Source organism: Dryobates pubescens, chromosome Z (assembly GCF_014839835.1).
Source record: "Dryobates pubescens isolate bDryPub1 chromosome Z, bDryPub1.pri, whole genome shotgun sequence".
NCBI classification, from domain to species: Eukaryota; Metazoa; Chordata; class Aves; order Piciformes; family Picidae; genus Dryobates; species Dryobates pubescens.
In genome coordinates, this window is record NC_071657.1 from 38074451 (window position 1) to 38212902 (window position 138452).

At 43.4% G+C, this 138452-nt stretch overlaps 2 protein-coding genes across 2 annotated transcripts; one reads left to right on the plus strand and one right to left on the minus strand.

Annotated features, from left to right (window-relative positions):
• Window positions 1–10006: 10006 nt before the first annotated feature.
• ABCA1 (ATP binding cassette subfamily A member 1) lies at window positions 10007–107934 on the plus strand. Its single transcript, XM_054179013.1, has 50 exons — window positions 10007–10061; window positions 27889–28036; window positions 32941–33034; window positions 37371–37512; window positions 39121–39242; window positions 56761–56882; window positions 60933–61124; window positions 69863–69949; window positions 74363–74603; window positions 75122–75261; window positions 75942–76058; window positions 79179–79367; window positions 80243–80448; window positions 80540–80716; window positions 81293–81515; window positions 81854–82075; window positions 82672–82876; window positions 83433–83546; window positions 84245–84416; window positions 85005–85136; window positions 85639–85778; window positions 86696–86833; window positions 87330–87550; window positions 88013–88085; window positions 88584–88786; window positions 89789–89837; window positions 91670–91783; window positions 91960–92111; window positions 92555–92679; window positions 93158–93256; window positions 94422–94611; window positions 94772–94866; window positions 95250–95282; window positions 95795–95900; window positions 96585–96659; window positions 97227–97396; window positions 98370–98547; window positions 99081–99196; window positions 99286–99430; window positions 100408–100531; window positions 101129–101258; window positions 101394–101514; window positions 101689–101751; window positions 102428–102534; window positions 102913–103054; window positions 104265–104399; window positions 105397–105500; window positions 105628–105720; window positions 105907–106150; window positions 106358–107934. Exons 2-50 carry the CDS (start codon window positions 27971–27973, stop codon window positions 106496–106498), a joined length of 6789 nt encoding a protein of 2262 aa, XP_054034988.1. The 5' UTR covers window positions 10007–10061; window positions 27889–27970; the 3' UTR covers window positions 106499–107934.
• Window positions 107935–112580: 4646 nt separating this feature from the next.
• Window positions 112581–120189, minus strand: LOC104305769 (protein NipSnap homolog 3A). Its single transcript, XM_054178306.1, has 6 exons — window positions 120109–120189; window positions 118749–118956; window positions 116089–116250; window positions 113523–113672; window positions 113067–113153; window positions 112581–112966 (listed from the first exon to the last, which is right to left on the minus strand). Exons 1-6 carry the CDS (start codon window positions 120187–120189, stop codon window positions 112890–112892), a joined length of 765 nt encoding a protein of 254 aa, XP_054034281.1. The 3' UTR covers window positions 112581–112889.
• Between the last annotated feature and the right edge of the window lie 18263 nt (window positions 120190–138452).

Genomic DNA, 138452 nt, shown 5'->3' on the forward strand with positions numbered 1-138452 from the left:
AGATGAAACAATGTCATCAGAAAGAACTGATAAAACACATTGATCATTATTCTCTCAAAGCTCTGATTCGTGCTTGATACAGAACTGAAAAGTTTATTCTTCTCAAGGATATTTCCTGTTTGTTTGCTTACTCTTCTTTCCAGGTCTTCCAAACTCTGTGTTTTTGTTTGTTTTTTTTTTGCTTTGGTTGGGGGTTTTTTGCTTGCTTGTTTGTTGAATTTTTGTTTGTTTGTTGGTTGGGGTTTGGTTTGGGGGTTTTTTGGGGTGGTGGTGGTGTTTGTTTTTATTTCCACTGAAAGAGTGGCAGCAACGACAACAGAAAGAAAAGGAAGAAATTAAGGAAGAAAGACAGAACAAAGGAGGTGGAGTTCTTTTATACTTCCATTTAGGGTAAATGTTTAAAAATATTTTTTAGAAGTATTATATGTAGATCTTATTTTCATTTTTATTTTGCCAGCAAACCCATCTTGCATTTTGAAAGGCTATTTCTGGGGACAGAATAGCTACAGTGAATCTTCCAATTAGCTCCACAGCCTTGGTTCCATCCATGCAGCCTGAGATTTCCCAGCTGTAATACCCTACAGCTCACATTGCTACATGTGATCTTGTATGCAGGAATCTGTTCAGGGCACAATATTACTTTATTTACGCAATGTTACCTGCTAATGTGTCTAAGCTGTAATTGCACAGGGAGCAATTTTGCATAGACTTTCTGCCATCAGAGATTTATTTATCATAAATACTGGAGCATGTATAAACAGATCATTACTATTACATTTAAACAGCACCTAATCATTGTACACAGTGTGTAGAACCAGAAGAAGAAAACAGGTGAGAGACTGTTGTTTCAGATCTGTCACTCCAGAGTGCCCCAAAGAAATTCTAGCAACTGTTGGCAGCTTTGAAGGTACTCATCTGTGAGAGGCCGGCTTGATCGTTCATTGAAAATAAAAGCAACCTAGGAAAATTAAACCTGAATGCTCAAACTGAGGAATTTCCAAAGTAGTCTTGGAAAGCAAGAGTGAAATTTAGAACCTCTTGCTTTGTCTAGATTCTTTAAAGTGGCAGAAACTGGGACAAACCCTTCAAATTTAACTGAGGACACTAAAATTACCAAGCAGCTTTTAAAATGTAGCCTTAATTTACTTTTCAGAGTCTGGGAGCTGCTTTACCTTGAGGCACTAAAGGGACTGCAAATCATACAGATGGACTGCAGACAATCTTTCAGTCCCTGGGAGAAACACACTAAAATCAGTAGCAGGCTGAATCTGGAGAAGACTGAACTTCAAATTTCCAGAATAAATTTGTGGTTTATAAAACTATATTGTAAACAAGATCCCTTCTGCATGTTAATAGGCATTTATGTTGTTTCTTATATATTAAAGACCAAAAATTGGCAATGGAATGGGGAAAAGAAGAATTAATAATGGCCACATACCTCTGTTTCAACATGAAATATGCTCTGTGAAGAAGCTCTGAATCTGAAGTTCAGCTTCTGAAGTAACACTCACTCAACCAGCCTCGTGTGTGTTAGAGTGAACACAATCCTGCAGGAATGGGCAAGTCTCAAAGCCCATCTAATTCATCCCTAAAAGTGATCATAACCAGATGTGTTACAAAACGGCACGTGATCACTGAAGCAGCTCTGCAAAGCTATATTAACTCCTAACTCCCTGTGATTAGCACAACATGTGACATATGAACTGCTAAAAGCACTAATAACATATTGTGAGCTTTGGCATAGGAATTAAACTTGTCTTGCATCTGCCTGTATGGTGTACATCCCATTCACTTAGTGCTATATAGCCATCAGTGTTCTCATGTCTTCAGTTTCTTTAGATAGTGCTTTCAGAAACCAATAGGCTTGTGCTGATTGCTAGGAATCATTTTCACTGCAGATTTCTTTCTGGTCGGCTGCAATGATTCAGTAGCCTGCAATATCAACCAAAGAGGAGTCTTGGAAGTCTTGCTCAAAAAACTTGCCCATGATCATTTCCTTTAGGAGGATATGAAAGTCAACACTGGTGAGCAGCTTAGGGTGGAAGTCTGGACAGAGATCACAGGCTGCATCCATTTTAATAAAATTCTTTCCTGCATGCACAAGAAGAGAGTAGACGAGTTTGTACTGCTATCAACTCAACACAAACAGGTAAGTTCATTTTACAGCTGTCAAGAAAAATGACACAGGTACCTCATTTCAGTCTCTGAAATTGCTTTTCTCAAGGAAAAGGAAAAAAAAAAACCAAAACCAAAATCCAAACAAACACCAAAACGCTAGAGAGAAACAAAGAACAAACCTTTAAGCTGAAGATAAACAGAAAGAAGCTTGTCCAAAGGAGAGGAAGGATCCGAGTACTGAAGGCACTGAGTTTTGATGCTGGACAATAAAGAGACAGGATTTCACACTGAGGCATGCCATGTAGGGATAAAGAGGGAAAATAGCCAAGAATGATAAGAAAGAATGTAACTTGGATACCAGAGCCTCTGTGGGAATGTACAGTAGATAGAGTCCATTATATCCCCAGGAAGATTGTTGATATCCTGACCAACACTGAAGGCAAGTTAAAGAAAAGACAGCATTTGCAGCAACAGGATTATTTTCTCCAACTACTTGATGAGATCACACAGTAACGGATGGGAAGGATGGAGGGGCACTGGGTAAACTTAAGCTGGGCTATGTCATCTTGCTGCAAATGCTGGAGAGATAATAACAGGCACAGGATGATACCTGCTTTTCAGATTAAGAAAAAATGAGCAGAAGCAGGAACTGGCCTGTCTTGGAGCCAAGAAGGGGATTGTATATGCAGAGCAAGCTGGCAACACCCTAGATCCAGTCCCGGATGCCTGTGAGTAGCTAAAGAATGTAGAGGTCAAACTTGCTGCCTTTGATAAAAGGCTGGGAACTTTTAGAAAGTGAAGCCATTTCAACAAGGCAAAATGTAACAGCTATCAGTTCTCAAAGCTGCCTATTTGGTTGGGTTTTGTTGATGTTGGTTGGGGTTTTTGTTTTTTGTTTGGTTGGGGTTTTGTTTCATGTGTGTGTGTTTAATTTGTTGGTTTGGGGTTTTTTGTTTTTTATTTTGGTTGGTTGTTTGGATTTGGTGGTGGTTTGGTGAGGTTTTGTTGTTGGTGGTTGGTTGGTTTGGTTTTGTTTTTGTAAAGAAGGAAACTCCAAACTGAACAACATTGTGAGAGGAAAACAAATTGGGCCATACGGAGCAGACTGCAGTCTGTCAGTGTGCAAGTTGGCTGGCAATTCTGAGAAGCTTCGGAAATATTTGGGTTTGAAAAGCAATTCTTCACTCTGCAATATAAATTTGTCTTGATGCCTGGGGAAACTCAGAATTTTAAGAAAAACCTTTTAATCTCACCTGTCAGAAGGTGCTTCTCCAGGTGTATAAAGAGAACAAAAGTAAAACGCAGTCTCAGTCCACAGTCCAGTCATTCCTGGAAAAGTAAGTGTAAAAGAGTTGTTTCTTGCTGTCTGGAAAGCATGTCCTTGTAGAATAGCATGGACTTGCAAAACCTCAGTGATACAGGTAATCATGATCTCAGAAGAGGGCAGGGATGGGAAAAGAGGAAGATACAGTTCTGGCAACAAAAATGTGTGACTTGCTCTCTTTAAGGGCATTATAGCTCATGGCAGACAAGTCTGTATCCTCCCTTCTCATGTATGTGGAGATGTTGTCAGGAGAAGGACTGAGGCACACTTTCAGCTCCACGCTGGAGCTTTGATGCATACAGCTGGACAAAGCTGCTGGGAGACTGCAGAGCTTTTAAAGTACATCTTTGCTTAGTTGGAGGCTGCAGGGCTCACCTGTGTATTGCAGTGAGGCTAGGTAAGTAAAACCTTCCCGGATCTGAGGATAGCTTGCTCTGAGTGTGTAACTCATTCATTAAAATTAGAGGTGAGGGACAGGAAACTTTCATCTATGGCCTTTGTACTGATGCTGAAGCAGGCCATATAGTTGTGGAGTAGTCCCCACCTCTCATTCCTTCTGGTTCACAGGCTGCTTTTGAACACTTGATGGTGCATTTCCTTCCCTTCTTGAATGTCATTATCTAGTGAAGGAAAAACATCATTTCCTAAAATGGATCCCCTTGATAGTAAGATTTACACCGAGTGCTGTTTCTACAGCTCTAGAACTGTGGATGAAAGATTTGTTAATCAGAGACTGTCTTTATTTACAGTTAAAATTTAGAGGGGGCATTGCCAGTGTATGCAGCCAAATTCCCAATTGCACATCTCCACAGAATTAATGGACCGACTCAAATACAAGCTCTCAGTGCAAAAGGCTGAAGTTTTTGTAGTATTGAGCCCAAAGCAGGTGTTCTTATTCAGTCAAAAGTTACACTGAGTTTCATGAGGACTAAGGATCTTAAAGGGTTAAATTTTGATCGATCTTAAATAATTGTTTAAGAAGCTAGGCTTCCCTCCTGTGATGAATTCTTGCTCCCTCATTGCATGCACTGGGGGCTACTGGCATGAATTTTTGTCATGGGAGATGAGGTGCAGAGCATTTGAAACATGGGCTTTGTCCAATTCTGCATCATTATCCATCCAATCAATTGCTTATACAGAAACCCTGCTTCATGCAGTCCAGTCTAGCGCTATAGAACCTGCCTGGCAATGTATGTGTAATGTACACTGAAATATTTCTGCAAGGCTAATTTTTAAGAGATAGACCATTCCACAGAGGAAGGTTGAAATGTTAACAAAAGAATACATTTATGCTGCATGTCATTATAAAGTACACCAACACTTAATATGCAATTAAAATTGTTAACTTACATAAGCTTCCGGTATTTTTGCTGGCAACTCCACATATTTTCTTTGCTCTTCAAACTATAGGTTAGATCCATGGTAGGGAAAATAAGCTTATTTCTGGATAACCAAAAGAATTTTGACCACCTACATATTTGGCTGCATGGATGTTTTACATCCAAAATGTAGTCACGTTGTTAACGGTGGCATTCACAGTACTGTGTTGTTTGTAGATGTAGTTTTACTTGTACCTGATGGTTTGTGTTTGGGAGAAATTTCAAGGCTATGCTTGTGGCAATAGGCTCTCTTCTTAAAATAACAGCAGTTATTTGGCAACTGTCCCTCACAAGAAATGGCTTTTAAGTCACCCTTCCTAAACATGACATACGTTACATTAAGAAACATTACACATAACTGCTTAAATTACAGCTTGCTCATGCCTGAGCTTCAATGTATTTGTAGTTTATTTGAAGACTTAGAAGCATCTTATTAATGACTGCAGCCAGTTTGAGGCCTTTATTTATGTGGAGAGACTGAACATGACAGCAAGCACTTTTGCCCTCAACAGGCACTGGGACAGGCTTGCAATGTTCTTTGATCCCAGGACAGTAACTTCCCAGATTTCACTTCTTTGTGTGGCACAGATAAGCGCTTCAAAGCTTCCCCACTGCAGGTCACAATGGAGGATGTACAGATGTTTAAACCTTAGGCAGTGCTTCTGTTTCTCTCCAGGTGGAACAAGTAAGCATCAAGTCTGTTTTTGTGTAAATAGAAGAACGAGAAGAAAAGTGAGCATGGCAGGTTGCAGTAAACAGCATGATGCAGTTACTTGTATTCCCTGGGCTGTAAACCAGGCTAGAGTGACTAACTCCCAGGCTCAAAAATAGAAATGATAGGATGCTCATTGAGAGTTTCTGTTGCTGTAAGTCATAACAATGTGAATATTTCTTCATAGAAGTTAGAAAGCTCCTTCCAGGAGGACTTTATGCAAGCTGTCACTATCCTCTGACTCAAGATATTACAAGTCAAGGGAGAGTATGTCAAGACAGAGATTTAGGGTTGAAATGCAGATCAGCCTTCAGTGTATACCGCAAGATACAATAGTGAGGAATCATGAACCTATGTTTGTGCTACAAACCTGCCAAGTAATAAAAAGAGGTGCTCAAAGCTCTTTGAAAAGTAATTTTCTGATAAGAAATATTACTGAAGTGCTGTCTTTCCTGCTTCCTGAACTTAGTCCAAACTAGGTCATCTGGTGCTAAAAAGAGCTTGGATTTCCACATGAAATATCTCAGCAGCTGACTGCCAAAGGTGTATGAAACTTTGGCTTGCTTATTCTGTTGCTGAAATCTCTCTCAGACCTCTTCAGTTTACACCAAGGCTTGACGTGCTTGACTAAGACCCCCAGTTTTCTCTAGCATCCTGATGTTAGAAGCCATCAGTCTTGGCAGGCTCAACAGTGGTGTGTTTTGCCTTGTGGAAGTTACAAGTATGAAGACACAACTTCCTCCTCAGCAAGAACACAGCATGTTTTCCTATTTTCAGCTCCACCCCTTCATTCCACTATATAGTATCTTTTCCATGAACAGCAATTTACGTGTCCTCTGACCTCCCAGTAACTGGTGTAGCTAACAGTGCCTTTGCAGCTCTGTGATTCTTGCCTTGCTCCCTAGTGTGGGCTGCCAGTTCATACTAGTAAAAGGATATTGTAAGGAGATAATAGCTTGATGGAGAAGACTTTGGAAAAGAAGAAAGGATCAGATCTAATCTGAATGTGCATATCATGGGAACTGTGTAGTTGGCATAACTGGCAGGGCAAGCTTTTACTAGCAGGGAGCTGCAAGGGAGGAGAGCATGAACTGCTCTGTGCCAGTCACAACTGCTTTCAGCCAGCTTTAAAAGGGATGGAAACAACCCACTGTATGTCAAAACCTCAAGTAATGAGAGCAGCACATGGAACCTCTGCTGGAACAGATTTAAGAGCAAATCTCCACATTGCCCAGTGCCCCACAGAAAGACTTGGGAGGGACAGGGAATGACACCTTTTGAAAGCAAAGATGTTGAGTCTAGGAAGTGGGAAGGATAGGTACTTAAGTGGGGCTTATCTTGGGGAAGGAGCAGAAAAGCTCTTTCTTTGCATGTTTAATTATGTATCCTTCCCTCCTCCCCTTCCCACCCCCCCAATATCTGAATCAGTAGTTGAAATTGTGTTAATTTGAAATATATTAAGTGGAATTCTCTGAATGAGACTTCTTTGCATGCAAAGACCTATCATACCTTCCACAGGACACAAAAGTGAACATAATGTTTGGATTTAAGACTTGGGAGGTGCAAATTTCTCTAAAAAAAATCTATAGGAGTGGCTTGTGCTCATCCACTCAGAAAACTCAAACCACCCAAGTATAAGTATAGTATCATAGTATCAGTCAGGGTTGGAAGGGATGACAAGGATCATCTAGTTCCAACCCCCAGTGTTGTTCTTAGAAAGTAATCACAGCTTGGCTATTGACTTTGTGTTTGCACAGCCTAGCTATCGGACCTAGCTGTGCCCTCTTCCCTTGTGATGCTTCTTGTACCATTTATCAGCTCTTGTCTCTGCTGCCACTGTTGCACAAACAGGGGAATGCAAAAATGAAGAAATACTGTCCAGTGGTTCACAAAGATTTCCCACCCATCCTAGAGGTATTTTAACAGAGCAAACTAAACTAAGTGATCCACTTGCTTCTCATGAACAGCTTTGTATTAGCTGTTTTATTGGAAAATATCATCCAATTGCTTTAACAGTTGGCACAGATGCAAATTTCCAGAATAAAAAAAAAAAAAAAATCCAGCCTTCTGATGGTATCAAAAAAGCTTCACACTTCCCTTAGTGGAATGCAGTTTAAGGAGATACCAGTAGCAGGGCAATTTTCAGCTCTTTGATACTGATGTAGCACTGTTCCAAATGATGCTAGGGCAGTAATTCTTCTGAAAACCCTATCTAGTATATCTCACTCTCAGATGCTCTACTCTGTGGAATGAGACATTAACACTCTGCTGACAGTAGACTAAATGTACTTGTTCTCTCTGTGTTCGGAGTAACTATGTTGAAATTATTTGTTTTAGGATTGTAAGTTACAGTTCAGTAAATGTTTGTAACTGTGTGAAGATGGAAAGCTCTAATATATGCTAAAAAGTATGCACACAGGTATGCATTAAAGACACAATTTTTATTCCATTTTCACAACCAGATGAATGTATGAAGTGAAACCTTTTCAGTCAGTGAAGTTAATATAGGAACTACAGCAGGAAAACCAAGATCAGGGAGTGGAACATCTTCCTTACAAGGAGAGACTGAGGGAGCTGGGTCTCTTTAGTTTGGAGGAGACTAAGGTGTTATGTAAAGGGTGAGTGCCAAGAGGATGGAGTCAGGCTCTTCTCAGTGGTGCCCAATGACAGAACAAAGGGCAATGGGTGGAGGCATAGGAAGTTCCATGGAAATAGGAGGAAAAATTTCTTCACTGTGAGGGTGATGGAACACTGGAACAGGCTGCCTGGGGGTGATTGTGGAGTCTCCTTCTCTGGACATATTCAAGACCTGCCTGGATACATTCCTGTGTGATCCACTCTAGGTGATCCTGCTCTGACAGGGGGATGATCTTTTGAAGTTGCTTTCATCCCCTAACATTCTGTGATCAGAACCTGGAACTGTGAGCTGGTGACTGGGAAGGAGCGTGGGTCACTGCTGAAATGAACCTGTCAGCTGTTATTCAGTGTAGAAGGGTCTGCATGGTGAGTTTGAACATGGTGAGTTTGAACACAGTGTTATTTCAGAATACAGCGAGTCTGAGTGCTCTGGTGTTTGCTTTCAAGTGTTTGTATTTCTGTGCCACTCAGTGAAATAAATACAATAGTGGTAGGCTGAGCATCAAAATACATACCAGGCAACTCGAAGATACAGTTCCCTCAGTAACTGCATCATCCGGATTGCTTATAATAGGGCAAATCATTAGCAGCGTGAAGGCACTAGCAGTGTATTATGTCTGCAGAGGGAACCATAATGTAGAGTTGTCTGCCTTTCATGTATTACTTGTTTTCATTCACAGAGGATTTTATGCACTGAAAATGTACTGCTGTGCTTTCAGACTATACTGCAATGTTTTTAAAGTATTCCTTCCAAGCTAAAAACTTGGAAGATGTTGCATCATGGGTGGTGTTTCTAGGGGAGGAGCCCATTTGTGAGGACAAGGCACTGTGACACTCTAAGCTACCTGAGAATGTAGTAATTGCTAAGATCAATACTACAGGCTGTTTCTCAGGTAGCTAAAATATGCCATCATTTATGGATTTTGTGTTTGGGGCAAGCCAAATTTGAGCATTATGAATCGTTGTCCATGTCACCAAAGACTGACACCATCTTTATTTATGGGTAAGTATCAAGGTGTTAGCTTTCACAGTTCCTTCCCTTCTCCTTTCCATGAGGGACCGGAAGGACAAATTCTGGTCCTGATGAAGTTGGTTATTATGGATTGATTCCTGCCACGCATTCCAGCCAGCGCTGTTGGTATACTGTGTAGTCTAGACAGGTAAGGATGCATCTGTGCCCTACTTGTACCGGTTCAACTCTGAAGATGCTGGAGCGGAGCAGGCGTAGAGGTGAAGGTGATGGGAACGCAGTGAGCTCGCAAGTAACTCAGGGCCCGGGTTTCTGCTCCTTTTATCCGTAGGGAGGGGCTGCTGGCTGTCAGGAGCGGGGACAGACGCTGCCTGAAGAGGTGCTTCTCACGCACCTGGGAACTCGGAGTCCCGCAAAAACCGAAGCAGGGAGCTCCGAGAGGAAGGGGTCGGAGCTGACATACACAGCCTCACAGTTTGTTTTTGGCTGCAACGTGCACGCCCACATGCAAATTGCCGCGTCCTCACGTACCCGCCCTCCCCACGCCTCAACAGGAGCTGCGGACGGAAAAGGAGGGAAGGGGGAGGGGGAAGGGAGAAAAAAAAAGAGAGACAGAGATGATAGAATAAAAAGAGAGGAGAGAAGTGGGGAAAGGTAAAGAGGAAGAAGAAAAGGAGAGAGGACAGCAGAAGAAAGGCAAAGGGAGAAAGCAGGCTCCTGGGCGGCTCCGGCTGTGGAAGGGGCGGTCGCCCCGGCCGCAGGCAGCTCCACGCTCTCCTATAAGAGGCGCTGCGGGGCACGGGCCTCCGGCAGCGGAGCGGGGAGCGGAGAAGGGGACGCAGCAGGGAGCGCAGAGTAGGCGGAGGCGGTTGGGTTCGGCTCGGCTCCCCACGGGACCGACGGCGGCTGCCGGCCGGGGAGGTAGGCGGCAGCAGGGTGGACGCGCCGGGGGCAGCTGTCTGGAGAAGCTTCTCTGCGTGTTGCCGCTACGCTTGGAGCAGGCGGCATAAAGGGAAAGCACAAAACCAAGCAAATAAATAGGGGGGTTGTTTCTGGTTTTGTTTTCGGTGTGGTGCCGCTCGCAGTGCACGGTGTGTCAGGAGTGTGTCTCTAAGGACGGCTTAAAGACTAGCTGGGGATCGGGAAGGCACTAATAATGATTTGCGGTTTTGGTGGTGGATTTGGTTGGTTGGTTGGTGTGGTTTTTCTTTTGGTTGGTTGTTGCTTTTTGTATGTGTGCTTATTTCTTCAGTAATAATTTTATTTTATCTTCTCCCGAGCGAGGCGGCTTTGCCTTGGCAGCGCTCGCGTAGGGTGGCTCACCTCACCGCCGCCTCTTCCAGCCCTGGTGGGCGCTAGAAGACAACGGCAGGGGTCTCATCTCCGTCTCTTTTGGGCGAATCCTATAACGGCTATGAAGTCGTGTGGGGAAAGGGGAGCGCCTTGGGATCATTCAGGAGTGTAAAAATAAAAGATCGATTCGGCCACTTTTTGTGACGAGTAGAGGAGGTTCGGTTGCATGCAGGGAGCCCTGCTTCTGTATGCAGGCTGCTGTTAGGTCTGGGCTGTTCCGTTGCACCCTATCGCAAACCTGCTAAAAATTACCGCTTCTTAGTTCTTGCGGGTGCATGACTGCCCCGATGCTTAAAATGTATCAGGAATGATACCCCAGTTCTAAAGGAAAAGTTCATAGTAAACAGGTTTTTTTTTGCCTGTATTAAACCAGGAGTCCTCCCTTCCTCTTCCCACAGCTGTTATCCCTAGAGATTTTTAAGTTGCTGCAAAAAACTTAGATAAAAAATGATCTTTAGTGTGTTGGAATAGACCTTACTGAAGCCACAGGGGTGTTAACGTGTGCTTACATGCTTGTAAACGTGTGCTAAACTGAAGCCTAAAGATGAGTTGGACATTCTTGAAAGTTACTGATATGGATTAACACATTAAAACTCTTTTTGGCGGTGCCTTTGAAAATGAGTAGGTGCTTGCACTGCAGAGTACAGCCGTATCTTGGGGATGTTCCAGTAACAACAGATGGCCGAGCTTGCTGTTGAAAGGCTTTTGTAATGGAGCAGTCTCGCTCAGTTTTGAAAGAGGGTCATGGTAGTAAACATTCAGTGTAAATGCTTTTTGTGCTTGGACCTTGTGACACAGCTCGCCTCCCTACCAAGTGGGAACGGCGATGTGTGTTGAGACTTTCCCGTAACACAGATCAGTGGGTTACTCTATGATGCCTCTGCAGGCTGTCAACCCAAGTGGACACTACCTGGGGCTCTGCAGTGTGTTACTGACGCAACAGATACAAATGCCTCTTGGTGGGTCTTCACAGTGCATTGCGCGAATTTGAATCTTGATTTATGTAATAAATTTGTAAGGTAAAATAACACGTATATGGTATGGTCTTGAGAGGTAACACCAGGAGTTTGATGCCTTTACTCATGACATGGAGCACCTTGTTTTTCATGTTATTGTAATTTGGTAGGGCTGATTATAGTAAGAATTAGAAGTCAACTCTTAATTTGGTAGTGTGGAACACAAGAACTGTACGGTAGAATTGAAGCTAAATATGCTAAACTGAGAATGCCCGGTATTTTAAAATAATGCTTTTTTTTTTTATGCTCACTGTAGGTGTTCTGAGGAGATGACCTGCTGGCGTCTGTGTTGCAGGAGGTCACAGTTGTCGTCGTGTGAGATTAGACTAATAATCAAGCAGCTAGTCCTAACTGCTTGCAATAAATTGCTGTCGGAGTACAATTAGCCATATGATATTTTGGTGAAACAAACGCCTCAAAGTACAGCTTTATGTAAGGTTTTGGTGTTTGTAGGAGTTACAGCAGTCTTTTAGCTGTGAATTCCAAACTTCCTGTGAATACAGTTGCATAGCAGAGTAAGCAGGTACTTTGAAAAATGCTTGATTGTTTCTTCATCCAGTTAGATTGAGGCACATTTATAAATCGATTTGCCACAGGCAGCTGCTGAAAAACCTTTTTTGTAATGCTAAATTTGTCTTCAAACACAAGTTTAGCTCAATGCTATTGGTACAAGCAGAGACTTGATGTGGCACCGAATGCAACACCTATCATCATGGTATCCACAAGAGTGGAAGAATGGTGTGTGTTTAAAGGCTGACTGCAGAAGGTGAAATACCATGAGTATTTAAAATGAACTTCTCCCTGTGAGAGGGTAAAAAGTCTGCTATGATTCAGGAGTAAGTTTCAGAGACTTGAGGAAGGCAGCAGTGGACTGTGCAGATTCTGGGACTGGAGCGTTTTCATGAGCTCATCAGTGCAACATATGCAACTCTGAAAGCAGGTCTTTCCTTGCCTTCATTTCTGTCAGACTATTCTCATCAGTGAGTTTGCCTAGCAGAGTTAGACCCACAAAGAGCAGGAAGAGGATCAGTACTGAACTCAATCCATCTGTGGCCAGGGGTGATCAGCTCTAGTAGTGTTTATCACAGGGGTTGCACCATGCAGACACAGTGTTTCTTAGGGTGTGGTTTCTTCAGAACTTTAATCCAGAGTAATTGAAGGCTGCTAGTGAGCTGGTAATGGTCCTACTTCGTTCCCTTCCCTGACTGCCCACTTTTTTTTTCCTCCCTGTCCATTTTTATCCTCCCTGCTGGCACTGGACTTCACCAGTCCTGATCTTTTTCACCTCTCTTCTTTTATTCTGGTGACTTTTTTTGTTGTTTTCAGTGTTCTGTGTCCAGAGTCTCCTCATGGCTTTGTGAGCACTGGAGCCAGCACGACGATGATGAGCAGCGCAGAAAGGGAACCGGACGAAGGCTTTGTTTAAGTAACCTTGGAGCAAGCACCCTTGCTGTTTATATAGGGCTTCTAGGCTGAGCAGCACACTAAATACTGAGGTCTGGAGGCCATGGCTGACCAAACACCAGCATGATTCTATTAGGCTGGATATTCTTGATGACTCTTGCTGTGAGAGGGGCTGGAGTCAGAACGTAGTGTTTCAAAAACATATATATGGGACATATTTTCCTTGCTCATCTGAGGCAGGCAGGGACTCTACCCACTTTCTCCAGGTTTGATATGTTAGAAATTTGCTCTTTGTTAAGACTGTCATATGCCAGCTGAGGATTTGTGTTTTCTGTATAGATAATGAGCACACACATCTGCAGTTACTGAGTATAGGTTAAAAATACCATGGTAAGACTATACTTGTAACGTTCAAATGACAATCACCACAGAAAAGCTAAAATTTCGTATTCTGTAGCTGTAGGTCCCAAATTTCCATTCCCTGTACGAAAGTCATACAGCACAAATCAGAACTACCATGATTTGAATTTCCGATTAGAGTAGAATCATAGAACCACAGAATTGTCAAGGTTGGAAGGGACCTCAGGGATCATCGAGTTCCAACACCCCTGCCATGGGCAGGGACACCACAAGCTAGATAGGTTGCTCACAGCCACATCCAGCCTGACCTTAAAAACCTCCAGGGCTGAGGCTTCCACCACCTCCTTGGGCAACCTGTCCCAGTGTCTCACCACCCTCATGGGGAAGAACTTCTTCTTAACATCCAGTCTGAATCTACCCATTTCTACTTTTGTTCCATTCCCCCTAGTCCTATCATTACCTGACATCCTAAAAAGTCCCTCCCCAGCTTTCTTGTAGGCCCCCTTCAGATACTGGAAGGCCACAATAAGGTCTCCTCAGAGCCTTCTCTTCTCCAGACTGAATAGTCCCAACTCCTGCAGTCTGTCCTCACAGGAGAGGTGCTCCAGCCCTCTGATCATCCTCATGGCCCTTCTCTGGACACACTCCAGCACATCCAGATCCCTCCTGTAACAGGGGCTGCAGAACTGGATTCAGTGTGCTAGGTGGGGTCTCACCAGAGCAGAGTAGAGGGGGAGAATGACCCCCTCGACCTGCTGGCTATGCTTCTCTTGATGCAGCCCAGGATGTGATTGGCTTTCTGGGCTGCAAGTGCACCTTGCATTTAGTCTTCTTGTACCCCATGAGGCTGGCTTGTGCCCACCTCTCCAGCCTGTCTAGGTCCCTCTGGATGCCCTCCCTTCCCTCCAGCATGTCTGCTGCACCACACAGCTTGGTGTCATCAGCAAACCTGCTGAGGGTGCACTCAATGCCACTGTCCATGTCACCAACAAAGATGTTGAACACGACAGGTCCCAGGACTGATCCCCAAGGGACTCCACTTGTCACTGGCCTCCACTGGGACATGGACCCATTGACAGCCACTCTTTGAGTGCGGCCATCAAGCCAGTTCTTTATTCATCCAAACCCATACTGCACCAGCTTGGAGACCAGGATGTGGTATGGGACAGTGTCGAAGGCTTTGCTCAGGTCCAGGTAAATTGTATCAGTTGCTCATCCCTGGTCTATTAATATTTTGACCTTGTCATAAAAGGCTACCAGTTTTGTCAGGCAGGATTTGCCCTTGGTGAAACCATGCCAATCACCTCTTTGTTACTCTTCTGCCTCAGCTGTGCCTCCAGGGGATCTGCTCCATGATGTTACCAGGCACAGAGGTGAGACTGACTGGCCTATAGTTCCCTGGGTCATCCTTCTTTTCCTTTTTGAAAATGTGGATTATGTTTCCCCCTTTCCAGTCAGTGGGGACCTGGACAGCCATGATTGTACCCTATTCTGTATATTTTTGGGCCTGTTTCTTTAAAATAGGTGGCCACAAAGCTAGTCTTTTTTAGCATTTGTCACTCTGCGGGGGGAAAAAGCATGTGAGCTTGCCTTTAGGAGTGAGAGCAAGACAGAGTGGGATGTAAAACTGTTGATGCAGCTTTCCTGACACAACAGGCTAACATTGTAGGGAAAATGGGGAAAATTGAGATCATTATTCTTTGGATTCTTAGTGAAAAAGCTTGATCATGGATAATAAGAATGCATGTCAGTTTGAATAGCATAAATATCCACATACAAGCTGACCTTTTTCCTCTTCTGTTATTTTCTGGAGGAGTGTTGCTTAGCAGAGCTCTGTCTAATGCAATGAGATTGGTTTGTGTTGTCCTAACTTTGTTAGGAACAGTTGGTATTAGATGGAAAAAGGAGGGCAAAAAAGCATTTCCAAAACCATTCTGGTTTGGGCTCGATAACAAGGTCATTCTCTGGGAAAGAACAAACAAAGTCAGAGCCTCTGACCACAGTTCAGAGATCATTCTGGAGGTGTGGTTTCCTTTTTAGCAAATAGCATGCAGGATGACTGTGTGGAAGATAGAGGTGGCCAAAACCTGTTACCACCATACTTGCTTGGTTCCCTGAAATAATCTGCAGTTTTACTAGCCCATTTCCAAATGAACTGTTGCTACGAGGAGCAAGCAAGCAAATTAATACTAGTTCTCCTTAGGGTTCTTGGTTGATTCCTTAGTAATAGCCAAAATTAAGTGATGCGGAAGGTGTCAGAGCAGCAATGGTGGTGGTGGTGGTATAGGTGACAAGAGCAGGACTAGGGACTAGGAGAATCTGTTTCCCAGCACTTGAGCCCATCTTCTTGTGTTGGCTTGCCCATTTCTTCCTAGTTGCTCTCACCACTGTTATAAACTTTTGTCATGTCATAGTTGTATTCTTCATAGTAGAAGCGAAAGTGTGTTTCTTCTCACCTGCAGGAGGCAACATGTCTTTTTAAAGATTATAGTCTGTGTTGCTAGTGTCAGCAGCCTGGGTTTAATTTATAGGTTTTCTGATGAAACATCTGCTTTTCCAGCTGATTTGGTGGGGTGGGGTTTTTTTTTTGGTGTTTTTGTGTTTTGTTTTGTTTGTGTTTTTGGGGGTTGTGGTTTTTTTTTTGGGGGGGGGTGTTGGGTGCTTTTTATTATTCAGTTTGTGTGTGTGTGTGTGTCTGCAAAAAACAAGGAAATTGTGCATATTCTTTTGTTTGACAGCTATATTCATGGGAAATATATCAATATGGCTTTTTTCTTCTTCCCTGTATTGTAATTATACTCCCTTAACAGAAGTCTGGCTGTGACTGCAGATAAAAGCAGAGTTAGGACCAAAGTTGAATGGGTTGAAAATACCAAAACCTCTCCTCATCAAAAAAATAAAGCAGCCACCAGCCTTTTCAGAGTACAGACACATGGACATTTCATTCTGGTAGCAGTACAGGAGTCAAAGTTCAAATCTGCTTCTCTATTTGAAATATTCCTACTAAAAATCCTAAGCTGATAATGCATTTGTATGTTTGGTCCACCAATGGAGAAGGTGCCTCTAATCTAATTTCTTTGGTTTTAAAGTATTTCAGATGGCTTATTCTTTATTAAATCAGAGCAATATTTCCTACTGCTCTTCCCTCCCTGGCCCCCACCCACCTTCCCCCAGCACTCCCAGACTTCCATTTAAATGTTCAGCCTAAAGTAAGCAATAGATTTTTCTGCTGTGTTTGGGGAGATCTGGACTTGCTTCTTTCTTCTAGAAAATTGATACCATCACCTGTATACCATTTGTTTTCAGATTTCTTCAGGTCTTTATTTTTTTTCCCCCAGGTTGCTTTCTTGTGTTCTCCTGATTGCTGTGTTTTCCAGAGTTTCATTCCCAGTTCTTGTGACATGTTTTTAATGTTTCGTAACACTGCATCTATCTTCCCAATTGTGTTTATATATGAAACCAGACATAACTGCAGTCAGATGGATTGTCTTTGGGAGTATGCACTGACTCTGGGGAACTTTCTCAGCACCATTAAGGATATCCTAAGCTCAACAAAAAAATGCATGTTGTGGATCTTGTATCCATAAAAAACTTGCGAAAGTTTTGTTTTAATTTCTCTCTTGCAAGCCTATTGCTTTTCTTTCTGGCATTCCATGCCACTTTTGCACTTACCTAGAGTTTTCTGTTCCAGGTCATTTAACTGGAGTAGACCACAGCTCTTCACCTCTCTGCTTGAAACTGTTGCAGCAAATTAATGGAGCTCTGTCCCGAGTCTTGCATCACAAGATGTAGTTTAGGACATGAACAAATTCTGCCATCTCTCTCTCTTAGGTCTGTATGTGTGTGGTGGTAGAATAGGCATACATTAGCTCTGCACGTCTGTTGAATGTCATGCTGACCCTTCAGTATTAAAACTTCAGCAGTGGGGCGATGGATTGTGCAGTTGGAGCTGCAGAATACAAAGTATCTGGAACAACAGTTTCCACTGCGGATCAGGCAATACAGGGAAGATTGGCACATGGTTTCTGGCAGTGATCCCAGTTAGCTGCCCTGTGCCACACCTATCAGTGCAGGCACGCGAGCTTCCTTCTTATCATTTATTTTTATATTCTTCTGTGAATAACTTCAGAGATAATGTGGTTATTGAACTCTGTATCTGTTGCCAAGATTGATCAGAAATGCGTTCCTCTTGATGGCCAACACTCACTGCATGCAAAAGTACTTGGACATCTGTTTATCACTTTAGTGAATTACTAGCTTCGAAATCCATACGGTTTGATGGTAGCCCTGATCTTGCTGAGGGTCTGTTGTAGACATCAAAGCATCAAATTCTACTCAAGCTGACAATGGCTGCTAAATGCTACCTTTGTCAGTTTATTGCTTTTTTCCACGATGTAATTTCCTGTCATTGTACTAGGGGCTTTTTCTTGGCCTATGCTTTTCTGCATAGTTGAGGGATATTTTGTTTCTTCTGCTGTTATTTCTACCTGTATAGCATATGTTGCTGCAGTTGCACAGATACCAAGCTTAACAGTCAGCTTATTCTTTATGCAAGTGAATCTCAAAGGCACCACTGTGATATTTCCTACAGTATAAACCATGTTGTTTTCTTCTTTGTTACTGAACATATGCCCTGGTTTATGGCATTATGGTCCCAAACGGCAATGATAGAATAGAATAAACCAGGTTGGAAGAGACCTTCGAGATCATCATGTCCAACCTATCATCCAACACCACCCAATCAACTAAACCATGCAACCAAGCATCCTGTCAAGCCTCGCCCTGAACACCCCCAGCGACGGCGACCCCACCACCTCGGGAAGCCCATTTCAGTGGGCAATCACTCTCTCTGTGTAAAACTTCCTCCTAACCTCCAACCTAAACCTCCCCTGACGCAGCCTGAGACTGATGTTACATACACCTCAAACTGCAGATTGGCATGCTATGTCACAAGGGGACCTTATAAAACATCAGCCACCTCTGAAAATGTGTCTTTTCGTACATATGCAGTTTAGTTTTGCACTGGGCACAGTTTGAGTCCTTGTTTTCTCCCAAGATGAAGAGCAAGTTAAAAAACCCCAAACTAAGATGTAGGAGAAGACACTCCATTAAAAAGGAAAAAAAAATCCTTGTGAATGTGATGCCAAAGCTTGCAGGGCTTGGTAACTTCACTGAATAGAAGAAGTGTACCAGTGATGCTTTAGCCACTCTGCAGGAGGATTGTGCTACACCTCTCAGTATTAGACTTTGTTAAACCAGACATACAGCTATTTCATTGAAAGTAATTAAATGATAAACATTTGCTGTAGAAGGGGTGGTGGTAAAATATTTTGACCTAACACCCTCTGAGCTGTGGCTTTATTTTCCGAAAAAGCTGATGATGCTGATGGTTTTCTTGGGGTGACTTTATGTTCTTTGTTCCCCTTCAGGTTGCTCCCAAGCAGAAAAGTGTCTCTTGCAGTGTGAAGTGTTTGGCTTTTTTTTTTTCTTAGTTTGAAAGGTACTGTCCTTATACAGGATGCATCATCAGCTGGAAAAAGTGACTGAGGCTGTGTGATGTAGCTTTTTGTGGACTGTGTACTGTAGTCGCTCAGCGATCACAGCGTAGTGACACGAATTGAGCTTAAATTTTGAAATGTTATTTTGGCAGTATTTTCTATCATTTCTGAATTCTAGTAGGGAAGAGGCTCATTCTGTTAGAGCAAAAAAAAAAAAAAAAAAAAAAAAAGGAAAAAAAAAATCTGCTAATGTGGACTATGGATTCTTGGACATTGGCCGTGATAAAGCAGATCAGGTTTTCTGTTTGTTTTTGACAAAAGAATGGACTAGATTTTGGCTGCTCTGCTTTTTCTTTTTTTCTTTTTTTCTTTTTTTTTTTTTTTTTAATGGGTAAAGTAGAGGACATTCAGTGTCCTGTTGAAATGCTTTCTGCATTTCACAACCTTCCAGTGGAAGCTGGATTTTTGTACAATAGATTACTACATTTCATATTAAGTGTTACAGTTGACATTTAGGCAATTCCTCTTTCCTAAGCATATGCCACAGCCACTTGCATGTGATTTGGTTTTGGCTCAGTTCAGCAGTGGTGCATGCAAACTTGACATCTTCCACTGCGTTGGAGCTGTGCTGGTTTTCAGCTATGAGTTTTTTGAGTATGCTAGAAGTAAAGAGAGCCAGTTGTCATGGTCATTATCATAAGCAGATACTGTTCCCTTGTGACCTGGGAAAGGTTTTCAAAACAGATTGGCATGCTATGTCACAAGGGGAGCTTATAAAACATCAGCCACCTCTGAAAATGTGTCTTTTGGTGCATATGCAAAGAGCCACTGAGGACTTTGGGAAACCTAGTCAAATTTGTATTGTGGAGCACTTTGTAAGCTAGTGCTTGACTCTTTGGGAAAGTGTACCCTATGATTTGTTTCTGATTGGTGGGGATGGCCCAGAAATACCACTTCGGTGTTGACAGAAGACAGAGATGCATACTTTGAACAGTTTAGGGCCAGGGTATTTAATTGCTCATTATGTTAATTCTGGGCCAAGTCTTTCAAAATTATCATCTGCTCAGCTGTTTGTAGTGGAGCATTCAAAAATGTTCAACATGTAATACACTGACTTTTGAAAAATCCCATTTGCCCTATCCTAGTGCCAAGGTTAAATACCTTTAGGTACCCCTTGCCACTTTGACTAAATAGTTGGGAAGTAAGTTTTCTGCCCCTAGCATGTCATTATATTAGTTCAAACTCTTGCCAGAGCAGGATTTAGGCTCCATTCTCTGTGTAGTGTACCTAGCTCAACTTAGCATTGGGCTTGGGTTATGTCACTAGTTGTTTTAATAGCAGCAGTTAAGGCAGGTTGTGAATAGGTATTTTATTATAAGCCTGTGCTGACAGGAGAAGTCCTCCTTCACTGGTTGTCTGCAGTCCTCTGACAGGTTTTGCCCCCTTAGGTAACAACGGGAAGTAATTTATTCGGTGTTTTGTAGCTATATGCATACTGCCCAAACAATCCTGTGAATGAGTGAGATGTTGTGTCTTGTTTTTGTCTGGACCAGAGGTGGCAGTTTGCTGGAGGGAGTCCATGAGACTATTTCATCATCTTCCTGACGTTTGGCACTACCCTTTGGTATTACTTTTACAAAATTTGATCTACTCTTCAAGGAGGGAAAATGAATTAATCTGGTTGTGGATTATCATGAAGGTGCATCTTAAAGTGTGCCTTTCATGATGACTGTTGTTTAGAGGGCAGATGGATGGCCATGTTGAAAGCAGCATACTAGCTGCATTCAGTATTAGTAAGCACACTAGTAGAGGATCTCGCCAAGAATTGTCACCCAAATATTGTTTGTGGTCCTAATTAAATCCTTGCTAGCTGACCCAGAAGCTCTCCGATCACATTGTTAGCAATAAGGAGTTGATGTAAACCCTGTGACGTGACACGGGTGACTTTCAAGAGGAAAGCATTCTCACTGAGTGGTTTTTAATATGGAATTGGAAAATTGGTGTCTAAGACAAATTTGGCAAACGGGAAAGACATGTCCTCTGTGGGGAGGTTATGAAAGACCTGCTTTTAGTGTCTGTGTGGCTACACTGATAACGATCCAGCAGACCACGGGTTCAAAGCTCATACCTCCACTGCTGATCCTGCATTGCTTGTGATTGCTGCAGAGTCTAACAGTGCTTAAACCAGGAGACAAACGTGTGGGATCTGGTGGTCACATTCTCATCTTGGTCTTGGCTTTGTTTGTGGCATCAGGTGAGTTGTTTGAAGTCTTGTTGCTGCTCATATTTCTTGAAACACTTTTGTCTAGGTCATTTCAGGCTTTTTTTGGGTTAAAAAATTACTTTAGAAGAGCAATACTGTTATTCCTGTAAAATCCTGTAAAAATATTGTTGTTTTATGGTTAGTTTCTTCTCTTTCCTAGAGCTCCAGTAGATGATATAAGTTTTTTGACTACTTGAAAGCTTTAGAGAAGGGAATGTTGTGTTTGCTTCTATGGGTTCTGCAAAGGCTTTGTGTGAGTTGTTTTGATGATGGAATGGACATCAATTCAGATTCTTTAGGCACTGGCTCTTTCTGCTGTGGATGCTGTCTCCAACTGGGTCACTAGAGGCAGGATAGAAAAAAATCCTTGCATTTGTCCACAGCTGTTCTTTATCTAGCCCAGTCTCAAAACAGTTGAGACTAATGCTGGTTTTTCTCCTCCTTTAGTCTTATCTGAAGTTGCATAGTTGTAAAATGCTTTTTGCTTTATGGGAACTGTAGAAGTTACGGTGAAGGTGTCCTCCAAACACTTGTGCCTTGAGACCTTCTTATGGCCTTGCAAAGTAATAGGTTGTACAAAGTGGATGTACTTGTGTTAATCTTTTGATTGTAGCTTCTGTGCTGTAAGAATTGAAATCCTGGTGCTCTGCAGAGAAGTAGCCAAGATGCTAGACCTTGATTTGGGAGATGCAGATGTAATTTGCAACTCTTGGCTTAAGCTGCACTTCTGTTATCCAAATGTCCATCCAGGCCACTAGTTCTCTGATGAGTTGCCTTGTTTGAGACAAACCATGAGTTCATGAGGCAGACATTCCTGTCCTCCTTCAGCACTCATTGTGAGGACCTGCTCCCAGCTGATGGAGCACTAGGGGACTTTGACCTTGGATCTGGGCTTTGCAGAGTTGCCATGGCTCTTGATAATGCTTGCTCCACAAAATGCAGCCTGATGCTGCCTAAAGGAAATGAAATGTTAAGATATTTCTCACTGTTCCTGAAGAACAATTTCTGCTGGAATCTAGTGTTTGTGCTTTAGTTGCCTCTTCTCTTCCAAAGTGGGTATCCTCTGACTTGATACATACATAGGCAATAGCTGCTGCAATTAAACACAGCTTTCATCTGAGGCAGAAGGCATGCACTTTACTGTGCGCTATACTGTCTGCTCATAGGAAAGGGACTGAACTGACAAGAGTAGCTCAAAACTCTCTGCTGTCCACCAGACAATGCCTTTTTTCCCCTTCATAAATGCATCATCTCTAAATGTTAGATTGGTACTCTCCATGGCCACTTGATCTGTGGAGAGCTGCCAATGGTAGTAGCTTTTGTGATGTGAAAATTTGACCGAGAGAACAGGGCAGAGACTGCTAAGTGAAGGCCGCTGAACTGTCATCAACTAGTAAACACTTTTAGCTTTGCTGACCAGGACTGGATTTAAGTCATTGCTGGAGACATAAGAGATCTACAGGCTCTTGCCAGAATCCTAAAAGTGTTCCAGTCTCATAATGCTTGATAAGTTCACTTTGTTCCCTAAGTACTGATTTCTTCTTTCAGGGAAAGGTGTGGGTTGGTTTTTTTTTTCCTCCTTGCCCCCCCCCCCTTCTACACCCCCCCTTCTACACCCCCCCTTCTACACCCCCCCTTCTACACCCACCCCCCCCCAAGGAAAGCAAACAGCTGCATTGTTTGCAGAAAGCTGCTTTTGAAGGCTGTTTTATGTTTACTTAGTACAGACACCAGGCATGGGGGTGGGGAATTGTATCTGTGCCACTTGAGCTTTTTACCTTTTAAAATCTACAGCTGTAAAAATACACTGCTTTGTATTCAAGATGAATTTGATCTGGAAACTCCTGGCACACCACCCAATGGGCTTTTCAACAGCCAATCTACTTCCAAGTACTGGGTAGCACTGATCTAGAAAGAAGGGATTGGTCCAAGAATGTGATTCACTATCGGCATTTTCAGAGGTTACCCTGTAGCCTAAGTTTCTAAGTAATTTTCTGAGTTGCACACCAAGATGGAATTTCAGTCCTGTAGGTCTAGAGACTGCAGTGTTTCTGCAGCAGAGGGAAATGTCATGTGCAGGGAATATTATGAAAAGGCAGACTATTTGACAACCATGTGGACCCTGTGCTGTAATTAATTCTGCTGGTGGGTGTTGCTATGGCTGCTGGTCTTAGTGAACAGAAAAGGTACCTATCAGGTGTTAGAACTTTGCTAAGATCATAGCAAGAGCCCCAAGATGTATCAGAAGATACGTGCAGATTGCTCAGCCCCTTCTGTCCATCCTCTGATATCTACTGATTCTGCAAGCTTAAACAAGCTATTTTGTAATTGTAAAGGAAATCTTTTCCCTAGGAAGAGGCTGGGGGAATCTCTATGAGAAATCTGGGGAAGTATTCTCTATGAGGAATCTGTTTCTTTTAAGTGATCCCTCCTCTGCTTTATGTTAGGAACTGGGAAAACTTAAGACAACTTAAGCATGTTGAGTGTGCACAAGTGTGAGTGGCCCATTGGTAGAGTATGAAATGACCTCTGTATACTGGATTTCCACCACTTATTTGCTGTCTAAATACAAAATGGCTGCTTAATCCTTGCTTTTTCTTGGCTGGCCAGTTAACTGAATGCTTGTTGTCTTAGGTACATGTTGCATAGAGCTGGATTCAGGATGTTGTTCCAAGCATGCATTACTCATTCAAGTTATCAAGACAGCCTTTTCTGATGGTATCTGTTTGTTTGTGATGTCAATTTGAGTTTGCACCTGAGTTACTAGAGAGTTGCCTGGTGTACCCAGAATTTGTAGGCAGTTTGAGTCTCCCCTGGTGTGTTCCAAGTATAGTTGTCTTGAATACGTTGGTGGAGAAATGCTGAAACAGAGCTGGACAAAAATAGATCTGTGGATGATGAAGAGAAGTAAGACTGATGTCTCTAGGCTTAAAATTGCTGTATATTGATACCTACCTCTAGTGGAAAACTTGCAATATTCACATAATGGAAAGATTGGATATGAAAATTGTTTGCCATACACAAAGACCTCTCCACAACTAAGCTGCACTATTTCTTGCAGTTGAGAGAATTCTTCCTACTTTATAAAAGCCAGAGATTGCAATTGAAAAGGATGGGTCCAGTACTGGCATGTACAAATCCCGATTCTCTTCAGCAGAGCTATTATAGCTAACATCACAGAAGACTTTTGGTATGGTGATTAATTCACACAGTTTTCATGGTTTTAGTCAAAAACTGTTGCTGCTTTAGCTTTGGACAGTTCTGGGTAAATGTCAGAAATCATCACCTGATACCTGCTGTTGGTTCAACGCTTTATTGAAGTGAGATACAGAAGACTGCTGGTATTCGTGTCATAGCACTACAGTGCTAAATGGCAAAGTGGATTTCAGTTTCCCAGCTATGTTGAATTTACCAGACAAGTCTGAAGTGGAGTTAACAGATGGACTTCAGTTCCAGCTGAGCTGGGAGTGTTTGGGTTATCAGTTTTCTGCATCTCTGCCTTACAATTCTTGCCTATTGTCAGTTGGGAGAACATCTGAAAGGATGCTAACTGATTTTCCTCTGTCTTTCTCAGTTTGCAGAGCATTGTCAATGTGTTAGTAATGCGGGTGGATCTAGTTAACTTGTATCAGCAGTGAACCAAATATGTCAGTTTTCTGTGGATCAAAATCAAAGACAGCTCTAGGCATCAACAAGCCTGTATTACCTGGTCTGTACAGGTATGGGGCAGAGGATGTCTTTGAAGCTGTCACCCCAGTGTGGCTGGAAGAAGAACTAGGCTTGCTTCAGTTTCAGGCTTTGTGATCTTGGGGACTAGTCTGGTGTCCACTGGCCCCTAATTTAATGTAGGGGCTTAGCTAGTCATGTCTACACCTGGACCAGATTTTCAAATGTTCGGGTACAGTCCTTACAAATGAGTATTTTTTGCTTCAGTGGACACTTGTATCCAGGCAAAGTGGCCTTATTTAAAGGCCAGAACATTTGCTTTGTTCCAGTAGACTACAGCTGAACCCCAGAAAGCTAGAGTCCAAGCAGATGGCCATGGCTGAGTCTTCACATCAGCACAAGCTTCTGCTGATCACCTGAAATGCATTAAATGATCACATGTGCCCTTGTCTCGCTACAGTTTTCTAGTGCAATGTGGACCCTGCAACCTCTATCAAGCAATATTTCTGTCTTCTGGATCCTGCAGATTGACTGCAATTTTGAGGGACCAATGTCTGGGATTTCACTGACGTGCATTAAACCAGCTGCCCCTTGATAACCTCAAACATCCCACAGACTGCTTAATTTTCTTTTTGTGTTCTGAGCAGGATATTAAGGCACCAATTGTACCTCCATTGAAAATAATGCCAAGGGTCTCTGCGGCTTTCTGTGGAATCCTTCCTTCTCTCTTCCTGTGGCAGTTTACACCTGTGGATTTTTGTATTTATGTATAATTGCTGGAAAGCACTGGAAAGTAGTTTGTTACGGAGTTGACTGTTATAGAGGGGCTAATGTGGAGTGGGTACTGTGGACCTTCTGAAGAGAAGATTTGTTGCATAACTATGAGTGATTGTAAAAAGTTGTGCTGTCCCTTCCTGTCCTCTATTTCTGAATGCTGAACTTGTTCTAGTAGCTGCAGGATTGGACTCAGGCAGAAAGCATGCTGGAGAGCACAGCAAAGCAAATGGAGAGCTGTGACCCAGAGACCAAGTAGCCTTATGTAAAAATCCTTCAAAAAAACAGTTCTTGTAGGGTTCTGTGAAAGATTCTGCACCATGTTAGTGGTCATGAAGTGCCTGTGTACTGCATCAATAGCAATCTAGGTTGCTTAGCAGGGAAGGTAAGTGTGTTTTTGCCAGATCCCCTAAATCCTGAACAGAAATGCATCAGTGGACGGGGTTACAAAGGAAGGGTGGTAATATTCCCAGCTTAGTTTTTATCTCTGGATTACATTAATTACAGCTTTAAACATGTGATGTTGACAAGCACAGGAGGTGTTGCAAAGCAATCCATATCAAAGCCTGTAAGCAAAGGTATCTTTTTGGGTCCATGAGCATGTGTGCACAGTTCTCAGCAGACAGGGCTTGGTTCTCTGACATAGAGCAGGTTTTTACCCTGCTGTGGATATGCGGTTGGCCTGTGAAGTGCCTCACTCTGAATGTGCTGGGGAATTTGCTGTCTGCCAATCAGACGTGCGTGCAGCAGGAAGCACTGGGCAGGAGTGGGAAGGCTCTCTTGTCAGATCTGTTTGGTATCCATCTGTGAGGGAGCATCTCTAGTCACCGGGTCAGTGAATTATGGCAGTACCTAGCAGATATTAATGAACCCATGCAGACTGTACACTCAGCTGCCTGTGTGCTCACATGAGGTACAATTTGTAGGATTTTTGTGGGCATCTGTTATTGTTCTTTGCTTCTCTGTACTGGATTAACAAGCACTCTTGGCCTGTTTGTGGCACTGTATTGTAATTGTCTATAGAACTCAGTGTCATGGGGGTTTTTTTGTTAGTCATGTTTGGGAGGTGTGGGGGTTCTTTTGTTTTTATGGTGTTTGGTTTTGTTTTGGGTTTGTTGGTGTTTGTTTTGGGTTTTTTTTGTAACAGAGACCTATATTATTAAAGACAAGTTTTTAATCTGCAAGTCATTTTAATAATGGAGTTTACTTTTGGATGAGACTTAAAAGGCCACAAGTGTTCATTAACCTGAAGTTCACATCCAGAATTGCCCTTTATCATCTAGTCTTACTCCAGTATAGGACTGGTTAGAGCATTTCTTGAGGAAGTCTCATGTTCCTAGCACATTTATGGATTTTTGAGAACCTTTTCAATGCAGTTTGCAACTAAGCACGTAACTCTGACTCAGGCTAGGGTACTGGTATCTGGGACACTAGAATCAAAAGCATGTGCATCCCTACTTTAACAGATGTTGGAGTAATGGTTCTCTCATTGTTTGGATCAACTGTTAACACTGAGCCTGTCACCAGAGTGTATTCAAGGACAAAAATCAGAAGTAATTTGTGGTTGAACTAAATACCTGTGTGAATGTTTACTCAGAATGAAACTGTTTCTTAAACTGAAGTGGCCTTAAATTCACTTATGCCAGGTTAATTTTGGAAAAAAGGTTTAAGGAAGTTTAACTAATCTTCCTGGAACTCTGTGTACCCAAGCCCATTCCATGCGATTACTAAAAGCTACCAAAAGATGAATGTATTTTCTAACCTTCTATACTTTCTCATACTGAATGCACCCAATTCTCAACAGTAGTGTAGGCCAGGCGGTTGCAGGACTTGAACACTGACTCAGCAGCAATCTTCCATTTGCATTATACGAAGATCATTCTTAGTCACTCAATTCAAGGGCATTTCTTCTTTGCCTGCAAAGTGTGTAGCATTTTTTCCTACAAGTTGTGGTGTTGACTGGAGTTCAAAGAAAAGCATTTTCTAATTTGGCAGCAGGATTTTCACTGTTATAAAAGTAAACATGGAAAGAAGTTTTAAAAGAAAACAGGTTGAATTGTATGATTCAGTCCTGCTCAGAAGAGTCTCTAAATCAGCTTTCAGAGCCCATGGTTGTTCTTCTCCTTGTTCTATGCCATTCTTGATCTCGTAATTTTGGGCAGGAAGAAAACTGTTGTCCTCTGGGTATTACATTCTTTTGTGCCTCAAAGCTCTGAGGTAAGAGCCAGTTTTGCAGTAAGAGCCTAAATCTGAGTTTACTGACGTCCATGATACTTGGCAGCAGTGGTGGGGAGTGCCCTGACAGGCTACAGGGTTACATGAGGTTATAGAGTGTAACATCTGCCTTTCCCTGTCTTGTAACTTTTTCGGTTCTGACACAGATTTTCCCTTTCTTTTTTTCTCCCTGCCTCTAGTTAATGCCCAGCCACAACATCACTGCTTGTGTACTGCCACTCCTGCTGCACAAAGAGAGCTCCTAGGCTTTGCTGAAGTAAGATGGCTTTCTGGACGCAGCTGGGTTTGCTGCTATGGAAGAACTTCACGTACAGAAGACGACAGACTGTAAGTATTGGGCAAAGGGCTTTGTGAAGTCTAATTTGTAGCATTGTAACTTATCAAGCAAAACAGGGAAACATCCTATATCTTAATGTTTCACCTCTATTGCTGGCAGAGCAACTGGTGTACCTTTGGAAAGACTCAATACAAACTGAAGACAGTGGTGGGTGAACAGAAACCGGGGAGCCTGAAGGTGCTCAAGACTTCTGTCCTGAGTACCAGTGTGAGTGCTGGAGTCCTGAACTCTACTGCCACGTGCAGCAAGGAAGATGTAAAGTGCTGTGACCCACTCTATTCTGCATTCTGCAGATGGGGCTTTGCCAGACTGCAGCAACGTGTGCTTGAGTTCAAAAGCTTTTGAATGCTGCAAACTGCAGCAACAGCAACAAAATTTTGCCACTTTCTATCAGCAGAAGTGGTGGAGGCAACAGCAATCATCTTCACTCTTTAATTGCATACTCTGATATGTTTTCTGAACCCTGCAACTGTTAGGGTGCTTGCCAGACAGTTGGGGCTGGGTTGTTTTAGAAACTGAGTTACAAGAGACAGACTATCGTATTCACCACTGGACATAGAGATGGTCTCTGAAATCTGTGGCTTGGATGACTGAGGCTTGATTTCACAGGAGTTGTCTGGTGAATTCAGAGCTGGAATCAGGCCATTCTGAAATAAAATCAGAAAGAAATGGCATCTTTGACTTATCCTATATAACTCTGTGGCTACAGAACTACCAGTGATGGCAGGAATTTCTATGGGATTCTCATGTTTTTGTCCTTATCCCAGGAACCTTAATCTCTTAGGACAAGACTTCCTAGCTGAAAGGCTGTGGAGTGTGTCCCCTTCAAGGAGTAGCTGCTCTCTGTGTATATGGGCCAGCATTGTAAGCTTGTGAACAGCCTACTCATGATTTAGAAAAACGTTGTAATGGAACTGGGGAAGGCAGTCTCACTGACTGCAGCTCCTAAAAAGAAGCTATTTTCAGCTATTCCCTATGCAACCTGGGCTCTTGGAGCTGAAAACAGACTCTTCCTCCCTTGCTACTAGAGGTCTTACTCTTCATCTGTCCTAAAGTGCCTTTAGTAGCTAGGGAAGCTCTAGGACATTGATGGAACCTCTGGAACAATGCTTAAACTGATTAAACTAGAAGGAGATTTCAGAGGAATCAAATTTTACACTAGGAGTGGTGGTGGTGCTTTTTTTTTTTTTTTTTTTTTTTTTTGGTCTTGTCAGGATCTTCTGAAAATGATGCCTCAAGTTTGAAAATTATGTGAGATCTGAGTCTAGCTTGCATGTCCTGTCAAGGTAGCTGTAGGCTGGCTTTACTGAGCAGCAGATCCTTCAGTGATGCCACAAAAACACAGTAGGCTAGGCCTACGCCAGTGAAAAAGGCCTTCATGGTCATGGTTTTGTCATGATCTTGAATCTGCTCAGCTGTTTCTTGAAACCTTCTTGTAACTTCTGCATCAGTTTCCCATGAAGTAGCCCAAACTGCTCATAGTCTATGTTCCACACTGATGTTATTATTTAATTCAAAATGAAGGCCTGAGACCTTGGTTGGTTTTGTGTGGTTCCTGAGGAGTTTTTCTCATTAGTGGTTCCTATTTGGACTTTACAGGAAGGTGTCAGGAGGGGAAGGCCACTTCATAGAAAATGGCAGAAAAGCAGGAAAACATCATTTCTCTCCATGCTGTTATCTTGGCTGCACAGTCATTCATCTGTTTGCTTTACTGTCAGGAGACCTGTGTCCTTGAGTTGGGTGTGCTGGCTGTCCCATTTGTACTTGCTGAAGATGTAGCTGGGAAATAGTTTGATCCTTACCCTTCTTCCCACAAGAAGTGTGTGTGAGCCTTTGCTTCCCCCTGAACCCTGTGGCTGATGTGAGTTTGGGCTGCATTGCGAAAGCTGGGTTCAAAGCTCAGCCTGACGTGTGCGCTTTAAGTGTTACTTTGTACTGGATAACTTCCAACCACACTGGAGTGGGGGAAGGAGTTTACAGCAGGAGAGCAGAAAAGAAAAGCATGTTCAGGGGTCACTGTGTAAAAACACTTCTCTGTCCCTTCTGTCCTGCAAATGAGGAGGCACCTCACTCTCATGGAGAGACTGGTCTGCAGCTGGTAGCTCTCTGCATTGAAACTGGTCCATAGAGGTTGGGAGGGTGGTTGACAGTGAGATGGGGTTATGGTGTGGTTAGGTCTTGCTCAACAGATTTCCTGTTGACACAGTGTAGATCTCAGTGTTTAATTGTGTTCTGCATCATCAGCCAACTGGTATAAATTGGGCATGCTTCCAGGACTAGCCTCAGTAAAATTAGGAGCAACTTACTCTTGGCCAAGCGCTACCTGTGAATTCACCTGCTGCATGCAAATGGAATGGTTCTTCTTCAACTCCAAGTGGAGTGGGGCATTAGAGATGTTGAAGGTTTGAAGATTCATTTAATTATTTACCAGGCTGGTCTAGTAATCATAGCACAGAAGTGGGTGTGAAGGCTTGATTTTTTTTTAATATCACTTAGTATGAACCTAAGTGAGATATGTCTCCTTCAGTATCTGTTCTCCTCTGCAAAGGCCACGGTGGATGAAAAGTGCTGTCACAGGAAGGTCAGAAAGCAGTAGAGGAAGGAACCTATTGACTTTTAGGAGCAAAAGGAAGAGTACTCCTGTTGAACACCACAAGAGGCTCTCAATTGAAATGCTGCTGACACATTGAGCTTGACTGCATGCAAGCCTCTGGTACAGCAGTTGCTAGTTGTCTTTCATTAAGTAGCATTTCAATGGCAACCATGATGCAGTAGTCTCCAGATGTAAAGGTGCAACTTCTCAAGTCTGAGACACATCCCTTGTTTCTCTGTCCTCCCTGAGCCTGTCAATCTGTGAAGTTAGATATGTTGTATGTGCAGAGGCATAGAGCACTGTGTGTACAGCCCATATGTGGAGACCTTCATGACAGTGTAATGAACCATAATCAGGCATGCAAAAGAACGCTCTATGTGCAAGGTGACCAGGCTCTTCCTTCAACTGGTAAGGCCATTGAGACATTACTGTCCACCCAGAGGGGTGTGGCTGAGGCTGATATCTTGCTGAGCAAGTCAGACTTTGATCTCAAGGGCAGCTTTTTGTTGCTGGTTCCTGTAGCAGTTCCAGGTCTGTGAGGGACCTTGGTCACCCCAAGAGGCTTCCACAAACCCAGCCTATACTGCTCTTCCCCAGCGCAGTTGCAGTCACTTGTAATGCATACCCCTTGCCTGTAGTCACAGTGATATGTGCCAGAGTATGGCTTCTGATGCTTGGTGGGTAAAATAACTTTCCTGGTTTCATAGCCATCTTTCTGCTGAGATGTCATCCTGTAGCTGTGAGGGTATCCTGCAAAGGGAAAGAATAAACAAGTTGTCAGTGTCCTAGCTCTAAGCGTCTGGGAAACAGATCACTGTGCAATGAAGAAGGAAGCAGGCTATCAATGGCCGTTGCTAATGGTAAATACAGAGACCAAAGATACTGAGACATCTTGCTGACATCTTTGTTAGCCTGGTCTCAGTGGAGTTTCTTATCTAGTAGTCATACAGTAGGTGCATGGAATTAATGGGTGGGAAACAATATTTCAAAGTCATTCTGCAGAGCCTGGCACTGCTACTAGGAGTGCTTGGAAGACTCTGATGTTCAGGTTTTCTGCCTTTCCAACAGGCCATTTGGTTGGACAACAGCCATTAAGAGTATCTTTGAAGAGCCATCCTCTGCTGGATCAAGTGGTATTTGTTTTAATGCACTCTTTTTACAGTGAGATTATTTTGAGGTGCAGTAGTTACCTAGAAATCTCACATCAAGGTTTGCCATGACAAAAGCCTAATTTTAGCTGTCAGTGGTGTAATGTGGGAAAGCACGTTTGTGTGTGTACATTCACTCTCCCACTGAGGGCAAGTCTTAGCCTATCTGGCCTATAGTAAGAATTACATAGACATCTTATTAGAAAAGGTGGGGTTTTCCTGGAAAGAAGGGAAAAAATATTTCTCTTTGCTTGGCCAAGAAAACACCATTTTCTTGCTCCCAAAGGAGGAAAAACATTAGAAGTAGTAGCATATAAAGCTACCAGGTTTTCTTTGTATCATGGTTTACCTAAAATGCATGTTTAGGCAGCCTTTCTGGAGAGGGACAGGAGGGTGTGGCTGGTGAAGCTTAACTCTTGGAAGCCTCAGCTTGTGTTTCAGGATCTAGGCTGAGATACTGCTTTGTCCACATGCGTCTGTGAGACCTGGTGCATTTTCTGTGCTTTCATTTCCTATCTAAGAGGGCTCTGCACGTAACAGCAGGCCTTTCTTACATCTTTGTCTGGTCCCTCTAAATAGTCTTTATATCTTTACCTGATATTCGCTGCCTATCTGTAAGCACTCTGGACCAGTGGGCACCTACCTTTGGGAAAACAACAGTAACTAAATGTGAGCTTAATCATAGTAGCTGTGCTTTCCAGGTACCAGTATGCTTCAACAATACTGAAAGACTTGGCATAGTTATACACTGGCACAGTTTTCATGCTTGATGTGTCAGGGTAGAAGCTCTATGATTTACAGTAAGAATCGGATACAAGTAGTTCCCACTACTTCTAAAATGTAAGGGCAAAAATTCAGCTCACTGCTGGGAAGATTAGTTGGGAGGTTTCTTGCAGTCAGGGGACAAAAAGAACTGAAAAGCAGCCCTTAAGCACATCCAGTGTTGTCCTGTAACTGGCACTTAAAATGAGAAAATTCTTTGCAGATTATCCTCTGAAGGTGGAGGAGCAAACTTTGTGGTCTTGGAATACATAGGCAAAGAAAAGTGAGGCAGTGCTTGCAAAACTGTCCTGGCTTACAAGCGGATTGTCCTGGAACCTCTGTTCTGTATTTTAAATATGATGTCTTAATACTTTGTCTTTATTGTTTCCAGTTCCAGCTGCTGATTGAAGTTGCCTGGCCTCTGTTTATCTTCTTCATCCTGATCTCTGTAAGACTTTCATATCCGCCCTACGAGCAGCATGAATGTAAGTACCAAATACAGCAGCTGCATCAGAACAGTTGTTGTTAGAAGGTAATAATGCAGCTGGCAAGACGCAAAGAACAAGGGCAGTGGTTGCGCACTTCAGTCAGAAATCTTCAGGAAAGTTTTAATGGCTTCTTTCCTTCCACCTCAGGGACTGCAGTGTGTTCTGACACGTTGAAGTTGCTCTGGGACTATACATTGCTGCTTTTTTTTCTTGCTGTTGCTCATTTTTTGCATTTACAATGTATTAGCCAAGAATTTTCTGTGAAACTGTGACAAGTCTGCAAAGCCCACACAAAAACTCATCATTGGTTTGATGTGACTTAGTATGAAAGGAAAAGCAGTGTTCCTATCTGTGAGAGCAGTCTCATTTTCAGGCAATAATGTGAGTTAATGTATCGCATTAAAGAGCACAAGAGCTTTCTTCTATAAGACTATTAGCTCTGTATTCAGTAGATTCAGCAGCCATACATTTTGTAGGGGAAAACCATTCTACTTTTCTCTTTACATCCCAAATAGGCACATTTCTACTCTTGCAAAGAAAGCTTATTCTTGCTCTGCAAATGGCAGTCTTTAGCCCTCTGCACTGGTTGTCGTTTGATTTGGGATGCACAGCTTGTTTTTTAGCAACCAGCTTTGTCTTACTGTGATTGATGACAGCCTCATACTGCAATTAGATGACTGTGAATGAGCTCTTTGTTTATCTTTCCTTTAGCTGATTAAGGTAAGGTTTAAGGGTCAGCACAATGTGGTTCTGGAGAGTGCTCTGAAGTATCTCTTCTTAAAATGGGTAAGGAACTAACTCTGCTGCACTTTTCCTATGGTTGTTTGCAGTGGCTGGGGCATTTTATGCAGCTTCCTAGGCTTTTAAGCTAGCGAGAATCTTTTCAAAGCCAAACTGTTTGCAGTTTCCTATTATGTTTTGGATACTGCTGGTGCCATGTGCTGCCTAACTCGTTTTCTGTAGGCAGGGCAATTGAAGCTTCCCTAAATTGTCTCATACTTTCCACAACCTGGAATTGCTTTTTTTTTTTTTTACTGAATGTTACAGTGGCCATAGGAGAGACAACCTGTAATGCTGACATGAAGCTGAAGAGAAGCAATAAGCAGTTTGCTCAGCTGGTAAAAATGACTAATAGCCTCAGTGGTAATTTATGTCAGCTGCTGCAGTGCTGTATATAAACTCGGACCTAGCAAGAGCTGCCTTTTCATATAGCTGTTTAGAATGGGCTTTTTAGCATTAGCCTCCTTGTAAATCTCTTGCTTTGGCACTCTTGTGTCACAAGCAGTTTTGAGTCTTTTCATCTGAAGCTCTTCTCATTCATGTTGTTTCGTCTGCCTTCTCCCTGTCTTGTCATTAGGAATTGAAGAGTGCAGGGCATCTGGTAACTTTTTCATTGGCTCCTTATGGTTACCTCCTTCCCATTTTTCTAAAAGCTTCTGAGAACAGGTAGCTAAATTATTTCCTTTAAGCGTGTTTTCATTGAACATTGAGTCACGTGTTGACAAGTAGGGATTTGTTATACAGTGGAATATTTTTTGCTGAACTCTGAGCAGAGACAGAAAAAAGCCTTAATTTCATGTTGAACTCTGTGGCAACCCAGTGGATGCCTTAAGGTAAACAGGATTATTATCTGTGGTGGAAGTACTGTGTGCTATTATGAAACCACTTGCAGGTAATGCCTGATGATAGCACTAACAGAGCTGCATGCAGGTGTTTTGTAGCCTCCATACAGCTCCAGTGTTTTAATGGTGTTACTGTTTCTCAACAAATAGATTTTCAGTTCTGTTCCTATCTGAAGAGAAGAATCACCAAGGATAAAGCCATTTCTGTGGTCAGACTTTCCAGTCAGAATTTTGTATTCCTAGTAGTGAGACTAAACGTCTCTTTTTCTGAAAACATAAGGGAAAATTTTATTAGCTTTTAAGTGCATTACATGGCTTTCACCAGACCAGCCAGAGAAGACATCTTAGATTGCTGTTGAGCAAAACTGGTGACTTGTAGAGCTTGACTTTTCTGTTCTTAAAACTTCACAAGGTATTCAAAATGCACTTCATTGGGGGGGGACGGGGGGGGGGGACGGGACAGGGAATGGGAAAAGTTACTTTTATATCTACTGAAAAGCTAGGTGCCTTAAGCAATGCCATTGAAAATGGTGTGCTGCTACACTGCTTTGTGTGCAAATCATCTGAATTAAAGCTGGCAGATTCCCGCTTTTCTCCCTTTCTTCTGTGTGGACTCAGAATGCATAACGCCCACATGAAATGTGTTCATTTTGGTGCTCCACACTACAAGAAAGACATTGAGGTCCTGGAGTGTGTCCATAGAAGGGCAATGAAGCTAGTGAAGGTTCTGGAAAAATGGTCTCTAGAGGAGTGGCTGAGGGAGCCAGGGTTGTTTAATCTGGAGAATAGGAGGCTGTGGGGAAATCTTGCTCACTGCAACTTGTTGAAAGGAGATTGTAGCAAGGTGAGTGTTGATAGCTTCTTTCTAGTAAGCAGCGATAGGACAAGAGAAAGTGGCCTCAAGTTGCACCAGTGGAGATTCAGCTTGGATTTTAGGAAGAGTTTCTTGCAGAAATGGTTATTAAACACTGGAATAGGCTCCCCAGGGAGATGGTTGAATCCCCATTCCTGGAGGTATTTAAAAAGAAGTAGAGATGTGGTGATAAGGGACATATTTTAGCATCAGGCTTGGCAGTTAGCATAATGGTTAGTCTCAATTTTAAAGGTGTTCTTCAACTGACATTCTGTGATTCTATGCTCTTTGAGAAACTGGTGTTGCATCCACCACTTGGTGGAAAAAATCGCCATGAATTCTTGTGTGTACTTTTTCATATTGCTTTTAATACTTTATTTGAGTTCTTAGCCATCTAAAATTAAAGGCTTGGGAGAGAGAAGAAGTGGTTCTCTGAGAAATCTTAAGAAAGCAATCTGAAATTATTAGCATTTTCCTCTTCTCCCTGCCCCCTCAAACCTAACAGCCAAGAAGAACAAAAAAGCAAAACAAAACACAAGTCAGAGAGCACAGGTAAATAGCTTTCCTATTTAAAAAAGAGATCTGGGAACAAACAGTCTCCTGGGTACTGGAAACAATGAATCTTCAATTCTTTCACCTTTCTCCTGGACAGAGTCCTTGGCTCTCTCCAGGGAGGGAGGCCTGATAAGTTCCCTGTCTTCCTTCAGCCACTTACACGAACCAGCCTTGCTATAATTTGGCAACATTTCTCTTCCTTCTGGGGCTTTGGTACCTCCAGGAGCCAATTGCCCTCTGTGTGATGGCAGGCATGCTGTGAGGACAAGGTGGGAACCAGAGAGGGGGAGAATGTGTGTCTCATGGTCAAAGCCTTGAGTAGCTGCTTTGAGGAACTGTGAGAAATATTGAAGAAGACGTACAATCTTTCTGCATTCTCTCCTCCCTAGTGTGGGGGAAAGTGAATTTGTTTGCAGAAAACAGCCTGATGGCTTATCTAAGATACAGGATTATAAAAGCAAACCCTCTATTCCCATAAGGGAAGCATGAGGGATTCACAAGTATAGAGTGTCTTACTGGTGGAGATCTGCCACAAGTAGTTTGTTACTGCTTTAACTCTTGACCAGAATACAGAGCATAAATAGGACATAAACTCTGGAGTATGAATTAAGTAGATCTTTACTACTCTATCAAGAGTTAGACTTTAGCAGAAACACAAAAACATTTAAAATATGATGGGCAGGTGCCAAAATACTTTGGGAACTCCAAAGTTTAAGACTGTCTAGAAATCAAGCCAATACAGGACAATGATAACATACTTATTTAATGGAAACCCATCCCACAACTGCTGATCCTTTGTTATGTGTTTAATTGTTGTGTGCAGTTGAAGAGAGGAGATTTTGGAAACTAAAAGAACTGATACAAAAAGCCCCTGATCAGGGCTGTCTGTGTGAACTCAAGCTGAATCCTTGTGTTAGTTAAGCACAGAAATCCAGAAGAATGTGGCTGGTTAGAAGGCATGTGTATACATGTGCTCTCCATTGGAGTTGTCTTCTGTTAAGCATTCCTTAGTGAGAAGTGCTGTAGCCCCATCAGTGTGGCCAAAACCAATGCTGTAAAGTTGAGAGGAGTAGAAAGCTTCTAATGCAGTCTTAACATGGTGTAGTTTTTCAGTGCAGTAGGCTAGAGTTGTGTAGGGAACATAACACGAGCTCAACCCAACCCATGTTGCCTCCTCTGCTCTGTCATAAGCAATTTGGTGCAGTAACCAGCGCAGAATTAGTGTTGCCCTTCAAATGAAATGTTGGGTAGTAGTGGCTTGGATCCTGTGTGCCCATCTCCTAACTCTGTGTTTCTATTATAGGTCACTTCCCAAATAAAGCTATGCCTTCAGCAGGAACCTTACCATGGATACAGGGGATCATCTGCAATGCCAACAACCCTTGCTTCCGCTACCCAACTCCTGGGGAATCTCCTGGTGTTGTTGGAAACTTCAATGCCTCTATGTGAGTCTGCCTGGTTTTGCATCATCTCTGTTCTTGGGAGAACATGTGGAAAAGGGATATTTTGAAGTCACCAAATAGTTGTGCAATCCTAAACTATCCAGGCTTTTCTCCTGCTGCCACTGAAGTACTAGGCTTTCCAGCTACCAAGTTCAGAGGGCTTAGCAGAGAGCTGGCGTGCCGCGATTAAGAGACGGGGCTCAGCCTGATTCAGGCCAGGTGTCCACTTTATTATGCAAAATCTTTTCTTTATAAAAGCCAACACAACACAGAAGCAGTTTGTGATTGGTTACAGAAAATGTATCACACAGGTACCTATATCTTATCAGGGTTTTAGCAGACATGAAAGTAAAATTAAGAGATCAGGGACTCTTATAACAATCTGATACGTGTGAAGTCTTACGCTTTCAGGTTATAATAACCATTCGTAATCGGGTATCTGCGCTCCTCCAACTGCACTACTGCACCATGTTCCCATAGTTCACAAGCCATCAAGGCTAACACTGTCTCCTCTTATCAGTCCAGCAGTGCTTGGAGCTTGGCTCTCCAAGTTTTAACCCATCACTGGCTGGTGTGCAGTATTCCTAAATCCAAGTAGTCAGAGCTCTTGGTGAAAGAATAGCTCTGTCTGAATGAAACCCAAGTCCGTTGTCTTATTGGTTGCTCAGAATTTGGCAGCAAAAGGGCAAGATAAACTTTTTTTTTCAGGGAGCCTCTTTCCCTGGTTAATGAACCTCTGACATTAATAGCACTGAGTGAGAGGCAGAAGAAGAGCTGGTCTGGTGAGAGGGATCTGATCAATGTCTATAAATACCTGACGGGTGGGTGTCAAGTGGCCAATCTCTTTTTGGTGGTGCACAATAATAAGACAAGAAACGATGGGTACAAGCTTGAATGTAGAAGATTTCACCTCAATATGAGGAGAAACTTCTTTACAGTAAGGGTGACAGAGCACTGGAACAGGCTGCACAGGTGAGGTGGTGGAGTTTCTTTCTCTGGACAGATTCAAAACCTGCCTGGATGCATTCCTGTGCAGACTGCTCTAGGGGATCCTGCTTTAGCAGGGGGGTTGGACTTGATGATCTCTGGAGGTCCCTTCCAACTTCTAATGTACTGTGATAGTCCCTGACATTTGCCATCTAGTACTGGCTAATGTGTTGCAGAAAGCTCAGTTCTTGGCCAGTTTCCTTATACCCTGCCCTGCTTGCTATATTCATACTGTCAGGCCAGTTAGGCTAATGCAGAGTACGATGTATCTGCAACCCAAATGCTTCCACATTTCTAAGGATCAAGGACATTAAATTATTGTGCATCTAAGAGGAAGTGGTTTACAGGCAGCAAGATGCCGTTCTCTCAGTTTAAAATAAATGCTTTTAAATGCATGGAGGTTCCCAATCTAACTTTGTTTGACCTTGCATTAGCAGCCATCTTTTATTAGGCTCCTTGGATTGTCCCAGGGTGGTCACTGAAGAAAGGGCTCATTGTACTGCAAGGGGCATAACTGAAAGAAACTGAAGCTTGGAATTGGGATTGGCATGTAAAATTGTATCAGCGGTTGCTGGCTTACATAGCCGATGACTTCTGGTTTTTCTTGTGTTTTCCCATTACCAGTGTTTCCCGCCTGTTCTCAGATGCCAAGAGGTTACTCTTGTACAGCCAACAGGACACAAGCATAAAGGATGTTCAGAAGGTCCTGGGAAAACTACGCAAGTTGGAGAACTCTTCTGTCTCAGGTAATGCCATAGCTTGAAAGAGCTACCTGTATGTGACATTTCTGGTCTGATTAATTCTGCATGTGTGTAAATTTCTGGAATGCATCATAATGAGAATGTGTATGGCTATAATTTAAAGCTCATCAAACCCTTTCCAATCCTGCAGAAGAGCCCTCAGCCTGTCTTATGTCAGAGCTTTTTGTGCTCTCTAGCTTCTTCGATGGAAGAGAAAAGAGATGGACTGTATGCCAAAAATAGCAGCTGTTTTGGATGCGAAATTACAATCCTCAGCTCACTGAAGTCAGTGAAAATGCTGACTTCCTCAGAGGATTCCGATAATGTGTCTTTGTGGAAAACACTGGTTATTTTGCTGTTTTGTCAGTGAAGCAGTGAACACAATACAGCTACAATTTAGCACTCTACCTCCCAGCTCCAGAGGGAAGTGTGCTAGAAGAACACAGATGAGGAAAAGCTCATGTTGGCCTCCAGTTTACAAACTCGATGCTGATTATTATCAGACGATTAACTCCACATTTCTGCTCTTCTTTAGTTATTTGTTTGGTTTGTTTCCTTATGAATATTTGGTGTGGGATATTTGATTCTCTGCTGTTTGGGAAGATTTTAAACTGCAGGGTCCAAAAGAAAATGTTTTATCTTAGTGTCTCTCACAGTCCAGAACCCTTAAATCTTTAGATTGCATGAGAAGGTCCGGTGTGCAGCCTTGTCTTGTGCAGATGAGTAAGTCAATAGTGTGAAGCCACACAGGAAGTCTGCAGCAGAGCAGACGCATGACACAGCTCTGCCCAGTCTGTGCAGAATCCAGATGTGATCAGATCTGCAGGTGATACTGTGGTCTACTGACTCTCTGCATATTAGTTGACGTTTTTAGTTATGTATAAGAGAGAGCCATCCTTGCTGGGCTCCATAGCTATACCATCAGGCTCCCCTCTTCTTACTCTTAAGAACTGGTAAGTGGCATCATCATGCTTTCACCTAAATCTGTGGCAGTTGTGAGGCAGAGTGAACCCTTTGTGCAGAGATGAACACACAACAAAGAAGAGGGACTGAATAAGCTGAGATGACTTCTTTTCCAAGGTGAGGTTTAATACTGCTTTTCATGGACCTCTTTGAACCCTTGCTTTGACTTGGTGGTCTTGTGAGAACAAACTCTTTCTGTCAGAATGACAAGTTTTGTTGTTACTGGATTTTACACTTTGTGCCTGCAGTAGTAGTTGCAAGTTAACTCTTCCAAAAGAGCAAAATACTAGTGTTCTGTATTGAAGCATGAAGTAAGCATGCAGTGAACATCATACACAGACACTTACAAGAAAACTATCAAAGACATAAGCTGAAGCTCTCATTGCTGAGAAGCTCTGAGGAGGAGTTATTCCAAGAAGCATTTCATATAGGGAGTATTGTACAAGACAGAAGTCAGGAGGTTCTTATTTCTATGTACTGTAAAGACAACCAGACTGCAAAAATAGTCCTCAGACTGGTCATCAAAGGTAGTATTTCTATAATAAAATATTTCAAATGTGTAATAAAAATCAAGCCTCTGTGCCATTAGAGTTACAGATTGTCCATTGTTGGTAAGACTTAGGGAAAACAAAGCCTGTTTGTCCTTCTCATGATACACTCATTTACAAAGCTTCTGACTTGGAGGTCCCTGATGCCTGCTCTTTGGCTGCCTGACATTGGAATGGGCTGCCTGGGGAGGTGGTGGAGTCGCCATCACTGGAGGTTTTCAGGAGAAGACTTGATGGGGTGCTTGGTGCCATGGGTTAGTTGTTTGGGTGGTGTTGGATTGGTTGATGGGTTGGACGCGATGATCTTGAAGGTCTCTTCCAACCTGGTTTATTCTATGTAATGTTCTATGTAATTTATTTCTTGACAGTGTACATAGACCAGCATCCTCTAATCTTAGAAGTTCTTGTGTATTCATGCTTAGCAGTGCTTAGAGTCTTGTGCAAGGAAGGGAACAGGTCAACCCTTAACTACTGTTGATGGGTGTGAAAGATGCTTAAATCCTTTCCTCTCTGTGGCATTTCCTCCAGTGACTCTAGGAACTGAAGACAAAAGTAGGAGAGGATGTAAAGCACAACCTCCCAACCTGAGAGCACGGCCTTTATATGTGTATTTCCCCAGTTAACAGGAAGACTAATTTATGATATATTTTATATATTTTGTTCTATATTTTAATACTGAGCTAGGAACTGAAAACATTTGTAATAACCTCTTACTTTCCAGCTCTGTCCTAGACCTGAAGCTATGTGGTGCAGACAGATGCAGCTTTGTAGCTCTTGCTTCCCGCAAAGGGAGGAACAGTGTGCTACCCTGCTGTGTGATGTGAGCTCTGCTGGTCTCTGCAGCTCCTTTATCCCCCCTCATGCTGACAATGAGGTCCTACTTTTACACATGCCTCCCACTGCCACCTCAACATTACTAGCTGACAAATCAGAGCTGCAGTATATATATTGTTGTAATGCTAATCATGCAGAATAAACATGTCTGTGTTTGGCTTCAGATATTTGAGTCTATTTAGAGTGTATTTGTCAAAAGTCCTTTCACTTCAAGCTTCTTTAAAACACCTCCCTCAAATTAACCTTCAAGGTGTGTCTGTTAGCGTTACCTTATTTGAAATTAGGAGTGGAGACTTGCTTAAGGTAGCAGGATGCTTACCCAGGTATCTGCAAGTTAGTGTCTTGGTCAAAGACAAGGAGGTGACACTAAGATTTCTGTTCAGTCAGTGCTGTGCATTAATTTCAATAGGCTTTGTATCTCAGTCGCTTCTTGATGAGAAGGGGCATAATTCACAGTTTCACAGGTTTGCATTGAGTTGGAAGGGACCCTAAAAGTTCATCTTGTCCAACCCTCCTGCAGTGGGTAGGGACACCACCAACTAGATCAGGCTGCCCAGGGCCATATCCAGTCTGATCTTGAATGTCTCCAGGGGTGGGACCTCAGCCACATCCCTTGGCACTCTCATTGCAAAGAACTTCCTCCTTATGTCTAACCTAAATCTACCCTGTTCCAGTTTAAAACCATTGTCCCTCGTCCTGTTGCTGCAAGCCCTTCTAAACAGTCCTTCCCCAGCCGTCTTGCTCGGTCCCCCTCAGATACTGAAATATCTGAATAATTACTGAAATAATTCCTCCTCATAACAAGGCTGTTTGTCCAGACCCCGTGGCAGAGGAAGGGGAGGATGGGGAGGAGATGGAGAACAGCCCACTATTGCTTCATGTAACATGTTTTCTGGCCAGGTTGAAGTACTGACTGGTAGCTTGTTACCTCACACTGTTGGTGTGAGGGATTTCAGCATAAAGCAGCTGTCATGCTATGCGTGTGCTGCTGTTCTGGCTTCACTTCCAGCAAGCTCTGAGGGGTGAAATCCACATGCAGGCACACACATACTTCTGTGTAATCAGTTTTGCAGGCTGTTGCCAGGTGTCCTCTCCTTCTCAGCATTTGTTAACATCTCTGTCCAGCAGTGTCACCAAGGTCATGATAAGGCAGAGTGCAAATCAGAACAGAGAGTCAAAGACCTTGGTGGCAGCACTTCCAAGAGCATGACATGGATCCTGGGATTGCAGCTACCCTGGTTTTTTCAGCTAGCCTCAATATTCTTTTACCAGAGGATAAAGTATTTGTAAGAAACAAGCTTTTCTTCCTTTTTTGGAATGGTAAGAGATAGTTTGCTATTGGTTCTGTGGCACATTTTGTATCTTCCTTATTTCTACAGGACTCCCAGATACTTCATTCTGCAGTGCTGTAGGGTAAACAAAAATGGAGCATTGAAATAGGCAAACAAACATCAGAAATGGAATTGAATCTCAGGCTGCTATTCTACATGTGCCCTGCCTTTCCCAGTTGTTCACTGAATTAGTATGACTTGTGGTATAGGAGAAGCAGCTGGTTCCCTCTGCTGATGTTGCACCCTGTTGCACAGATAGACATTGGGACTAAAGGAATTTGCAGCCCATCTGGTCAGTGCTAGTAGTGCTACTTCTATTTACCAGGTAATGATCTTGGAGGGTTTGGGCTGAAGAACAGCCTTAGGATTGGCTTTCTGGTGGCATGTGGTTTGCTGTATGATTTATCGGGGCACTTAGGGGAACAGGATGTACATTATCTCAGAGGGCATTAAGGTGATAGCTAACCCCCTCCTCCATGACCTCTCTCTAACAAAAATGACCCCACGCCCTCAAGCTAAACATTTGAATTGATTCTTCTACCTGCCTACCTCTCCTTAATTAAGTTAATTTCCTCCTTGACTTCCCTTGGGAAGGTCCCTATCAAAAACTTGACTTTCCTTTTAGGCTGGGGAAAATGTTGTCAAAAATGCTGCCCTGTGCTATTAGTAGAGAGACAATGATTGGTAGGGGTGGGTAGGAAGGCTGCTCTACCTTTGTGTTATCAGTACTGGTGATTTTGTGTCAGCTCCTCAGCAGAACTCCCCAGGACATTCATGGCAGCTGTTGCTTTCCCATCTGATGCATCCAGCCAGGAAGGGAAGTCTGGGACTGTATGGGAAGTAGTGTGATTTCTGCTTTGGTCAGATGCAGTCTGTTGGGATGAAGCAAGTGGAACAAGCTGCCAGTACTGGGAACTTAGGAGATTCAGTTACATATGAGAGGTTTTCCCATACTTGCCAATTAATTTATTTTTTATCAAATTTCTAGGTTGCTGAGTAAGCACAGACTCGAGTGCTTTTTTTTTTTTTTTAATTATTTAATTATTTATTTTTCTGTAAGTGAGCGGACATTGTGCAGGCAACTGCAGATCTCCTGGAAAAACCTTCACAAAATGTGCCTGGAAGGGCACTTTTAAAATAGCTGTGTTTATCTAGTGTTTCCATTACTTTTTTTTTCTGTCCTAAACTGAAGCGAGGAGGATGACAGTCAGGAGGTATGCAAAGGCAGAGAAGATCTCTTATGACAGTGTGGGTTATAAGTTGTGCGTTGGGCAGTTAGCTGTGCAGCTTTTATTAGTGAGGTGGCATTATACTGGCTGAGTTACATATTTGTATAGCTACCACTTTCAAAAGAGTGTACTTCTGCTTTCCTTAGTATTTTGAAGCCAAATATGAAATTAAATTAATAAAACTATGTTGATAGAAGTTTAGGCACAAAGGTCTGTTACCAGGAGAATCACGCTTGTTTCCTATGAGGCTGCCTGATCTTTCAGAGGTTTTTTTGCAACAGCACTATTACATGACTTTGCTTTTAGGTTGAGATGGGTAAATAGATACAGCATAATGGGTAAATAGATACAGCATAATGTGCATTGCTATCTTATTCTGCAGAACTGGGCTTTGGTGTCTGGTTTTGGTCTGAACTGCTGAGATGGTTTTGAAGTAAGTGGTTTAGAATTATGCCAACTTGGGTTCTAGGTAGGTGAGCACAGATGTGGGAGGGAAGGACTGATAGCCCTTTTAAAACAAGGAACTGAAAAAATTCATGCAGTGTTACATTAAACCTGGCCTTTCTATAGTTTCTATAGTGAGAAAAGCATTTCTGGGAATCCTGTCACAGTGGACTGTATGAACCCTGTGAAAAACAGCCAAGGAGAATCCCAGCCATGTCGGCATTGGTGTGCACTGGGGAAGAGCTGCGCTGGCAATTTGGTTACTTTAAGACCTGCTGAGATGATGGTGCCAGCTAATGGTTTGACTGCATGCAGGGAAGCCAATGGTGCCCGTATCTACAATTAGCAACACAGTTAACTCCAACATATACCAAATCAATGTACCTTAAAGGCACTGTCTTTATCTTCCTGTTAACTTATATAGATAAAGAGACAATGAGAAAACAAGAATTGCTTACATGCTTGTCACAGTGTAAATGTGTTAGCATGTGCTGCAGAGGCAGGACAGTACTAAAATGTTCTGGATGCTTTCTTTAGTCTGCTAAAACTCTTCATCCTTTTCTGTTAATGCTGACTCTTCATTTTTTATTCACTGGTTCAAAATAGGAGTGCAAGCAGTTATGCCTTTCACACTCATCTAGTCTCTGCCTCTGTGCCTCTGTGTATCAAGATGTCTTGCTAGTACCAGCATTATGTTGACAAAACCTACGCTCAGTGTGCGCTCCAGTTTGCATTCATTTTCTGTTTTCCGTGCTGACACAATTTCTGGATTTATTCTTAATAAATCCAGAATTCTAATTCTAATCTCAGAATTCTAATCTCAGAATCTCACTAAACAACCTGGTCTGTGGAAGATTGCATTTGGTTTGTTTAAGCTACAGTCTGAGGTTGATTGAGAGAGAGAGGTATAGACATTTTTCATGTTGAGCTTTGTGGTAGTAGTCCCCTAGGAACTTTGTACCACTGTCATCTGGTGAAAAGTTCAGCTTTTTTGGACTGAGCTGTCATAAGAGTGGTGATTACGAAATTGCTGCAGTTGGAAAAAGCCCTCTCCACCCCTGTGTGTGACATAGGCCCGAAGGCTGGAGTACCTAATTTGGATCTGACCTTTTGTAACTCTCAGGTTAATATTCTGCTTTAGAGCCTTTGCTATTAATAACACTTTTCATCTTCAGAGTGCATTACAAACATTTATTACCTAGTTTCTACAGCATTCTCTGGGCTAATTTAGCTCCAGCTTCAGCTGCCAAGGAACTGGAGCCCTCATTCTGAAACAAGAGTAGGATGTGCCAGTTTAAAAAGTAGTCAGGATGCAATAAAAGGTGATGGCTTAGAAATACTGTCACTTCTATCCAGGCAAGAGGGTAGAGCAGTGCTTGACTGAACTTCTTAAAAACCCAGGAAAGTTCAACTTTTGTAGGCAGCTTTTGTCACGAGAAACAAATGCTGTTCTATTTAAATACTTCTGGTCATACAATGAGTGTTAATGCCAGGATCCCCTCTAAAATCAAGCAACATATTCTACCACTTGTTGCTAATTTCTTTCCATCTTCAACAAGCTGCAATATTGTTCACTTAACACCCCAGGGTTTTTGGTGTTGTTTGTGTGTTGGTTGGTTGGGTTTTGGTTTAGGTGTTGCTGCATTTTAGCATGTAATGGTTATGTTTTGTTTGAAATGTTTTTAGTACAGGTGACAGGTTTCATGCTTGTATCACAAATTGCATATATTTTATATCTAAAATTCTGGGAAAAGTCTTTGAAATTAAGTGCAAAATCTGCAGGATATAATAAAATTGTACACAGTTTTGTGTATTAATAAAGTGTTAATAACTAATGGAGATAGTTAAACTGCATACTGATTTTCTACCTGTGTGCTATGAAATCCTTGTCTCATGGAAAAAAATGGTGTAGCTCTGAAAATTTTAGTGGAATGTAGCTCATTTATTAGCTAAAAATCTTGTCCTACCCTTTTTAATGCTGACCTGACAGTACTGAGCAATATGTGAGGGAGATTCAGGCTGATCTGTGACACACATCCTCTGTAAACAGCCAAAGTTTCCTTCCCTTTCTGATCTAGTTTTAGCTTTAAGGATGGTGAAATAAAAAGAAAGCCACAAACTTTTAAGGATTTTATCTGGTTTTTGGTTCCCCACACAGGCTCCCCCCTCCCCCCCCCCCCCCCCCATTCTGTGAACCCTTCTGTTCTTCTAAATGTATCTTTTTAGAGGTAAATACTACTTTATTCTTAAATGCATTTCTGGTTGACAGTGGCAGAAGGTTTGCATGACTACAGATTGTCAGAACATAATCCACAGAAACTAGTATGTCTCGGGAGGTCTTATCCTTGTAATTCTCCAGCTATTTTAGCAAGTGCAGCTGAAATATAATTGAACTGTATCTGAGGGTGACTGAGCATGCATAGATGCCAGAAGGGGATTTGCTGATGGGACGAAGACAGCTTACTGCAAAGAAAGCAATATCTCAGGTCTGAGAGCTTGCTCTGACTTGTGCCAACTGGCTACTTAGGACAGGAGCAGCTCTTGTCTACCCAACAAGATGATACTGGAGAACAGCACCAAAAAAAAAAAAAAGCTTTTCCATTTGAGACAAGATGCAGGCATGAAAGTATGTTGTCCCAACAGTTTTCCTCATAGCAAAGGCACAGATGTGTGCCAACAGGGTCAGCAGCCATCACATATCCTGGCTCATGTGTGTTATTCCCCTGCTCTGTTCACGTACTTGCCCACTGCCCATCAGGACAGAAAAGGGTGTAAACCCAGAGAGCAGAAATCAAGATAATGGACTAATAGCCCTTTAAGACCACAAATGTCTTCATCTGCCTGGACCCTTCCATTCCTTTGAATGTTATCTCATGCTGCTACCTGAAGAAAGTGCACAGAATTTTACCAGTGCATCTTTATAAATAATGCAGAAGACCCCTCTAGCAGTACACACCCCGTTTTCTTCAGGTAACTGCACTGTTTTGGCTCTCAAGGGGGTTCTTAAAGCAAAATGAGGCACTGCTCATCAGTGGACACTGATACTGCTGCAAGTACTCCAGGGGGAATTTTCAACCAGCAAATTATGTCAGTGCTGAAGGGAAGGAATGGTTAGTACACTGACAGCCCAAAAGAACACCAACCTGAAGGGTGAGCTCATCAAACTGTCAAGGCAGTGTCTGTTGAGAACATCCTGATGTGAAGAGCAGTGTAGTGTTGCACTTAGGATACAAGAGTCACAATCTCTAGCCAAGATTTTATGTGAATTTAGGCAATCCATATTTACTAATCCTCTGCGTTTTAGTCTTTCCCAAAGACTATTTTGAAGTGCTGTTGCTCAACAGTCTGATATAGCCAAAGGGCAGAATGGTTGCAAAGGTTCCCCTAAATTAGGCTGAGAAACCAAACTCTTGTTTTAGTGCTGAAGTGTGATTTTTTTTGTTTTGTTTTGTTTTACTTTTTCCCCCCCTCTCTTTTTTTGCCACCATTCCTTCATATTTGAGTGTCAAAAGCAAAACCAAACTGTTATCCATAAGGATACCTTTCCAATAACCAACTAAATGGAAGCACAGGAGCAGGAGCTTGAAATAATTTAGATTTGTTGTATTTTCAGTATAAGTGCCCAAGATTTCCATGTAAACTAATTGACCTTCAATGATTGGTTTATCCTTGTATATATTTAGAATTTTGTGCTACCTTTTGACATTGGTTTGACCCTTTGTTCTGGACATGGCTTCTGCTGTTGTGTGCTAGATGAGGGTCATTGGGACTTTGCACTAAATCTAGAAGTGTCATATCTTCCTGAAGATAGAGGAAGCAAGAGTCACTGATACACAGAGTGCAGACTTGATACTGTAAAAAACTTCAGAAAAAGTCAAATGTGAGTCAGATTCCCTGAATCCGTAATGAATGAGAGGAAAGATAAAGCTTCACACCCAAGAGTGGTGGGGTGGCTCTTTCTCTTCTCATCAGAATTTCAGGATAAGATAGAACACTCAGGGTGCTTTAATTCTGGGTGGCTCTGCCTGCCATTTTGCTTTACCCATGTCAGTTTCGTGAGGAAAATGGATAGGCTAGTACCATGATAAGTTTCAAGTAGTATGATACTGCTGAAGTGGTTCTGCCTGCCTGGCTTTGAAATGATTCTGAAATAGGTGTCTTCTGTTTGCATTTGAACCATCAGTCTCCCAGATGCATGTTCATGTAGCCAGCTCATGATAACTGTTCTGCTATTCGTAACAGTAATTTGATTGAAATGTCCTGTCCTACATTTTTCCTGTGACTTGAATTTCCCTTGAATTTAAGGTCACTTGTTCCACGTACAAGGAATTCTGGATGGGGTCCTCTTTGGTCACAACTTGTACTTTGAATTTCTGCTTTGCTCCATGCATTGTAATGGCATAATGTTATTCTTTGTGTGCTCACGCGTGTATTTGCCATTGGAATAGTGGCATGGGGCTGCATATGACCAGGATGTTTGGTTTCCAGTCTGTCTGTTGATTTTTTTATTTTTTTTAATGTGTTTTAGTCTGAGATGTTTCAAAGCACCTGAAATCTGCATATTAACTAAGTCATAATGTCCCTAGTGTAGTCCAAATCGAATCTTAACAGGAAGCCCTTACTTTCTGCGTCTTTAGAAGCGCTTCACGTTCTTTGAGCTGGATTTGACCTTTAGAAGCGTCCACAGCCTGGGCCAGCCCTAAATATGTTTTGTATACCACCCCTGAAAATACTTCTTCCCCCCCCCCCCCCCCCCCCCCCGCAATAAAGTATTGTATCTGGTCCATCATCATCTTGTCTGGCCAGCCAAATCAGAGCCTGCAAAATTCATAGTTTGTCCTTAGTTTGTGAAAATAATCAGAATTTTCAGCCAGTTGTAACTGCTATGCTATTTGGAGCTCTGCTTGGCATTTGTTTCATAAAGTAATATAGCAAGACACTTAAGATGTTTACTTGATTCTTGCTTGCTTAATTTTTTTCCCACTGTTAGAAGTCTTTTTCATTGCTAAGCTGTGTTTCACAGCTGTCTGTGCTGATAACAATTTGGCTTGCAGTGGGGAAGGACATGAGAATATCCCTGCTGTGGTGTTACATGGAACTTTGAGAAGCAGTAAAGTGCACCCCATCATATGCTGACTTGGCTGGCAGGACTGCTCGAAATCAGCTTGTGGCCTTTACTTCTGTATGGTCTGTCTTTGGCTTGTGCTGTGTGCCATACCGGAGGGGGGCTGATGGCATTTGAGACTGAAAAGGCCTACCCAAAGTGAGGTATGAGTCTTGTTTGCTGATGACTTTTCATTCATGTTGGAGGTGTGATGTCAGCTGGCTTTAAACAGGCTCTTCATCATTGAAGCCAGCATAACCTTCACTGAAGTATGACTGAGGACTGTTCTCTTACATGTGCACCATTACATGGCAGGTCTGCTTTTTGCCAGAGTGATTGTATGCTGTCCACTATTTTTAAAGCTTTTCTAAGCAAAAATGGTGACTTGTAGAGGAATGGAGGTGGTGCCAGTGTCTGCAGTCACAATATGAGAGGAGGGTAAGCCTGAGGCTATTGCACAGTATTTCCTGTTCTCCCAGGGGAGATCCTGGCTGTTGGAGCTGGACGGCAGCCAGCCTTCTCTCTGCTTACAGCAGCATTTGGAATGGCATATGCATGAATACAAAGAGCTCAAATTGAGTAGGTGCTCCCCTGGTTATTATCTAATGGCTGCAGAGGCAGCTCTGTTGCATATCTGATGGACACAAAGCAGAGCGCTGTAGCTACTGTAAAACCAGGCCAAGGCATGGCTGCAGTAGGAACAGCACTTGGACTGCAAGTAAATCAGGCTTATATGTGCACTCTAGTTGATCCTGCACAACAGGCCTGCTGAAGTGCTTGATTTCTTGTCAGAAGACCAGAGGACAGGTGTAGCTTCAGCCAGAATCAACAGGGATACAGGCAGCTCTGAGAGCTGTTCCCACCTGTTACGGTTTTGAGGCTGGGGGCCGTTAAAAAACATAAAGTACAGTCCACTAGAGAGGCCCGGGAGGTGGACCAGAAAAGTGGATTTCATTCTCATAAGCCCAGCATCCCTATAAAACTGGCTGCATGGCTAGTTTCTGCCCTTTTTTCCCCTCCCTCTCTGCTCCTGGGAGGAGATGCATGCTGTTATCTCCTTGCGGGGAAGTGAGGCTTGGTTTGGCCTCGGCAATGCTGCCAGCTGGGGCCTGGAGCTGCCAAGCCGAATTTTTTGCAGTGTCACGTGGGTTCAGTAATGGGGAATGCAGAGAGACATGGCAATGGGGGAAGGGGGACATTTGAGGACTGGAGTTTTGGCCTGTGTGGGTGAGGTTTTTGAAAAGGTTGTTGGCTTAAAGAGGTGGTTGTAAGCCCAGGTCAATGGACTGGGCTGAGGCTGAATATGAATTTGGGTATTTTTTTTTGCTTTCTGTATATAGTTGTGAACAGCACGTTTTACCTCCAATTCTTTCCAATCCTGTGTGAGAGCATCTTTATTTTACTTTCCTTTGGGAGGTAAAATAGTATTTCTGACTGATCTTAAAACTAAGACACCACAAAGAAGGAAGACTACTGCATAGGAGAGGCAAAACATAGTAATTGTTGTAAGTGAACAAACAACCAGCACCAAAAAGAAACGAACAAACAAAAAAACCCCAACAAAACAACCCCAACAACAACAAAACCAACCCAAACCAAAAAGCAAACCCCATCAACAAAAAACTTTCAAATTCTTACTTTATTGTGCTTTCTGGACACATACAAAGTTAGGACTATGATGAGGGCAAATGAAAGTTTACTGCCTTGCCAAGCCCAGTACTGGCCCATCTGAAAGGTTTGCTTTTCACATTGTGGATCAGGGTGTACCATTAGGATATGTCTGCTTACTATGGATGATCATTAGTTCACAAGTCATTAAGTCTTTGTTTCCACTGTTGAACTTGTTTGCAATCCCATTTTTATAGGAAGTAGCTGCAGATACATTTTGCCTATAATTCAAAGTGCTGGGTAGTGGGGCTGATAATCAGTTGAGGTATGCAGGCGAACTCACCGTGTATTCCTGAGGAGTATTTCTATGCTGCTTCATTGAAAAATTTAACACAAAATTATAGCATCTGAGGTAATGCTGCAGCAACACTTTGCCTATCCTGGTCCTCTCACCTTATGAGGGTTTGCTGAAAGCTAAGGCAGATTTCTAGCCAGAGTTCTTATAGTGGTCACACAGACAACCAGTAAATTCTTTCAGCTGATGAAGCTCCAGCTCTTGGTCTCAGGTTCAGCCCCTTCATGTGCTTGTGTCTTGCAAAAATTCTTGTTGCTGGGAATATTACTGGTGAACAAGCAATACTCTGGGTGAAGCAGGCCTGTGTGTCTGGGGAGCCTTGTGACCTTGTCTGCCAGTTGTGCCTGGGCACAGCAATGTGGTGTTGCACCAGCTATGCAACCAGGCTGACATGGGTGTCTGAGTTACTGACTTTGCATGTGAATGCTACAGAGGTGCTTTGCTGTAAAAGTGTGGTTACCTGAATGGGGAACTGGGAGATACGAATCTGAACTCTTTGTGCAGGGAGAGAAAAATGCCACTCTTCCTCGCTCTGCTTACTCTGTTGACTGTTCAATTGTGGTGGAGACAGGTGCTTCTAGCAGTGCTGTACTAGGAGCCCTGGTCTCCTTTGTGCCCTATTCTGTCTCACTATTTCATCTTGCTGTGATGCCTTAATGGAAGATTATTTGGTGTATTTATAAGTAATATGGGCTTATCCAAAGTCTAGTAAATCCTCCAACCACAATGGGTGTACAGAAAAGTAACATAGTTGTTTTCTGCCTTGCATGTGCCATCAGTAGGGAGTAAAATCCCCTGAAAATACAGTCATGTTTGTAGCTGGGACACAGTGGCTTGCTTTCCTGAATTAACTTACCGGGTGAATCTCCTCCTCCTTCAACTGAGTTCCCTTTAGCAATTTACAGCATGTGAGGCTGGGAAGCAAACCATAGATCCAGCTGTTACATGGTTTTCATGAGCTTCTTGTTAATTCTGAACTGGCTGCAAATCTGTTTTATTGTAGATTATAGGTACATTTGGGCAAAAGCCCCACAATTTGGAGTCGTATCTGGTGAGCTTTGTCCTCTACAGTGGATTGAGATATGTTGAAATACCACATGCATGCTTTTTATTTTTAGAAGGCAGCATGCAGGATATGAAAACTGTAGCCACAATTTCCGTGGGGTTTTGTTTTTCAGTGCTATTGTTTAATATTAAAAGACACCGCACCATTAAGTTTCTGGAGGAAGGTATGAGCACTCTGCTTCCAAGTGAAGCAAGAAAAAATGGGAGAGAAATTTAAGGAGAATAGTCTTGCTGTAATCTGCCCCCACAGGCTTCTTGTTCTGCTTGCTTGTGGATCTTCCCAGTATTACTTGAAGTGATTGTTGCTTACTGTGTAACCTGTTATGGTCATTCTTATAAATGCAAATTAATTCTGGTTGCTTGCTGTGGTTTCTCCTATTCTTTCTTGAATTGAACCACCTCTGTATTTGTGAAAGTTACTGGGGGTATGTTTCTAGAAGGATGACACTAAAAATCTCCAGTCCACACTTAACTTCCTTAACTGCACTTCAGTTCTAATCTGTATGGAACCAGAGGCCCCACATAGCACCAACTGCTGGCATTGAGGATTATTTATTTACATGGTTTTTAAGCAAAGCCTCTGTTTACATTCTCTGCTGTTTTGCTCTTGTTCCCTTAAGATCAGGGCTGAAACTGTAAAAGTAGTCTACTAGGGAGACGTACTACCTCAGTATTTCTTATCATCCCACCACTAAATCAGTGAGATGATTTCACATCAGATCTGACTGTGTTTCCTCGTCTGAGCGTGGTTCCTCAGTCTGACATTAAATTATCTCTGTATTTGTGCATGGGGGTTTTCTGCTACTGGGACCTGAGGTTTGAACCGCAGACTTTACCCTCTGGTGATAGTGATGAGGGGAGACTGCAAGACTATGGCTCAACTGGTTTTCTGTTGAAGAAAGGGATGCCCATGTCGGTGAAAGTATGTGGAAAGATTTTTCTCAAACATGCTGTCCTGATGCAGCAGCTCTATTGGTGTGTGCCAGCCAGCTTACAATGTCTAACCATACTGGTGTGCTTGGTCAGTCTCAAGCATGAGAGAAGATGCATAAGTTAAATTACGATTGAGATGACATATTTTGCCTCAGGTTTTTTGAGTAACTTCATGGTGTCTGAGTTTTTTGTGGCAGGAAAATACTACAGTAATAGGCCTCTTGTATTAAACTGTGTTCTTCTATTCTGAGTTTGCATTAGGCAAGGGTGGTATTCGCCTGAAAAAGATTTGCCTGGGTTTTTTTGTTTTCTCTTTTCAGAGGTGTTCTTTTCACTGATCTTATCATCTTACCACTGAGCCCTAGTGGGCAAGCAGTCTTGGAACAGAATGGCTGTTTTCAAGAGGAAACCTGTTAACTCTTGTTGTCCTGAAGTATCCAGGGCAGAAACTGGGACTCATTGTGGTGTTTGGTGCTTTTCTATGGTGTCATGTGCAAGTCATTATGCTTGGCTTTCATGATTGAAGGGGATTGTGTAAGACATTGAGCTGCAAGTGCTGGAAGTAGGACCAGATGGGGTGAGAGAGAAAATGAACAGTAAGAAAGCCTGGCTGTTTGCTTAGGGCGCTGCATCGGCACTATGGTGTTTGAATTCAGTCTTTTGTCTTGCAAAGCTTCCATGTGTAGTTTGGGCACAAAGGGTTATGATCAGTGAGCACAGGTTCATGACCAGCTGGCTGGAAGCCAAGCATTGTCCCACAAGCCGTTTTGGTAACTTTATGTTCTGTTCCCTTCATGTATTTCCTCCAAATGATGATGAAAAACTCCTTCAGATGTTTGTAGGAGTTGTCTTAGAACAACTATCAATTTTCACCAAATTCTAGGGCTGACCAAGACTGAACATGCTTGACATGACAAAAAAGTAGAGGACAAATGACCTGTTAAACCTGGGCTGGTTAATTGCAGCTGTGTTACTCCCCTTTATGATTACAGACAGCCCAGCAGTGTAGTTCAGTTTGCTTTCCTGCAGTTAGCTATAGAATATGTCCTCAACTGAAGTCCTGCTTCCATATGACAAAAAATCCCAAACAACAAACCAGATCCCCAAACAATAACGCCTAGGCAAATGCAAAGGTGCAAAACAGTGAGGAAACGGAAAAGTGGGGTTTTTTTTTTTATGGTGGTGTGTAGTTGTTGTTGTTGTTTTAATTGCTTGGTTATGTGTGTTTTGGTTTGGGGTTTTTTCCCCAAAAAAAGTATGTGGGACTTGAAAAATATTTTAAACGGGGACAGATTAAATTAAAAGCTTGCAAACATTTGACCTCTCAGCCAGCCACCCCTCTCTGAATATCTGAATTTCATGATCTCACCAAAAAATAAATAAGCTGCAGACATGTTTAGGGAGTTCAGTGCATTTAGGAAGTAACCAAGGAACTGGAGTGGGGGGGAAATTTTTCCTCCCATTGCGGTAAAGCAGAGTACTTCAGCTTCTACTGGAAGGAAAAGGACGTTTTTATGTTTTTGTAGGAGTTGGCTTTTTCCCCAGCCTTTCCCCACACTGGAAGAGGGGATGGTGTTTGATTTTGGTGACTGGGTGAAGTGAGACATTTGCACGGTGTGGTCAAACCCAGTATATTACTGACTGGTCCTGCTGAAGGGGAGCAAGGGAGAAACTTTTGTACCAAAATAAACTCCTTGTCGCCTCAGTAGAGGGGGGTGATTTACTTTTTCTCGTGGAACAAAAAGGCAGCAGGGAATTTGTAACTGGATATGTAGATGAGGGAGCAATGACCGTCAGTAACCTCCACATACTTCGTTCTGCCAGAGCAGAGCGCGTGGCTTCTTCCTCTTGTCGGCTGCTCTGCCAAGATTGGGCCAGGGAAGCAAAAGTAGCACCCAGCCTGCCAGCCTCCCTGTTACTGCCAGTGACACACAGAGTGCCCAGCATGCTTTATCCTGAGGGCTGGGTTTTCTTGCGGGTATCACCCGATGACCTAAGCAAATCCAACCAAACGAAAAAAACAAACCACCACAGAAAGGGGTGGGGGTGGGGGGTGGGGGGGTGGAAATGGGGAAGGAGGAGAATGTTTTGTTAGCAGCGGTTCCCTATGGGAGGGGGAAGGTAAAGGTACACACTCTTGCATTACTTTCCCTTTAGAGTTTGTTTCCTGCTGTTTGCCATGGATTGTGGCATCCTTTCTTCCTACAACAGAACCAGGAGTGTGGCATCTTGCTGGTTGACTTGGTTTAGCCTGTGAATTGTCCCTTTGGTAAATCCCATGAAACTTGTTCTCCTAAGTCTTCCTGTCATAGATGCTTTCCTCATCACTGCTTGTTTAAGCATAGTAAAGCTAGAAGTCTGAGCTTCAGTTGCTTAAACTCCAGGTTTGTGATCTTTATTAGTGTGCATGGATTATAATTTCCAGATGGTTCCCCTCTGCTCTGACAGAGATACAAACTGGTTTTAAAGCTAAGAGCTAAGCCACCAATGGCTTCAGAAGATGAAGCTTTTGGGAATGAAAATGGACTAAAATCTTTGCAAAAGTTTTGCCAAGTGGTTCCTAAATCTGTGCAATTCTGGATTGTATCTGTATGTCTGCATGTGTCAGACTTTGAAATTTATGTTAGAGAACATCTCCTGTTAAGATAATTCAGTATAGGCTAATAAATCCTGCAGTAGTTTACACACCATCTCAATCCCTGTGAAACAACACAGGGATTAAGTGAAGCTGAACCTTTGTGCAATGCTAATGCTGAAGTAAACTTCCCCGCAGATTAGGGGATCAACTTGATGTGCCTTGATTTTCTTCTGTTCTTCAGCAAATTGAGCTGAAGTAATGATGTTCAAGGGAGTTGTTTTCAAAGGTGTGTGGGGTTTTGTCCTTTTTTTTTTTTTTTTTTTAATTAAATAAAGATATCATGGATTGACATCTCCAAATTCTACCAAATTTCAGAGCACTTTGCCAGCAGCTCCTCTTTTCCCTTTGTGATATCATTTGTGTAATTCTCACTCCCTCATTTGTCAGCTTTGTTTTTCATGTTCAGGTCTCTCACATGAATTTCCTTTTGGCTTTTCCCTGACCAGAAAAATGCTTGTTTGTCACTCTGCAGATCTGAAACTTCGGAATTTCCTGATTGACAATGAGACCTTCTCAGACTTCCTCCATCATAATCTGTCCATGCCATCATCTGCAGTGAAGCAGCTACTGGATGCACATGTCAACCTCCGGCAGGTAAAGAGTACTTTCAGACACCAACATAATGCTTAGCTTTGGTTTGTTTAACTGCAGTGCCAAGATCCACAGTGCAGGTTCTTTCTGTCCTGAATGCTGTAGAAATACAGTGGGAAATGTAATCCTGGCTGCTCTCTTCCACACTGAGACCCATATGTAAATGTTTTGATCTGCATAAGAGAAAAGCCTAGTACCCTTGAGGCTGAATTGAATTTCTTTGTTCCTGTCTGATTTTGTTTTTGTTGTTTGGGCTTTTTTACCCAAATAAAGCATTAATTTGGTTGCTAATGCAGTTCAAACCGTTTTAGTTTGGTTAGGAATAAAAATGGGCTGATTATGCAGTCACTCAGCATAGACCGGAGAAAGGTTTGTATGATGTGTTGCTCTGCCTTGAACTCCTGTGCAACAGATGGAGACTTGCATGCTTTTCCTTTTGTGTCTAACTCTTCAAGAAGACAGCAAATTTCTTACATTCTGTTGTAGAAGAGAGTCTTATCTCACATGAAACTTCTCAGTGCTCCTATGATTTACTTAATAAACACAGGTAGTGTTGACGCTAGGCTGGAGCCCCTATATTGGAATGGCTATCCACCATTGTCAGTCTCAGGACTTGCTGAATTTGATTAAATAGTCCACCAGCATCCTTTCTAATGCAGAAGTAAGAACTGTTTGCTTCAGACTTCAAAGGAAGACCTGCAGTCTCTTAAGGCAGTGCAAAAGATAATGTGCAGAAGGAGGAGGAAATCCATTCTGCTTCCCAATTCCAGATCAGGTCTTTTCTTTGGAGTTGATTAATAATTTCAGACTTTGTTTTCATATAGTTACAGATGCCATTCCTCTTCTCACACATTGTCTCAATTTTCAATGAATTCTATCAAGCCATTGGTTTTGGTGCAGTTAGATAATTAATCCTACAAGATAAGGATATATTCTAGAAAAAAGAAGTAAAGTGGAAAAAAAATCTTATCCATTTAAGGCTGCAAGTTTCATTTTACTTGACACTAATTTGTTTGAGATTAGTGCTAGATTAAAACAGAATTGTGCCACATGTGGTTCTGCCAGGATAACTAGAAGGTTTCAGCAACAACACCACAGTAATTCCTCCTAAGCTCTAGTGGAAAGGCAGAAAGATCTCTGAAGAGGTAAAAAATCTAACATTGACCTAATGTTGTGTGACTGTGATATTATGTTGATTATATATGGCAAAGTCAGCAGAACAAGAAGAAAAGCTTGGCTTTTATCTTTTTTTGGTGGTGAAGGAGTAATCAGTCAGCTCATTACTGTTTGAATACTTTATGGCTTTGTTCTTGTTTGAGGAATTCTTGTGCTGATTCTGCCAGAACACTGGAAGCAGTGTTATTTAGTTTTAATCGTGGTTTGTGCTCTGGGGCTGCAGAAAGAGCTAATCTAAGCAGCAGGGCAGTAAAATGCAGAGGGGGGCAGTGGTCCACCAAATCTTTCTTTCAGTACTCTTATAATACAGATAAAAACTGAGAGGCAGAGCTCTCTCTTCCTGCGGGATGACTTTTTCTGAATCACAAAATGGACCTCTTTGATTTTGCTGGTGGTCTGGGTTGGAGATCTGACCTCACTACTGAGATGCATGGTGTCTGCAGTGTTTGTAGACAATAGTTTTTTGGTCTCTGATTGTATGTGTGACTCTCAGCTTCATTCACAAAGTCATATAGAATGGCCTGTTCAGAGTATGCAAACCTCTCACAGCAAATGCAGCCTTTTCCTGAAGCTTGTTAATGTCTTGTGGCTCTTCAGCAAGTCCAGAAGTTATGATTTGCTGAAATCACGAGGGAGAGGGGACTGTTGTTTGCTAGTGATACTCCATAGTGACAGTACGACAACATGCCAAGCAGGGTCATGTATCCAGCATAGTTAATGCAGTGCAAAAAACATAAAAATGGCCAAAGCCTTTTCTTGATGGGCATGACTAGCTCAGTCTTGAGTTCCTTCAGTAGTGGCAGGTGTGTTCAGAAGGGTATGGGCTTTGGAAGGAGCCTGGATCAAGAGGCAGCTGGCAGGCAGGCCGCTATCTAGTCAAGTCTAATATGCTGCTTTTGTTGAGGTATGTCCAGATAATTGTAATGGGGCTTGAATTATAGGAGTAGGTCCTATCCATGGGAAAAGCTTCAGGGGCACAGTGAGGTCCTGGGCCAGTGTTGCAGCATTGCTTGTTGAAGGAGTAAATAGTAACAACCAAAGTGTACTCTGCCTGGAACAAATCTCAGTTCCATATTGAGGGACAATCCCAGGGGGAACAATGTGAGCACACAACAGTCACCTGCGACTACTTTCAGACATGAGCATGGTGTTCTGAGAGCCCTTAAGGGATTTAACTTGTCTTTTAGAATATATTTGCCTGTTGAAGACCCTGTAGCTTGAGATTACTTGAAATGATTGCAGAGAATTGGCATGGTGTGACTAGGTGTTTTAGTTTGGGGATCAGGCTGGGCCTCTGTTCTAGGGTCACATGCTGTGGATCTTGCTGCATTTGGAAAGAGTGGCTTTTCTCCAAAAACCTTAAAATCCAAGTGAAAAAGGTGGACAAAAACAGGGGAGAGTGGAAGGATTGTTCACCATTTCTTATCTGAGTGAGCACTGAGACAATGGGTTTCTGTGTGTCAACCCAGGGAAGCTGCTTTAGACTCATTCCAGGTCTCCTGAGTGTGATTCCAGTTCCACAGGAATATCCCCTTTTCAGCATGGCTGTGTTGGTGGAACTATCTCTGCTGGTGAAACACCCACCCACTTTTTCCAAAGGCCAGCCTTTTTTAACGCGAGAGTTGTCAGATTTGTTCAGCTGAGCGTACAGCAGGGAAACATTCTATTTATGGCATATGGATGCAGACTAAAATTAAAGGTTTGCACAAGTATTGCATTATAAATCTCTTCCTTCTCCTTTCAGTTCCATCTGTTTGTTTTCTGAACATAGTGTGCTTTTTCCTCCCAGATTGTTGATGCCCTTTTGGTTTTGAAAGACAAGAAAATGTTCAGACTCAAACTGTTAACTCTTCTGGGATGTAGGTCAATCCTCTTTAGTTGTTGTTGTTGGAGGTTGGGCAAGGCACATTGGATATTACAAAAGAACAGAAGAAAGTTAAGTGCAAAGCTGTATTTACCTGTGGATTTACAGTACAACTGTTCCTTCCATCTAGCCCCAAAGCAAGTGAAAAATGCTTTCCAGTGTAAGAGTCTGGATTTTCCTTGTTTTTATCACCCTCATGAAGTGTGTACCTGTTTGTTGTTCATCAAGCCTAAATCCTGCAACTGACCATAACTAGGCCATCAAGTCTGAAGGGGACTGTTAGTAATCCAGAAGGGTTTCATTCATTTCTTTCATTTATTAGTTGCTATTTATTTAGTTGCTTGTGGCTTAAGAAATGCTATTGATAAGCAAGCCATTACCTTAAGTAGAATGTGCCTGTGAAAGCGGACTCTAGGATCTTATCTCATGTTTGTTGCAGCCAGTCAGATAAATATTTTCACTGACAGATTATCTGCTCCAAAACATTACAAACTTGGCAGTTAGTAAAGTGATACTTCAGACTTAGGGGAAAAGATGATCATAATCCAGAGCGGCATGGAAAATGTGCCTGGCAGATATTTCTAAGGAGTTTGGGACATAGGTCTTTTGCCCTTCACATATATTTGTCAGACTATCAGTTGTGTCTGATCAAGTCTTGTTTTGCCTCTGTGGCTCAATTCCCAGAAGACTGAAGATTAGGCAATGTGTGTACCCCTGGCTGGAGGAAATGGCTGCTGTGGAGGACAGAATCACTGCTGTTCTGTGCATGTTTGTGGAGAAACGGAGAGAGACATGTCTGCCTCATGACTTCTCCCCCATGTATTCAGCAGGGAAACATGTTTTTCTTGGAACTGAATTGTGCATGGGTCAAGGCAACAGAGCCTGTAGAGAAGAATCCCCTCTTACCTCTATCTGAAAATGCTGTGAATGGTTAGTTTTGTATAGGTGATGTCCAAGTTTGTGCTATGAATCTTATGTAACGTGCAACTTGAAAGCTTTCCTGACTTTTCCAGGTCCTTGTGTCTGGGTACCGAATGCGACTGCCAGATTTCTGCAATAGCTCAACACTGTCTGAGTTTCTTACAATCCAGAATCAGACGGCAGCCACAGACTCTGAAGCCTTCATTTGCACCTTGCCAAAGGAAAAACTCCATGCAGCCGAACAAGCCTTCCGTGCTAACCTGAATCCGTTGAAACCTCTTCAGGTGAGTCCATTGGTCCTTCCCTGTGAGAGGCTATCATTGACACAGTGACATTTTCTAGGGCTTTCAGTGTAGGAGCTCATCTCTGCATTTCCATGCTTTACAGAATGGTCCAGGCTGGAAGGGCCCTCCAAAGGTCATCTAGTCTGACTTCCCTGAAGTCAGCAGGGACATCCCCAACTAGACCAGGCTGCCCAGGGCCTCGTCAAGTCTTACCTTGAATATCTCCAGGGAAGGGGCCTCAACCACCTCCCTGGACAACCTGTTCCAGTCTTCCAACACCCTCATAGTGAAGAACTTCCTCCTAACATCTGCCCTTTTCTAGTTTGAAGTCATTGTCCCCCATCCTGCCACTGCAGGCCCTTGTAAGCAGTCTTTTTTGAGTGATAAATACACCACCTTCTGCCCATATTATGGGGACACTGGGTGCAGAAGTTTCTAGCCTTTGGCAAGCCATGACATTAGAACAGGTTTAATTCATACAAAGAAGAGCTGAGTTTTAAAGTCCTCTTTCAAAAATTCAGGAATTCACTAAACTTCAGAAACGTATTTAGGGGGTGAGACTGCAGCAAACCTAGTTCTTAGAGAAACCCTGATGATGTTTTAAGTCCACAATATCTGGTAAAAAGATGAAAGTTTGAGGAAGCTAGTGCTAGAAATATCAGTAGAGAGAAGGTAGCACCATAGAATCCACTCTTACCCACTTTAATGTTCTGTTCTGTACTGTGGAAGAAATAAACACTTGGGCTGTGTGAGTTTCCAGCTTTGGTGAGCTTCTCTGGACCAAAAGTCATGTACCACTTGCTTGGCTTTGTCTGCAGTCAAAGAAGGTTATTATCAAGTATTGGAACCATATTGCTCCTCTGCACAGTACATACTGGTCAATTACTTCTCTCCACAGCTCATCTTCTGCTTTCCATGTGTCCTCCATCTGCAGTTTTCTTTTAGAAAGAGCAAAATAATCTAAGTGTTAAACAGATAAGGTAACAGCTCTAAAACTGTCCCTGCAACAAAGATGGGCTGATTGAAAAGGAGTGGCTGCAAGCAGTTTCTTGCATTCGGTTAGATGTATATGCATGCATTTACTTTAAATCACTGAGATGCTAGAGTTTTGGGGACCAAATGAGATGAAAGTTGCCAGCTATAGAACAAGTCATTATCAGTCATATGGACCATCTGGAGGCTCAGTCTTGCTTTTCTCACTTACAGATGTCTTTACAACTTAGCTGACAGAAAGAGCTATTGAGTGTATTTGCATTGTTCACTATTGTTTGTTGGTAAAAGAAAGCAGTTGTAAGCCACTTAGTGGCACTGGGCAACAACAAAGTGGTTTAAGACCTTATGTGCAGTTTTGGTGGACATCTGAAGAGCTGGCTTGTGATCTTGGCTTCAGAGAAAAAAACTTGAGTCCAGAAGCCAGCAGTTCCAAACCTGCTGTGTATTGTGCACTGTCTTGTGAAGGTCTGCAATTTTCTTAAGAAAAATATCACAGGCTACTCTTGTTAAGCTTCTGGAATGTATTAGTGAGTTAAACAAAAAAAAAACAACTGGCTTCAATGTGGTCAGGCAAAATGAATAAATTAACTCTAGGATGAGGATCACCACATTTGAAACTAGTGTCTTTAAAGGCTAAGAAGTGCCTTGACCTGCAGTAACATCTCTGAACAAAGAGAACTTTCTGTTCATGAACAAAAGAGGTTTTGACATAGCTTGTAATTAAAGGCACTGTGGGTCACATTTTGGACATGCATACTGAAGATAGCATGCACTGTATCTACTACAGAGCGTGTAAACCAATGAGAACAATGTGCCAGTGATTTAATTTTATTTTTGTGTGCTTAGTGTCCTTGATGTACTTCACAGCATGGCATTTCACTAAGGGTCAAATCAAAGGCAGGTACACAACAATCCAGAGACAGGTTTTTGGCTCATGTAAATGTGATCTGGCCTCCACTGTTTACAACATTCTGTGCTTTATATAGAGGTTGCATCTTAATATGGTAGTCAGTACAAATGGAGTGAAAAGGACTTGCACCCTTGTGCAAGAAATATGTAAATTCAACACCACCGACTTGAGTAATAAAATAGGAGCTTTTGCCACTCGAGTATCTGGGCAGTAGAGTGCCTATAGTTTCTTTAACTACCTTAATCCAGAAGACTCAGGCCAGCATCCACCTGCTTGTTCCTGCCCCTCTATGTTGGTGGTTTTGTTCCATCTGCAAGATAATGCAGTACCTTACATCATGGAATTGATCCTGATTAAAAGTATCTGACCTGATCGTACGCTTACACAAACATTTGAAGTGGAGTGTGCAAGACTGAGAAACCAGTGGTAAGGATGTGCATGGGGGGCTGAGACCCTGACATCAACACCTGCTTCTGCTGGCTTAAAGTGAGTGTACATTTGCAGCCTGAGGGGAAACATAAGTGTTCTGGGTATCTCACAACAGAACAGTAATTCTTAGCCAACTTTGGACAGAGCAGTTTTAACAAGGAAATCAGATTCCATGTAAGGTGAAATGCACAAGCTCTAAATGTCGCAGCACTGTTAAGAAAGTTTTGGGGTTAGTGATGTATTTTTCCCTTTAAAAAGAGTTTTCTTTCATATCTGCACATCAGTTCCATCCAGAACAGCTTGAGCATTTGCCCAGAGTGCAGTAGTACACTTTAGACAAAGAAGGGACTTCTAATTAAAATTTTCTGCTGGAATTTCTAGTTCTGCCGTTGATCCATTGTATGACTTCAATTTAGTCTGCTCTGCAGGATGACAAAACAGAGCCAAGCACATAAAGGCAGGGTAGGGAGTCTAAAGTATGTTTCTTTATTCTTTATTATGCAAGAAACTCTTTGGGGTGGGCTGATTAGATCAAAAAGCAGCAAAACACCTGGGAGTGATCACAGAACACCAAGACAGAGCATCAGCTTTCCTTCTTGACTGAGTATTCACTCCACTAAAAGCAACAAGTGTTTAGAAAAGTAACACTCCTTTTCTCAGGACCTAACATCTTTATCCACTCTCTGAAGCCTTTTGGTCAACAATAAATACTACAGGGCGTATGACATCTTGTATGAGCCCCTTGTGTACTCATCTTCTTGAGGTTTGCTTTATACTGGGTGTAGTCAGTGAAACTGAGGCAGGAGAAGGTGGCTTAAGAGCAGCAGTGAAATGGTACCTCTAATTGCATGCACAAAAACTTCTTTTTTTTTTTTGTTTGTTTGTTTTGTTTTGTTTTCTCCCTGTAGTAAGCCAGCAGCTGAAGAACTGCACAGTCTGGGGAAAATTACAGGCACCTTAGTTAGCAAGAGTGAGCAATGGTAGTAAGTCAGGTGTCCCACTGGACAGGTGGCGTGGTGGCCAGGGACTGTCTTATATCATGAAAATACCTGTCTGTGGGACAATTTTCCCTTTGCAAATCTCCCCAGTTTTGAAATTATTTGGAGAAAGGTTAATGACAAAGACTACTCTGACCAGTCCTGTGGGATTTCATATCTGCAGCACTGCCTAAGGAGGGCTTATTTCCAGTGGTGTGGCTCTGTAATAAGCTGTAAACACATTGTGGCTTCTGTACTGTAGTGGTCCTTGGAGTGTGGGTAAGCATGTGAAAATCCAATTGCTTTTTCTTCCTTCCCTCATATTATGGGTGGTATTTTGTCATATGGCTAGCATGAGCCAAGTATTGAATAATAAATACATTCCCATTGAAAAATGGCTTTAGAAAAGGTCTTTTAATGTAAATACATGCTGCAACTGACTTTGTGGCTTTCCTTGTTCTTTTGAGAGTGTTTTCAGTCAAACACAATGATATCATGCTTTTAAGCAGCTGTGCTTTGGGACTTCCACTCCCAGGAAACAAAAGCAGAAGCTTGAAGCACATGATTATTTTTTTCTGCAAAGCTCAGTGTAAAGTTTCTGCTAAGATCAGTATAAATTTGTAATAACTTTTTTAAAGCAAACGTGGCAGAGTAGTCTCAGGAAGTAAAACCAACTAGCAGTATGATGCAGACAGTGGCTGAATTTTGTTATGACCTCCCAACTCTTCAAACTTATGATTTCTCCTGCACTTTAAAACAGATTTGTCCATCCCTTCTAGCAGGAGCTGACAGGTGGGATAACTCGAGGCTTACCTTGACTGTGCAGTCAGTTCTAGTCATCTCAAATATTTGAGTCTTGTAGCATGCACCTATAAGAATAGAGAGTCCATCCAGTCCAATCTGTATTTCAAGAGTATTATGATGATGACAGCTCCAAAAGACATGTCTAGTGGAAGTCTTGACTTGCCAGCTACTAGCACAGTGATTGTGCAGGTAGTACCTATAAGAACTTTGTCTTTCAATCGTGTGCTTAGAACAAGTGATGCTTTTGCACCATTTCATCAGATAATGAGTTCTTGCCTACCCGCTCCTTAGTCCTTGATGTGTGCACACAACCAGTGAAGACATTCTAGCAGTGGAACAAATCTTAACTGGAGCTGCCCTGAATCTAGAGAGCTCTTCAGACTGTAATGAACTACTTATGTAATGAATTAATGAAAGGAAGTTGTAGACAGGTGGGGATTGGTCTCTTCTCCCAGGCAACCAGCACCAGAACAAGAGGACACAGTCTCAAGCTGTGCCAGGGGAAGTTTAGGCTTGAGGTGAGGAGAAAGTTCTTCACAGAAAGAGTTGTTGGCCATTGGAATGTGCTGCCCAGGAGGGAGGTGGTGGAGTCACCGTCCATGGAGGTGTTCAAAAAAGGATTGGATGTGGCACCTGAAGCCATGGTTTAGTTAGTCATGAGGTGTTGGGTGATAGGTTGGACTTGATGATCTCTGAGGTCTTTTCCAACCTTATTGACTCTATGATTAATGAGACACTGCAAAGAGTTATTTTCCAGGGAAATTCATGACATGCTTATCTGTACAAAGATGACTGGCCACTTATGACTGATTTTTATCATTGCCTGCTGAGATACTTGTGAGTGGCTTCCTGCATAGGCTTTAGGGTGCAAAGTATGATGGTAAAGAAAGCAAAAATCCATTCATAACAATCACATAGTAGCAAGTTCTTGTGAGAAACAGACTTGGAGTGCCATGGACTTACTACAGAAGAAAGATCAGGGTGGTGGGCTGTCCCATGCTTCAGGGTGAGATTTGCAGGTTCCTTGAATTGCCTAAGACTGGCACACTGGGTCAGACCAAATTCATGTTCAGCTCTATGCACCAAGTACTAGTCTAGCAGTGGCCCATAATGGAGGCATGCAAAATAATGCAGACACGGGGCAAGTATGTAGTAAGGTTTCCTCAATGCAACATACTGTCACTAGCTTGCAACTCAGCAGTTCTCAGCTGCTGCTGCTGGGATCTTGTTATTTTATAGCACTTGGAAATTTTTTTTCTTTAATGAATTCCTTCTAAAGCGTTCTGCAACTCACACTTTCAGCACTGGATACAATCTATTGAATTTCTGCATTTTGACTGTTTGGTGTGCAGTAGTTCCTGTGGTTTGGTTTAAATTGATCTTTTCACTAGAAGTCCTCTAGTTCTGTATGATGAAGTGCAGTGAGAAATCATCCCCTGTTCCCATTCTCCATCCTATTTCTGGTTCTACAGATCTGTCAAAAGTTCAATTTGTCATTAAAGACTCCATTGGAAGAACTGTGGTCTATTGTTCTTCCTTCAGAAGCCATTCTTACATTGAGTCATACTTCTGGCCTTTTTCTATGCTTCTGTTCCCTTCAGAGATGGAGGACCCAAAACTGCACATATTAGTTGATAACCAGGATTGCGTCATGGATTCATATTCATGTTCATCTGTCTTATATGGGTTAAACTAAGGTCTCCCTTTTTTGAGTGGCAGTAGCTTATTCAGAGCCATCAGAAAGTACATAGAATACATAGAATAAACCAGGTTGGAAGAGACCTTCAAGATCATCGCATCCAACCCATCAACCAATCCAACACCACCTAAACAACTAACCCACGGCACCAAGCACCCCATCAAGTCTTCTCCTGAAAACCTCCAATGATGGTGACTCCACCACCTTCCCCAGCAGCCCATTCCAATGGCAAATCACTCTCTCTGTATAGAACTTCTTCCTAACATCTAGCCTGAACCTCCCCTGGCACAGCCTGAGACTGTGTCCTCTTGTCCTGGTACTGGCTGCCTGGGAGAAGAGACCAACATCCGCCTGTCTACAACCTCCCTTCAGGTAGTTGTAGAGAGTAATAAGGTCACCCCTGAGTCTCCTCCAGGCTAAGCAACCCCAGCTCCCTCAGCCTCTCCTCGTAGGGCTTATGTTCCAAACCCCTCACCAACTTTGTTGCTCTTCTCTGGACTCGTTCCAGCAAGTCAACATCCTTCCTAAACTGAGGGCCCAGAACTGGACACAGTACTCGAGGTGCAGCCTAACCAGTGCAGTGTACAGGAGCAGAATGACCTCCCTGCTCCTGCTGGCCACACTGCTCCTGATACAGGCCAGGATGCCATTGGCCCTCTTGGCTGCCTGGGCACACTGCAGGCTCATGTTCAGTCTACCGTTGACCAGCACCCCCAGGTCCCTCTCAGCCTGACTGCTCTCCAGCCACTCTGACCCCAGCCTGTAGCTCTGCATGGGGTTGCTGTGGCCAATGTGCAGAACCCGGCACTTGGATGTGTTAAATCTCATGCCGTTGGACTCTGCCCATCTGTCCAGCCTGTCGAGGTCCCTCTGCAGAGCCTCTCTACCCTCCAGCAGATCAACTCCTGCCCCCAGCTTGGTGTCGTCAGCAAATTTACTGATGATGGACTCAACGCCCTCATCCAGATCATCAATGAAGATGTTAAAGAGCACGGGGCCCAGTACTGATCCCTGGGGCACACCACTAGTGACTGGCTGCCAGCTGGATGTGGCACCATTCACCACCACTCTCTGGGCTCGGCCCTCCAGCCAGTTCCTAACCCATCGCAGTGTGCTCCCATCCAAGCCATGGGCTGACAGCTTGGCCAGGAGTTTGCTATGGGGAACGGTGTCAAAGGCCTTGCTGAGGTCTTCTCCCTACATTCTTTATTTTACAGCACCAAAAATTTCATCTGGCTCTTTATAACGGTGTGTCAGCATGAGTCTTCACTAATCCTTTGCATTTGGCTTTTGACTTTTCACTGTTCTGAACCAATGAATATCATCAGAAAATTCTTCCTCATCTACTCTGTCCCTGAATCACCTCTGAATACAGTGAACAGTCATAGAGCGTAGAGCTTGATGAGGTGTATGAAGCTGAACAAGCACATCTACTATTACGTACAAACCTTGGACTATCTACCTTGTATTGTTGCTGAAGTGGTAGTGCAGCTGTGTAACTTTGGTATTTGCCAACTATATTTCTTTAAATATGTCTTGAAGTTGTAAGTCTGTGGGGAGATTGAATTGCTTTTCTTTTAGCCCTAGTGATGTGGTTTTAATTTATTCAAACTCTAAGGACTGTGTTTGGTAGAAATCCCTCCCTGAATTTGCAACTGGTTTTGCAGCAGGCATTAGCTATGTGCTCAGAAAAGTTAGCTGGGTTTTGAATGCTCCAGCAGATCAGTGGAATGTAGACCCACCAAATAATTAAGGTTGAAGAAGATGTTTGACATCATAAAATCCAACCAGGACAGTACCCATTTGCATCAGCTGTCACTGACCAGGCAGGTCTATCACCCTCCAGCAAATCAACTAGACCAAGTGAAAGCCTCTAGACTTCATTCCAGGAAAGTTGCAAAAATGAAAAGCTGCAGGCCAGAAGTGTGTTAAAATCAAGTGGTTTGTCTGTTCCTCTGAGTGTCACAATGCTGTAACTTTACCATGCTTTCAAATGCTGCAATTTGTAGCTGCTAACATACAATCTTTCAAAGTTATTTTAATCTTAATTTCTTTGAAACAAGAATTGTGTTCAAATGTTTCCTGTGCAAGATCATTCAGATACGCGAACAAAAGGGAAGAGGAACCTTGCAAACTAAATCTTAGCCCTACTAATTACATGTAGAGCAAATGGAAACAAGGAGCTGTCTTCAATGTGACTCCCTGCAAGAGCAAATAGTTTCCTGAAATCTGTGCTTTCCAATTCCAGAAATTTGTCAGTCTTTCTTCTGTGATGAAGGCAAATGTCAGATGCTTCATGGAAGCTGATTGTTTTAAACCATGCCCTTGGTTGAGATAGAAAGCAGCAAGGTATCACAGTATCACCAAGGTTGGAAGATCATTGAGTCCAACCTGTCACCACAGACCTCATGACTAGACCATGGCACCAAGTGCCACATCCAATCCCCTCAGGTGTGATGGGAGGGTTTGAGTGATAAAGACAATATATACTGCAGCAGGAGTTCTGTGTATCTGAGCTAGTATCCCTAGAGTCTCACTGAAAGCTTGCATAGATTTTATATCCCCTTCTCAGCACTGTCTTGCAAATTCTCAGGTCTGTCCTGTATGCTGTGCTCATCTTGTGACCTGCAATGCAAGCCATCCTTTGCGCTGTAACTCTGGGGGCATTCATTTAGCATTTTATTGGGACGGTTCTGGTTCCTCTATACCTATACCTGTGAGGAAGGAAGGGATGTCCACACTGCACTGTGGGTTGCCAGAGCCCATGGTATTTTAAGCTCAAGGTTGCACAAAAAGCCAGTTCTGTCACAAAAGCGGTCTGCCATGTGAATGGTTTTTACTACTCTCCTTTACAGGAAGGTTTACAAGAGTTTAATTTCTTTGTGCCTTGCAGTGACTTCTAGTTTCCTTTTCTGTCTCCCTGCAGAGACAATTTTCTTTCAATTCGTCCTTGCAAGACCTGTCAGAAACTGTGGAAACTTTGAGAGAGAGCCTCGGGAAACTCGTTAAAGAGGTAAGTACCTTCATGTCAGGAGATCACATCACCGTTGTGGCTCTATTAGCATGCAGCTGAGTTCAAGAAGCACAAGTCCCCTTGGTGCAACTCAAAGTCAATCCCTGGCTTGTTTTGGAAATTCCTTCTGTCCTATAGCTGTTCTGCATGTGTCAGTAGAGGCAGCATGTGCTTTGTAACCCCTTGGCACTTCAAGTTACAAAAACTAGAGGAATTTATTAGATTTGTGGTTCTCTTGGGAGGAACAGGAATTAAAAATGTTTTCTGTGGGGTTTGCCCTCTCAGCGGTGGTGCAGCTGTTGGGATTGCAGTACATCTGCTGCCCAACAATGCCTTGCAAACTGTGTGTGGAAATTTGCCGCCTTTCTATTTTTTTCCACTGGATTGCCAAACATACCAGGATTATTGCTTGATTTATTTACTGGACTCTGGACATGGTGAGGGTATGGCACGTGGAGATATTGCGGCTGCTTTAATCTAAATTAGTAGCTATAGGCTACTGTTTGGTCTTTATTTAACTTCTTTGGGCAGAGATTGCTTTCTGGTCCTTGTTGGACACTTCAATGCAGTAGAACCAACAGTGGTTGAAAAAGGCCCTGGCAAAACATAAATAGCCATTTGCAGGGGCAAAATTACTTTATAGACACTGCAAGTATTTGCTTTTGCAGGTGAAATGATGGATGATTTAAAAAAAAAAAAAAAAAAAAAAAAAAAAAAGCAGCAGCACTGTATGCCTAGCATGAGTCAGAATTCAAAAAATGAGGGTTTTTTTTAGCCAGAAACTTAACTTAGTTGCTTTTCAACTGGATGTGACTTTGAAGTGCTGCTACTAGGCAAAAACATTCTCTCCCTGAAGCAGAAATCACAACCATCTAAACTAAACAATGCTGCCGCCTCCTCCCCGCCGCTTTGCTAGTCTTCCGTCTTCGCATCAGAGCGAGAGAGCTTGGAGCTGTGAACGGCAGTAACCTCTGAGAGCATGCACAAGCGCGGGTCACTTCAGGTTAGCGTGTGCTCCACTCCCACAGAGGGGCAGCTGCCGGGAGCCAGCACCGTGCCAGCCAACAATTCCGGGCACGCATCGCTCCTCGAGTCCCACAACCTGCCACCGGGACCCATTTACAGTGAAATTAAGATGATTCCAGGATCAGCTTCTGTTAAGACTACGGAACTTTTGCTGCTAGGAGGGAGGCTGCCGTTCAGAGTTTGATTACAGCTGTTTCCCATTGCGTCACTTAATCTTGCCTTTTTTTCTTGTCTGGGATAAAAATAATTGAAACCATGTGATACTTAGTTTGCTGATGTGGCCGAAAATGTCCTGGGGTAATGTGCCTTTTGCTTGGCAGCTGTTTTGGGTAGGACTACCTTTTATTCTACCCTATTGCTGGGCAAACAAAGGGAGCTTTTTCCTCTACATTCAGGGTGAGCTGCTCCAGATGGCTTGACCGAAAGTTACTTCTTATTGTCTGGCAGGCTGATTTCTATGTGAAAAGGAGGGACTAACTCCCTTGTTTCAAAGGGCAGCAGCTTGAGAGGGAGGAGAGAACAATTGTTTGTGCCATGTCTAGGAGCCTTTCTAGCAAGGAATTTTAATTAGAAAATGATCTGAACAAAGTATTTGTCGCTGAGTACAGGGACTGATTGGACCTAGGACCCTGGGCTCCTTAAATCAATCCAGGAGGGCAGATTAAACACCAAGAGTAAGGGCAACTATTAAGGAAAAGAGAGTGAGGTCTAATGTCTGGGAGAAATAGCGTGGCAACCCTTCACACATGAGATACTTGATTCCAGGGGGGTGAACAGAGTTGCTCTGTATGCCAAATTGTGAAATTGCTGGTGCCAAAGGTGAAACAAAGCTCCTTGTTCAGGCTGTTTTAAAATTACGTGTAGAATGTGGTTGCTAATGCAGTCTCTCTGCAAGATGGTTAAAAACTCTTATGTTCATGGGAGGAATTAACTGTACTTCCTATTTGTTTGTTTGCTCATGTTAAGGAGTTTATGGTACTTCAGCTAAAGCAGCTGAATTTTTTGCTGAGCAAAGATCATCTCTCTTACCTAAGGTATCAGAATTTCCCCAATGTGTCTCTTTGAATTTGGCACTCAAACTGTCACACCTGTAACATAGCCTTGGCCTTTTGGGTGAGGAATCATCAGATACAAAAATCCGTGTAAGCACATGTAAACAAAAGAAGCTATTGTGTGACAATATTTTTCATTCATGGTCCTAGTGCCCTGCCAGTCACCCTGAACCTGTGGAGCTGTTTTGAGTGGCAGCAGTGAATACTGAGGAAATGAAAGTACACTTTAAAGCAGTCACTATGGACATACGTATTGAATCCCCCAGCTTTAGCTATTCTCACAGCTGTCTTTCATCCTATCAATGTGTCATGTGTTTGGTGGAAGCTAAAAATAGAGGCCTCTTGTGTATGTGTCTCATAGTAGCTGTTGTTTGGTATCAATAATTTTTGCCCACAAGTTGGCACATCTGAAGCAGGCACAGTGCTACAGACAGACAAAGAGGGTCAGATTTGCCTCCCAGTGTAAGGCCAGAGACTCTGGTTGTCCTTTCCTTGGGTGAATTTGGACTGTATTGTTCCAGCACACTGTTACTTTCTGCATTGTTGCCTGCTGGCTTTGCCAGCTGTCCTGGACTTTAATTATCTGTGTCCTATTTAAACAATGGTGACAAAACTAATGAACAGTGAGCAAAAAACGCAGATGGTCTTTGACTAAGATATTGTGTCTGAAAGCAGGGCAGTTGGGCCACAGCATCTAAGGTTGTTTCTGAGATGCAGCTCATGATCAATTACAAATAGGTATCTCAGATGCTCTTCTTGCCCTTATTAATTCATGCTGTTGTTATGGACATCAAGAACATCCAAGTTAATGCCATCTTTTATTTCAGTAGCAGATAAGAAATCATATCAAATTCTAGAAGAGACTCAGAAAGGAATAGAGAATCAGCTGTAAGATGCTGCTATGACACTATGGAACTGTAGTTTTGCCATCCTCTTCAATATGGAATACAGATCTAGGCTGTTCCTCTCCAGAAAGGAGTAGCAGAACTGGAAAAAGTTCAGAGAAATGCAATTAGGACATTCAGAAGTGGAATGATTTTCATACAAAGAGCAATAGAGTAGGCTAGTACTTGTTAGCTTGGAAAAGGATTGAGTTTGAATATGACAAAGGTATGTAGTGTTCAGCAGCCCAGAAAAGAGATAGAGATTGAATGTTTACTGTTTCTTCCAGTACAAAAAACATGTCACCAAGCAGCCCACTATAGCAAAGTTAAGATTAGGGGAGAGGAGGTTCTTCAGTGGTGTGTTGGATGCTAAGTACTTATGAGTGTTTAAAATTCACAGAAACTAATTCAAAACAGTCAAAGAAACTAATTGATGTTTAAGAAATAGAAGTTCCCTGAACTGGTAAAAAGCTGGAAGGTTACTTGGGGAAAGTATCCTACATTCTTGATCTTGTCTTATTTTTTGTCCTAACATGCTTACTGTCACCATCACAGAAGTTACTGAGATAGACTTCTAGTCTGTATGGACACACCTCTGCTGATGTTTTTACATATGCAGACAGAATCTGAGAACAATGCTTGAGTACCGCTGAATATGGTAATATTAATGCACTGAGCATCTTGGGATGATGGCCTGGTGCTTTTGTTCGTGACATATTGCAGGTAGATGCTTATGCCAGGCAAATGAGTCTGGAGGTAGCAGTTGTACAAGCAAGTTGTGTGTGGTCATCTCAAGCCTGGTGTCAGGCAAGCTGGGCAGGAGAAGGTTCCTTGCTGTGGTTGGCTGCATACACAGCTCATGTTGTAACCAGGCTACAGGCTGAAGCTGGGCTTGTTTTCAAGGGTCTTCTATGAATGCAGTTGACACTGGAAAAGGAAGGTGCTGGGACAAGGACAAGGTATGACACTACCTAGAAGACAGAACTGGCTGTTTCATGTGGAGTCTTGCTGACCTTGGTTGAAGTGTGCCAGGGCCCCATTCAGTCCCTTGAGCTCCACTCACTTTGTGGTGTTGCTTACTCCCTCCTCTGACTCAAGGGACCCCCCACCTGTAGTGAAGGGACTCCACTGGAATGTGAGCCCTTTTGCAGCCGCAAGGAGAAGCAGCTTTCATGTGAGAGGGCAGGGAGAGCAGAATCCACCCACAGCACTGGAGAAAACTTAGGAATACAGAGCTTGGTGAAGGCCAAGCACTTGTGCATGCACAGAAAAGACCTTCTGCTGTGGCGGGGGCAAATGTGATTTCCTTTGTCATTATGGTTGATGTTCAAGGGGATTCTCATTTGTTTAAAAACAGATGTGTGATTTCAAGCAGAGTGGCAACAGCTTGTCCTTTCTCTAAGCCTATTTCTATAACTGCTTCCACTCTCTTCTCCCACCTCCCCTTCCAGTTGCTGAGCATGAAGAGCTGGAGTGATATGAGGCAAGAGGTGATGTTCCTGACCAATGTGAATGCCTCAAACTCCTCTACACAGATCTACCAGGCTGTGTCACGCATTGTGTGTGGCCATCCCGAAGGCGGAGGTCTCAAAATCAAGTCCCTCAATTGGTATGAGGATAACAATTACAAAGCGCTATTTGGAGGCAACAGCACTGAAGACGATGTGACTAACTTCTATGATAACTCCACAAGTAGGTGTAACTCCAGCTTGGCCTAAGGTCCCATCAACTTAATGGATTTCATTGCCAGTGTTTCCCGAACTCTACAGGTGAAAGGGGTGATCCTAAGGAACAGCATACCTTCCACTGTTGCAGAAAGGCATGTGCACGCCATCTCCTGCACATGCCTTTAACACCAGTGAGGATATCAGCATAGAGGAGATTCCCAGGGGCCCTGTGTAGAATCCATAGAAAAGTCTGCAGTGGGCCTGCAGCGGGCCGGTAGCAAGGCTGTGAAAGCAGCACAGAACTAGTTGTGTAGCCCTCAGTGATGGAGGCTACCTGTGTGCTCCACGTTTGCTGAGCAGACCCCTGAAGCATGTGCTGAAAGGGGCTTTTGTGGAGCTTTGTAGTAGAGGAGGACTTCTGTTTTCTGGCAAATGCTGTGCTTTCATCTGTAACTGTCCTTGAAGCCCATATAAGTGGGGCATATTCTTTCTGCAGCTGTCACCATGCCATTCAGTCACTCACCCTTGTCTTTTCCTCCTCAGCACCCTACTGCAATGAGCTGATGAAGAACCTGGAATCCAGCCCACTTTCCAGGATTATCTGGAGGGCTTTGAAACCCTTGCTGATTGGGAAGATCTTATACACTCCAGATACACCAGCCATAAGGAAGGTCATGAGTGAGGTAACTGGCCCTATTTCTGGTATGTCAAATGAGGTATGTCCTCTGGCTGTGCAGCTTAGCTGCTCTGGTGTTAAATTGGGCCCAAACACAAGCCTGGAAAGGATTGCCTGCAAAGCACAGCCAACCTAGGCTCTCACTTCCCATACATTCGCTTTTGAAGGCTCAAGGGGAAAAGCCCAGGCTGAGTTCTATTTCTAGATTAGTCTGGAAGCTTTTCTGGTGGTGCCTTTTGATTATCTGTAAGCTTTGTATTCCCTAGGGAAGGCCTTGATAGGTCTCCAGGTGTCCTTTCTCTCTTCCAGTGCAGACTGCTTGGTGGATCCTTAGTAATTTCTGATTGTAGTTTACGTAATGTGCTCTCTACTTCTCTACTCTATGTTCCATAAGCAAGGCTTTTCTAGAGCATGGGGAGGAGCTACCTTGGTGTGTCCTTCATCTCCAAGATATTAATTCCCAACCAAGCCTGGAAAGACAGTGCTCAGCCACAGGCATCTACACTCCCTATTGTTTTCTTTCCAAGTGCTTCAGATTTTCACTGCTGTGGTCCTTGCAGAAATTTAGCTGCTGTTTAAATATAAGCAACACCAAGTACTTCACTTGACAGGTCAATGCTCCCTCTCAGTCTCCAGTGGATCTCTGCCAGCTTTTGGAAATGACTTTCCTCTCCTCTTTGCCGACAGGTGAACAGGACGTTCCAGGAGCTGGGTGTGTTTCGTGACCTCGGGGGTATGTGGGAGGAGATAAGCCCGAAGATTTGGATGTTTATGGAAAGCAGTCAGGAAATGGATCTCATTCGGGTCAGTATCCAGAGTCGCCACTGTTGCCTTCTGCAATAAGTGATGAAATAATTGTTTTAGATGGTACTTCAGTGCTGAACTGGACAGATAAATAGAGTGGATGGGACCATTTGTTGAAACTGTAGCACCTTGCTCTGTGCTTGGCATTCCTTGCTTTGTGTAACAACATGCTGCAAATGGGAGCAGTGTGTGTTTTAACACCCGTTTCTAATATGCCTCAGTGGGGAAATGGGCTGTTTCTAAGCTGTTTCTTCCAGAGCTTCACTAATGTGATATGAGGATCTACCTTGGTGTTTTTAAAAACTGGGAACCTGTAGGGTTGATGACATGTTCAGCAGCCACTGCTGTGCACTTCTCCACAATGGTGCTCTCCTGACAGCAGCAGAGTGAAACGAGCAGTTGTATACCTAGATCAGATCCTGAAAGGTGCCAGGTGGCCTCAGGCCCTGTTTGGTACAGTATGTGTTGAATGATTTTCATGCTAGAGCTGAACCTAGAAGCCTGGCAGTAATCTGGCACAAATCTTGTAAAAACTTAATTTGGAGTTGCATGGTATGGTTAATTTAATAATGCTTGGGTGCTCATGGGGAAAAAAGCAAACATCACCCTATGGCTGATTGCTTCATAACATGCCATGCATACTGGAACATGAAAAAGGGCTGGGAGTCTCGTTCAGATTTGACATGCTTTCTGCCAGCATGTTGGCTCCCCAGAGCGTTGTGCCAGGTGTTAGCCCTGCATTTCTGGGGTATTACCTGCCCAAGTGTTCACTGTTGCTTCCCTCAGGTGCAGCTCTTGAGGGGGTTTATCTCTCCACCATGTGCTAATGTCTTTGGACACACAGTGATGTAAAACTGGATTGCACAACAAAGAAACAGTTGTAGAGTAGCTTGTCTCTGCAAGACAGCTGGCTGAATGTCACAGTGCAGCTGTTATAAAGGGCCCTCCCCAGGTCTTTTAAGCCTTGAACTTAATTTCTTGTTTACCCCAATGTAATACTGTGCTTGAATGTCTGTGACCTGTCCTATTGCACTTCCCCAGCAACATGACATACCACAGGGTCAGAGACATCATTTGCATCACTCCTGTGCCTTTATTGGCTTTGCTGAAGCTAATTTTATAGATTTTGGCACCAAAGAGGTGAGAATTTGGGACACCAACTGTAAATCAGACCATTTGCTACAGAATCACAGAATCTCACAGAATCACCAAGGTTGGAAGAGACCGCAAAGATCATCAAGTCCAACCTGTTACCACAGACCTCATGACTAAACCATGGCACCAAGTGCCATGTCCAAGCCCCTCTTGAACACCTCCAGGGATGGTGACTCCACCATCTCCCTGGGCAGCCCATTCCAATGGCTAACAACTCTCTCAGTGAAGAACTTTCTCCTCACCTCAAGCCTAAACTTCCTCTGGTGCAGCTTGAGACTGTGTCCTCTTGTTCTGGTGCTGGTTGCCTGGGAGAAGAGACCAACCCCCTCCTGGCTACAACCACCCTTCAGGTAGTTGTAGACAGCATGGACAAAGTCAAAAGTTTGGATATTGGTCTTGAGGCTGTGTCCTTATACTGCTGGTTGTAATTTTTTTAACTTTCTTTAATGAGCTTTTTGGGTTTATATTTTGTTCTTCTTATTAAGCCTGCTGCCTCTGGTATTTTATTCTTTATTTTACCAACAGCCTGGTTTTCTCCTCTGTACTGGCACAGTAGGAGGGGTTCATTTTTGCCACCAATTACAGTTCACAGATGCAGGAGTACCTCACTGTCAGTGCCTGGGCAGCATTCCATTCAGTTCAGAGGTGCAGCATGGATCAGTTGTACATGAATAAGCTGTTTGTGGCTCCTTTCAAGAAGGAGATTGGTCCTTTGCTGTTTGTTAGCCACTGAGGCCACTGTGCTGCTGGGTGACTGGTCATCACCTTCCCACTTTCCTGGTTTTGCAATCTCTTTGTCATATTGCTTTCTGCTGATAAAGGGGAAAATGCTTTACTTGCCCATCGTTGACACACCCAGACAGCTGCTAATGAAGCTGCTAACTTCAGGGAGGGCATGTGCCCCTGGAGTTAAGGAGCTTTAATGTTGCTGTTGAGCATGATGACATGAAGCCCCTTCTCTGCAGACAGTCCTTCCTGCTGGAGATGGTGGTGCAAGCCAAACTCAGAGGAGACAGCAGCACAGATGATCACTGTTTGGTTGGATTTCCCTTTTGCATGTTCTGCTTTGCCAGTTTGGTCTATTCTGTTATCCCAGTTAACATTACTGTTGGTTTGGCATTTTTTTTTTAATTGTGTGAGCCATTGCTTTCTGGTTTGCTGTTTACAGCAGATCTTGGTGAGTTTGTTACCTTTCAGCTTCATTCTTTATTCTGGCAGAAAATCCATTTCTTTTTTTTTTTTTTTTTTTTGAAACATTTTCCTTACCTTCAGTTCAACTGTGCCTTTCACAGTTAATGCTCCCCTCTTGCCTACTCTATTGTCTGCCCAGAGGACTGGTTTGTGCTTCTACTTGGACTGCACTTGTGTAGGGCCTGTTGTGAGGCCATAGCCTGTTTCCAGGAAGCTAGTAGTTAAACAAGGTGAAAAAAACGCTGTCCCAGACAGGAGAACAGAGAAGCAGGACATGATGGCTGCTTCAGCCAGTCCTGATGGTGCAGTAGCAAAACATGTCAGAAAAGCCACCCAGTCCATGGTGCTGGTATTTCTACTTGGCACTGCTGCCAGCCACAGCCTCTCTCCATCCCAGATGGGAGCAGAGCTTGACAACCACCAGCAGCCAAATGTATTTCTCCTGAACACCTTGCTATGCTCTGTTGTGCTGGTGCAAGACCTGTTTGTGTCTGTCTGTGGCTCTCTGCTGCCCTCTTTCTGGGAGAGAGTTGGCAGAACACAGGCAGCCAGCCTGCCTGCAGAGCACACTCGATAGTATAGCTATACCCGGGGAGACATAGGCTTTGCAAGGAAGGACATTCCTCACCATGCTGATCTCAGTATGGCAAAAGGCCTCTCTCTGCACCTTTAAAAAATACATTTTCCATAGTAATACTCTTTTTCTTGATTATGGAGGAGATCTAACATTCATTCTCAAGAACTATTTCTCCTTTGAAAACAAAATGCCTGCAGACGCTGCTGAAAGGGAAAGCTCTCTGGGACCTGCAGTTGCCAGCTTCCAACTGGACAGTGGAGGATGTTGCCCGTTTCTTGTCAAACCATCCAGAGGACCTTGAGACAGCAAATGGCTCAGTGTATACCTGGGTAGATGCCTTCAATGAAACAGACCGGGCTATCCAGACCATCTCCAGCTTTATGGAGGTGAGAACTTGCTAGTATGGGCAGGGAGATGGGGGAGGGCAGCAGCTTGATCTCCACCTGCATGTCAGGGTGTTCCTGGAAAGGGAAGATAAATGTTCCTTGGTCCATTTTCTGTAAAATGACAAGGTTTTAGTAGGCCTGAGTGCTCAGCATGTTAGAAAATATCATTTATTCAGGTGCCTGAACACAGATCCTGGAACATAACTGTAGGCCATGTCACTGTCTGGCTTTGGCGGCTGCATGTGGTTTCCAATTCGGCTGCTACTGGGTGACTGAAAGATGCTGCTTGCTTCGCTGTGTAACAGCTCGTATTGTGATCTAGAGGTACAGCTGGGAACTGTGATGAAGCTAGCAGATACTTTAAACTAAGGAAGACATAGTGAATAATGAAATTTGTTCTACTTGTTAGTTGATCACCTTGGCAGATTAGTGCAAACAGAAACAGACTGTGGCCTGTTGGCCTTAATCCAAAGCCTTGGGTTGTCTCCACTGTTTTTTTCAGAGGCTTTGAGTCAGACTTGGTTTATTGATAACAGAAAGTAAAATATTATCAATGGAAAATGATACTTGGATGGGATCCTGTAGCTAGTACTGTAGTCCTAACCAACCCTTTATCCAGAAAATACCTTGCTGAGATATATCTCAGTGATACATTTGACTGGCAGATGACCATAAAGCAGGAAAAATGACATCTGTAGCAACTTACTGAGTACTTAAAATGAGCTATTGCAAAGCAGTCCAGTGCTGCAGCCTTTTCTTGCCCATGGCATTAATCTTCCAGAGTTATCCTTTTCTTCTCCCTCCCAAACACAAATGAAGTACATTCCAGTTTGGTAGAATATCTTAAAAGTGCTTCCAAATCTGTCCCTGTCTAGTGTGTCAACTTGGACAAACTGGAGCCTGTGGCCACAGAAGTCCGTCTCATAAACAAGTCCCTGGAGCTTCTGGATGAAAGACGATTCTGGGCTGGCATAGTGTTCTCTGAAATAGCCCCTAACAGCTTAGAGCTTCCTCAACATGTGAAATACAAGATACGCATGGACATTGATAATGTGGAAAGGACCAACAAGATCAAGGATGGGTGAGCACTGACATACTGCCCAGTGGACAATTTTTCATAGGAGATGTGGTGAGGAGGATTTCTAACAGAAAGGTCTTGTCCTTTGGTGCAGGTACTGGGATCCTGGTCCCCGTGCTGACCCATTTGAGGACATGCGCTATGTTTGGGGAGGCTTTGCCTACCTGCAGGATGTAGTGGAACAGGCCATCATCAGGGTGCAGACAGGCACGGAGAAGAAGACAGGAGTTTACGTACAGCAGATGCCCTACCCTTGTTACGTGGATGATATGTATGTATGCAGGCGGCTTTGAAAGCTCTTAGGAGGATTGGGGCTTGGGAGGAACGGGCTTTTGTCACTCCATGCATGGTTTATGTCCCAATCTCCAAGGTGTTCCTAATCCCTGGAATTAGGGTTAGCTGCGTGGAGGATTTAAAATATGTAATGACTTGTGGAGTCTTTCCCAGGAGGAAGACTGTACAGGACTTCAGCAAACAGAATACATTACTGAGATGTGACCATGTCCTCAAACCTGATGCAGGCAAAAATAACACTAGGGAAAAAAAGCAGAGACATGTGCACAGACAGTTGAGCGTAGTCCCCAGGAAAGACAGATCTTTGCACCCTCTTTTCCACTGAGCAACAGTTCCAATTCCAACAGCTCCCACTTCGGGCTGGCTATGCACTCTATACGCATCAGCCTCACTTCCTGGTGAGACACTGATCCTATATTATGTTCTGCATATTGTCATGCTTCATGCAGTGAAGCTTCAGCTGTCACCCTGCTCTGCTAGCTCTTGAGTGGTAACTTAAGTTGCAGTGATGTTTTTAACTCTCTTCTTCTGGTCCTTTTCTTCCTTCTCTCAGATTTCTGCGTGTCATGAGCCGCTCTATGCCTCTCTTCATGACTCTAGCCTGGATCTACTCAGTGGCTGTGATAATTAAGGGCATTGTGTATGAGAAGGAAGCCCGGCTGAAGGAGACGATGAGGATTATGGGACTTGACAATGGCATCCTTTGGCTAAGCTGGTTCATTAGCAGTCTCATCCCTCTCCTGATGAGTGCAGGTCTGCTGGTGCTGATCCTTAAGGTGAGGCTACTGATTTGGTCTGTGGCAGCAGAATCTAGAGTCTTGAGAGCCTGCTAAGCAGTGCTCTGCACGGGCACATGGGGGAGGAGTTAGCAAGGATGAGCTCTTTTTGCGTACAGGGAATAAACCAGGGCTGCGTGGCGAAAAACAGCAGGAGGGGACATAGTAGATTTAGTGCTTTTGAAAGGGTGCACCTAGTGCTGCTCCAGTTCTGGGGAGGTTGTACAAACTGCAGCAAGCCCAGTGTTCCCTGAGCTGCAGCTCTGCAGACCTGCTTGTACTAGTGCCACTTTGGAGAGCCCTCTCAAAGTCTGATACATGTGTTGTTCTCCTACCAGGTGGGAAATCTGCTGCCTTACAGTGACCCTAGTGTGGTGTTTGTTTTCCTCTCAATCTTTGCTGTTGTGACCATCCTGCAGTGCTTCCTCATCAGCACTGTGTTCTCCAGGGCCAATCTGGCAGCTGCCTGTGGAGGCATTGTCTATTTCACACTGTACCTGCCTTATGTGCTGTGTGTTGCCTGGCAGGACTATATCAGCTTCTCACTCAAGATTTTTGCGGTGAGTGTTGAAAAAAATATCCTGGGTACTGTGCTTCCACTAGTATGACATTCAGCAGCACTCGTAACTGGACACTGGTAACAAGGTGGGGAGGTGGCAATGGGAGATGGTTTTTCAAATTTAAGGAGGTATCATGACTGGGCATAGTGAAGAGGGATGGGCTAAATGAACTTGGTAGAAGCTGCTGAGAGGGTTTTGTTTGCAGTAATTTTGTTGGCCAGGTGAAGCTGCCTTGATATCTGTACACTGTGATGCCATACATCCAGAGGTGTAGCCTGAAGGACCCAGCTGCCATTCCTCTGCACAGCACTTCTTAACTGTCTGGAAAGGGTGACTGTTAGTGATCTTGCATAAAAGTGCAAAGGGCAATGTAAAGAAAATAAGGAAAGCAACAATTCTGGGTGGTGGTCCAGCAGAGACTTAAGGAGTTGCTTGCTGGAACCAAGTCTGTCACTCCTTCCCTGCAAGTACAGTAATCCTTGGACCTTGGGCTTTTCCTGTAAGGCTTCTGGACCATGCTCTTTAGCCTTGTGCTAGAGTTGAGCTGGATAGTAGTTATGAAACACTAAATGTATGTTCATTTCTCCCATTTTCAGAGCCTACTGTCTCCAGTAGCCTTTGGCTTTGGTTGTGAGTACTTTGCACTGTTTGAGGAGCAAGGAGTTGGTGTTCAGTGGAACAACTTCTTTGAGAGCCCACTGGAAGAAGATGGCTTTAGCATCACCACATCTGCTGTCATGATGTTGTTTGACACTTTCCTATATGGTGTCATGACCTGGTACATTGAATCTGTCTTTCCAGGTGAGGTTGGCTTCTGAGGGAGGATAGTGTCATTATGCTTTTAAATAGATCCTTTCACCCTATTCATTTGTCAAGGTGCAAATTTTGCCCATTTTTAAGCAGAGCTGCAGAAAGGTCATAGAGGTAAACCACAGAGCAGCATTGCAGTAAGGTGGCTGTGGCTGCTGCTGCTAACAGCAGTGACTGTTGCCCAGCAGAAACTCTGCCCCATTTTGGTGACGGCTGAGCTAGTCTTAGAAGTTTTGCTGCACTTCAGCTGTTTCCTTCTCTGAACTGCTAAATCCACAGACCCTGCTTCAGTGGGAGAGTTGACACTCTCAGTACCGCATATGACTGCTTAACCTCTTGCAGTATAGGGCTTTTAACCCTCAAATTCACTTCAGGGTCTGGGGAAAGAGTTACCTCAAAGTCTGGTAGTGTTCTCACCAAGAAAGATTTCTTAGTCCTGCTTAACCTAGAGGCTTACTACGAATGGAATACATCCCTTCTTGTCCTAAAAGTTAATACAAGGAAAGGGACAGATGCAGTCAGACTCATGTAATGCTTTTCTCTTTAGGCCAGTATGGGATTCCCAGGCCCTGGTACTTTCCTTTCACCAAATCTTACTGGTTTGGTGAGAACCCACAGGAAAGGCAGCACCCTCATCCTGACCAAAAGGGGCCTTCAGAAGGTAAGTGCTGGACATAACAGCCTTTCTGCAATGAAGCAGTGTGGTCTGCCTTTTTGGAAGGAGAGCCCAAGGACAGCAGGGCTGGCATGACTTAGGGGAAGTGGATCCGAACTAGAGTAGGGTACATTTAGATTGGACATTAGGAAGAAGTTTATCACCATAAGAGTGGTGAGACACTGCAACAGATTACCCAAAGAGGTGGTGGAAGCCCCATCCTGCAAGTTTTTAAGGCCAGGCTGTATGTGGCTCTGAGCAACCTGATCTGGTTCAAAGTGTCCCTGTCCATGGCAGGGGGTTAGAACTAGATGATCCTTGAGGTCCCTTCCAACCCTGGCAATTCTGTTATTCTGTGACTTCAGGTAAAATTGGTCATCCCTTATTGCCACAGCTTGGGTATACTCATCAGGTGGGTGTATCCAGATGAACCCAAGGTACTTTGCCCACTGTACTCCAGGTTGGTATTCCAGCCTCAGGGGATTGAGAATTCCTCCCACCCTGGTGACACTGGAGATCTCCAGCTCTCAGATAAGCCCAGTAGAGACAAATGAGCTAAAGTATAGCTCCTGTGGAAAGTTCCTGTCCTTGAGGAAGAAATGGGGTCAGTTCTTGATGTAGTTCATTTCTTCTTGTATCTTCACAGACTTAATGGAAATACTAAACCCTACCATATCTCTTTCTACTTTGCTCTTTTCCTCCAGTCTGCAAGGAGGAAGAGCCTATGCATCTGAGCCTTGGTGTTTCTATCCAGAACCTGGTCAAGGTTTACCGTGATGGCAAGAAAGTTGCTGTAGATGGTCTCACACTGAACTTCTATGAAGGACAAATCACCTCCTTCCTGGGACATAATGGAGCAGGGAAAACCACTACCATGTAAGAATAAAAGAATGCTTTAAGAGAGTGGGGAAAGTGACTTGAGTACTGCAGTTCCTATCAATATTGTAGTGGGAGCTGTACAACTGCAGTGTGCAAGCTCGTGCAGACTGGTGTGCTCCCATGACTTCTGTGGAACTCTGGTGATCACTCTAGTTGTGCAGCTGCCTCAGAAGATAAGCAAATATACAGGAGACTGAAACCAGATGTAGTTCAGGTTGAGCTACACGAATACATCTGCTGGCAGCATTTTTTAGTAATGCCATTTGTGATTATGATTTACCAGTGTAAGGAAATGAGTTGGGACTGAAAGGATGAAAAGCTTTTAGAGGAAAATGTCTTCAAGTGGTCATGTGAGTGTGCTTTGATCACTGTCAAAACCATTAGAGCTGTTGGGGTTTTTTGTTTGTGTTGGTTTTGGTTTGTTTGTTTTTTAAAGCCATTAGCTTTTGGTAATGTTTATCAGACTACCTTCCTGATGTGGGAGCTCCCCAGGGCTTCCACCCACTCTGCATTCATCCATCCTGGCATGTGCAGCAGCTATTTCTTGGTGGTGGAACCTGCTTATCTGTTATGTTTGTCCTTCAGGTCCATCTTGACTGGCTTGTTTCCTCCAACCTCGGGTACAGCCTTCATCCTGGGCAAAGATATCCGCTCAGAACTCAGCACCATCAGACAGAACCTGGGTGTCTGTCCACAACACAATGTGTTGTTTGACTTGTAAGTAGCATCTGGGGGACACAGAGCTAATACTGTCTTTTTGGTTCTTCAGGAGACAATAGTGTACTTTCAGCTGGAGTAGTCCTATTTTTACCTCAGTGTGTGGTGTGAGACAGCAGGGTGGTGTGAGAGTGGTACAAGGATATTCTGTTCATGAACACATTCTTACCTGTCTGTGAATTATCAGCAGAAATCTACACTTTTATCTTCTGTTCCACTGAACTTAATTAGGCCTTATGTTTCCCCAGTGTCTGGTGATCTGGTGTGTTTAGGGTACTCAGTCACACAACCTTGAAAGCATATTATTTACATTGGTGCTGAATAACCACACCCTGAAATCAGGTCCATGTTTAGCACACCCAGTCTGTAGCTCCTTTTTGAAATGTTGATCTTAAAAGGTATTCTCCCAAGTAAACAAACATACCTGCTGTAATGCTAATGCAAGGGATGAATCCTGGCCTGGCACTGTCAGCTGTACCCTCAGCCTCCTTCTGTTTTCTAGGCTGACTGTGGAGGAGCACATCTGGTTCTACGCTCGCCTCAAAGGGCTGCCAGAAAAGAAGGTGAAAGAGGAAATGGAGCAAATGGTAATGGATGTTGGTTTGCCTCACAAACTGAAGGCGAGGACAAGCAAACTCTCTGGTAGGTTCCGCTGCTTTTACATTTCTCAGCTGCTTCCCCAGCAATCAAATCTCTTGAGTTTCACTGTCTACATCACATCCCTTGATTTGATACTCCAATTAAATAAAGACTACCACATGATTAAGCACTTTAAGTCTCTAATCAGTATATCTTAGTAAACTTAATCTTTCACTGCCTTGTGTTATCTAATGGCCACAGCAAGACATTCACTTTCTCTGAGTATTTTAATATTTGTTTACATTACAACATAGTCCATCTTTCTCTTACTCTAATATGTTTGGATTTTATGGTTTTAGGTAAGATTGGCTCAGACTGTAATCTCTATGTCCCTTGCTGTTTGTGAACTGTATGTGCACTTCTGACTTCTGCTTCTTCATTTGACATCCTGGAATGTCTTTCCCCTTTGTTCAGGAGTGGCAAGGTTGCTGTATTAGTCTGTACCAGATAGCTAGAGGATTGTGACTCCTTTGTCTCTGACTTGGCTATCCACACAAGCTGCACTTTTGACCTTGGGAAGGGAGAGCAGATGGGCACAGGTTTGCTTTAGTACTGGAAAGTGTAATGTAATTCCTTGCTGTTGCCTATTCCACATGATGTGTGTCTCTGAAGGACCTATTACTGCAACACAGGCTCTGGAGACCCGTGCTCCAGGTCCTCAAATACGGTTATGCCTCCTGGCTGGCGACTAGCTGCTGTCAATGATAGTATGATTCACCTGAGGAAGGGTTTGCAAGGTGTGGCTTCCTGCAGTAGCAGGAGAATTAGACTCCAGACGAATTATCCCCTGTCCATGGAATTCCCCTGGAATGCCTCAAACAATAGCAGTGTTTTTCTTCTCAGTGTGCAAGTCTGCTTTCTCTCAGAGATCTCAGTATCCTACATTAGCCAGAACATCTCTTTGTTCTTGTGTCTGACAGGTGGCATGCAGAGGAAGCTCTCTGTTGCTTTAGCCTTTGTTGGTGGTTCCAAGGTTGTCATTCTAGATGAGCCTACAGCTGGGGTGGATCCTTATTCTCGTAGAGGGATATGGGAGTTGCTGCTGAAGTATCGGCAAGGTATGTGGTCTTTAAATGTGTCATGGGAAGCAAAAGAAAACCATATGATTCATGAGTGTTCTCAAAATAGCAACGTATCTTTGCAATTCTACTGTGTGCACTGAGGAAGGAATAAAAGCATGCAAGATAAGGATGTTCTGATCTCTCATCTCTTCTCCTATTTCATTCTATTCATGTCAGAGCTTATGAACAAAGTTCTCACTGGGTTGTGAGGGCAATTAAAAGTCAGAAATTCACTCATGGTGTGCATCAGTGTCCTCTTTTATTCTGTGCAACCCGCCTTTGCTGAGCATGACAAGGGCTGCAGAGAGTGGGGAGAATAAACTTGTGACAGCAGTTGTGAAACATATGTATTGCTAGTCTTGTTCAACGGAACCTGCACTTGTGGCATCTATCTCCCATCCAGCTACATGGCAAGATCCAGATGATTGTGGCCTGGCTCAGGAGCACAAGTATGGTTGACTTACCAGTGGTGTTTTCCCTTGCTTCATTCCAGGCCGCACCATCATTCTCTCCACACACCATATGGATGAGGCAGACATTCTGGGTGACCGAATTGCCATAATTTCTCATGGCAAGCTCTGCTGCGTTGGTTCTTCTCTCTTCCTGAAGAACCAGCTGGGAACAGGCTATTATTTGACCCTGGTCAAGAAGGATGTGGATTCTTCTCTGAGCTCCTGCCGAAACAGCAGCAGCACAGTGTCCTACCTGAAAAAGGTACAGCTAACCATTCCTGCTTGCATTCATTCTTCTTTCATGAAATCTTAGGCTTGTGGAAAGCGGCAACTAAGACAGAATGTCTCAAAGAAATTTTCTTATTCTTTAAACTTGCTAGTTGCTTTTATAGGTACCATGCCAGATCATGGCTTGTTAAAATGTTGCATGGGCCATACATCTCCATTATAGTTTCTCAATGCCAGTGGTCTAAAGCTGGTCAGAGAGATACAGAATGTGCACACTTTTGTACCAGTCACTTTTCTAACAGTGACCCCTGAGTTTTTAGGACCTTGTATTATAGCCCTTTGTAGTGATATGTCGCCATTACTTTCTGACTCCTTTGGAGTATCCAGCATGTTGCAGCATCTGATTGGAGTTACCTAGATTGGTGGGCCCTGGTTTTCTTTAAACAGCAGGAAACAGTGGTTGACTTTTTTTTTTTTTAAACTCTCTTGTGACCAGGATGACAGTGTCTCCCAGAGCAGTTCTGATGCTGGCCTCGGCAGTGACCATGAAAGTGACACACTAACAATAGGTGAGGCTTGGAGAATACGAGACTCATTCCCAGTGCTGACATTGCTCTATCTTTGACCTTGCACAACTGCCTTAGCTTTGTGTCTCCATAGCTACAGTCGTGGGACAACTATTAAATTCACAGAGATGGTATTTTTAAATCTGTAAATATTGGAGCATTTTTCTTTGGTGAGACGTTTTGGGTTTGAGCTGTCCTGGGATTTAATAACCAAAGATCATGTAGTTGCTGGGCTTGTTAGCAATATGTAGCATTTGCTGGTGAATTGTATCTACTGACCTGCAGAGCTGCCAGTAGCATGTAAAAGCTTTCCCAAATAAAAGAAATAGCTGCTCATGGGTCTAGGCTTTTGTTTAAGCTTGTGTGGACTTTACATGGAAATGAGCTGCTTTCCAGAGATGTCCCATTTTCCTTCTTTTCCTTATGGCAAGGTTTTTCTGACTGAGCTCTTTCCGGAGAATGAGCAAGGTGAACACCATATTTTCCTCTTGGTTCTTCTAGATGTTTCTGCAATTTCAAATCTCATTACAAAGCACGTTCCTGAGGCCAGGCTGGTGGAGGACATTGGCCATGAATTAACCTATGTCTTGCCGTACAAAGCTGCTAAAGAGGGAGCTTTTGTGGAACTGTTCCACGAAATTGATGACCGTCTCTCTGATCTTGCCATTTCCAGCTATGGCATCTCTGAAACCACACTGGAAGAGGTGAGCACATTGAAGATTCTGTTTGGACTTGAACTGGGAAAAATGGATAATGGTGGACATAAGAATGACACTAGGTCTTGACTCTTCCTGTAAACAGGCAGCTTTGTGTTCCTGTCCACAATGGATTGTCTTCTGACCTGTTAAGTGTGTACTCATAGAAGCATGCATTAAATGTAGTACAGGCAAGCATAGACAGGTTCCTTTGTATTCATTTGCACTTTGCTGAGATTTTGTGTGAAAATTGGCCAACAGTTTGGGTTCTAATCAATGGGTAAAGACCTTTGAGGTATTTTTTAGGGATGCTTTGTGCTGCACTTAACTGAAAACACGCATTTTAGTACTGGAGACTGAAACCTCTTCACAGAAGCTGCTTAGATATATGCCCTTGTCAAGGATTTTTTTAAGGTTTGTTCCTGGGGGCTGTGTTCCAACTGACAAGTCACCTTTTCTTTTATCACAGATGTGTCATGGACTTAATCCCCTGTTTGTGTGAAATTTCTCTTTATAAATTTTATTTTATTTAAATAATGACAAGGAAAGCTGAAATGATAGTGTTGCCACTTACTGAGGTTGCACTCTGGTCCTCCTGCAGCTGCTGAAGGCGTTGGCTGCTACCTGCAGTTTGGAAATGTCGGGGTACTTTTCTAGTTTAGGAGAGTCTGAGAGACACACTCCACAATGGTAGCCATTCAGGCATGAACAGGAGTGTGAGCACTGTCAGACTAGGATTCCCCAAATTTAGTAACTAAGTATTTATCTGAGACATGGGAAGGAGCTTACATTTGAGATGCACCGAGACCAACTTGGAAAGGGGAAGGTGTATGGTTACAGCCTGGTTCCTAGAAGCTAGAGAGGAGCTACAAAGTCCATATTCTCATTACATGGAGGACGAATGCTAGATCCTCTGTTCACATGCTGGCTCTGTTAGTCTTGTGCTCTCTTGAAGCAGTTCCCATAGTACTGGGTCTCTTCTAATTTTCACTGACTTTTATTGCTTTTCAGATCTTCCTGAAAGTGGCTGATGATAGTGGTGTGGATGCAGAAACTTCAGGTAGGTGTAGTTGTCCCCTACTATATTGAAGGGGACTTCTGGAGGAAGTACCTCTTTGTGTGGTATTTGTGCTATTTACGCATGAGGCTGACCAAACCTAGGTGTTTCAGGAGTAAATCTCAGTGCAGTGCTTATGTCCCAGGGTAAAAAAGACTCTAGTGGTTTTCTCAAGTGAAGAGTGTTCTTGATTGCACCAGCCTGGGGCAGGTGGGTGACAGGATGTCCAATTACACAGCACACATGCTAAGGTGTGACCAGCCCTGTTTCAAACTGAACTGAAACTCTGATGTGCTAATATTTTCAATGACCAAAAATAGCAGTTCTGAGTATACGTAATGTGTGCTTTTATATACTGTCAACTTCTATTGACTCAGTGGTAGCATGTTACATTGTGGTAGTGGACATTCTCTGGTGTTGGAATGTATTGTGAATTGCTTGACTGACACTATTGTCCACTGTGAAGAATAGGGGGAAAACTCCTAATAGCGTCACTTCTCAGAAGGGACTGAAAAGAGGCTCACTGCATTAGGTGGGTGCTTATGCCAGCCTTTCTGGATTTTCTAGGCCTAGCAAATGGCACTTGAGAGTAACAAGCATGTTAGCTGAGAATTTGCTTGCAGTGACAACAGCCTACAGTTTTCATGCTCTTTAACATCTTTATTGATGATCTGGATGAGGGCATTGAGTCCGTCATCAGTAAATTTGCGGACAACACCAAGCTGCGGGCAGGAGTTGATCTGCTGGAGGGTAGAGGGGCTTTGCAGAGGGACCTCAACAGGCTGGACAGATGGGCAGAGTCCAACGGCATGAGATTTAACACATCCAAGTGCCGGGTTCTGCACATTGGCCACAACAACCCCATGCAGAGCTACAGGCTGGGGTCAGAGTGGCTGGAGAGCAGCCAGGCAGAGAGGGACCTGGGGCTACTGGTTGATGGTAGGCTGAACATGAGCCTGCAGTGTGCCCAGGCAGCCAAGAGGGCCAATGGCATCCTGGCCTGTATCAGGAGCAGTGTGGCCAGCAGGAGCAGGGAGGTCATTCTGCCCCTGTACACTGCACTCAATGCCACACCTTGAGTCCTGTGTCCAGTTCTGGGCCCCTCAGTTTAGGAAGGATGTTGACTTGCTGGAGCGTGTCCAGAGAAAGGCAACAAAGTTGTTGAGGGGTTTGGAACACAATCCCTGTGAGGAGAGGCTGAGGGAGCTGGGGTTGCTTAGCCTGGAGAAGAGGAGGCTCAGGGGAGACCTCATTGCTGTCTACAACTACCTGAAGGGAGGTTGTAGCCAGGTGGGTGTTGGTCTCTTCTTCTGGGCAATCAGCACCAGAACGAGAGGACACATTCTCAAGCTGCACCAGGGGAGGTTTAGGCTGGATGTTAGGAAGAAATTCTACACAGAGAGAGTGATTGCCCATTCTAATGGGCTGCCCTGGGAGGTGGCGGAATCACCATCATTAGAGGTGTTCAGGAGGAGACTTGATAGGGTGCTTGGTTGCATAGTTTAGTTGATTAGGTGGTGTTGGATGATAGCTTGGATGCAGTGATCCTGAAGGTCTCTTCCAGCGTGGTCTATTCTATTCATGGCTAAATGGAATAAAAAGTGTCCAATACACTGGAAGAAGCTTCTAGGACAGCACCCAAAAAATGGCACCTAAAATATGTGACCCTTGCAGAGTGACAATTTTGATGATACTGCAGTGGAGTCACTCCAGATCAGCTCCACAGTATACAAATGGAAGACATGGAAAATGAAAATTATACTGCTTTGTTTTTTCTGTGGTGAATTGGAGATTAACTGAAGCAGTTCAGCTAATTCTAACTGCATTGTTTTCAGATGGGACACTGCCAGCCAGAAGGAACAGGCGCGTGTTTGGAGACAGGCAGAGCTGCCTTCGTCCATTTACAGAAGACGATGCATTAGATCCTAATGATTCAGATATAGATCCAGGTATTGCTGGGGCTCAAGCCTGTTTGTGTTTTTGAGCACATGCAAATAATGCAGGTCATAATGCTGAGTGGGTGAGTGAGAGTAGCTGTTCAAGCTGTCACCCTGTGTCTCCAGCACGTAAGCACCCAGAGAATATTTCTGTGAGCTTATGAATGAGGGTCATTTCTTCTTGCTAGCAGAATCCAGGGAGACAGACCTTCTCAGTGGCATGGATGGGAAAGGCTCCTACCAGATGAAAGGCTGGAAGCTCACCCAGCAGCAGTTCATGGCATTGTTGTGGAAGAGGCTGCTTATTGCCAAGAGAAGCCGGAAGGGCTTCTTTGCTCAGGTGAGAGCACCCAATGTGCACGGGCCCTCAGCAGGGGCTGCTATGGACTATGAATTGTATTCATATTTGAACACAGGCAGAAAACCTCAAGAGAATACAGAGGACCAGAACTGGTCTTCACTGCACCTCTGAGCAAAATGGGGCCTGTGCAAGATATCGAATGTTAACAGTATTCTCACAAAGCAAATATAAAAGGCTCAAATCCAAATTTGACCTTGAAAGCAGCATTTGCAGGCTGCATCATTTGCATCCCAAGTGAGTGCCCTGATGGAAAGCCAGGATTGGTCTTACATTGATGTTCAGCAATTCTTTGGTGTAAATAGCACAGACCTTTCTGGGAAACACTGAAAAAGTTTTGATCTATTTAGTGACTCACATGTAACTCTTGATGCCTCTATAACCACTCACTTTAAAGAGGACTTGCTCTTTCCTTGCAATTTCAGATTGTGCTGCCGGCTGTCTTTGTGTGTATCGCTCTCATGTTCAGCCTCATTGTTCCTCCCTTTGGGAAGTATCCCAGCCTGGAATTACAGCCCTGGATGTATGATGAGCAGTACACATTTATTAGGTAATAATAATAATAATAAACCAGGTTGGAAGAGACCTTTAAGATCATCATGTCCAACCCCTCAACCAGTCCAACCCCTCAACCAATCCAACCCACCTAAACAACTAAACCATGGCACGGTGGTAAATACTACAATTCTGGTTTTTTTCTTCAAGTGTGAGTTACTGAGTTTCTTGCTAGGCTGTTTAAATTTGTTTTCCTGTGCTTAGCTCAGAAGCACATTTTAGTAGTCCTGGTATTTATTTATTTGTTTGTTTACCTTTAAATGCCACCTCTAACTACTGGTTAGTGCTGTGACTTGAGCACAAAGACCAGGACTGTGTGTGTGCTTCTAGGCCAGACATTCTTCTGAGGGAAATCTCCACCCATATCCTTTTCCTGAGCTCTTTCACTGTACTCTCAGCCTTTCTCAGCTGCTGCTTTTCCTGTGTGCCTGTTGTCCTACTGACCTAGTGGTGTTTTTCTGCTGTACCCATAGCAATGATGCTCCAGAAGATGCAGGTACTCAGGAGCTTTTGGATGCCCTTCTCAATAAGCCTGGTTTTGGGACACGCTGTATGCAAGGTCACTCCATTCCGTAAGTAGAACCCTGGTCTGAGAAGAAGCCCAGTCCCAGCTTCTAGTCCCCTACAGCTTTAGCCAGCTTTAAGAAATTACAGTCATGCGTGAGCAGAGCAGGATTTAAGCCAAAAGACTTGCAATTACATTTAATTTTTGTGCTGAGGACTTCCTAAACCATTACCAGCCCTCAGCATGGAGAGTGCAAGTCCTTACTGACAGAGATGGAAAGGAGACAGTAGTCTCAAACTACTGTTTGGTCCTGGACATGGAAAGAACCTAGTCATGTTGCTGGATGTTATTTGCTGTAGCTATTCCCATTCCACAATCCCCTGTTTCTATCTACACTATAAAACTAGGTTAGCACCCCAACGCTGGCAGAAACAGCGGAGAGCCAGATAATGTTGGCCTTATTTCCTAGCTCTGGCACTGACTTGCTGCATGGTCTTGAACAAATCACTGAAGATTCAGGACATGACTGCAAAAGGAGTGTACAGAGTCCAGGATGGTTTGTCTCTAGCCTGGAAGAACTATAGCTCATGTTCACACAATGAGCAGGAGAGGGGCAAGGCGTGCTTGGCCAGTGGTGGAAAGTAATCCATATCCTGCAGAGCAGACACAGCAGGGTTACCCCACCCTGCGGTGTCCACTGATGTTGCCATGGAAAAGAGGAGTATTTTGGTGCCCCAAAGGCAGAAATGCCATTCAAGAAATTGCTGTCTGCCATGACCTTAGAATCCTAGAATGTTTGAGCTGGAAGAGATCCGTAAGGGATCCGTAAGAGATCCGTACATTAAGTCCAACTCCCTGCTCCTCACAGAACTACTTAAAACTAAACCATATGACTAAGAGCATCATCCAGATCCTTCTTGAACTCTGGACATTGTCCATGCTGGAACTGACTGAAATAAAGTACTCTTGTGCTGCAGAGTGAATGAGAAGAGGAAAGTGTCTGGCACTATGCAGTGTTGGCTAAGCTCAGTCTCTTTGTCACTAGGACCTATTAAAAGCTGCAGAGCCTCATCTGTTGCACTGAGCCGTTTGTCCTACTGAGGTTAGGCTAATCTGAAAAACGTTGTGCCTCTGCTGGGGACTGCGTTGGCTGTTATTTAAATGTCTTGTAAACAAATCCCATCACAGGTGCTTTCAAAAACTGCACTTGCTGTTCCTCTTTCCTGACACAGAGACACTCCTTGCACTGTGGGTCAGACAGAATGGACCACGACTTCAGTCCCAGACTCAGTTCTGCACATCTTCTTGAAAGGCAACTGGAGCATGGAGAACCCTTCCCCCTCTTGTGAGTGCAGCAATGAGAAGATCAAGAAGATGCTGCCTGTGTGTCCTCCTGGTGCAGGCGGGCTGCCACCCCCACAAGTAAGAAGGAGCTCAGTGGTGCTGCAATGAAGGATGCTCCTGGAGAGTGGAGCGGCTGGGTGTGATTCTTGTGTGTGCAGTGCTGCATACAGTTTGTTTGACTTGGTATCTGCATTTTCTGATGAATATTTATTATCTGTCTTTTCCCCACTGATGACAGCGTGAGCAGGACACTGCTGACATCCTCCAGAATCTAACAGGCCGCAATATATCAGACTACCTAGTGAAGACCTACGCACAGATCATTGGGAAGAGGTAGCTATTGAACACCCACCCCACTAAATGCTGTATGGGGGTGCTACACATACCAGGCAAACAGGCCTGGGCAACCCAAACTCTTCAGCAGTGAGTCAGACCCACTTACCTCCTGAGACTGCCCTAATCCACAGCTCAGGTGGTGTTTCTGCATTATTAGTGATGCTATGGCAGTTTTGAGAAGGGTGTGCTGAACCTTGTAGGCACAGCAGGGGGAAAATCTAGACACCAGCCCTAGGGATTACATCAAAGGAGTGGTGGGATATAATGCCAGATGTGAGAGGCTATTGCACTCTTTTCCCTGGCCATGTGTCTGCAGTACTGTTGGGGTCTCTCCACTTATTCAATGTATTGTACCTTGGTTTTCTTTTCTGTTTCTGCAGCTTAAAGAATAAGATCTGGGTGAATGAGTTCAGGTGAGTTACTGCTGTTTCTCTACATGTGTCCACTGGCTTTTAAGTAATGTATTAAGAAGGACAGACCCACCTCGCATTGCAGTTCGTTTTGTATGACTCTTAACTGCCAAATTCTGAAGGTTCATGTTTAAGCATAAACCAAGACTGGAAGAACACCTGTCTTATGCAAAAAAGATTTGCAGGACCAGCCTACTGATACTGCATCTTGAGAAGTGCTGTTTTTCTAAGGAAGGGAAGCAGAGAGATGCCCTGTTTTGCTTGCACTGGCAGCAAAGGATAGCTGTGTTCATTAAATGTTATAGTATGCTGAACAATCATACAATTTAACCCCAGAAAAAAGGAGTAGGTGATGTGATGGCTAAGCAGCAGAGTATCAGAAGATCAAATTGTGGATATTCTTGCCTTGGATGTAGTGCAGGAAAAGGAAGCATCTGGGAAGGGAAGATGAATGTCATTGTATGGAGGTCATTGAGTAGTCAGGTCATAGCATCACTTTTTATCTGACCTTCCAGGTATGGTGGCTTTTCCTTGGGAGCCAGCAGTTCCCTTATGCTTCCTCCAGGCCACGAAGTCACTGATGCCATTAAACGCGTGAAGAAAATCTTGGAGCTAGCACAGGTGAGCAGCTGCCCACATAAACCCAGGGTGTGCTAATATTGGAGTCCTGTTATGTGGGAGATGACTTGGAAGCCATAAAATGGGGAACACGTGTATGTTAACTGTGTCCAGTGGTTTCTTCCCATTGCCTGTGATCTGGGGTCCCCAGGGCTGGAAACAGCAGAGAGCTTAAGAACATATTCAGGTGAGGCTTACACAGCACATATTGTTGGCATTGGCTCTGACCAACTCCAATTGCAAGCTGGTGGGGACTACAGGCATCTCTGAGTGTTTGTGGCAGGACAGGATGGGCTGTATCAGGGAATTAACAAGAGGTTGCCTTCAAAACCTCAGCTGAGCCCTTCTGTGCTGAGTCTGTCTTAGCTCAGAAGAGATTCTGGGCTGCTGCTTTCTTCTAAGTCTGCCTGTGGGCTGTGATGTCTCTGAAGGTGGCCTCCAACCCTGGTTAGTACTTACTGCCAGGGAAAAAAACAGGCCTAAGGCTGATTTCTTTTACCAGTGGGACTGCAGAAGGGAAGTGGAGAAGGGAAGCTGAAGTTTCTCAGCCTTCTTACCACCTCCGACTTAGTAGATACAGAATGGGAAGAAAACTGTCAGAACTGTGGAAAAGTGTGACCCTACTAGACTCCAAGATATGCATAACAGTACTCTGAGGGGAAGTAACTGTGTCTTTGATTTTTGCAGGGAAGTTCTGCAGATCGGTTTCTCAACAGCTTGTCAAGTTTCATGAAAGGCCTGGATACAAAGAATAACGTGAAGGTAAAATAAGTAGTCTTCACTACTGTGTCTGCTATTTGAAGCTCTGGTAACCTGGGGTTGTATCTGGTTAGCAAGTCCCAGCAGTCTGCCTTGCAGACCAGAGCTCTCTGTGTTTGCTAGTGGAGCAAATGCAGCTTGTATTCTTCTGTGGGTTTCCCAAAAAAATCTGTTTTTCCTGTGGAGTCTAGGCCTAAGAACTGGAATTTCACTGCTGGACTGGTGCTAGCTTCCAGCAGCCTCTTGTGGTGTCTGATTATAGTATATGCTAAGCAAACTAGCTAGAAGGATGTTGAACTTGGAATGTGCTGCCCAGGGAGGTGGTGGAATCACTGTCCCTGGAGATGTTCAAGAGGGGATTGGATGTGGCACTTGGTGCCATGGTTTAGTCATGAGGTCTGTGGTGACAGGTTGGACTTGATGATCTTTGCAGTCTCTTCCAACCTTGGCGATTCTGTGATTCTTTCTGTGAAAGAAATTATAAAGTCCTTAACAGGGGAAGGGATGTTCTGCAGGACTGAGGAGCTGATGTCCCTGGTGTTTTTCTGATGCTGATGTGGTCTTTTGCAGGTGTGGTTCAACAACAAGGGCTGGCATGCCATTGCCTCCTTCCTGAATGTGATCAATAATGCTATCCTTCGGGCCAACCTGCAGCAGGGCAAAAATCCAAGCGCTTATGGGATCACTGCCTTCAATCACCCACTCAACCTCACCAAGCAACAGCTCTCTGAAGTGGCCTTGTAAGTCTTGACATGAATGTGGATGGTTTGGGCTCCTCAGGTGCTGTTTACTGAAAACAAACAACATGGGAGGCTTTAGCTTCACTAGTAGCCACTCAGTGCCCTGTAGCATTTAGGCTTTCAAATACTGACCTTACATTCTGTGAACTGGGCAGGCAGCAATGTAGCTGTTGAACAGTAATTGTTGAGCTGCACTGCTGTTTAAGCTTTCTATGTCTCAGTCCCTGGAAGGTGCAGTTTCAAAGAACTACTGTAATGTTAAGACCTTCTGCTGCTTGGGAAATTCCTCTCAGCCATATCCAGAAAGGTGGCTTACTATGGCTATGGTCATTCTTTTGTCCCAAGGTGCCACTTTTTGATTAGGAACCATTAATAGATCCTATTCAGTCTTGCCCACTGTCTCAGCATGGGGGGAATACACAGGGCTTACTGCAGTGAAGCATTTACTAGTTCACTACTACCACAGCAAGGGTTGAGGACTCATAAGCTGTCTGAAGGTACATCCTTCAGATCTAAGAGCAGTGGCAGATAACAGTTGGATACCTCTGACCTTCAAAACAACTGAGGAAAAAAAAAAACCACATTAAAAAACACAAACCAAAACTCAAACCAAACAAATGAAAAAACCAACCCAACAACAAACAACCAAAGCCCCAAGAAATGCATTAAGTGGGAAAGAAAGTGATGGTGATAAGAAAGGAGAAAGCAATCTATTACGCTGAGGTAACCAACAGATCTAATTGTGGTGCTGTCTTGGAGATGCCTACAGGCTTGTGTATGTTCCCTTTGTTATATGGCTGGAGAAAAACCATGCAGTGAAGACAGCCTGATGTGGTCATCCTTTACCCTTCCAAATGAAGCAGAAGGAGAAAGGGTTTCTGCACTGCCCTGCATGCACTGCCTCATTTCATCTCAAAGGTGCAGCACCAGCAGGGAAAAACTTTTCTTTCTTAATTTTTTTTTTTTTGTCCAGGATGACCACTTCTGTGGATGTCCTAGTCTCCATCTGTGTGATCTTCGCCATGTCCTTTGTTCCTGCCAGCTTTGTGGTCTTCCTTATCCAGGAACGTGTCAGCAAGGCTAAGCACTTGCAATTCATCAGTGGTGTGAAGCCTGTGATCTACTGGCTGGCCAACTTTGTCTGGGATATGGTAAGGGCTTTGTGACTGTACTAAACTGTCCTCCATTTTCTGTTTGCAGGATGTTTGTTGCATTGAAGCACAAAGTACAGTTGATACTAGTGGACACCACATTAATTCAGTGAATAACAACTGTGCCTGTGACTTTTGTGTTTGCTCTTTTGGGGTAATGGTTCACCTCAGTGAGTCAAGGAATACTGAACAAAGGATGGGAGGGCAACCATAAACTCAGTCATCAACATCTATTATGCTGCTTTAAAATACCTGCCCCAGAATGTTTGCTTGTATAGCCCCATGTTCTGCTCTGTTCAAAACAGATTTTTTTTTTCTACCTGTGGTGTCCAGAAACTCTGAGAGTACAGTGATTACTCTGAGAGGGAACAAGGATTGTAAATTTTGCATTGTAGTTCACACATATGACACTCCTAGGAAACAGCTTTTGGAACAGTAAATAATTTTGAAAAACCATTGGTTCAGAGTAGATAGACTCCTTTCTCTTTTTTTGTCATCTGAAAACATCTTAAGCCATATTTTTCACCTTCCAGTGCAACTACGTTGTTCCAGCCACACTAGTCATCATCATCTTCATCTGCTTCCAGCAGAAGTCATATGTATCCTCCTCCAACTTGCCTGTGCTGGCTCTCCTTCTGTTTCTTTATGGGTAAGGGATTTCTCAAGCAGAAGGATGACTGGGAAGGCTCTTAGACTTGGGAGGTGCTTACCTAATGTTGCTGCCTTTCCTCTTGCCAGGTGGTCCATCACCCCTCTCATGTATCCAGCCTCCTTCGTGTTTAAAATCCCCAGCACAGCATATGTTGTGCTGACCAGTGTGAACCTCTTCATTGGCATCAACGGCAGTGTGGCCACCTTTGTCCTGGAGCTCTTCACCAACAACGTATGTGTCCCCAGAAGTAACTCAGTGTTATGTGCTGCTGCAAGCTAATTCCATGTTGGTGCCAAGTTGCCTTTAGCAGTCAGTTCTCCAGAAAGGCTAGCCCCTGCCAGCCTGTACCCATTAGCTACTGCATCAGTTTAAACAGATTCTCATGGAAATGGGTTAAAGTCCACTTCAGCTTTGTTCACAGTATAGTTAAGGTGGGAAGGGACCTCCTGAGATCGTCTAGTCCAATTTCAGAGGAGGTCACTCAGGCTCATCAGGTTTTGAATGTTTCCAGAGCTGGAGACTCTGCAGTCTCCCTGGGCAACTTCCTCTCATGCACGTATGCAATGCAAGATATCTTATCAGACCCTGTTTGATCCACACTGGTGTGAAGTGCTCCTTGTAGGATGAGGTTGAGGAGACCCTCTGGAAGGTACCTGTTGATTGTATCACTGCCTATAGGCATAACTCATTGACAACAGTCATTTTTGGTACAAAGCCTGTTGTAGCTCAGTAAAAACAGTTACATGCTTGAAGATAAGTGGCTGGCAGAACAGGAACCTCTCTTCAGGCTGCTGTCAGTCCAACCTGTGAGCAAAGACAACTGGAAGACTACAAACAAAAAGTATTAGAGCGTCCAGTGTAGGATAGGGACTGCCCACTGACATAACCGGTCAGGCACATCTTTCCTGTTTTCTCAACCCATAGCCTTTCTGCATGTTAGTGTTTGCAGACACTGCATTTTAGACTCTTTTGGAGGAATCTGTATTTTGGTACAGCGCACTTCTGTGAATAGTATCTTGAGCAACACAACATCACTGTCCAGAGGAGCCATGGCACTGGCTCTTGGAAGAGTGTTTCTAATCCATGAATTTTCAATGGGATTGCATTGTTGATTGAGGGAGAAGTCAATCACAACATGGACTGCACTTAGCAGGTGGTGGCTTTTTTCTGCTCACATGGCTCACTGTCACTTAATTTTCTTTTAGCAGAAGCTGAACAACATCAATGATATCCTGAAATCTGTTTTCCTTATCTTCCCCCACTTCTGCCTGGGTCGAGGACTCATTGACATGGTGAAAAACCAGGCCATGGCTGATGCTCTGGAGAGGTTTGGTAAGTGAAATTATGTTATCATGGTGACAGTGGCCTTAGCTGAACAGGAAATGCTTGAGTTTGCTCCTGTGACTTTTCAAGAATCGAAAGTGCACAATTTGCAGCGCAGATACAATGAAACCTGGCAAGCCTACACAGTTGTCCTCCAGGCTGGAACAAGGACTGAAGAAGGCCTGTCAGATAGATCCCCAGAGTTTTTAGTTATATGGGGCATTAGATAGAAGTGCATAAAGCCAACAGTATGGAGAGGCCAAAATGTAAGGAGTGCCTGAGATTTTGGAAAGCTGTAATTTTTTTTCCTGGATGTGGATGCCAGGCCTGAGTCACAGCTTTCCTGTGCTTCACTAACCTTTCAGGAAGCTGGGCCAGCTCTTCATTGGCAGAGTGAATTCTCTGGGCCCAACTCCCAACTTTGCTGCAGTTAGAAATGTGCACAGAGCCACAATTGATCCCTTGTGTGGTCTATCACTTTCCTCCTCCCACTGGCTTCTCTCCAGTTGCCCTGGCTCCCAACTTTGGTGAGCTTTGCAGGAAGAAATGCTAGCCTGCTTTTGTTGCTCTGGAAAGGTGACTGTGCTTTTCATCTGGCTTTGGCAGGAGAAAATCGGTTTGTGTCACCCATGTCATGGGACCTGGTGGGAAGGAACCTCTTTGCCATGGCAGTAGAGGGTGCTGTCTTCTTCCTCATCACAGTGCTCATCCAGTACAGATTCTTCATCAAACCCAGGTAGGTTATCTGCCATGCTTCACCACTGAAGGCAGAGGAAGTTTACATTGGTGTCCCATGTGAAGTGGGGAGAATATTAACTATGTGGAATCCCTGCCATCTTCTGTTAAAGCTTTATCATGTTGTTCTCTCCAGGCCTGTGTATTGCAAGCTGCCTCCTGTGAATGATGAAGATGAGGATGTAACAAGAGAGAGACAGAGGATAATTAGTGGAGGAGGACAAAGTGACATCTTGGAAATCAAGGAGCTTACTAAGGTGACAAAAAAGTTCTGCATTCCCAAGATGTGTTGGCATAAAACCATGCAGTTCAGCAGAAGTCTCACTGAGAGGAATCCTCTAGTAGAGGAGCATGTTTGGCACGTTGAATGTATGTGCTTCCAATTATAGTTCCCTTTGACGTTGTCCTTACTCTTTTTCTTATGCTTTCAGATTTACAGAATGAAGCGAAAGCCAGCAGTTGATAGGATCTGCGTTGGAATCCCCCCTGGAGAGGTGATCTTATCTCTCAAATTCATTACTTTGTTGTTAATGTGGTATTTAAGAGCAACAGAGAGCAAAGGGTACAGTAAGATCAGAAATGGATGATCTTCAAATTACATCTAATGAAACTGCCTGGAAGTAGATTCTGTGTGTCTCTGCCTTTGAAGGAGGTACTGAACTCTGTCTGGGACCAGAGGCCAAACTCTGGTACCCTCCAAAGGTAGCACTTTGGTACTTGCATTTGTCACTGCACTAGGGTGACACCAGAGTTCATTCATTTTACATAGAATACATAGAATAAACCACATTGGAAGAGACCTTCAAGATCATCGCGTCCAACCCATCAACCAATCCAACACCACCTAAACAACTAACCCATGGCACCAAGCACCCCATCAAGTCTCCTCCTGAAAACCTCCAATGATGGTGACTCTACCACCTCCCCAGGCAACCCATTCCAATGGCCAATCACTCTTTCTGTATAGAACTTTTTTCCCAACATCTAGCCTGAACCTCCCCTGGCGCAGCCTGAGACTGTGTCCTTTACCAACCTAAATGCAAAAAATGTACTCCCTTCAGCTGTCCTGAGAGTTAAGGTTGCTCCTTCGTATCTTGTCATTGCTGAAGGTAATGCAACTGAATCCTGTTCTCAGACACACTATGCTTATCTGCTCTTTTGTGTCCTCAGTGCTTTGGACTCTTGGGAGTAAATGGTGCTGGCAAGTCATCCACTTTTAAGATGCTAACTGGTGATACAGATGTGACAGGAGGAGAAGCTTTCCTCAAAGGAAACAGGTGAAAGACCACTCTCTCTCTTCTTTGTGTCAAAGCACTTCCTTTGCTGTTTTCTCCTCCAGCATTCTCAACTTTCGTTTCACTTCCAGCAAGTCTAAACTTCGCCTCACTTTTCTCTTTTTCAGCTCCTGGCATCTATTTCAGCCCTTTGCCAAGTCTGATAAAGTACTTAAGTAGCTTAGGAAAATGGATTTAGTCTGGTAGTCACAGTCTCATGCTGAATTGAACAAAAAGAAACGGGGAATGGGGAGAGAGGAAAAAATAATTTGTCTGTATTTTTCATAGTTCAGTACTTCCCACTTGTTTCACTTTGAGCACCTAAAATAGCAGTGTGTGCTTGAGAAATCCTTACAAAGATTTTTTTTTTTTTGGTTACAGCATCTTGTCCAACATCCAAGAAGTCCATCAGAACATGGGCTATTGCCCACAGTTTGATGCTGTTAATGATCTGATGACAGGGCGAGAGCATTTGGAGTTCTTTGCACTCCTGAGAGGGGTTCCGGAGAAAGAAGTCTGCAAGGTAAACAAAATGCCATGGCACCCACCCCAGTGACCTGCTTGCATGCACTCTCCTTGCAACAAATGTGATGGCATGATGTTTTGAGGCTACTAAAGATACTGTATGTGGAAATCTGCCCCATATTCCTTCCAAGGCAAATCAGAGGCGTGTGGTTTTTCAGCACTGCCTAGAAAAGTGGATTAAATGGAAGATCAGATACTTTGAGTCCAGCATTTCCACAGGGGATGGTCTCCTCCATTGAATGACTTCTTTCCTTTAATAGTTTAAAGGCTGTGAAGCTGCAGGTCATGCAGAATCTTGTGTGCTGCAGGAGTTAATTCTTCTGAGTCCCAGGAAGCAAGCACTTTACAGCTTTACAACAGCTTCACACTGGCTGTTGCATCTTTCTTGTTGGTCATTGAAGTGCTGCTATTTCATCAGTCAGACATGGGGTTACATTAACAGTCTTTAAGCAATTAAGGGCAGTCGCCATCACAACACAGCACCCTTCTCAGTGCTGTTTCAGTCCTGGGTGCTTCAAAACAAGAGCTGCTGTAGGTAAGAAGATGGCATCTGTACCTAGTGCTTTTGGATAGGGCTAGATCTGGTACCTAGATATGTCCAGGTATACTGCTTGAATCCCTCTTTGAGAGTAGTTATGATGGGTGAAAACTGCAAGCTCATTTGAAAGTTGCTTGCAAGTTCCTCCATGTGATGTTTCCATCAACCCCATACAAAAAGGTACCCAGTTCTGGGTGTGATCTGCATAGTCCCTGAATCTCTTCCCCCAAATACTTTTTATCCCTGGGGGAGGCTATTGGCACCAGTAGCAATACTCAAGGGTAACAAACCACATCCTCCTCATTTATCTGAAGGACTGCAATGCCCCACAGTAGGACTGCTGTCAGTGAATGTCTCTGCTGGGAAGCTAGCTGAAGCTGGTGCTGCTAAGGGCCCTACACCAGTGCTTGACATGGCTCAGTTATGTTGAGCTCACACTCACTGGCTAATAAGCTGCAGCCATTTGGTTTTCTGGCCTCCCAGGGACAGGATTGCCTATATCCTCATCCTGAGATAAACAGGGTGTTTTAAAACCTTTATCTGTGCCAATTTAGATCCTCCTAAGTGGCCCTTCTGCAAAACGTTGTTAAAGGCAGCACTCAGAAGGAAACTCTCATTGTGCAGATGTTGCTGTGCTGGATTTAAGATGCTGTTGTGCTTTCTCTTGCAGGTTGGTGAATGGGCAATTCGGAAACTGGGCCTTGTGAAATATGGAGAAAAATATGCTGGGAATTACAGTGGAGGGAACAGGCGCAAGCTCTCCACAGCCATTGCCCTCATTGGAGGGCCACCTGTGGTGTTCCTGGTGAGTCTACAACCTTTGCTTACTAATGTTTTCCCTGGAAAACAGAAAAATCGTGTTCAAATGATGACTTTATATTTCACGGACTAGTAGTGTTTAAATACATGATTAGTCACTTAAACATGAGCTGAAAACACATGGAAATAAAGATCCCCTATTTAAAGGTAGGTGCAAGCTACAGTAATGGACCTCCAGGCTTCTTTTTCTGAAGAATGACTGGAAAAGTGGGAGTCTTGAAAGCGATGCCAAGCTGCCAGCTGTGTAGCTGCTTCACTGTCTCAGTGCTGCTGCAAGAATTTCTAGACCTACAAAAAATTTAAGACCTTCCTGTGTGATGCAAGCAAATCTTAACTGTGCAGTGTAAGGTCTGTGTTCTTAATGGAATGAAGCTGGAGGTGGGGAGATTCAGCCTGGACATGAGGAGGAAGTTCTTCACTGTGAGAGTGGTGAAGCCCTGGAATGGGTTGTGCAGGGAGGTGGTTGAGACCCCATCCCTGGAGGTGTTTAGGACCAGGCTGGATGAGGCTCTGGCCAGCCTGATCTAGTGTGAGGTGTCCCTGCAGGAGGGTTGGAACGAGATGATCCTTGTGGTCCCTTCTAGCCCTGATTGATTCTATGATAACAGTTGAAGTAAAATTGGAAATCAATGTTTTAGGCTTCTTTAGATTAAAACTGAGGACAAGCCTTAGGACTACTAAAGTGCATAGTGCAGGAGAAAGTAGCCCAGTGCTTTGTTTAAACAAGCTAGTTGTCTTCAACTGGTTTCAGAGCTAGGTATTGCAGCATGTTACAATTGCAGCTATAATAACAATACTTCTCAGTTCTGAAAAAGATGTTTGCTAATTTAAAATGTGGGGCATAAACTGTTTTCTCATTTTGGAAAATGAGTCAAATGTCCGTGTTTTCAGTGTTTTCAGTATGCATAACCGTAATGGACAGGTCTTCAGAGATGAGGTATTTGTTGGCAGGAATGTAACAGCATAACCTGTTTTTTTTGCAGGATGAGCCAACAACGGGGATGGACCCCAAAGCACGTCGTTTCTTGTGGAACTGTGCTCTGAGTGTCATAAAAGAGGGGAGATCAGTGGTGCTCACCTCTCACAGGCAAGTAGCAGCCCAGTTGTATCATACCTTGGCTTTTGCATCTACCAGGGCTGGATACTAAACTCTGCTTGGCTGCTCTGCCCTCCACTGCTGCTTGTGGTGCTAATGAAGTTACTTCTGCCTACAGCATGGAAGAATGCGAAGCCCTCTGCACTCGAATGGCGATAATGGTCAATGGGCGCTTCAGATGTTTGGGCAGTGTCCAGCATCTAAAGAACAGGTACCTATTTTCACTTACACCACAGAGTTGTCTGCATTTATATGGGGATAAGTCAGATGTAATTTCTCATGCAGGTTTCACTTTGGTACTCTGACAAGGAAAAAGTGTGCTAGATTTCAGGGTTTTCAACTTGCGTTTCAGATGCTCTTCAGATGCTCTCTTCTGTGCTGGCCCTCTTGTTTACAGGTTTGGAGACGGCTACACTATAGTGGTGAGAATTGCAGGGGCAAACCCAGACCTGAAGCCTGTTGAGGAGTTCTTTGGGCATGCCTTCCCTGGAAGTGTCCTGAAGGAAAAGCATCGGAATATGCTGCAGTACCAGCTTCCTTCTTCGCCATCCTCCCTGGCCAGAATATTCAGTATTCTGTCCCAGAACAAAAAGAGACTCCACATAGAAGACTACTCCGTTTCTCAGACCACACTTGACCAAGTAAGTTTTTACTAACCTGTCTGCCAGAAGCCTCTTTGTGCACCGTTAGGGATAAATCCACCAATTTGAGCTGCCTTTTAAGGGCATTTTAGCAACCCAAAGTACTGAATGCCAGGACTAATGTATGTCCCAGGAGGCCTAGTGTATAAAATTCCCCAAATTAATGAAAATCCAGGGTGATGTGTGACACAGCCTTTTTTCTTGTAGGTATTTGTAAATTTTGCTAAGGACCAAAGCGACGATGACCACCCTAAGGACCTGTCATTGCACAAAAACCAGACTGTGGTAGACATTGCGATACTTAATTCTTTCCTGCAAGATGAGAAGGTAAAAGAAAGTTGTGTGTGAGCCAATTTCAGCAAAGAAATGATGAGCAGAATGCAAACTTCCTTTTCCTGGGATAGGATACTCCCAAAGATGAAGCTAGAGGAAGAGAAACTGGACACTCTACTGATAACCATTCAATGCAATGCAATTCAATGCAATGAAAACTAAATTCCTTTACAGGGGCAGTGCCTCATGGAGTCATCTTATACTGTTCTCAAGTGAAAGACTTGAACTTAGCTCATTACAGTATAACTCTGAAGCTGTGGTAAAGCACCCACCAGATGCTGTGGGCTTTCAATCATACTGTATCTTGTTCTGTACAGTATGTTTTTTCTAGGGTTGCAAAAATAGTTCATTGAAGAATCATGGCCAGTGATTATTTATAGACATTTTAGACATGTATGTCCTTTAAACATTCATGTCAGGTGTGGGAATTTCTTGGTGCTACATCCATTGCTGGCAATGAATGTGCCAAGACAGTGGCGAGAAAAGTCACCACCAGTGTTGTAGCCTTAGGTTGTGAAAACTTACCTGACCAGCTGCTTTTCCTAGACTGGGGTAGGTCAGTTGGTGACAAATCTGGGGCCACAAAACAGTACTGTGCAGATGGGATGGCAAGAGATGGGCCATCTTATCCATACATCTCCGTCAGTAAGTGGTGATATGCAGAACTGTGAACGCTGCAAATGCACAGGATTGTCCCACCAGCATCATAACCAATAGCCTGCTCTGACCGGGTTTTTGTGTAGTTGAGTACTCTCCTGCTCCTTTGAGGTACTGCAGCAGCTGCATGAACACCTAGTAAGAGTAAGTGGGTGAGAAGCAGACCTAGGGTTTGGACCACAGCAGCAAACTCAGTAGTTGTACAAGCTGCTAATGCCAAGAGCAAATTCTAAATTGTGAGCTGTCACTTAGATGTGTAATACCTGCTCTTTAACCCCTGCTTCGCACCAGAAAGGTACCCATCATCTGAAGTTACTGCTTAGCTCAAGCATGTTGCCATTACTGGCTTTGCCAGGTAAAACTAGAAATGAGATGTAGATGTTTGGGGTTTTTTTTAACAGTATTATTTATGACTTTAAATAGGTAGGTAGCATAATTAGGGATTGAAAATGCTTTCAGTTGATCTTTGTAGCTACAGTATTTCTTTACATTATGCCTAAAATGCTATGCTTTCATTCTGTCCATTCAATGATAGCTGCATTCATGATCTGACCAAGTTCCAGACTCTAGCAATCAGCTGCTATCTGAATTACTGCAAGTTGTCCACTTAAATTTTCCAGTTTGGAAAGTGGTATAGCCTCAGATTAATGTGTAAATTTCTGCTTCTGTTGTGCAGTGCAGTTTCAGTCATTAGGTGATCCCTATCTGGAGAATAGACCCTTACATTACATGTGACAAACTGCTTCAGTAAAAATCCCCTTGAACAAGGTAATTCAAAATAATCAGTTTCAAAGTTTTACCGTGCCAGAATGAGAAGGGGATATTATACAGTAAGAGCAACCAGTTCTGGACCATGTTGTGCAGCAGTCATGGGAGAGTATGCTGCTTTCATTAACACATTTATGGGCCCCTCTGTCTTGGTTTTATATTCAGAAATAGGTTCAGTAATGTGGTTTGAATCCCAGTGCATATCCTGGGCTATTCCTGTATGTCATGCCTCCGCCTTAAATATCCATACAGGTTCTGCACTAGTTCTTGATACCACTTCACCATGAATTGATCATGCACAATTTTCTTCTGTGAATGCCCAACAAACTGGCTGGATGAGCCTGAAGAAGGTTGATTATTTATTTCCAGATAGACTTGGTAACACTGACCACTTCAGCATTTTTTAAAACACAAACAGTTACATATTTAGCACAGTTTCCCAATCCCTGCTGTGTCCTGCCTTGGGATAAGGTAAGAGCTTACTACATGCTCTGCTGAAGTGCCTTTTTCATATTATTTTATTTTATCTGTATAATACATTGCTAAGGGGATTGAGAGAGGAGTGTAATGGGGATTGGTATACCTCACTTAAAACATGCTTTGTTATTACTCTCATGGCATCATCACCCTTCGGGGATGCGTTACAGGGTGGTGATGAAGACACCAGATTTCCAGGTGCAGAAAAATTGCTAAACAGCTGTAACAGGCTGCAGATAATTGGAACAAGTGGCATGTGTTGAAGGCTTACCACTGTTAAAAGTCACTATTACAAATCAGAATTAAATCACCAAAGTGAAGGGTTTGTCCTGCTCTGCACTGAATGAGTGCATGCAGAACTGTAGTAAAGTTCTGGGATTCGTATCTGCTCCTGAAAGGCATGTTGTTTTCTCCTTGTAACGGCTCATGTAAAGGATTAACTCGGCAGGAAACAACAGTTGCATCACAATTGTCTTTTCTTAACCCACCAAAAGAAGAATCTCGACTCCTATTGCCCTGTGACTGTCATGCAAAGTCTATCTGTGACAAAGTATTTCTGTAAACGTGTATTGGGGAAAAAAAAAATCACTTCAGAATCACATACAGCATATGAACCACTCTTGAGAATGAAACTGCACTGAGGAGTTAAATTATTTTAAACTTTATTACCATTGACATGTTACATCCCTCTTTGTAGTAGATTTGTGTTTCAGTAAGGAGTTGTATTTTCCCCATGGTTAAACAACCACTTTGTGCTTATCCTCCCCTCCTGGGTTATAGTTGGTCCTTCATTCCAAGCACTTTATGCTGTCTGTAATGGGATCTATTTTTGCACTGGAATATCTGTTAACTTTGCAAAAATCTAGAGAGATTTCACAATTGAAATTTCTAAGTTAAATCCGTAAATGGACATTTTTCATTAAAAGGAAAAAAAAAAAGGCAAAAAAAAAGTATATATATTTGTATTTCCTAATAACTTTTATGTGAAATGTTAAAAAAGGCACTCTAATTGCCTTGTATTATGTGAAAAATAAAGCTGTTATGGCACCATTGGTCTTCATCGTGTCACTTTTGCATATGTTCTTTAGAGGAGTGCTACTTGGAAGCACTTAGAAGTCTTCCCTATGTTTGTTTTGTTGTGAACTTCGAAGCATAATACATTCCAGTACCTCTACAGCTTAGCGTGAGGCACGTACTCTTTACACGTAAGTGAGGCAGTACAAGATTTGAATGGGGAGTGGTACTTTAAGTCACTAATGTTTGTAAATAAAAAAAGTCTCCAGCAAATCCTGAAGTGACTGATGTAACTGTCAAATGAAGTGGCAGAGCGTAACAGCATTTTATGGATGTTTAACTATCAAGTCAGGTTCCTGTCTGAATATTTCCATTACAGAGATGCAGGAAGTTGCAGCAGTTTCTCCCTTTTGCTTTGTCAGGGAAAACAGGGAATGTTTGAATAGAAATACTTTAAAATGCCCTAGATTTATGTAATGTCAAATTAAAGGGAGATCACTCAAGTTGATTTTTGAACAGTTTAGAAATGGAAGCAGAAGAGTGGCCAATTGTTCAAAGGAAGCTAGGACCTCTTACATTCTCTTTGCTACAGCAGCTAGATTATATCCACTCACTTTGGACATAATTGCCTACAGCTGTTTTCTTAGTGCTTTCCATGATATCTTGATGTACTTTACAGAAGCAATAAACATGATTAGGCAGGCTGCACAAAGGTACTCAAGTAGAGAAGTGAAACCAATTGCTCATTGCATGTTAGTGATTACCCTGTGGAAAAGCTTCTCCAGTGCTATCAGTGACCTCTGACTTGCAGAAGGGAGTGCTCTGTACCACTGTACGCAGGACAGATATTTGACTTCTAAGTCCATGTGTCCTCTGCCCATGTGCTAAAGCAACTACTATCAAGACTGTTGCTGACCAAAATGCAAGACCTGCAAAATGCTGTACTTTGGAGAATGGGCTTTATCATTTCATAATTTTAAAAGAGTAAGGGATTGATGTGAACACTAAAAATGTAGACCAGCTGACTGTGACTGCACAATTGAACAAGAAGGGCTCACCAAGTTCAGCACCCTAAAAAAAAAAAGGCATTAAATTGCATCTGGCAAAGCAGTATGTTTGTAATCCAGAGTTTTGACTGTTTTATGAATTAAAAAGGAAAGGGCTGAAGCGAACTGTAATAAAATGAAGGGCTCGTCTCATGGCAGAGTTCACTGGGAAATGCTACCTGATTATCTCTACCACAGCACCTTCTAGGTGCAATGCCAGTCCCACTAATGAATTGTGGGACTCACATAAGGCATCCCAGTAAGAAGTCTGATTAAAACACAACTGGTTAACAGAGATGTGGGGACATTCCTCCTTAAACCAGAGTGCAACTGTGTTGTGGTTTAAAGGTGAGTGGAAACTCAAACCTCCTAGGTGGGCAGAAACCTGACCCCCAGGTGGAATGTGGGGGAGTCACCCTGACCCCAGGGGGTGGAAACTTGACTTCAGGGGTGTCACCAGATCAGGTTATTCCCTTCCCCTTTCCTGCCTTGCCCCCTGTAAGGGGGAAGAATTTCCATTTTGCTCTCTCTTGCTCTGCCTTCCAGAAGGCTGCTGACCACACAGTCGGGCCTGTCTCATGGTCCTGGCTTACCTCCATGTGCTAGGGCCTGCATCCCAGGGAATCCATTGCCATCCACAATCTGGATCTGCATATACCTGTATTTATCCCTTTCCCCTATATCCCTGCACATCCCTTCTCCCTAAATACCTTTTATTTTTTGGTAAAAATTATTTTCTTAACCTCCAGTTTCTGTTCAAGTATTTTATTCACCCTTTTACTTTCCCTGCCTACCTCTTCCCTGGACGGGGAAGATGGGGGTAAACTACTTTCTTTCTGGTGGGTTTGAGCCCTGGAAACCCAAACAGCCACAAATTGCCAAGATGTGATATTTGCAAGAGTCGCCAAAGGACATTATGAAAATTACACCAGCCCTGACTTGTAGAATAGAATACATAGCATACATAGAATAAACCAGGTTGGAAGAGACCCTCAAGATCATCGCGTCCAACCCATCAACCAATCCAACACCGCCCAAGCAACTAGCCCACGGCACCAAGCACCCCATCAAGTCTTCTCCTGAAAACCTCCAGTGATGGCGACTCCACCACCTCCCCAGGCAGCCCATTCCAATGGGCAATCACTCTCTCTGTATAGAACTTTTTCCTAACATCCAGTCTGAACCTCCCCTGGCGCAGCCTGAGACTGTGTCCTCTTGTTCTGGTACTGGCCGCCTGGGAGAAGAGACCAACATCCGCCTGTCTACAACCTCCCTTCAGGTAGTTGTAAAGAGTAATAAGGTCACCCCTGAGTCTCCTCCTCTCCAGGCTAAGCAACCCCAGCTCCCTCAGCCTCTCCTCGTAGGGCTTATGTTCCAAACCCCTCACCAACTTTGTTGCTCTTCTCTGGACTCGTTCCAGCAAGTCAACATCCTTCCTAAACTGAGGGGCCCAGAACTGGACACAGTACTCGAGGTGCAGCCTAACCAGTGCAGTGTACAGGGGCAGAATGACCTCCCTGCTCCTGCTGGCCACACTGTTCCTGATGCAGGCCAGGATGCCATTGGCCCTCTTAGCTGCCTGGGCACACTGCAGGCTCATGTTCAGTCTACCGTCGACCAGCACCCCCAGGTCCCTCTCAGCCTGGCTGCTCTCCAGCCACTCTGACCTCAGCCTGTAGCTCTGCATGGGGTTGTTATGGCCAATGTGCAGAACCTGGCACTTGGATGTGTTAAATCTCATGCTGTTGGACTCTGCCCATCTGTCCAGCCTTTCGAGGTCCCTCTGCAGAGCCTCTCTACCCTCCAGCAGATCAACTCCTGCCCCCAGCTTGGTGTCGTCAGCAAATTTACTGATGATGGACTCAATGTCCTCGTCCAGATCATCAATAAAGATGTTAAAGAGGATGGGGTCCAGCACTGATCCCTGGGGCACACCACTGGTGACTGGCCGCCAGCTGGATGTGGCACCATTCACCACCACTCTCTGGGCTCGGCCCTCCAGCCAGTTCCTAACCCATCGCAGTGTGCTCCCATCCAAGCCATGGGCTGACAGCTTGGCCAGGAGTTTGCTATGGGGAACGGTGTCAAAGGCCTTGCTGAGGTCCAGGTAGACTACATCCACAGTAGTGCTGGAAGCGAGCAACACTGGTTTTGGTAAGTGATCTAGCTACACAGAAAAGTACCGAGAAGTGAGGGGTTAAAATAGAAGACAGGGGAAGTTTGGTTTACACCATAACTGACACAACTCTAGTTCTTTTTTCTGGGGGTGTAAGACTATCAGCATAAACTTCTGTTTAGCAATTGCTATCAGGGTACAAAATCTTACTGATGCCCATTGCTAGTGATCCACATTTTGCATGTTTATTGCAAACTGAAGAACAGCTTGGTTCATGAGGGTATGACAGTCCACATGATAGCACTTGCTGACTTCTTCCTACAGGAGGTTACTTGAGTGGAGAGCATGGCAAAGGGATCAGGAGCATATTTTCTTGTGAATCCAGGAATCTGACACTGTCCCGCACTAAAATGAAATTATATTTTATTAAGATAGTCATTCAGTGAGAAATAACAGTTTTGTCAGCATGCATGCAGTTACATTCTCTGGATCAATCATCTCTTACCAGCTGCTACCACTCTGGCATCTTCATGGGCTCTATGCCTTCCCGCTGCCCGGTGATCTGGACTCTCATTCCACCAAATCACATGGACTGAGAAAGGAGAAATCAAATCAGCTGAATACTGTTAGCCTGCACTAAGACATATGCTGTAAGTCCTGGCAGTCTGCCTTCTCCAGGCAAGTAAGTGTTGGGATGAACTTTTGCTAATCCTTTAAAAATTTTGACTCCTTAACATCAGATCAGAGAGTCTTTCAAGATAGCATCAGGCTACCTTAAAGGCTGGCTTAAGCCTATAAGCAAATACAAAAAGCCGGGTTCAAGGACTGTTTACATAACTCTGGTGATCCACAGCAACATTTGCACCAATCCAGCCAGCCAATCCTGATCCAGGACAAAGGCTTGCCCCCTCTACCTCTGCCTCTTCCCATGCTAAAGTCTGTATAAGAAACTGAGGAGTACCTGTGTTAAGTAATCCATACTCTGTGTGGAAAATACCAATTAGCTTGGTATAGCCTGCACTGATGTGAGTATTGATTGCAGCTTGGAATGCTTCACCCCACAATGCTGGCCCACCAGGCTTCATTCGGAAAGTAACCCATTCATATACTCCTGGAAGACAAGACAAAGGAGACTTCAAGAAAGGAAATAAAAAATACCATGCTGATTCTCAAGCAGCATGTGGACTTGATGATCTCTGAGGTCTTTCCCAACCTTATTGATTCTATGGTTCTATGATTCTATTTAACATGAAACCATTTCCCTGCCACTTAGGGTCATCACAGCATGTACAACATCTCACATCTTCATGGGGCTTACAAGATCATAGGTAAGCTGCTGCTTGCTAACTAGAGTGAGTTCAAGTGTAAGTACTGGAACCCTGAGGAACAGAAGGCTTCATACAAAGCCTAACTAGGCATTTTTCAGTGTTTCCTGGAAATCTGGAGAGATTTGCTCTACTATGCAGAAATCACAAATACTCAGGATGTTTGTAGGATTTGGATGGCCACATGAACAATACAAGGTGGTATTTTCTGAGACTGGTGACATTTTCTGGCACTGAAGTGGTTAATGACATTATAAACCCCTTTGCCCCCAGGCAATTGATCTGTAGGCATACCCAACAGAGCAGGACTAGCTTTGCATCTCTGCTCTGCCAAACAACCTCCCTTGTTTGTAGACAAATGGCATGATTTGCTGAAACACTACAGTCCTGATACAAGACACATTATCAGTTTGGTTCAGGTAGTTACTCTAGATGATAATTGCTGGCATTTTAACAGAAGACACTGCATGGCAATCAAACAATCAATGTTGGAGAAGACCTCTAAGATCATCAAGTCCAACCATCAACCCAACATTACCATGCCCATTAAACTATCTCCCAAAGTGCCACATCTACATGTTTTTTGCAGCACCTTCAGATGGTGATTCCACCACCTCCCTGGGCAGCCTGACCATTCTTTCAGGAAAGAAATTTTTTCCAATGCACAACTTAAACCTCCACTGGCACAACTTGAGGCTGTTTCCTATCATCCTATTGCTAGTTACTTGGAGAATAGATCAGCCCCCACATCACTACAGCCTCCTTTCAGGTAGCTGTAGAGAGCAAGAAGGTCTCCCCTCAGTCTCCTTCTCTCCAGATTAAACACTTCCAGTTCCCTCAGCTGTTCCTCATAAGACCTGTTCTCCAGACCTTTCAGCAGCTTCACTGCCCTTCTCTGGACACGCTCCAGCAATTTAAATATCCTTCTTGTAATGAGGGGCCCAAAACTGGACACCGTTTTGGGGGTTCAGCTTCACCAGTGCTGAGTACACAATCACTTCCCTACTCCTGCTGGCCACACTATTAACGATACCAGCCAGGCTGCTGCTGGCCTTCTCAGCAACCTGGATACACAGAATTTAAGGACAGGATATCTATGCCTAATCTGTGATCATTACAAAATTTGTTCAACTTTCATGTATCTTTAAAATCATGGTTTGGTTTGGTTTTGTTTTTTCCCCTTAAAACTATTACGTGAAAAAATAAGTGACATTGAAGAAAAGTGCTAAAAGAGAAAACCCTCAGTGAAAGAGAGACAATCATCACCTTTAGCACCTCCAGGAAATGCACTCTCACTGATGGAAGGACAAATCCACTCTGGATGATTGCTCTTAGTGTCAGATGGACAGAGTTAAAAACATTTAGGCTGAATAAGAATATAGCAAACTGGTCTGAACCTAAGATGACAAGAATGGAAGGACCTCATGACTAAAGGAAGGCCCTCAAGACTAAAGGATGGAATGACCTTGAAGGTTAAAATAATTAGAAACAAAACACAATAATTAACAGCAGTATCTAAAGGCAGTAAAAATCTGTCAGCCTTTGTAGAAAATGTCTTCTTATGGCTTCTTTACCCAAACCAGAAACAGATTTCAACACAGATCAAAACATCACAACGCTCCCTACACAGCCTGTGGCAATTTTAACACTAAAACCCAAACCTCTAGGAGAAGAATTTAAATGTAAATGTAGGACCACTTTAGCATAATGGGTAATGTGATATAAAATCATGTAACCAATGATAAAACAATTTCTTTACTATTTGTAATAAACTGGTGCTGTTTGAGTTAACAGTGTCCTGTATTTTTGATTTATGACCTAGCAGTTGCTTCTGCAGAACTGAAATAAAGCAAATAACTCAGCTGACTGGCTTTGCACACCAGGTAAAGAACCCTCTCTTTTCTTTGGAGACCACGCTCTGCTACTACAGCATTTTGTCTGTTCATTTAGGCAATTCACACAGGGATCATTACAACCTTAATGATCAGGGCTCTAAGTTATTGATGAAAGTAAGTGGAAAATCCTTCTTAAAAACTTTGTCACTCATTTGTGTTGTGTCACCTTTGTCACAAGGGTGTACATACACAGGCTTGTTACATAAAGGGTTATCTCATCACGTAATATCTGGTTTAAACTTCAAACCATTTTTTGTTAGTCCACCAGCATCAGTAACTTTAATCAGCAAAAGAGAAGGTAACTCACCCCCTTCTTTTGGAGGCTTTTCAAGTTGACACCAGGGAACCAGATAAGCAACCTCATTGTGCTGTTTTTCCATCAAGGGGAGAGCTGAGGAGAGGAATTTTCCCTGCCAGTCTTTGTCATTGGCAAGTGCATGCCGGACTGCTGTTCTGTGGGCAAAATTATCTGTTAAGACAAAAAAAGAAGAGAAAAAAAACACACCTATGAACAAACACACTAAACATCTCATCAGACTGAATCATAATGTGCAACAACAAGGAGGCAAGCTGCACTTACAAATGTTTGAAAGGAGTATTTTTCAAGAGCATGTTAGCTCAAAGCAGATGTGGCGAGTTTCCTGTAAATTATGCAAGAAGCTTTGCAGCTTTGCTTTAGCTGTCAGATTTAAATGGTTTAAAGCCAAACCAAATCTTCCAAGAATGCTTGTTACAAAGTTAAAATATAGTAAGGTCTCTCAAGAGAGATTTATGCATGACACCCAGAGAACTACTGGATGTGGCAACAGTTACCAAAAATACGGAGACCTGGAGAAAGGGCATAGGATAAAAAAGTGAAGTGAAAAAGAAAATTCAGAAGGAATATTAGCCTAGTGAGAAGAAGTGGGTGGTGGGGGACGTGTTTTGGCTTACATAAAATGACATTAAAATTACAAGTGTAGTAGTGTTTGTTTGCTCTGCTACAGAAAAGTTACAGAAAGCCCAAAACCTACACATTTTTTCCTTCTCCTAATTAAAAACAAATTCACTGAATTAAGAGCATCTTAATTGCAGCTGGTTAGGCTGCAGTGACATCTTAAGCATTATGTTTATGTAGACAGCTTTTAATAATGCAGGGAGAAAAATCCAGCACCTGAGGATGGAAGAACCCTGAGAAATATCAGTATCTTGGGACTAAGGATAAAAATTCTTTTCAGCTACTAAAACATATAAGGAGCGGTTTGTTGAATCAAGGAGAAAGGATGTCACATCTTACACTCATAAACACCATTTAAATATTTTTGTTTCCTTCTGCATTTTAAAAATTTCTCACAGATTATTAATAATGAGTTGTTTAGGTTTTTTTGTTGTTTTTTTTTTGTTTGTTTGTTTTAAGCAGGAAAAAAACAAGCTCAAAAAAATAAAAGACAAGGCAAAAAAGTTCTGAGAAGCAGGATAATTTATTAGCTATAAAGGCACATAAACTCGTAATACTCCAGTTGAGAGATGGCTGGTCCTTTCACTCCTCCAGGACAAAAGGGGTGATTCTTTATTCTGAATAGGTACTGTGAACATTCTGAATTTCAAGGAGCCAACTCAGGGCTTCAGAAAGTAAATTGGCTTAGAATATAGATAAACCATGGACTGCAGCCTACATAACAAGAAATGATACCAGTGCGCCTTCCAGCCTCTCCAAGATCCCTTGAGCTCCGCAAGCAGCACAGACAGCCCACCTAGTCTCTCGCATAATTGTAGCTTTTCCTGGTTCACCTGCACCTTCCAGGCCAGCACCGACTCCAGCAACATAAAAAGTTGATTATGCTGCAAGAAGCCTGTTGGTATATTGGCAGAAACTGCAATTAAATGCTCCATATGCTTGGGAAGTCAGAGCTGGCAGAATGGCTTCTCCTCGCAGCACAGTACAGCTGCAGGAGTTTAAGCATGCAAACTATGCTGTGCTAGGGATATAACTGTTAATTGAACTAAAAATTGAGAATAATTATACATGCATTATAATTTTAAGTTATGCTTAAATTGTAAATAAGAATTAGATTCTTCCAGAGAATTCAGTCCAAGGGCTAGATGATTTTTTTTTTTTCCCTAAAAGGCTGAGCAAGTAACAGAGATAAGTTTATTTCATTGGCTCTACAAATTCGTGTAGTTTAGGAACACAGTTTTCTGGCTGCTTCTTTTCCTCTCCAGGCTGCCCCTTCTGCTTTGCTTCTGGCTGTCTTACCTCTGACCTTGCATGCAGACTGTCATCTGTTTTGACTATGTAAAGTACAGGAGGGAGAGGGAGAGACAGTAGGCTGGGCTACCCAGCAAGGTGTGAATCTGTACAAGGGGTTATTTGTGATGTTGTTGAACTGTGAATATATGTAAATATACCTTGTATATGTTTATTGCCTTTTATACTTTTATTTATACTTTTATATTCAGTCCACTTTTTGTAACTATAATTTCATTTTGCTTCCGAGTTAGGGTGGTAAACTTACTCTGGGGTCAAATTTCCAATTTGTTGGGGTGCAATCCAACCCACAACAACATGTATATAAATACATACAGAGTGCACATACAATGTCTGGACTTACAGGTAGTATCTTATTAAGGAGCTTACAATCTCTTTTCCATCCATTTTGAAATTCTGAAGAAATTCCTGGTTCAGGAACTGGCTCGGAGTTAAAAATGCCACAAATAAAACACTTTGCCCCAGTTCCTCTACTATACTTGTTTTGAGCAGAGACCATGGTTAGAGTTTTAACTTGCTCATCCCAGCATGTCACACTTTTTCCAGGCAAGTTCTCCAGCGTTCTTTCCAGCGAGCAGTAAAGGAACAAGCTTCTCTGGAACCCTTCCTTTAAGTAAGAGCAACAAATAAAAGCTGGGCAAGCATTGTGCTTGCCTTCTTGCCTGAGGGACAGGGAAGCACAGAGAAAGTAGAGTAGTGCAAAGGGATGCTGAGCATACCGTATTTCCAAACATGGACCACCTTATTCATTGCTCCCAGCTCTGCAGACCAGAACCCCACCAGCTCTGAGTGAGCTGTGCGAAGGTGAAAATACTTGTTGACCATTTCCACAAAGTCCTTCATCTTTGACGGCTTAATATCATACATGCGAATTTCATAGAAAATGCTATTGTTTTGTCTGGGCCCTGTAGCAAGGGATGCAAATACCTGAGAGAAAATATTAAGAAAGATAACCAAAACTAATTATTAATCCAGCAAACTGCCTTCTAATTTATAGGCCTTTTATTAAAACAGTAAGATGCTATAGATGGAGGGTTTTACTGGGGGCTGAGAGGGAGGAAGGTGTGATCTCCACTACACTACTTTGGAAAAAGTGCCTATGTGCATGACTTGCTGCAACGCCTTTCAGCAGCGCAACAGACCATGATGTGCGCTATTTAGTGCGCCCAGCTGCTTAATTATTAACTCGTAACAAAGCAGGGCTTTCCTTTTCTCATTCTCCTTTCTTAGGAAGCCAGCAGCAGAACACAAAATGTTGAAGTAATGAGTGTCAACTAAACAGAGTATTGGAAGGTGAGGCTGACGGTGCCACCAAAGCAAAAGCAACAGCCACATCTGCCTGCGCTGCCCCTTACCCAACCACCTCACTCTGTTGCACTGTTTCCTAATTACAGCACTGGGAAATCACATATTGTCGGCAAAATAAAGGCAAAGGTAAAAACGAACAGAAAAAGGCTAACTCCCACCAGCACACGATTGCTAAGGTCAGCATCCCTGCCTTTCACTGGCCGCTTCCCAAAGGCTAGTCAAGAAGAGTTTTTCTATTCATGTAACATAAACCCCTTTAGAAGTCCTAGGACACAGACAGTTTAATTTTGCAACTGTCTCAGTAATCGGAAACAAGCTACTCCCATCTAAAGTAAAACTAGAAAACACAAGGCCAAACCAGGTATCTGGCCTTGGCCCCTATTTGCACAGAGGTGGCTGCGGGGTGGGTTTTGGACATGTCTTACTTCACGACCATCAGCAGACACGTGCACTGCACGGCTCACACAGCTCAAGCCATAAAATACAGACGGCCAAGACCAAAGGTCGTGTTTCCTAACGAGTCTTCGGAGTATTACACGTCTAGTTTTGGCTGCTGTGTGTCAAAGCTTCTTTCTGCACTCACGGATTCTAAAGACCGGTCGAAACAAACGACACTGAAACCCCCCCACACACACACTCCCCCCTCACTCCCCCCTCACTCCCCCCCCATTCCAGGCCCCAGTGCCCCAAGGCCCAAACGGCTCGCACCACCAGCGCGCACGCCTGCCGCCGCCTCGCTCATCTCCCCCCGATCAGCGCCCCGGCCGTTACCTGAGGGCGGGCCCAGGCCCAGGCCCGGGCTAGGCGGGAGGCGGCGACGAGGGGCCGCCGGAGCGCCCCCGGGGGTAGCATGGCGAGCAGCAGGCCCAGAGGCAGGCAAACGCTGCGCTCCTGTGCCGATCTCGCGGGAGGCCGGGCAGGAGGCCGGGCTGCCCGGGGGCGGGGCAGGCACTCCCAGGGGCGCCCTCCCTCAGCCGGGCGGCCTCTAGCAGCCGTTGGGCGGTCGGCGCGCCGCGGAGGGGGCTGTTGGTGCTGCGTCTGCTGGCCGTCTCCCTGAGTGGGTCAGCTGTGAGCTGAACCGCGGTGAAGGGCCTGAGGTTTATTCTGCTGGATTTGGAAGGAGGGAGGAACAGAAATGCTCGTTCCAGTTACCAGGTGTCAGTGCCTAAGACGTGGTATCTTTGTCACTGCTTGAGTGCCTGAATACCATAAAAAGCTACCCTGATTTCTTTGTCCCCTGCAGGTTGGTGTGGGGCAAACCACTCAGTCAATCACCCGCCCTTCAGTATTTGCAGTATCAAACGTCAAATTGTACTAGTACAAGTCCTCCAATACGAGTCCTGAGGCTTTTCCTGGTAGCGCTCTTTTGGATAAACCCAAGATTTGTGCCAGGGGCACGCCCTGCACAGCACTATCACCCTCTTGCAGCTCTGTGCCTAACTGTGTAGTTCTTGCTGCCACACTGTTACCTAGGGGTGAGATTTTATGACAGTAGAGACCACATACCTTTGTGGAATTAACTATTAACCAAAACAAATGTAAAGATAAAAATTTCATTGCTGCCAGTCCATCCAGTTTTACACATGGAAGACAAATCACCTCCTAACAAAGGATGGTTCATGGAAGACTACCTACATTAACAAAGCACTATCTATCATGATTCCTCTTAACAGGGGCAAAACATTCCTTCTTTCACCTTTGTGATCAATTTTGAGGGCTTCCACATGGAATTAAGATGAAGGGTGAAATGATGGATTTGCTCCTATGAGTCTGTCATGCTTTATTTTGCTCTCACAATCATGGAGAATTGTTCTCTTTGTTAAATAAAAGCCTAGGAAGAAAGATTGCCTACGTTTAAATGAAACAGAATAAGAAGTTTTAACAAACACATTAAAAGAGCAGTGTGGAAAGAATGAAGCGTCTGTACTGCATACATGTTCTATGTTCATTTGCAAGTGGTATTCTCAGTTATATTTTTTTTTACCAGAAGAACTGAGCATTATACATGCCGAAGCGTTTTTGCAATATGAATAATTGTCATAATTTCTACAGAAGAAATACACATAAAGTGTGATTACTGATGCAGTTATTGCTGGTTTAAAATGGGTTTGATGTGGTTTTTTGTGTGTTTCTTTTGTTGTTGTTGTTAGTTTTGTTTTTCACTGATGAACAAATTACATGTTATCTGGAGGAACAGAATAAAATGGCAAACTCAAAAATATTTATTGTTGTCTTTTGTTTATCTTTTTATATGGATGAAGTAATGTTGTTCATAGCTATGTTGTGCTGGAATATTCCTTCATATTTAAAAAAAATATATATTTTTATTGCTTGAACTTTTTTTCCATGTGTGCTTTCTCATCAGGAAAGATCACATAAGCGTGGATTTGAATGTAATAGTTACAAAACCCAAGTTTTGTTCTTGCTAACCTGAATAGTCAAGAAGAAGCTTTTATTTTATGTTTCTTTCGTGTAGTCAGGGAATAGAAAAGTGAATGTGATTTTCATATTTGAGCAAAGCACTGTTGTGCAGGGCTGAAAAAACTGCACCAGAACTCAGTGAAGGTCTCAAATGATTCCCTGAAATAGTGCAGCAAATGATTTTATACAGCAAGTAAATTCGAGAAAAATGCTTATGAGTGCAGCTAACACTAAATTTGTTGAGAGGGCTGTTCTTTCAGCTCTGATTTTTGCCTGAAACTTAACTTCACCATACCTAGAAGTCCAGGGGTAGATCTTTCCCACGATTGTGGCAGAGACAGTGGTGAAAGGAGAGGATTGTACCTCCAACTCTTTCCTGCCACTTGCAGGTCTGTCTACCAGTACAGAGAATGGTATACAGGAGCTGTGCTTCATAGACATGAATTTCACTACTCACAGATGGCATTGAATATCTGGAAATAACAGTGTCAATCTTGTAGAAGAAATAATAGTGGATAGTATCTGATGCAAATGCTTTTTGATGGGAAGTTTAAATTTTGATACTGAATTAATAAATCAAGTGAAATTTTCAGTTTATGTAGCTGTGACTGCCAGAGCAGCCTCAATTGAAATGGGTTATTATAAACTTTTGTTACTGATGAAATCCAAAGCTCCATGGAAGCAAAATGCAAAATGGCACCCAGGCAGCTAAGCGGGCCAATGGCATCCTGGCCTGCATCAGGAACAGTGTGGCCAGCAGGAGCAGGGAGGTCATTCTGCCCCTGTACACTGCACTGGTTAGGCCGCACCTTGAGTACTGTGTCCAGTTCTGGGCCCCTCAGTTTAGGAAGGATGTTGACTTGCTGGAACGAGTCCAGAGAAGAGCAACAAAGTTGGTGAGGGGTTTGGAACATAAGCCCTACGAGGAGAGGCTGAGGGAGCTGGGGTTGCTTAGCCTGGAGAAGAGGAGACTCAGGGGTGACCTTATTACTCTCGACAACTACCTGAAGGGAGGTTGTAGACAGACGGATGTTGGTCTCTTCTCCCAGGCGGCCAGTACCAGGACAAGAGGACACAGTCTCAGGCTGCGCCAGGGGAGGTTCAGGCTAGATGTTAGGAAAAAGTTCTATACAGAGTGATTGCCCATTGGAATGGGCTGCCTGGGGAGGTGGTGGAGTCGCCATCATTGGAGGTTTTCAGGAGGAGACTTGATGGGGTGCTTGGTGCCATGGGTTAGTTGTTTGGGTGGTCTTGGATTGGTTGATGGGTTGGACGCGATGATCTTGAGGGTCTCTTCCAACCTGGTTTATTCTATGTATTCTATGTATTCTATGTATTTATGTGTTGTACTCCCTCCATGCAACAGTTTCATCCTTTTTCGTTTTCCAGTGGAACACTTTTTAAATCTGATCTGTATGGGACTTGTGAAAGTGAGCAAGCACTGGATAGGATTCTTAAATTTCCTTTGTGCTCTAAGTGGAGATAGTGAAAATGAAGGAAAGGTAACCATCTGTACCAAAAGACTTAATGTTTAAGCTGCTTGTAAGCAGCTTAAGCTTGATTTCTGGTGTTTGCTGAAACACAGAGAAAGTGAGATAGTGTTTTGGAAAATAAGAAAGCAGAATACTCCCTCCTCTCCAAAGGGGATGTTCCCATTTGTGAATGACAGCTTTCAGTTGCTTATTGCATGATGAATAAAATGTGGACATTTCTACTTCTCCCTAAATCCTTCAGTTTAATTTCCTTCCTCAGAAGGGCAATTTTGAAAAACATAGGCGGGCACAACTCACCACTTATTTTCTGTGGGTGTCCATTACACAGTGCAGTGCCATTGGTAGGCTTGAGAAAGGTGTGCAATGAGCTTGTTTAGTGTAAGCGTCCAGGGAAACACACTGTTATGTTTCCAGACATCTCTTGCGCTGTGTACTGCCCTTCCTCTCTCTTGTTCTGCTGCTGGGTAAGAAATCAACAAATGGTTTCCCGGTTTGCACATAAGGCTACATTTCTAAGTGTATTTGCAGTCTCTTTGCAGTTCCCACTAGGCCAAAACATGTAAATCTCCTCTCGTTGCCATTCTTTCTGCTGTTCCATATGAAAATCTGAGTAACAGCTTACCAAGCTCAGTATTTTCTTCCCTGTTTTCCCTAGTCAGGGTAATCTCTGGGTTTCCCAGCTATGTTAGTGTTCTTTGTAGCCAGGGCCTGAGGACATACTTGAACCAGAGTCATGCTCAGATGCCTTACAAGGCAGTGAATGAGCATTAAGAAAACTGATTACATGCTTTGCTGGAGAAGGCACTGGGAGAGCAGCATGGTGCTTTACCTCTCCAAGAAGCAAGCCTGTGCTCTCCACTTCAGATTCACACCTGAATATGTGTTGATGTTTAGCACAGCTCCTGACAACACCTGGGTGGAGTCCATCAGCTGTCTTGGCTTAGGCACTGCAGCAAGAAGGCAAAGGGCAGAGCAGGTGATTATGAGGGAGCTCCTTCATACTGCTTGACTTTTAAAAAACATTTAGGCCTGATGTCTGACATTGTGATGTTTTGTGTATTGTTCGTATCAGTACTAGGAGGAGAGTACTGTATCAAAATGTTGTCTACTCATCTTGCAAGCAGCTGTAGCACAAACTGGGTAACACATTGAAATGTCTTCTCTGTTCTTCTGTAGAAGATGTGCTTCTTACAAGGTTGGTGAATGCCTTTTTCTTTTTTCTTTTTACTTCCTCCCACCCTGGGGAATCTGCAGTGGTTCAATGATTCCAGAGAAGAAAGCCCATGTTAAAGATAACACACACACTAAAATCCTCCAGTCATATTTTACAGTAAAATGGTTACATTCCAAAACTTTATTTTTTTAAAAAATTAAATCTTTCCTATTATCAGGCCATTAATATTGTATTGAAAGTATTTAAAGCCTGTATTTGTCACTTGTGCTTATCATGTGCACACTGTACTTGCAGTTGCTCCTCTCAGAATATCTACTTGGGCTTTGTGAATGGTATTTTTGTAATTTGAGAGTGAAACACTCCTCTTAGTCAATCTGTTTTTAGTTAATTAGGCAAAAAGTGAACCCTCTGCTTGTATGTTTTCACAGATGGGGTGACATAAGGTAGCTTCTGACGCTGTCAGTCTTTCAAGCATGAACACAGCTGAGAACTACATCTATGATACAAAGAGTATGGAAAGAGTACACAAATGAAGTTTTATACAAGGAAAGCCTATCTGGGTTGACGTTTCTCTTCACAGGCATGAACTGTCTCAATTCATTTATCCCAATAAAATTTAGATTTGAAAGGCTGCTGATAAAACACCCAGATCCTCTTTCCTCAGTTAAAATTCTCTACAGCCTTCTTAAACTCACTGGACTAAGCTCTCCAGGGAAGTGGTAGAATTGCCATCCCTGGAGGAGCTTAAGGGACACATAAATGTGGTGCTGAGTGACATAGTTTAGCACCAGCCTTGGTAGAGTTAGGTAATGGTTGGAATCAATGTTCTTAAAGGTCTTTTACAACCAAAAAGGGCTATGATTCTATTCTATTATTTTTATTTGCTTCTCTTTTCTGTATACAATAAGCTGTCTTCTGGAGCTTTAGAGTGAGATTTTTCTCTAGGATTTAGCCAAGGTTGCACCTGTGTTCTGAGCCCAGGTTTGCTTACAGAGAAGCGAGTATAAGATGAGAACTGTCTTGGTTTAAGACAAGCCCTAACTTCTATAGTATGAAAGCAGGTTAAGCTAGGTGGCAGAGATCAGTCTTTCAGGGACAGCCCACCATTCCTTGGGCAGGTATTTTCTATGTCTTCTACTTGGTCTTCTACACACAGACCTGGACATGTTTAACTTGGAGAAATCCATGATGATTTCGGCTGAAGATGGAACAATCCTGTGCCTCCTAACCTCCTAACCTGTCGAGGCCTTACATAATAGAGAAGGCAAACAAAAGTACTTTTGTATCAGATTTGTGTGAAGGAAGATGGAGTGAAACACAAGACTGGGGAAAACAGCATTTTGCCATGCAGTTTCATGCCAGGTCCAGACCAGTGTTAGAGAAAAGACATGGTCCTGGGCTGGCATAAGAGACAAGGAGAGGCTAATAGGGACCACTTTCCTTCATTGGGTGACTTCTTTTACCCCCTCTCTCTCACCTTGGATCCAAGATGACTTCATGCAGGTCCCCCAGGGATCAGCACTGGGCCCTATGCTCTTTAACATCTTCATTGATGATCTGGATGAGGGGGTTGAGTCAGTCATCAGCAAGTTTGCAGATGACACCAAGTTAGGAACAGATGTTGGTCAAGTTAGAGGGTAGAAAGGCTCTGCAGAGGGACCTCGACCGACTGGACAGATGGGCAGAGTCCAATGGGATGGCATTTAACAAGTCCAAGTGCCAGTGCTGCACTTTGGCCACAACAACCCCATGCAGAGCTACAGGCTGGGGTCAGAGTGGCTGGAGAGCTGCCAAACAGAGAGGGACCTGGGGGTGCTGATTGACACCTGCCTAAACATGATCCAGCAGTGTGCCCAGGTGGCCAAGAGGGCCAATGGCATCCTGGCCTGTATTAGGAATAGTGTGGCCAGCAGGAGCAGGGAGGTCATTGTGCCCCTGTACTCTGCATTTGTTAGGCCGCACCTTGAGTCCTGTGTCCAGTTCTGGGCCCCTCAGTTTAAGAAGGACATCGAGACACTTGAATGTGTCCAGAGAAGGGCAACAAGGCTGGGGAGAGGCCTTGAGCACAAGCCCTATGAGGAGAGGCTCAGGGAGCTGGGATTGTTTAGCCTGGAGAAGAGAAGAATCAGGGGTGACCTCATTGCCCTCTACAACCACCTGAAAGGTGGTTGTAGACAGGAAGGGGTTGGTCTCTTCTCCCAGGCAACCAGCACCAGAACAAGGGGACACAGTCTCAAGCTGCACGAGGGGAGGTTTAGACTCGAAGTGAGGAGAAAGTTCTTCACTGAGCGAGTCATTCGTCATTGGAATGGGCTGCCCAGGGAGGTGGTGGAGTCACCGTCCCTGGAGGTGTTCAAGGGGAGATTGGACGTGGCACTTGGTGCCAAGGTCTAGTCATGAGGTCTGTGGAGACAGGTTGGACTCGATCCTTGGGGTCTCTTCCAACCTTAGTTATACTGTGATACTCTCTGGTGATTACAACCCCTCATGTTGTCTTGTTCCTGTGCTTGTGCCAGTGGGAAGTCCTGCCTGACCAGCTAGCCTCTTTTCCCTGTGCTGTCCTGCTAAACCTGACCCCTGCAGTGTCCAGTGTGGAAGTAAAGCATTGCTGCTTTACTGTGGGCCTCGTTAACCAGGGCAGAGAATTATCAACACTGGCACATATTAAGCATGGAATTTCTAGATATTTTGTTCTTTACCTCTTTGTTTGTGACCCGCTGTAATACCTGTAATACAACTTAGGACATTGAGTCACACTGCAGCCAAAGTCCCAGTGGCTGTTTTAATGAAAGGAGCTCCGTGATGGTTGCATTTGGCCTTCCTGGGGTTGGAGGCAGCAAGTCTTAATGCTTTATTTTTTTTGCTGTGAAGCTCCTCTGCCCTAATTTAACTTGTGAGTTTGAAATTCAGTCCTGAAGGATTTTTCATCTATGAAATAATGACTGAGATTTCTAAGCAAGGCTAAGTTACCAACTCCAGGAACTCACCTCCTAATTATTGATGTATTACTTACATAAACATCTCTTTCCTGTAGAAAAACAGTCATGTCACACTTGCCTGATAAAGTTGTTCCTTCTTCCAGTCTCTGTACATGGTCTCTTTCAAGGCCTCCTTTGCCTAGAGTTGCATTGAAATGATTACTGATAATAGGCCTCTGTTTCTGCTTTAGTTACTCTTACCTCAAGCCCTAGAAAACTTGCTTTTCTTGGTACCGCAAGATGAGAAGTTCTCTGGTTATACAATGTCTCTTGCCAAAATTCAGGAGGCACTGCTGCTCTTTAGGGTAATGATCTGCAGATCTGTGCTAATCATGCAAGGGAAATTTGCAGCAGTAACTGTCAGCTAATTCTGCATCTGTCCAACACAGTGTCATCAACATCTCTGTCTGGTCTATCTAAATCCTAGTGTAATGAGCACAGCTGAAAGCTGAACTACTTCATCTACCTGTGAGTGAGTTATGTTTAACACATGTTGAACATGCTGAGCAGGGTATGCTTGGTTAAACAATCCAATGAGCTAAGAAGATGGAGGCTGGGAGCAAAACAGGCAAGTTCTGCCACCACACTCCTCAAAGCAATCCCTGGAGTGGTACTATGCATTAAGAGCTGTGAGATACATCTCAGCACTCCTGCCACCACATAGGAGTGACTGTAGTGCCTGAGTAAACTGCAGGTAGACATATTGAGAGGAGATGCAATGTGAAGAATGTTTGCAAGTGGGTTTGGCTTACCTGGTAACTTGCATCCATGACACTCCCTTTCATAAAAAAAATACAGGCTTCTTTTTGCATGCTAACACATGGGACTCACTCAACAAAGACTTAAAACAAGCAATGTTGATGTCTTTCAATATGCTCACATTGCTTCAGAAAATGCTTTGAAATGCTGCTCTCTCTGATTATTATTGTAGAGAGATCTCTCTTGTAATATGTCAAAACCAAAACAACCCATATCCTTTTTTTCAAATTAGAAAGCCTATACAACTCTGTATTAAGTATTGGCACAGAGTCTCTTGGCCAGTACAACTAAAGCAAGATGATAGTGTAGAAAGTCAGTCTGGAGGAAGTCTTATCATTGTTTGTGCGATTCCATGGGCATCTCTCCTGCAGGGACACAAAAATAAAAAGACTAATCTGAACCAGAAAGCATTTTGATGCTCATAATAATCTTCTAGGGAGAAGAAATACACCTCCTGTAGAAGGACTCCCTCCAGCAGGCTCAGATGTCTTGATACTTGTAAGTTACAGCAAGGTTACACAAATTGGTTTAATCATTCACTTAGAGGGCTGCAAACCTCAGTAGTCACCCATAGGATTTCTGGTATTTTGAAGTCCTGCACTCCCCCAGGTTTACTTGGGAGCCATTTTATGTAGTTACTCTTGAAGAACTTTGATTTTTAAAGATACATATAGTATTTCAAAACACAGCTTTTAAAATAACTTCTAAGAGAGAACACCTATCCACATGGAAGTCTGTCATAACAGAGAGCTCCTACACCAGACTTCAGAACATCTGCACAACTCCAACTTTATATTACCTTGGTCATGCTATGCTAAGTTAAGCAAATTATTATTTCTAGACCTGTCTGTCAAGTGAAGGATCTGTAAACTGAGATTCAATTTACCTAAGACCAGACAGATTTGCAACAGCAGAACTTGGGTTTGAATCTAGGTATTTCTAGCTCCAGGAACCAAAAATATATGATCTATAAGCCTGGGACATTTTCTTCATGCTTGGTGACAGGTAGCTGCAGTAATCACTGCTCATTTCTAGTGAGAAGGTGGACTGTTGCATTTTTGCTTTATCTGGCAGGTACACCTGTCTCAATATAAACAAGTTACACAGGCAGCAGGACTTAAGGAAGGATGAACAAAAGCCAGGGAAGTTTTAATTTAGGGAAGAGGTGACTCAGAGGTCATATGACCCTTTTACATGTCATTACAAGAGTGCTTCAGGAGAGAAAGGTGTAATCTGTTCTCTCTGTCCATAGTGGGTAGCATAAAAGCAGCAGGCCAAAATTACAGGAAAAGAAATTTAGATTAGTTATTTTCCTCTTGTTAAGACAGTGAAGTATATTAATAGATTTCCTGGGAGAAACTGGGATATCCAGTACTGGAAATAATAGGGATGGTTAAAATGAAGTTAATGAATTTTCACAGCTGATACAGGCTAGATCAGCATTTTTAACAAGTCTATGAGTCATGCAGGGTCCATGCAGCATGAAAGGGCAACAGGAGAACAATCTAAAGAAACCCTTTAGCCCACAGCAGGGGTGTGGCAAACCTCTGCCCTCCACTTTGATATGTTGGGGCAAACCCAGTAAAAATACTATTTTGTAAAATGGTAAATCCTTCACCAAATGCTAAGTAATATACTGATTCATTACCTTCCCTCCTAATTACCATCAAGTGTGGAACTGCTAGATAGCTTGTTGCCTTTTCATTCCTAATTAAAGAATGCTGGGACATTCTGACTCCCTGACTTTTGACTTTCTGGATTTCCCCCAGACATCTTTCTAAGATAATATCAGTTCCTGAAATAAAGCAAATTGTATTTATACCTGGAGATTTTTACAGTGTAAATACCAAGCAGCTACTGCAAAGAGCCAGTCCTTTGTCACTGAAAGCCCACAAGAGCCTTCTACATTTTTGATGGCTACTGAAACAACCAGGGATGCCTCAGCATTAAACATTGCAAATGCAGTTCTGGCCTCACATGTCATGAAGAGTTTCATGCTGGGGTCAACACAGACTCAGGAAAGGGTGGACAATGGTGCATGACATGCCATAACTTAGCTCAGTGTTTTTCTTTACCAGTCTTTCTGTGTCTGTGATGTTCAGGCAGCAACCTGAGTGTTGACCAGAGAGTTGCCCTTTAATAACCAGGAGCTCTTCCCTCTGCCAGCAAAGGAAATGAAAGAGTCCTCTAGTTAGGGCTAGAATTTCAAAGGGAGCAGCTATGGTGCTGGTTGAATTGAATCTCATCAAGAAAACTATGGTCTTGTTTACCTGCTAGCAGGGCACATGAATCACAAGGACCTTCTACCAATGGTAACAAAAAGTATGTTTTGTGAAGTCTCTGCTCCTACAGAGTCACTGTTTTGGCCCTACCTCATGCACTTCTATTGGTATTTCCCATGTGCCATTTATGTCCTAGTGGATACCTCCAGCAGGTGCAAAAATATGCCTAGATGGGTGGACCACTTGCCAATGCCTACTGCTACCCAAAGGGATGTGTCTTTCCGTTGGAACAAGTAGTAATAAAGTGCTTATTTCCATTAACCTGATTTTTCCTGAGACCTCTGTCCTACTTTTGTTTGAAATTAGCTCAAAAGATAGTTCAAAAGATAATATGGGAAGCAGACTGATGAACAAACAGATGACAGCATGACCGCATAAGTGCACTCTTTTTTTGTTGGGTTTTGTTTATTTGGTTTATTTGGTTTATTTTTGTTTGTTTGGGGTTTTTTGTGTCTTAGAAAACTAGACTAAAACAAGCACTCTTTAATGGAATTGTTGCTGCCTGTGAATTGGTCATGTCAGACATTCAAGACCAAGCCTGCACCTCAAACCCCAGGGGGCTGAATCAAGCAGACCCCTGAAGGGACACGATTAATATAAAATCACTGCCTTGGCTGGTCTGATTGAATCTTCATTGATCCAGTGAAGACACATGGCTCTCAGTACTGCTTCAGTAGACTGTGGGCACAGGTAGTAAAGATAGCTTTGTGGTTGAAAGGTGGGACTGAGTTCAGAAGGACTGGGATTGATGCCCATCTGTGATGATGCCTTCTTTTGGGACTAGAAGGAGAAGATAAGGCAATGAGTTGAAGGTTACAGCAAGAGAGGAACTGCAGAATCTCAGCACAAAATATTGCTGTTTAGGACACCTTTATTAGCCTTCTTGTCATGACATTCATAGAAAAATACCGACTTTTTAAAAAGCATTGCTTGGATTGAAGTGGGAATCCTTTCAGTGAGGAATAATGCTTAGAAAGCTTTCTGCACCTTTTGGCTGTCTAAAAGGATTTCTGCCAATCTCTTTTTGCCTGGTTACCTCTGCACATAGCACAATGATTCTTTCCATGTGTTTGAATGTTTCATATCCAGAAGACATCCTTGGTGAGATGCCTGCAAATCCTCAGGCTGCATGATGTGCAGCAGCATGGCTCCAGACCCATAGCCTTGATACAAAGATTGCTTTTGCAATGTTTACATTGCATTTGAAGAATGCTTTCCTTGCAGGAAATGCAGGGAGGATTCAGAAAATGCAAAAAGTATTCCTGTCATGCCACAAGACCATATGGTAGTTTTGTGTCATCATAAGCCTGCAGTATTTGTTGTCTTAGGAGATCAAAGACATTATTTAAGCAAGTTATTTTAGCAGTAATCACATTCTTACTGTGGAAAGCAGAAAGATTTTCCATTGTTCTGCTGGCTTTTGCTAGCCTCCAGTGCAAATCCACCTGTGTCAGAAGCTGTGTCTAAAGATCTGCAGTATGAGGAGTTCTTTGGAAAAGACGAACCTTTATATTTTACCTATGAGAACAGTGATCTGTTGGTATCAAGGGAACCGCTAACACATTGACAAATACTGACTTGCAAAACAAGGCAAAAATCTCCCATCCAACTCAGGTAGGACCTTCAAATTCAAATCCAGGATGTGAATCCAGTTTATTAATCTGAGCTCAGTGATTGAAAAGTGTTCTCCATTCAAGCAGGAGGAAAGAGGGACAAGCCTGAGTGCTTCCGAATAGTATTCTCTTCTTTATTTGCCCAGTCCCAACAGCTAAAGCTCAGGCAACCTGGAGAAATACCAGCCCTTCTTGAGGACTCACTCCAGCATAGCCAACTCTGGAGGCAAGCTGGACTGGCTGGCTATTTTGTGGCCACCTTGGAGGTGGTAAATGCACTAGAGCTTTTATTTCAACATTGTGCTTGACCAGCATGTGAAAATATGAATGTGAAACTGAGATATTTGAGTTCCAGTTTTATAAAGCAGTTATGTGCCTGTCCAATTTTATATGTGTGAGTAGCTTCAGTGGGACTGAACCATGTATTTAGTAGAGACTGAGAGGCGCCAAGCTGACATCTGGTTTATTACCATGCAAAAAGCAGCCCTTGACTATAACACTCACTTGCGTCTGTGGTTTGATCATGTCATTAAACTTCCCTACCTTGGTTGTTTCATATGAGAAGTCAGATTGTTAGAGTTTGCCTTTTTGACAGGTGATGTAAGAGGATTAATTGATGAGTGTGCACTGTGGACTTCAGAGAAGTCTGTCAGTGTGAAAACCTGTAATTAAGAATTGTTTGTCCTGCACTTGAAAACACTTGCATGACAGCCTTATTCTGAATACAGCTGACTGTTTGCCATTACTGCAGGAGGATCAGAATCAGACAAAAAAAATTAAGACCGCAATTGGTAATCCAGAGCTTGTGAAGAACCTAAAGCCTTTAGAACCAACAGAGACTCCACAGGCCAAAGCAGTCAGTGATAGCTTTCCACTGACTCCAGCAGGCTTTGAACCAAGCTTGTATCTCCTACAGCCATCTCAGATAGTTATCACTTCATCACTATACATAACTCTTCATATGCTTCCTTCAGAAAACAGGAATCATAAAGCTCTTCAAGCAGGAGATGAGTGTTTCTGACATCAAGGAAAGTGAAGAAAACAGCATGTTGTTTCTGCACCATCCATCAAAAAATCTAGCATTCTAATTAAAAAATATAAATGGAAAAGAATTGTGAAGGATCAGAACACATACTTGTAGGAATGAGTAGCTTTTTCCCTTGGGCTGAATTTGATCTTCATATAGCTATGAAGTTGTAAAGCTGGTTTGATGGAGTTGTAAAAAGTCTGTATGATGCTGAAGGAAAAAAGTAAAGATCAACAGAGTAAAGAGGGATTTCTGGACTTGAGGGACTCAGAAGCTACACATCTGTTTCACCGTAGACACTGGATCCACATGGAGATGGTGAGTGATAGGGAGTGGGAAAAGACAGGCCATGCCTGCCAATGCCCTCGATTGTTCAGGTAGAACTCACTTTGCAGATTTGATCTCCATGATTAGAGTACTGTATTGTCTGTTTAATGCCTTCTGCATTCCTGGTGAAGATTTCCTGGAAGTAAGGGGAAGAAAAGAGACAAATGCTATATAACCTAATAGCCTGGCTTTTAACATAGACATCTAGGGTAATGAGGAGTGTTTGGAAATTATAAAAACTTATGTTGAGCTCTATAGCAGAGGAGCAGGCAGGAGCTGTTTTATCCAGTTGCTGATGGAAAAATAAGGCTGAGGTAAAGAGTGGGAGGAGAAAAGCTGATGGCAGCAATTCATTTTGGGGAAAAATATAGGAAAAAAGTTCAAATGGAAAATTATGCTTCTTGGCTAGATCATTCTGTCTGCACAGGGTGGGCCTCACTAGATGTGGCATTTGGCACAACTTCCATACGGTGAGCAGGAATGAGTGTAGGATGTGTGGGGCCTTCTACAGCCTTCCTGCTGCTTCAGGTAATGTTGACTGTATGGTCTGTGTGCCCATTTTACTGATGGGGAGTTAGTTCCTGGCCAAGGGCAGGGTGGGAATGAGTAACAAGACAAATAGTTGCTGGGGAGGTAGGAAGCACAAAACTGGGGCTGTACAGCAGTGGGGCTGAGACCCTTCCTGAAGTGGGCAGCATTGGTATAAAACAGGAGGCTGGGGGGGACTGAGAGCTCCTGTGTTAAGGTCTGGGTTTGAGTGCTGTAGGTGGCCAGGGCCATGAGGAGCAAGAAGTTGGGCTGACTGTGAGGAAGAGATGGTCCATGAGAGTGGAAATTCAGAGGATGTGTGCTGTAGCTGCAGCAGTCCTCCACTGACTCAGGTTTTCCAGACACTGACAGTATTGTGGAAAGCTGCTATTTAACCTAGCCAAAAAAAAACAAACAGAAAAAGGGCCATTGAAGAGATGTTTCCTTCCCCTTGTCTCTCACTGGCTGGATATCTGGTGTGCAGTCTCAGTCCAGCCGGAACCATTTGTAGCAGGAGAAAAGACACACATGAAAAGGGGAAAACCATACAGGGGTACTTCATATGACTAAGGAAGCCAACACCACAAAGCCACAATATCTTGGCCTGAAATGTGTGCTTCCCTTGATCATAGCCTACCATAAAGTTGCAGTATTTGGCAACTGCTTTTGGAGGTCAAGACCAGAACAATTTATGTAAGACTGCTTTAGATTTGCCTGGAAAGGACACCATTCTGTAGAAGCCCATATATTATTCATGAGGGAAAAAGACCACCTGGAGCATTTCTTTTCTGCTCAAATACAGTGTGTTCTCTTCACCTGTGTGTTTGAGTACATTTTTGAACACTTCTGCGGATGTTCATGCAAAACAGTCTTTCTTCTTGTGTTTTTTTTAGTCTAGGTGGGCTGTTTTGCTAGTAATCCATCTTGGTACCAGACCTACACACAAGGCAGGGACAGCAAAGGAGTCACTGAGTCTAGTGCAGGTGGGGCTCTGAGAGAAAGACCCCTAACAGGAACTATGCTTAAGCAGATGTTTTTCAGACTTATTTTGAAACAGCCTTTTATTGATTATCTGTTCCAACAAAACAAAACAAAACTGCTGACTTGATGAACATATGGCTGGGTGCTTCAGTTTGAGGGAGGAAGGTCTCTCTATCCTTATATGGTTCATTTGCTCTTCTGCCAGGCACTGTATCCTCTGGGACAGAACTGAGGAGCTGTGCATACAAGATTGACTTGTGGGACTAATGATGTTGGTGCAATGCATGCAAGCTCTGTGCTAGAAGGCAGTGAAAAAGTGCAATTCCTCATATCCTCCCAAGGGCCAAATCTCCCTTTGCCATATTGATGATGCAAAATAACCAAACTGTAAATCTCTCCTTTACCCTTTATGTGGTAAGTTGAGGAAATGGAAGTAGACTTGATGATTTTGATCCCAAAAAACCTCTCTCATTAGCATAGAAATAACACTCAGCTCCAGGGAACTGGCTGAAATTTTCTTTCCCTCCCTCCACTGTTGGCATTCCTGTTGCTGGAACATCTGGCAGTGCTAGAACTGGCCTCTTGCTTATGCGTCATGAGTAGGATGGAGAGCTTTCTCCCACCTAGACAGATGGATTTGTGCTGGGCAGGAGCAGAACTCAGAGTTGGTAGCCCAGACGTAACCAGCTATTTCTCCATCACTTTTGGAGGTGCTTAGGAAGAACATGGCCAACCTCACCATGACTAGGACCCTCTCTTGGATTCTTCACTCTGAAGAGCTTCTAATAAGGCCTCTAGATGACACTATGAATGCTGCACAAGCCTGCTATTTTTTGAGGGAATTGACAAGGAAAAGATTTAACAACCTGTCTCTGATGTGGGTTTATCAGTCCCACACAAGCACCCAGGAGCTGTGGCTGTTTCCTGTGTAGAGGATGGTATTCTCACCTGTCACTGGTGGCATGCTCAGAAGATACAGCCCCACTGCTGAGGGGCTGATTTCAGGACCCTGCAGCTCTTTGCTAAAGAGAAGGCCAAAAAGAAAGATTTCCTGGAGGTGGGGAAGGGCAAAGGTTAATAAGAGAGGAGGTGATGCCCATGAACCTGCCAAAGCAGGGATATTCAGCAGGGTTTCCTCTGTTCTTCAGTTTGGCTTGGGCCAACAAAGAGATTTCTAAAGACTTGCCCAGCATAGGAGGTACCTGTGCTGTGAAGTCCCTGTTTTTTAGGAATAATCACCAAACTGGAGATCCCCAAATTCTGATGGGTGGAAAAGCAAGCCTTTAAGATTTCTCATCAAAATGCTCTAATTTTGGACACTAACAGGGCTCTCCAGGCAAGGAATGTCGATCATTTCCTTTCCTCCCAAGGAACATGCCAGATGGAGGAGGGAGTGAAGTGAAATCTCTGGAGACAAGAGAATGGAGGGTCTGGAAAAATTATATTTCCTGGAGTCCTGGGCTTGGCAGGACTCTAGAGAATTGTCAACAGGGGAAGGAGCAAGACGAGTCAGTTAACCCCTAAACCAAAAATTTCCAGGAGCTTTGGGTGTGAGGCCAACCCAGACTAGCAATCTACAAGGAAAGAGCCATGTGAAGAACAGTGATACCTGTGTGGCTTGCAGCAATGTGAGCTAACTAGCCTGTGCATACATAACCCATTCCATACCATGGCTGCCACTACGGGCATTACTACAACTGTTAGTGCTTTCTGACTCTTAAGAAATACAGAGAGGTTACCCTTTACATATGCCCAGGTGTTTCCTAATCTGCACGCTACTCCAAATCTGCTGTTCATTTGTGCTGTTGCAGTTAGTTTTCCACCTTAACTTAGAAAGAAAGGGTTGTGATAGCACCTCTGCTTTTCTAAGTAAAATAGGATAAGAAATATTTTCTCAGCTGCATTTAAAAAAATCCAGACATACAGGGGATAATACAATAAATTATTAACTGCCTTTCCATCTGCAGACACTTTTTTGTTTGTTTGTTTTTTAACTGATAACCTTCACCTCATGGAAAGAGAGAATCTGTTAATTTTAAATGCAATGTCCTGAGGCATTTTTTGGTGAGCACTTGGACAATGGTTTACATGTATGTTTCTGTCCTTTGAATGAGGAGAAATAAATTGGAAGTAAGTTTCCTGTAATCCTTACATCTCCCTGTGAGAGAAGAATAATGAGGAAGAAGGCATCTTTACAGGCAAAAGATTACAGAGTTTATGCATTAGTTATCCTTTACAGGCTATTAATTGTATGCACTGCTTTATTAATTTTCTCCCTTTTTTCTGAGGGGGTGGGGTGATGAGAGAAGGTATTTTCCGCTGTGATTTTTTGACCCAGACAATTAATACTTGTCTTAGGAAGTGGTGGGAAGAGCCCAGTGTCAACTGCATCTATCTAGGTGCTCTCCTGCTAGTGACAGAAAACACCATATGGCTTCATGTTTTGACCAGAGACAGGTCTGACATGTGGTATGGTCAGAGAAGTGGGTTTGGTTTTCTGTCTGCCTCCCACTCTGGTGATGTGTGGGGCTGTGTGACAGACACACCTGGGCAGTGCCTTGACACTGCATAACCCACCTATTTTCCTGTTTCTTGACCTCCTGTTTTCCACCCCAGACTCCTTGCAAACAAGCAATCCACTGTATCTACCTTTTTTTGCCTTGGATTTCAGTTTTGCCACATGGCATACTCAAACTTGGTATTTTCAGTACTGTTTCCTAGGCAATCTTATCTGATTCACCACTGGCCTTGCAAGGCTCCACTCCCCACATATTGCAGCACAGTGGTTTGTGCATTTTGGCCGCTTTTCACACAACTGCCCCTGAATCAAGCTGTGATATCCACTGCTTTCACACCACTCTCTGTCTCAACCAGCAGCTTCCATGTTGCCTCCAGTCTCCTGTACCCTGTTTGCCTTGTTGAACCTCAGCCTAGTACCTAGGCTGCAGCTGTGTCCATCTGCCCAGTGTTGGCTCCCTGCTCCCCATAACTGCCATTGTCCAGGGAATCTGCAGCAGTTTAGCCACTGAATCAGGATGGATATTCCTGTGGAGCTGACTGTCTGCCATCCTCAGAGAGGCTAACCGCTGGGTGCCTGCCTCTGCATTTTGGATTTTTTTTTTTTGTTTGATTCGGTTTTGTTTTCTATTCTAGGTTGGGCTGTGCCTAAATACATGCTCTATGCTCAAACCTACATTCTTAAGCAATTCAGAGTGCTCTGTAGCTGTGACAAGCCCTCATATAAACTCAGCAAGCCACTAACTAAGTTTTGTGTGCAGCTTCTGCTGCAATGTTTTGTGGTGTGTGGTTTGTTTTTTTTTTTAAATTATATTATATCAGTAACTGGAAACTTCAATCAAGCCTTTGGAAAAAAATACAGATTTCCTTCATGAAGGCACTAAACCCACCCCATTTCTTTGCTGATTACCTGTTCACATTAATGTTTTGGGATTTAATACAGCACTCAAACACAAAATTATGACTGATGGTGTAAGAAATACCAGCTTCCCTTTTGCAAATCTCAGGACAGGCA

Coding starts and splice junctions, on each gene's coding strand:
- LOC104305769 (XM_054178306.1), bottom strand. CDS start 120,189: ATGCTACCCCCGGGGGCGCTCCGGCGGCCCCTCGTCGCCGCCTCCCGC. Junction 116,251..118,748: donor GGTCCATGTTTGGAAATACG/GTATGCTCAGCA, acceptor TTGTCTTAACAG/ATAATTTTGCCCACAGAACA. Junction 113,673..116,088: donor AAAGCCTCCAAAAGAAGGGG/GTGAGTTACCTT, acceptor CTTGTCTTCCAG/GAGTATATGAATGGGTTACT.
- ABCA1 (XM_054179013.1), top strand. CDS start 27,971: ATGGCTTTCTGGACGCAGCTGGGTTTGCTGCTATGGAAGAACTTCACG. Junction 82,076..82,671: donor TCTCACTCAAGATTTTTGCG/GTGAGTGTTGAA, acceptor TCCCATTTTCAG/AGCCTACTGTCTCCAGTAGC. Junction 104,400..105,396: donor GGCCACCTGTGGTGTTCCTG/GTGAGTCTACAA, acceptor TTTTTTTTGCAG/GATGAGCCAACAACGGGGAT.